This window comes from Trematomus bernacchii, unplaced genomic scaffold (genome assembly GCF_902827165.1).
Source record: "Trematomus bernacchii unplaced genomic scaffold, fTreBer1.1, whole genome shotgun sequence".
Taxonomy (NCBI): domain Eukaryota; kingdom Metazoa; phylum Chordata; class Actinopteri; order Perciformes; family Nototheniidae; genus Trematomus; species Trematomus bernacchii.
This window is the reverse complement of record NW_022987477.1, coordinates 7,145,244-7,262,891: the sequence shown is the minus strand read 5'-3', so window position 1 is coordinate 7,262,891 and position 117,648 is coordinate 7,145,244. Positions and strand designations below refer to the sequence as shown.

At 40.4% G+C, this 117,648-nt stretch overlaps 6 protein-coding genes across 14 annotated transcripts; 4 read left to right on the top strand and 2 right to left on the bottom strand.

The window, feature by feature from the left end:
- Nucleotides 1–302: 302 nt before the first annotated feature.
- On the bottom strand, nt 303–2,932 carry ccr9b (chemokine (C-C motif) receptor 9b). Its single transcript, XM_034145358.1, has 3 exons — nt 2,790–2,932; nt 2,604–2,662; nt 303–1,656 (listed from the first exon to the last, which is right to left on the bottom strand). The coding sequence occupies exons 2-3, from the start codon at nt 2,655–2,657 to the stop codon at nt 601–603; spliced, it is 1,110 nt and encodes a 369-aa protein (XP_034001249.1). The 5' UTR covers nt 2,658–2,662; nt 2,790–2,932; the 3' UTR covers nt 303–600.
- Nucleotides 2,933–7,087: 4,155 nt separating this feature from the next.
- lztfl1 (leucine zipper transcription factor-like 1) lies at nt 7,088–13,425 on the bottom strand. 2 transcript variants are annotated; one of them, XM_034145377.1, is made up of 10 exons: nt 12,966–13,425; nt 12,548–12,672; nt 12,222–12,416; nt 9,813–9,870; nt 9,301–9,372; nt 9,147–9,212; nt 8,969–9,046; nt 8,516–8,674; nt 8,290–8,393; nt 7,088–8,066 (listed from the first exon to the last, which is right to left on the bottom strand). In XM_034145377.1, exons 1-10 carry the CDS (start codon nt 12,966–12,968, stop codon nt 8,048–8,050), a joined length of 879 nt encoding a protein of 292 aa, XP_034001268.1. In that variant the 5' UTR covers nt 12,969–13,425; the 3' UTR covers nt 7,088–8,047. The 2 variants fall into 2 exon arrangements, with proteins under 2 accessions (XP_034001268.1, XP_034001260.1); XM_034145369.1 differs by having other exon boundaries at nt 8,516–8,692; nt 12,966–13,424.
- Nucleotides 13,426–15,583: 2,158 nt separating this feature from the next.
- On the top strand, nt 15,584–47,598 carry LOC117494406 (dnaJ homolog subfamily C member 13-like). Of its 5 annotated transcripts, none has more exons than XM_034145333.1 (57): nt 15,584–15,750; nt 19,229–19,309; nt 27,126–27,201; nt 27,901–28,050; nt 28,475–28,516; nt 28,608–28,808; nt 28,895–29,101; nt 29,595–29,690; nt 29,949–30,040; nt 30,259–30,425; nt 31,150–31,229; nt 31,306–31,475; nt 31,576–31,608; nt 32,338–32,437; nt 32,554–32,661; nt 32,815–32,970; nt 33,081–33,137; nt 33,244–33,365; nt 33,579–33,654; nt 33,775–33,870; nt 33,976–34,116; nt 35,642–35,656; nt 36,551–36,633; nt 36,897–37,050; nt 37,245–37,348; nt 37,444–37,603; nt 37,691–37,753; nt 37,856–37,957; nt 38,083–38,187; nt 38,461–38,663; nt 38,843–38,927; nt 39,049–39,203; nt 39,489–39,534; nt 39,622–39,776; nt 39,914–40,115; nt 40,226–40,341; nt 40,474–40,552; nt 40,645–40,780; nt 40,867–41,051; nt 41,150–41,224; nt 41,315–41,434; nt 41,836–42,231; nt 42,325–42,438; nt 42,555–42,671; nt 42,887–43,064; nt 43,180–43,271; nt 43,355–43,454; nt 43,572–43,646; nt 43,730–43,842; nt 43,944–44,113; nt 44,260–44,302; nt 44,395–44,568; nt 44,673–44,852; nt 45,154–45,294; nt 45,390–45,533; nt 45,664–45,763; nt 46,464–47,598. In XM_034145333.1, the coding sequence occupies exons 2-57, from the start codon at nt 19,242–19,244 to the stop codon at nt 46,559–46,561; spliced, it is 6,816 nt and encodes a 2,271-aa protein (XP_034001224.1). In that variant the 5' UTR covers nt 15,584–15,750; nt 19,229–19,241; the 3' UTR covers nt 46,562–47,598. The 5 variants fall into 5 exon arrangements, with proteins under 5 accessions (XP_034001224.1, XP_034001217.1, XP_034001231.1 ...); XM_034145326.1 differs by having other exon boundaries at nt 35,639–35,656; nt 46,464–46,561; XM_034145340.1 differs by lacking the exon at nt 31,576–31,608 and having other exon boundaries at nt 35,639–35,656.
- A 2,821-nt stretch (nt 47,599–50,419) lies between these two features.
- topbp1 (DNA topoisomerase II binding protein 1) lies at nt 50,420–68,111 on the top strand. Of its 2 annotated transcripts, none has more exons than XM_034146350.1 (28): nt 50,420–50,889; nt 51,068–51,160; nt 51,265–51,399; nt 51,516–51,659; nt 52,164–52,345; nt 52,588–52,781; nt 52,967–53,143; nt 53,273–53,436; nt 53,557–53,720; nt 54,507–54,751; nt 55,596–55,918; nt 57,585–57,757; nt 57,892–58,103; nt 58,404–58,720; nt 58,827–59,012; nt 59,141–59,256; nt 59,433–59,556; nt 61,446–61,604; nt 62,186–62,282; nt 62,400–62,595; nt 62,719–62,948; nt 63,396–63,538; nt 63,647–63,734; nt 64,214–64,377; nt 64,914–65,042; nt 65,142–65,231; nt 67,170–67,331; nt 67,887–68,111. In XM_034146350.1, exons 2-28 carry the CDS (start codon nt 51,074–51,076, stop codon nt 68,013–68,015), a joined length of 4,530 nt encoding a protein of 1,509 aa, XP_034002241.1. In that variant the 5' UTR covers nt 50,420–50,889; nt 51,068–51,073; the 3' UTR covers nt 68,016–68,111. The 2 variants fall into 2 exon arrangements, with proteins under 2 accessions (XP_034002241.1, XP_034002235.1); XM_034146344.1 differs by having other exon boundaries at nt 50,421–50,889; nt 53,270–53,436.
- Nucleotides 68,112–69,895: 1,784 nt separating this feature from the next.
- tmem108 (transmembrane protein 108) lies at nt 69,896–110,498 on the top strand. The gene is made up of 5 exons (XM_034146363.1): nt 69,896–70,368; nt 94,336–94,419; nt 104,552–105,724; nt 106,442–106,593; nt 108,170–110,498. The coding sequence occupies exons 2-5, from the start codon at nt 94,380–94,382 to the stop codon at nt 108,284–108,286; spliced, it is 1,482 nt and encodes a 493-aa protein (XP_034002254.1). The 5' UTR covers nt 69,896–70,368; nt 94,336–94,379; the 3' UTR covers nt 108,287–110,498.
- Nucleotides 110,499–112,818: 2,320 nt separating this feature from the next.
- cdv3 (carnitine deficiency-associated gene expressed in ventricle 3) lies at nt 112,819–116,838 on the top strand. 3 transcript variants are annotated; one of them, XM_034148585.1, is made up of 5 exons: nt 112,819–113,241; nt 113,943–114,016; nt 114,336–114,472; nt 114,841–115,003; nt 115,084–116,838. In XM_034148585.1, exons 1-5 carry the CDS (start codon nt 113,056–113,058, stop codon nt 115,211–115,213), a joined length of 690 nt encoding a protein of 229 aa, XP_034004476.1. In that variant the 5' UTR covers nt 112,819–113,055; the 3' UTR covers nt 115,214–116,838. The 3 variants fall into 3 exon arrangements, with proteins under 3 accessions (XP_034004476.1, XP_034004467.1, XP_034004483.1); XM_034148576.1 differs by having other exon boundaries at nt 113,940–114,016; XM_034148592.1 differs by having other exon boundaries at nt 112,820–113,241; nt 113,949–114,016.
- The last annotated feature ends 810 nt before the right edge of the window (nt 116,839–117,648 follow it).

The window sequence follows — 117,648 nt, the reverse complement described above, 5'->3', positions numbered from 1 at the left end:
GTGGGCACAGACGATGCCACAGACAGTCAACAGGAGGACGTTTAGTCAGATCGAAAACATAGTGGATAGCACTGGCCACATTCTAGTGAATGTTACACCAGTGAAAGCACATCAATGCTTTCCCATGTATAGTAGATATGATTTGCTGATGTCATGACTTAGGCCTACTCACATTTTCGGTTGCGGTATTAAAACTATAGTTGGACCTCTTTCCCGCTTGTTTTTGTGCTGTGCTGAAAAGTAAAGCAATAAAGAAAACTGAAGCACGATTGAGAATTGTTCTCATTTTTTATTTTTGTTTTTTGAAAAATAATGATTTTCACAGCAGCAAGTAAAAAAATGAATTAATGAACAGTTTACAAACACTAATACAAAATAGTATTTACAAGAATATACAGTTTATACAGTGATTCCTGAAAAATATTGTTGTTACTGCCAGAATATTAATGTAATGAATGTAAACTCAAACACTTTTTCTTTTAAAGTTGAACAGGTTATAATTTCTCTGTTGGAAACAAATAATGCATGAGGATATAAGTAAAAAAACATCATGTTGAATAGGCTCAGTTCTCAGGTTTTAGGTTTTGGGAGAATAGGCTTTTATATGGAAAGGGCCGGGGTAGTTTCAGTGTCAGACATGATCGAGGGGCGTTTAGGTACCGCCTGTATCTTACTGAGCCCTTCTTTGCTCAGGCCGCCAGCACACATCTTTACCATCCTCAGGAGATCCTGTCTGAAGCGAACTCCAATGAAGACGTACAGGAATGGGTTCAGGCAGGCATGGGAAAACGCTAGGCTCTTGGCAATCTGTCCAGCTACATTAAAACGGATTAACATTTTACAATCAGTTATTGTTGTATTGGCTGCCTCCGTGGCCTCCATTATTAGCATACCATTGTGAGGTAGCTGAGAGAAAACAAACACAAACACCACAACAAAGATGACACGTAAGGCCTTGTGCTTCTCAAAGCTCTTGGCCTGCAGGAGTGTGCGAACGATGACAGAGTAACAAAATAACATAACTAGAAGAGGAAGGAAGAATCCCATGCAGATCTGCAGGGACAGAACCAGGATTTTTGTCTGGTTTTTTTCGTCTTCAGAGTAACGCAGATCACAAAAAGACTGCCCGTTTCGGTCGGTCTTCACCTGGGCGAAGATAAACTCAGGGAGGGCTAGGAGGATGGAAAGCAACCAGACAACCAGGCAGGCAAGTTTGCTGTAGAACAGCCTCTTTTTTTTCTTCAGGTTGTGGGCCTTGGTGACTTGCACAATTGCAATATACCGATCCACACTAATGCAGGTGAGCAGGAGCATGCTGCTGAAGAAGTTGATTTTGTAGACAGCTGCAACCATTTTGCAGAGGGGAACACCAAAGTCCCAGCCCTTAATGGCATCGACAGCCCAGAAAGGCAGCGTGCACAGGAAGAGGAGGTCAGCCACAGCCAGGTTCAGCAGGTACACGTCGGTCATTGTTTTCAGGCGGTTGCGCACAGTGGTGTAGATCCAAACCACCACCAGATTACCCACGGCACCAAGAATGAAGATCATCCAGAAGAGAGGTGGCTCGGACTGCCCACGAAACTCCCTGACCCAGCTTCTGTCACAAAAGCCTGGGTTGTCAGTCGGATCTGAACCATAGTCATCCTCTAAAGTTTCCTGCAATCAAAAACAGAAACAATGATTATCTAATGCAATATGAAAGAGGACTTAGTGCAACAGATACAATGTCTTTTTCATTTCCTGTCAGGCATTTATTTTCTCGTTGTCCTTGTAACCCAACTCTCAAGCTGCTCAGGGTTTCACAACATAGTGGGGATACAGTGATGGGACATCAAACGCTGTCGATGACGTACATGCTAACCAGAGCGTGCGATACAACTTCTGTCAGGTGCAGGTGTTGTGTCTGTGCAGAAGAAACCACACCACTGCACAATTTCCTGCTGCTAACCAAGCCTGGGTAAGGTGAATGATCCTGAGGGGCTCTAGAAAGGAGGGCCTACAGTACCCCAAAAGCTTCAAGTTTAGATTTAGGGCAGAGATAAAACAGTGTTGTGAAGCCGAGGCTAGGCTTAGGTTTCCAGAGACAATGGAAAAATGTATGCTGATACAGCTGTGAATGTGGCATTTGCTTATCCCTCAGTCTGCTTTAGTTAAATCTACCGCAAAGATGCAAAGGCTTAACTGACATATGCACAGTACAGTGTAGATATGGCAATGCGAATATTAAGTCACAGGCTCCTCCAACACAAATATATATATTAAATAAAAACTGGAGCATGATCTGTAAAAACATTCAAATAAAATGATTATCAAGAATGCTAAATATTATATGAATTAATAGCATTGACATGGATTTGTTCTTACAGCAACCTGAGTTTAATTTTTAACAGTATTTAAAATCTACTTGAATATAATTTAAAATCGTACTTTAAACACAAACTTTGATACACACATGCAATAAAACACAGATGTGTTCCTATATGTGATGCTAAGTATAGTCCGCACCAACACTGTCACCTTCTTCAATCTACTCAGGCATACAGACATGGACATTTTCTATACAACATGGCATGCCATACAAATAACAGCAAATGAATACTTACAGTTTCAGCATAATCAGTTCCTGTGGGCGTATTTGATGTAAATAGCTCATCCATGTTATCTACAGAAAACAAGACAACACACACCTTAACCTTTCAACTGTAAAAAATATCAAAATAAATCAACATATTGAGAAAAGTAACCCTTAAGTTTATAGATGCATGTTAACAGTACAACAAATCACTTACCCACTCAGTGATGAGATGTGGAGAACAAACTCTGCTGTTTCTTTGTCTGGGTAGTACGAATGGTAACCTTTCCAGCCAGACTCATCGTCACCTGCTTATATGGTTTCCCTTCAACCACAGGATCACGTGCTGATGCAGCCATCCATCCCCTACTCAGTCTGCAGAGAAGCACATGACCATTGGTGATGTATATTTCATTACCCCATGACAGTAAATATCAAATTGAAAAGGAACTTGTATGATCTATGAACAGTGACAGTGTGACAGTTTCACAGGGAAGTTGGGACTTTTACACTAAACCCACTTTAACACAGCCATCAGACGAGAACCAAAACTATGCACCCACAGTCCTTCCACGCCCGATTAACTTTATCATGTTGTTGCCAGTTAAAAACACAGGTGGAGCACTTAACACTACAGATGAGTGATTCATGAAACTGAAAACCAAGAGGTGTGAGGAGAAGATCAAAACTGGAGAAGGTAGCATGTTGAGACGTACTGTAAGCCCCATTGTGTTATAGCAATCCAGCCGTCTAAAGCTCAGCACTGTGTCCACGCAAGCCTCATATTTCGTTTTTAAATGGTCTTAACAAGTGTCAACATATAAGGAAAGTCATTTTTAAAGGTTTTGACTTTCACAGAGTTTCTCTTTCAAGTCAGTGGTGAGGAAATATGCCCGAAAAACAGGTCATTTTCATCATGAATTATATTTCACTTTATAAACTTCGATTAAAGGTCATATTCTAAGCTAAGCTAACAAGCCACTTGCTGAGCTTTCTTTCATACAAATATGAGAGTGGAACCCATCTTCTTCAGTAACAAAAAGAAATGTCCATATTTCTCCTAAAAAAAATGTTATCCAAGTGAAATTATCGCTGGTTCATGAAGTAGCAAACGCACCATACTATATAAACCACAACCTATTATTCCAGTGTCAATTCCTTCCAAGTTAAAAAGCATTTATGTGACATGTCCTATAAGAAAAAAGTGCTTTCTATGAAAAAAGCACCTCAAAGTTTAATGGTGTTGCCTAAGAGTAAAGGGAATTGAATAACGTGACAAATAGTCACACAGCTGACAAACATGTCAAAGAACAGTCCCTGTCATATACCAATTGTGTGACCTGGGAACAAATCAAAGCTTAAAGTGAAAACAAGCAAACTCACTTTGAAACCAAGACTAGGATTTAAATAAAGTGAGAACTAAGTCTGATTTACAAAGCCAACAATAAGACACAACTATTATCTTGGTCAAAGGAAGTGCTTATATTAGTTCTGGTTGTGTTTCCTGTGAGTGGGTTTCATACTTTTATGGGGCAGTGTTGTGGGGTGCTAATTTCACAGTTTCACTTCCTGAACAGATCTCTCTCCTTGCATGTTGTGAACTACCAATGCAGAGCGTTTCAGCTTTTCAGATTTCTACCAAATGCTTGTTGTTTTTCTCGTTATTGATCACAGTATAGCAGACGGAAACAACTGTGTCAGGGTTGTCAGATGAGTGTTTCCTTCTGGGAACAAGATGTTCAAGAGAGTGGTAGAATGAGAGGTTTCACTCAATTCAGTAACTGCATAAGTGATGTGTAAGAATATAAACCACAGTGTGTGAGATTCAGTAGCAAGTCAAACTTTATTCCCTTGCAGACAAAAATAGTAGACAATGCTGCATCAGGTCCCAAGTTAAAGATAATAGCTCCACGATTAGGCCTTTAATCTTTGAAGAGAGGCAGTGCTTTTTTAATCTTTGAAGAGAGACAGTGTTTTTTTGAACTAGTGGTTTTAAGTAAAACTGCTAAATGACCTCGGTATTACTCCACAAAACAGAATGACAAAAGCACTTATGATCTTGAAGTCATGTGTGTCCTCATGATCCGCTACAGAGAGTTTCAATGGCACATCCTGAAACAAAAAGAACTGCCAGTGAAAAAGGGGTTGTCTGCAACTGCATTATACACTTCGTTTAATGTAATATAACTTTTAATTAAAAATGTGCCCTGTTTTTCAAATATATGACCATTTCAGTTCTATTGGATTTTCCTTCATGCTAAGACTGACATGATATGCTCCGTACTGGCATGGGCCTGTTATTCTGTCACAACCCGAACGCTTATAGCCTAATGGTCAGGTAAAGCTGAGGAGATGCTACATTGGCAATATTTATAACAACACTGATCCGTTATGCCCTAGATTTGGAGGCTAGCCAGCAGACCTAAAGCAGCCTGCGTCTTCTGGCTTTTAGTTTAGACGTCTGAAATCCAAATTGACCTACAGTATGACCCTTTCTTTGGTTTAACACCAGAGGATTCCCGTGCTCTCTCATCAAAAAAGCCCCTGTAGTCACAGCTTTCACTTCAAAACTGTCTATAACTCTATTATGGTGCTCCTTGACAAAGAGTACAAAGCTTTGGCAATACTGTATGTCATTATGGTCATGCTAATAAAGTTAATTGAATTGAGGGTGAACCCATATGTCCTATTATGCTCTCCTCTTCTTTCTGTTTAAGTTATTGATACCAAGTCCACTATATAACGTAAAGTTTCTCCTAACATTAGCTAACATCAGCCACCAAATGGGGACATTTTATTGATAACAAACTCAAAAGTGTATTTTTATGGGAAATAACGTGTTTTTCAGAAATTAGATGATAAACAAATGTCGTTCTGTATACTGTATAGTCTCTCTCTGCTCTCTTGAACCGTGTGATACTGATATTAAGGGAACTTTTATAACTCAGGATGATAGTAGCTTTAGCCACACAATATGCATTTGTAATGAAAGATTAAAGCTAAAAAAAATCCACCATCACTGTTTTTAAACACCGTACAGCCTTTTGGACATCACCTGAAATTAAGAAATGAGTGTTATTGTTGCAAGCAAAAAGTCTGCTTGGTGATTGAAAGGCATTTTGTAGTGTGAGTGAAACTGAGAAAACCCCTATGATGCCTTTTCAGAAAGTCAGTAGTCAGGTAGTGAGTGTGAATGTGTATCACTCTCACATGTATTAACAGTCACCCCATATTGTGGGAAAGTACTGTCACTGTCACTGCTGTCAGCATTGCGAGAGATTGAGTTTGGTACCGAGAGGCTCTCCTCACCACTTCCTGTATACCTGCTCGCTGTGATTTATTTCTTGCACTGATAGGATGCAAATGCTGAACAGTTGTCTATCTGAAAATATCAGCAGTTATCCCATGACAGTTTCTCTTTCTAATAGAAAAAACAGATGCATGCACACCTGCAAATGTACAAGCAAACAAATGCAACACAATAATCTTCCCCCGTGATCTTTATTTTGATACAGCAACAAACAGGCGGGTAAGAAATGTATCTGTTTCGACAGCAGAACAAAAAGGATCTTAAAGAATATTGTTTTTCTCATTAGTGCCCTTTGCCCCCGCCCCTTTGTTTTGCACCTTTACTGTAGATGAACCATGCATACATCTCCTGCACATGATGTAAAAAAAACAACCCAAGTTTAAGTCAGGACAGACTGTGGCTTGAAGAGTTTCAATGAAAACAACAAGGTGGTTGATGATTGGCTGGCTGTTTACCATTTGTATTACTCTGCCACAATCTCAATCTGCTCTAGTTAAAACAGCCAAGGCCAAAATCTTTCTATACACACTTTAACAAGCAGAAGGAACACATGAAGTGACTGTATGTGTTGAATTTGAAACAAATTGTCACTGTACTTGATACAATGACATCCTAATTTAGAGTTTGAAGTTAACAAACCGCTTGAGGATGCATTTCAAAATCATTTGTTCCTTTCTGATTTCCTGATGTTCAATCCGTCCAAACTTAACTAAATTGATCATTCTCAGCATGAAGTCAAACACCACCACTTAAGATACCATCATTATATCTCTGCTTACTGAAGTGAATGCATGCAGCCTTACCTTATAAGCTTTCTACTTTTACACAACTGAATTTAATCTTAGTGTGTCTAAAGTTTTACTGGACTGTTAGTGTAGTTTTATTATTATTGTGCTGCTGTGTTTATTGTATTTTTGTCTTTCATGGATTATTATAATCAATGTATTATTGCAATCTGGCGCCCCCTTGTTGAATCAGTAAGTTACAGAGACAGTAAATGTAATAACCCTTAAATGTATCATCATTCATTCATTAATATTGTTAATCATTGTCACAGCTTAATTTTTAAATAAGGCTAAACTTCAGAGAATCCATTTCATTATTGTTATTCACTGGATGTTTATATGATAAAATACACTGTGAACCTAAAGGGTAAAAGACCAGAGGATGATCGCTCTAAAAATGACAACACGTTTATTTGTTAACAGCTTTTATTACCCCATACTTTGCACAATACACACAAATGCACATCTAGTGTAGTTTTGGGGAGATGTATTATACTCTACAAGAGCATTACTTCATGAACATCATGTAAATATTCATTATTTTTCTCTTACATTCCATCACCCACAGCAATACGAAAAGTACACAGCTAAAGAGACAAAAATATTCTATGGCCTTTGTGCAGGGAAGTAGGGTAAATCATTCTAGATCACTATCCACATCATTCAATATGCAAACAGCAGAACAAATAAATGCAGGACATTTTGGTTTATTCTCGATAATCAGACTTTTCACAGAATGTCAGATCATTGAAAATACTTTTGAGTGAAATGCAATGAAAGTCTTAGGTAACAAATTAAAGCAGGGGTGACCAAGTGGGGCATGTGACATTACTTTGAAGGTGGTCACTATCAATAAACAAACTGGCTTGGGTTTAGCCGAACACTGATTTCACTGAACTACAAATTGGGCTGCTATAATTAAACCTAATCAGCAAATATTGATCAATTACCCTGTATCTGAAAGATAAGACTGCAACGCTTCAGGCAGACAGTGAGCAACTGTCAAATTCAGCAAATGGACAAGGCCTCTTCAAACAGGGACGTGGTAGAAATTGCATAGAGCGCTGAGGGAAGTCTGCTAGCAACTGTAAGTGAGCTCCAAAAACTGAGATGTAGAAAAAAAGCACAGCTGAAGAAGGCTATCATTTATCAGGACCTTATTGGTGTGAGAAGTTGTACTGCCAACCTTCCTGCTCACACTATTCACTAAAGCCAATAACTACTGAAGATGCCAGATTAAGCATGGATAGAGCAATTCCTCGTGGAAAGGCTTTTTTCCGTCTCTCGTCTTCCAGCAGTGGAACGGATGGTTTCTTCTCTGAAACAGTCAAACATGTTCTTTTCCTCTGGACCTGTTTAACCAGTTGTGAAGCGTAGAACTCATTCACTGGGCTCATATCTGAAACGAAAAGCGATTACAGTGTCACCAATTTGAAGGTTATATATATTGATATATAACCATTTTCTATTATAGGCCAATTAATTGAGTACTGGTTTTTGCGTTTTCTTTTCTCGTTTAAATGTTCGAAATAGAGTATATATTTAATTAATCAGTTAAGTTTTTCCAATTGCATTTTTCAAGCAGCCAGAAATAGAATATTCTGGATGATGATGACACTCACCTCTGCAATCGTTTTCTGATTTCTTTGATCTGCTCATTTTTCTTGGTCAGGATCTCCTTCATGTTGCGGTAGGCTGCAGTTTGCTGGAACTTCTTGTCCAACTCCTGCAAAACAAACACAATCATAACACGTGATATACCTGCCTCAGACATAATTGGTCAAAACTTGACACCATCTGTTAACTAAAGATACTTTTAGCTGCAGATAAACACTGCAGTTGAAGTACCTTCTCTGCCAGGGACAGCTGCTCCTGCACTCGCAGCAGGTCGTGTTTGGCAGAGATCAGGTTCTCCTGCAAACTCTTATGGGACACAGAGTTGGCACTAAGAGACTTTTCGTAGTCCACCTTCAGAGCAGCCACGGTGTCCTCCAGACTACCGATCTCCTGGGATCGAGCAGCAAACTTAAAGGAAAAATACACAACATATTAGTTCAGATAGAGTGAATGGCAATTATCGCTATTACTACAGAATCTATTCCTACGCAGAGCAACAGCAAGAAAAGCAACACTTTGGTCTGCTGGGTACATACCATTCCAGGTCCAAGTTAGCAGATAAAACCAAATGACAGCAAATATTCAGATGCAGCAAATAAAATAAAAAGGTGGGGGAAAAAAATTGATGAATGAAATGCAAACACAAAAGATTAGGCTACTTTACAAACCAAAGCGCAACAGTACCTGCTGGTCACCTTGCACCCTCTGAAGGTCTTTCAGAGCTCTCTCTGCCTTGCTTCTGTCATCCAGTGCACTCATTGCCTGGGAGAATACATATATAGCAGATCATTCATGTAAACTAGTGGATCAAATATAAGAAAATATGCTCTGTGTGTGAACAATTTATGAAAAATGACTATACCTGGGATTCTAAAGTCCGCAGCCTGGTTTTCAGTTTATCATTTTCCTCCTGTAGTCTGGCTATCTCCTTGAGAAACATTTAAGACAAGCATGAAGGAGGGCACAACTTTCTATAATTAATCTGTATTTGTAATTCATGAAATGCATTCCTTTACCTTGTTGAGAAGTTCAGACACCCCACCTTCATTGAGTGGTGCTAGCTTAGGTTTGCTTGTTTCTTGGTTTTTCTGGGAATAAAGTAAACAATTAATGGCAAAAATGACAGAACGGTTTTCATTTCTTAGTTTAATATACCTCCCTATTATTGTACAAGATCTAACGGTAAAAAAAAAACATCTAGATTTTCTTAGAAATGTAAAGCTGGTAGGTGTCTTGTTTTTTAAAAAGGTGTGAAAAAGGTAAACCAATGAAAGAGTGGAGTATTGCATTACAATGTTGATTTGATATCATCAAACCACACGTCAACCTCACTGATGTGTGACTTTTAAACCGCAGGTACGTGTGAAGGGCAGGCGGCCTGTCATATAAAACGACTAAAAAGGGAACAGGAACGCTCTTTAGCTACTGCATTCCATGTGGGTGTGAATATCCTTTGAACAAATGATTAATGACAACTTTTATATTGACTGTGCTGTGTGACACTCTACATGAGCTGCACATTACTCACCTTATCAGGGGTTTTAAAGTCAGTCTTCTCAAATTCAGCCACTTGTTCTAACAGATCCCTATACGAGAAGAGAAAATAATTGAAGGGTGGAATTTTTTAATTACAGAGAAAGGAATACAAAAAAGCTTGAAATATTATATACTGATTTAAGAATAATTATAAAGAATGTGTCTATAAAATACAAAGGTTAAAAAAAAGTTCATATATTTTGTGAGCAACACTAAGTAAAACTGATCTGATAATAGTGTACTATCTCCTCTCACATCTATCACCTCACCACTGCAGTGTTTTGAGACAATAAAATAATCTACTATATGGCAGTTATGTAGCTTTGGCAAGGAAAATAAACACCCTTGTTTTAGATGACAGTTTGGCACTTAAGCTATAAGATATATGTTTGTGGTGAACAGAGCAGCACTCCGAAAAGCTTAAATGTGGTTTTTAAAAAGCAGGTGAACACACGTAGATTGTGACACGGGGCGTATTCCTTGCTTAAAACACCGTATCAGTCACGTAGGGCTGAGCCCTGAGAAAAAACAAAAAAACTTTGAGGCTCATGTGCATGTTACAAACAAAAAACTGTGCCATAACATGCTCAGTGTGTTCACAAGGTAAAAGGTTATACAGGTCAGAAGTTAGGTTGAGTTCATCTGAATATCCAAGGACATTCAAACGTGTGTATTGTGGACAATAGCATACGTTAATAACATGTTAAGCTGCATAAATGAATATTTTATGATTTTTTACTCATAACAACAGATGATGTTGATGAACATGGAAAAGCTTCCTCAATTTCACCTTCGAAACAGGGAATATGATGACAAGACTAAGCTTTAGTTTGACATTAGTTATATATCAAAGCCAACATTTTTAAAACAGACACGGAAATGATTTATTTCTTCTAAATCTGTTAGTTATCATTCAGGTATATAAGACCTGACTTTATCTGTGCCAAAAGCTTAAATACACCAAAAGTGCAAAGTACATTCCGACAACAGTTTGACCGTGATCTATCTATATTAGTGGTATGAGGTACATGCCTGCATTGCTCTATGTTCAGGCTTGTAATATGAAGAGGCACTTTTGGCATACTTGCTTTCTTACAGCAGCAAGAATGATGATAAATGATCCTGAAAAAAAGCCTATTAGGTTATTGTCAGCTTCTAATAGCAAAAAAGAAAAATAGTGTTTTTAAAATAAACTTAATCTCAAACATCTGAAACAGCAGTACATTTTCAATTGTAATTATTGTAACAAATGTGTAACAATTTGTAAATAAAATCATTTAATTGTATTCGAAAAGGAAACAGATACATAGTCAGTTCTTCTAAATTACAAAAGACAAATATAAATTATCCCTATTGGTGATAAGCAATGCAGAAGAAATTCCTTTAATTGGAACATTTTTTAAATATGATCTTTTCTAATATGGTTGAATTGACATTGTGGTTTTCAGGCTGAATGAACATAGCTGCAAAAAAGGAATGGAAAAAAGGGTTAAATTCACATTGTGTATGCGAGCATGTGGCTTGGCAATGACCTTTTTGCGTGGCATAAACTCTAACATGCAAGATATCTAAACCTAAACAAGAGGAAGTGGTTAAAAGTAAAGTAGTTTTTTCTCATGAACTCGAAGGTGTATCACATGTTTAGAGGGGCCTTTCTCGGTTCTTACCTTGGTGTGGTACTCTGCTTGACCTTGAACTGTCACATCATTCCATACTATTTTAATTCCAACTTTTTCACAGCTTATTTAATGTGGAAGAATGAGACATGGGATTATTTTAGGTGCAAACAAGTGCAAATAAGATTTCCTTTTTTCTTTTCATGACTTATAAGGCGCTGTATAATACATCATATCTCTATAAGAACATCATATACTACTGTGGAAGTAAATATCACGTTGACCTTAAGACAAATGTTTTCTGTGTGTTCTTGTGTCCATAAACCAAAGCATTCATCTGGTTGCATCTTTAGAATTTATTTAATTTATTATCATAATAGTTATAGTTCATTTTGTTTTTAAATTCTGTTTTTCTTTGTACTGTTTCTGTTTCTGATTTTATGTAAAGCATCTTTGAGCACCAGGAAAAGCGCTATAAAAATTAAATGTATTATTATTAATTGTATTTCACATTACAATATTTAACCTTACATTCTGTTTCTTTCACCTGCACTATTTTATTCAAATATATCGTACTCTGTTCATTTGCACTATTTTTAATTTTGTATTATTATTATTACTGTTATTTTGTTGTCTTATGTCCTTTATATAATATGTTGCACTGTTGTAGGAGCTTGGGACCTAAGATTTTCATTGCCATAACTACACTGTAGCTGTGCAGTGTGCACATGATAATAAAACCCTTGAATCTTGAACCTGAATGTGTTTCCTTCCTCCCTGCTCACCTGTTCTCCAGCTCTGAGATATCACTCTGCAGTCGGAGGTAGAACTTCTCGGCCTGTGAGAAGAGCTGCCTGAGCAGCAGCACGTTGGTGTGGGCTGTGTTGATCAGCTCCATCTCCACCTCCCCACGCACCACCACCTGCAGCCCATCCAGCATCTCCTTCACCTCATCCACTGTGAAGGTTTCCTCCACCAGCCTTCAGAGAGAAACATACACACAAACACATTACAGTTCCAACCCACCTGTTGTTATATACTGTATATTTTAAATTAGAAGAGGGATTTACATAAAAACAATGATAAAAGAAAGGTAAGGTTGACAAGTTACCTGCTATCTTTGAGTTCCTCAAAGCAGGAGTCAATAGTCTTTAGTCTCAGGACCCTCTTTGAACGTGCAAATCGCATGTAATTGATGACTTCATTTTGATGCTGTTCATTGAACCCAAATTCAGCCTACATGGAGACATAGATAGAGAAGAGATTGTCATCACTGATGTAAAATGGACAGAGAGAGAGAGAAGCTAATGAAAACCACAACTAGCTTATGAGCTATCTTGAAGAGGATTTCCCCCTGCTAATATGTGTCGGCCTATTCACATGAGCTTGCCCATACTGTGTGCTAACTCTGGGGCTAACTGTCTAACCGTCATTTAATAAAACAGAGCGATAATATTAGCATGCTAACTTCCAAAAGCAAACAGGTGGCCTGGCTACCCCCATAACTACAAATGAACGAAACTACTTACCATGGTGGCTGTGCAGCTAACGTTAACGTTACTAGTTAGCTAGCTTGTAGACTCTGGTGATAAAAAGAGAAATGGGTGTTTCAGCCTATAATGTAGGCCACGCAGCAAACAGACTAGAAGCAAACAGAAAGGTGGTGGAGTAGAGAGTTCTACTAAATTATTTTGTAGTAATAGCTCAACTCAGTGAGGAGGCTAAACCGGGTTAAATAATAGCTATAAGATTATCTGGCAGATTGGCTAGCCTAGCTTTCCAGCTAGTGTTTGCCTTGAGAATGCCTTGGTAACGGAGAAGAGCGTCATTGCCTTGGTTACTAGGGGTGCGTTCAACGGCGCTACGTATTGCGTGCAACATGAAAGTTATGGTCGAATGATTGATAATATATATTCATGAAACATCATAAAAGAAATGTGCATACTTATTAATATCAAATCATGTATTACACGCTTTGTAAAAAGTTCTAAAAACATATTTTTGTAATTATTTTTTCAAGCAATATTAAATCCTGTCTAATTTCTTGTAAAAGTCTCCGTCATTCATTTATTTCGAATTATTAAGTAATTAATTGTACAGGTTATAAGTGCAAGAAGGTCAATATAATTTATTTTAAAGCATGTTTTTTCTGTCTTTGTCACTGTATAGTATTAAGCAGTAGATGGCAGTATTGAGCTAATGGGTCACTTGGTATTAGACCTCTGCTCCTCACCAGTAGCTTCCTCTGAGAAAATCTCCTTTTTTTCTGTTGCACCCATGACATGTACATCTCATATATTCATTTATATGTTTTAGCAATGGGTCCTCGTTTGACATAATAGTTGGACATAAAAGCTTTTGATTGGGATCTTAAAATGAAACAGCTGTGCAAAACACGATGGCATATTTGACAGACTGCCACAATGTTGAGTACATTTACCAGTCACATAAAACCAATGACAGTATGTTTTAAAGTATGACTGTTTTTCTTTTGTATCTTCTAACATGTTTCATTGGTAATCATAGAGCATTTATATCTCTTTAAATTCCTAATGGCTGCTAGCACCACAACAACAGTTTGGTGTACTAGATTAAGCATATGGCAGTATTTATTTACCAATTTAAATACAATTATACAGCTTATAGTATTCTTCTTCAATGCATGTTTCAACTAATCTACTGATTGGACTCATAATGGCTGCTTTTTCATCATTAAAAACTAATCTGTCTTCACGTGAGCCAATTGAAAACTTAATAGAAATTGAATGGCTACTTGTTATTTATCACTGAAACCAAAAGGACATCTCTATCTATTGTGTTAAGAAGGTTTTTTTATGAAAAAAAAAAGAGGAAACTTTCCTCATGTCTCTCTAGCTGTAATTAAATTAGACTAACAGGCAGCACATGGTTGGTCACCTAATCAGATGCATCAGAATGTGACCACTCAGTGTTGCCCTGCTTCACTGTGCAACATCAGTCAGACACAGGGACCAAGATGTTTCCCCTTTACCTTCAATCGCGGTGAGTCACTTACATTTTGAAACAGGTACTAGACACCTTGAAACCATATGCTGAAGGGTCAGAGATTAGGCTACTCTTTTCAGTTTTTGCCCCTGGGAGTCCCTGGGGCTGCCTGTCCACAGTGGTCAGTTAGACCACCTAGCCTAGGAACTAGCAAACTCTCAAATATATTAGATTGTGCAATACTGAAGATCATTGCAAAGCAAAGGTGTTAAAATACATCAATTTATTGAAAAATGTAATGTTTAATAAACAATGAAGCAATGTGAAGCATTTCAATAAAACATTGTAGGCACCTACAACCATAAGTTTGTAATAGATGCATTTAAGTAAACTGTTGTATAAGAATGATATGACATGAAAAAACATTATTATAAATATACTTAAGGTTGTGTATGCAAGTGTTTATTTTTTCAAGTTGTCATTTCATATCAAAGCGATATGGCACTTTGTGCCAGTAAATGTGTGGCCAGATAATTTTTGTTCTGGTCTCAATTTTCATGTAGGCCTAACTTGTGCCCACTGTTATAATAATAGGAAGTATTGCTGCATTGGTAGTACTTTGTCCCTAGATGGCACAATAATCTTTCTTTTTACAGGTCTCTGTTTGTATTTAGCAGGCCCCCGGAACTGGAAACCTGCACTTGAAGGGTTTTATTTGGAAATGTACTGTAAGCTAACAAGAAGTGTTATATGCAGATAAATGCACATGTAAAAATAGGAGGAGGTAAGGAGTTATTTAGTTTAGATCAATTCAACAAAAGTCATTTAGACATTTACTCTAAGCAAAGTGACTGTCAAAATCGAACTATTAGTTAATAAGAGTCTATATTTGAGTGTTTGGAGCATGGTTAATACATTCAGTATGATGTATCTGGCTTATTAAATGGTCGCTTATTCACTCTTACAAATGGAAACTAAAGATTCTCTATATAACCCAGTCAGCACCAGCCCCGCGCAATTCACTGCTCCGAGGTCAGTTGTCGGCTGTATGTATCAATACAAACACGGAAGGAAATTGAGAAGAACTGATCTCGGGTCGGCCTCTCGATAATTCCGCGTCGAGACAAACCAATCAGCTGACAGCCGCATGACAGGCAGGCCTCACGCTTGCGCAGTAGCACTCTCTTGGTATCAGGAATATGGCAGCGTCCTGAGCCCTGTTGGGGGGAATACGGCGTAACTGAGCACCTTCAGCACCAAAGTGGGAAAACTGAGAAGCACCACCCGCACTCGGAGGAGGGTGGGGGGCTGAGGGACGGCTTCGACAATTACCCGTTAGCGAATTTACAGGTAATTGCAACCGTTTGCACCTGCCACTGTCTTCAAGCCATCTTCTCCATGTTTGCTTGATTGAACCCCGCTGCTAATGCGACTAGCTAGCTCTTCTGCCAAACCCGAGTACAGTGCTAGGTAGCCGCTAGCTTGAGGCTAACCCAACATTAGCCTGCCACAGCCCCTTTTTTGCGTTTAGCAAACAAACGCTGATAACAATAGTCTCTGGGTTATCTTTTATTCTTGTGAGGAGGAGCAGCACTATCGACATCTATATAATATGCTGTCGTTCTTGTTTTTAGCCAGTTAACCGTGTAGGCCCGCTGCAATGAAGGATAGTTTAGCTAAGCGTTTGAAAGCCAGGTAACGTTAATTCTGTTTGTCATGGATTTACTTGACAGATCGGGATCCAGCGCTCAAAATCAAATGGACTTAAGAATCGCGGACAGCTTTTTCAACGCATTTTGTGTAACCTACTGTATATGTTTATATCTCTAGTCACGTGTAAAACTAACTGCAAGCAAGTGGTTCATGAAATCGTTATAGAGCCATATAAGATGAAGTAGAGTAAGTGCAAGTTGACAGGGAGATGATTCACATAATTGGCAAATAAGAGGAGGACATTGCAACACGTCTTAAGTGCAGAAACAGCTTTTAAGAAGAAAACCACATTGCAGAAACCAGAATGATATTTGCTTAATGTTTCTGGCTATGTCAAAAATCCTATAGACTATGCTTTTATTGTGCTGTCAGTTCAGACATGGTTTATGTTCAACTTGGTATTAACTGGAGATGTAAGAAAAAGTTAGGCCCATATAATGATGTAATAACAGATGATCATTTGACCCTTGTACCCACACTGATGCTGATGCAGTTTACATATCATTTTTATTGTACTTTTCAAAGGAAACTGGTGATGCAACTCTTTTTTTTCTTCACAGCTGTGAGAAACATGGAAGAAAACAGAATGAAATAGCAAAGGAGAGCAAAGGAGTTGTTAACACAGTATTACATGGTTAATTGTCGTGGAACTTAGAGTTTAACTTGCGTCTGATAGTCTGTTTACAGTTGTTCAGATCCCATTTCAAAAGCCGTGTTTGCTAAAGTTTATGAAAAGTTGTGAGTCCTATCTGGAACAAGTTTTCATGTAAATGGTGTGTGCTTTGCTTTGGGTCTGGTTCCATTTTCATTGACTGTTATTCTCTTGTTTCCTTTCCTCTTTTGTCTTCTATTTTTTGCTCAAGGATAGCCCATAATTAAATTGCTATTGATCTGCATACAGGCAGGAAGAGGTGGGAGGAGTAATCACATGACTCAATCCTGGAATCTGGCTTGACTTTTAAACTCCTCACAAGCGCTTTCAACCCAGTAATGTATTGTAAACTGCACTGCCCTCTGCAGAAGCAAAGAGCATGCTGTGCACTGCTTGCTGTTAACATCTCCTATTGTGCATTCCATCAGCCCCCCGCTCTGGATTAAATTAATTATGCAGCTCCGTGAATGTGTGTCAGAAAAAGAAAAAAAACTGTTGATGCAAAACTTGGCTCTTGACGTTTCCTTGCAGCTTTGTTTCTCATGCACAGGCATCAATTATTGAGACCCAGACACTGGCTAATTTTTAAAGGTCCTAGTCCAGTGTTGGTGGACCTGCTGTCCCTTGATTCAGCCGCACACAGAAATGGAGAGGAAGGAAAACTGGAGTCAGATTTTTCCAAGATCCTGGCAGAGTGCTGACACAGGTTCCTCTTGTCACAGTGCAGCCGCCAGCAAAATACTGCACTAAGGATAGGAGAGGAATTTGCTTTAATCTTGTTTTTTACTGCTTTGTTTGAAACCATCTTTGACAAACAATCACTCTTATAACGATCCTAATGATGTTTTGTGGTTTGTGCTAATTGGAGAAGGACACTCTTTGGTTTTAGTTTCAATAACATGGATTTGAGTTTATTTATTGTCCAGGTTTGGAATCATATACCGGTCTCAAGTTGAATTGTGAGGATTTGTGAGGCCAAAACACTGAGACATGGTCTAACCCCTGTTTATCTGAAGTGATCAATAGGCCACTCTGGCTCTGCACCAGATTTTATTGACACAAGCTCAGCTGGTGTACTGTTGTGTTATTTCTGTATTTATCATATCCGACTGGAGTGAAAGACCTCTGGTTTTGTCTGAGCAGATTATATCGCAGTAGTTCCTTATCAGTTTTCCTCTTCGTCTAATGCCTAGGCTCCACGGGGACGAAAACGGGTTGAATCCGCATATTTCTCATGCGTATAGCCCTTTAAGCTCGACGACGCCGTAACAGAAACGTAGAAACAGACCCCGCAAACGACAACGGGTCCAAAGGTGGATAGATCTGGGAACGGAGCGCTCTGGGGGGTCCAACGGGGCCGTGGGGTCACCTATACGGTCATCCGTTTCATAGCCCCGCCTCTCCCCACCTCTGCTGCTCACCCCCGCAAAAGTACACTGCACACTGAATTCAGATTATTTATCTTTATCTCGATAGGAACATAAACGCGAGTGAAGTCTAATCTGACAGGACGGAGACACGCAGCTCCTCCGGCTGTGAAGCAGCGGGAGCAAAACACACACTTCAAGTCAGATCACCACCCTTAGCTATTTTAATTACCTCTCAAACTACCTAAACTAGTTATAAATATGTTTATTTTTACTGTCGGGTTTACTTACTGGATCAGCTGCTGCATGAGGAAGCATGAAGATTTAAACTTTAACACACATTGACTGGCGAAAAACTCTGCGCGGTTCCCTCCGCCCCCACCGCGGAGAATAAACAGAAGTGCAGCCATGACAACCATTCTTCTTCGCTGCTTTTGTGGAGGAAGTTACAGCGCCACGTACAGGTTCGGCATATGTACTGCAGCTTTTCCAGCGGTTGGATGTAAACGGAGCCGTCTCGTGGAGCTTGACACAATCCGGTGTATATTGCGTGTGGGCGGAAGGTTTTTTGCGGTTGCATTTGCGTTACTCCGATGCGTTTTGCCGTATGGGTTCCCGTGGAGCTGGGGCCTGAGTAAATCAAAACATATCAAAGAGTGGTTTATAATAATATGGAAGTCATGTGCTACCAGCTGCATTGATCCTACGGGTAATAGCTATGCTAATGACAGTTAAGAATCAGTCAGTCATGGAGCGCTGCAATACACATGGACTACTCAGACGTTGAATAATCGCTGTTTTCTCTGTATTCGTTCTGTAGTCGATGGAATGTCATGTGGGAGTCTCTCTCTTCAAGCTGCAAAATGTTGAATGTCTGTGTGAAGTGTGTGTGGCAGTATATTGGAACGCATGTTACATAAACTTGATGTAGTAAAGACCTGTGAAGGTGCAGGTTATTTCGTGACTTTAACTGGAGATCATCCTCCCCCTCTTTTGTGTAATTAAAAATGTAACATTTCCTTTCAAGTCATTTTAAAGATATTTATTTATGTTTTTATTTTACCCTAATCATTATAACTTTTCATCTGTTTTGTAGGTCCCGTGAAAAGATGAATGTCATCAAAGAAAATAAAGACATGGCCTGCTTCTACACCACCAAACACTCCTGGAGGGGAAAGTAAGACCCACAACATGTTTTTATAACCCCACTGATTCCTTTTCAGAGCTGGTGCCATTTCAGGGCTTGAACCCTTGTCTACTACCTCTCTTTTGTATTGATTTACAACGCAACATTGACCTAAAGTCTTCCCTTCATCACTTTGTTTGTCTTCTTCACTTAAAATCCTGACGCAGTTCTTCCATTGTGTTGACATTCCTTATCTTAGACAGGGATGGGAGGTCTGCAGACCACTGTCAGCAGTCTCTGATCAGCACTAATGAGCTGTGTTTTGTAGAGCTGCATGTCTTATGAAATGTGACCCAAAGACACAGATACTGACAGTAAACACAGCAAGATGGTTCATGTGTTTTATGGATACCAAAACATGAAACACTGCTTTACACAATGTTACTCTTACTCTTAATACTCACATAATTGTTACTATAGGGGGCAACTTAATACAACTACAGCTGCAATTAGTGCTTTGACAGAATATAAATCACCAACTATTTTTGAAAGTCCTTCGCTATGGATGTGGTGAAAATGAAGTAACGGCAATTTGTTGAAGAATGCACTAGCCACTTTTTTGAAGTTGCACAGGATTGGGAGAAGTTAGCACAATAGGAACAGATGGTGCTCACAAAGATAGAGACAGCAGGAATACTACTATACAAGCATATGCACTCACTGTGTAGTGTGTACATTATAGACGGGGCAATCAAAGCGGCTCTCTGTGATGTTTTAGCTTAGTGTTGGAAAGTAATCAGACATCATGCTAATAATTCAAAAATCATCAAAACTAAGCTAAGTTGTTATAATAAAGTAAAAAACCCTCCTATTTATCTAGTAGTTTGCCATGCCTTTCTTTTTAACAACACCTCGTGTATTTATCCTCTCTACACAAGTATTTTAAACTTGTAATAAATCATCATTAACCACAGATTATTATCGTGATAAACGCTACAAATTAGTACAATAAAGGCAAAATAGGGGCAACAAAGTGTATTATAACTAACCTTAACCTTAATGTCCATGATCATCTAGGGCTAAAGGTCTCATTTTATAGATTATAGTTAAATGACATACTATGTGACTTGATGTAAATACTTGGGTGTCCTTCATGCTAAAAGATGGAGATGCTCAGTTTGAGCCGGTGGCATCACATTACCAGTACCTGCTCTCTAAATGTCTTTGTGCCATTAAGGACTGCCATTGACTTTGGTAACTGAAGCAGGGCTGCAGAGCATTAGCCATCATCGAGGCTTCATCCTGCTAATGCTTCCTGAAGGGTCCGACATAGACCAGTGTTGATGTATGTGTGGTGGATACAGGGGAGGCCGAGTCAGAGCGACACAGTGGCGCACTTTAAACCCCCGTTTATGATTGGTCTGAATGGAATGACGGATTTCCATGACCCTCCAACCGACTTGAAAGTGGGTTGCTCTCTGCCCGGTTTTGTCGAACACGCCTCTCTATTAGGGCTGTGCATCTTCACTGGTCTCACGATTCGATTCGATTACGATTATCCTGTCAACGATTCGATTCGATTCGATATCCCGATGCATCACGATTCATACCAATGCGTTGCATCCTCAATTTTCTATATTACTGCACATGGCTTATTTTGTATCAATGCATACATGCAGTAAATACATATGAACTCTCTTTTTATTATTTAGAAAGTGCTTCAGAAATCAATAACATAAATGTCTCTATAATTAATTTATAAACCAAAATAAATTAATTGTATAGGTCTAGCCTCCCTATATCTGTGTGTGAAGTTGTTCCATCCTCAAAAACAAAAAACTAATGCTTCTGCAGTCTAGCTGCAGCTTCTAGCAACGGTCTTCTGTTAAAAAAAGGACACTGAATGTCCTGAATGTGGCATCACACACAGGACTTGAGTCTGAACACAGCAGACAACAGGAGTATTTACAATAGCATATACAAACAAAAATACTGCATGTGGGTGCACACTTACATTCTCTGTCTTACTGTTACATAAATCCCATGAATGTATGAGATTAAGTTAGCTTCATTATATCTCAATCAGTGATTAAGTGAATAATAAAGTTTCTATCGGGTCACTATCAGCCTGTCACTCATTATTTTCAGGGAGGGGGCGGGGTTTGGAGGAACGGAGAGGAGACGGTGATCGCGGAAGCTTTTTTCCTCCTGCCTTCACAAACTTTACACACGTATATAATAATATCGTCAGAAAATTGCTAGAGGACATTCATACTCTGCAATCCAAGACTTAATTAAATCCACCAAAAACCTGACATGATTGTAACGCGATTATTTTTGAAAAACATAAATCCTTGTGTCTCTGAGCCGCAGCGACACAGAGTGATTCAGAGCGGGTCCTTCTGCTGTTGGTTCTGGACTGGTGTTCTTGTGTTGGTGGATAAAGCAGACTGCTCCGTGTTTGGTGTTGCTGTGCCGCTGTGCCGCTGTGCCGCTGTGCCGCTGTCACGTCTGTTCCCTGATCTCTGCGTCACCGACCGATTTGATATTAAAGTGACAGAAAAAAAAACATTATAGTAAAGCCGCGGCCGGAAAATCAGGAAGCAACGTTACTACGCTATAATCGGTTATCTTCCGTCACTGCATCGATACCGAATCGTCCACGTCCGCATCGCAATGCATCTTAGAAACGATTATTTTCAACACCCCTACTCTCTATCAGGGATGAAAACTGAATTTGAAGGTCATTCAACTGTCATCCCTAAGAGAGAAAGAGAAAGATGAGAAGGCGCAGACGACTATATGAGAGGGAGTGAGCAGGGGAAAATGAAACTTAATTTGTTGCTTCTGAAATGCAATTCTGTGAAATCTCAGTGAAGCGTAACTACAGTTGAAGACATCAATGTACAAATGCTGACATCAGGGGATTAACTTTTGACAGTTGTCTCATGAATCTGTCAAATACAATTCAGAGGAACTGCATCCTATGCCCTTCTTCTGTATGAAAAGGGCACGAGTCACACAGTTTTAGGAGGCAACAGTTCTTGCTTTATAACAACCTAAGATATTGTGGGCTTCTTTGTCTCCTGTGAATCCTGGAAACCATGATCTAGTTTGATTTATAACCAACCTTTTTAGTCTAAAAACAAAGCAAAAACTCACTAAGAAAACATATCTGAAGCACACTTAAACTGGTACTGTATCACAGATGGGAGGTGCACAGCCCTTCACTGTGAATACAGATCATGATCCCAAAGGTAAACTAATTAGATGCATCTGTAATTAGCGTGCCCCTTAGCCATATATAAAAAGTGCTTATTAGACAGGATTCAGCATCACTTGATGTGCCAACACTATATAAAGGACATTTAACTATGAATGCTGCAGATGTTTCTGTTTTTACACTAAATTTGAATGTACAAAAATGACTTTGGCTTCATCTCATAGTTGGCAGTTTGACACAAATAATAATAATAATAATAATACATTTTATTTTTAGGCACCTTTCATGACACCCAAGGACACCGTACAATTTGTTAAAAAATAAAGAAAACGCTAATGGGCAACAAAACATGATAAAAACACAAACAGGAAATCATGGAGGAGACAGTCAAGTGGACACAAATGAAACATATAATGGGGAGCACTACAGTGAGTAGGCAGATTTGAACAGGTGGGTTTTTAATTGGGATTTGAATATGGTGATTGTGTCTGACTGTCGGATGTGCGGGGGGAGGGAGTTCCAGAGTCTGGGAGCAGTGCAGCTAAAAGCCCGAGCACCCATGGTGACGAGGCGTGGGGTGGGGACGGTTAGCAGACCAGCAGAGGAGGAGCGGAGGGAGCGAGAGGGGGTGTACTCCTGAAGAAGGTCAGCCAGATAGGGGGGGGGGCCAGGTTATGTAGGGCTTTGTAAGTGAGCAGTAGGTTTTTGAAGTTGATGCAGGATTGAACGGGGAGCCAGTGGAGTTGGATGAGGATGGGGGTGATGTGTTCTGAGGCCTTGGTGCCGGTGATGATCCGGGCTGCAGAGTTCTGTATGATTTGTAGTTTGTTGATGAGCTTGGTGGGTATGCCTGAGAGGATGGCGTTACAGTAGTCGATGCGGGACGTGACAAATGCATTGACCAGGATTTCAGTGTTTGATTGAGAAAGGGATGGGCGGAGTCTGGAGATGTTGCGTATGTGGAAGAAGGCAGTCCGGGTGATGTTATTTATGTGAGGTGAAAATGAGAGGGAGCTGTCCAGGATGACACCAAGGCTCTTAACTTGGCCAGAGAAGGGGATGGAGTAGCCATCAATGATGAGGTTGGAGGCAGGGGAGGATGAGGTTTTGGAGAGGGTGGTTTTGGTGCCAACCAGCAGGGCTTCGGTTTTGCTGCCGTTAAGTTTTAGGAAGTTCCTGCCCATCCAGTTCCTGATGTCCTGGAGGCAGTTGGTGAGAGAGGTTGGGGGGAGGGCAGTGTTGGGTTTGCTGGAAATGTAGACCTGTGTATCATCGGCGTAACAGTGGAAATGGACATTATGATGACGGAGGGTAGTGCCAAGGGGGAGTAGGTAGATAATAAACAGGAGTGGACCCAATACTGACCCCTGAGGAACACCATGTGAGACAGTGGAGCAGCTTGACCGGTGGGTGCTGAGACGGACATATTGTTTTCTGTCTGTGAGGTAGGATGAAAACCATGAGAGTGCAGTACCAGTGATCCCAATGTCTGCCAAACGTTTGATAAGCAGTGGGTGCGAGATGGTGTCAAAGGCAGCTGTGAGGTCAAGGAGGATTAGGATGGTCAAATGATCAAACTTATTTTTGTCACATGTTAAATAATTGGACTACAGGGCAGATGGAGAGAATTGCTCATCTGTTCTGGATGGAGTTGAAAAAATACAATTTATGTCTCTAGTGTTTATGTTGATATAATAAATTGTGAAATCCCTGAATATCTGGGTAGATTTATCCTCAAATCATGTCAAATATTTTTCTACAATAGTTACAATTATAAAATAACTTTAATTCTTTAGTGCAGCAGTATTTCCCCCCTCCATCTGTGCCCATGATTATGTTTTTTTCAAGTCTTGTGACTTGTAGACAATATTAGATTTGTGTCCTAATGAAAGGCATTTCACGGTTTTTGACACAAATGAGTTTTCTCTAAGTTTTCTGTCACTCAAGGGTTTTCAAGCACAGCACTTCACTATGCTTTCTCAGAGCATGAATATGCTAATAACAATCTCTTTTGTATCTTCTTTGAATGCATTCATAAGTCTCTATGTTGTTCCTAAACAATAAGGAAGCCTTGCTGCTACAGATGCTGCAGCTATGCAGTTGTACACACCAATACATGGGATGTGTTGTAACTATACTTTGTTCTTTGTGTATTTTAAATCCTGTCAGTTGTTTCCGTTATAGTACAGGGTCTGTTTTTCTCATTCTGCTCTCCTCTTTGCATCTCTAAAACTAATGTTTGTTGAGTCTTATACGGAGGATTACGTTGTGTTTGTCCTAGCTTTCTTTTATGTTGTCCAATGAATCTTCAGCTCAGTATTCTCTGTGAGAAAGGTTGTTAAAAGAGGAGAGGCAGTTGTTAAGGGGGTTTAGTCGGATACAGGAAGTTGCTTAATGTGATGCATGTTATGAAACCCGTGAGAGGAAGGAAAAGCTCCAAAGACAGTAAAACTGAATGAAGAGTAACCTTATTTACAAACTATATCTGTGGTGTACTCTGATTTTCATATCTTTGTATGAATGGAAATCTTAACCACAGAAGCATGAGTTTTCAAATAGTCATTTGTTGAATGGCAGTTTCTAAGCAATGTTTGCGATTTACAAAAAACGAACTTGACGGGAAAATGTGCGGTCCTCCACGCAAACTCTGACCCATGCGTACGCACTAAGCACAAAAACGTGAGAGACGAGAAACTGCGACACCGTTGGCAGAAGGAAGAATGGAGAGAAATATGTGAAAATAATACCATAAATAAAATGTTACCTTGTGTATCATATATGAAGAATTCATTTGCAAACATTGATTAAAGCCAATCTTAATATGATTAAACAAAAGCCTGTTTGCGAATCCTCAGTGCACACAAAAACCTAACTTGGAGAAATAAATATATACGGATATGTTATTGAAAACCAACTCGAATATGTTGTCTTATCTGACACGGTGTGAAATGTCTTTTTTAGCTGTTCTGTCGTCATTTCCTGCGATCTTCTTCATGCAGTCAGTCAAAAAGAATATTAATACGGGGAGTTTCTTTGACTATTCATAGGCAAATATGGGCGTTACGTGAAGCCCAAGGTCGAGACATGTACTGTAGAGAGACCTGAGATCAGTCAGGGCTTCAGACTTTGTGGCCAAACAAGACGGAACCTAGAGTATTGTGAGAGTGGATGGTTTGGACAGAATTGCTTATACTTTTTAATGAGGAACGTACACAAAAAGGACGCGACATTTGTCTAATAGCAAAAAAAAGAAGTACACTGACTGCGGGAAGGGCCTGAAAGTCATATTCCACTTTGGCCCTGCCTCAGGCCGCTGCCTGACCTGTCTGTTTATGTAATTCATTGAATCTGTATACAAGTCAAAATGCATTATGAAGAAATAACCTCTCAATTTAAGTTCCTTTTGATAGGGCTAGTGGGTTACTTCACCAGACCTCTTAATGTTATCCAGGCCAGTGAGGATGTGCAGGAAAGAAAGAAGCCAAGTCAGCATGTTCACTGTTCAGACGAAAATTGCTATGGAGGTGCTAAGAAAACATGTTGTCCATACAGCAGTTAAGCATGCATGTATACGAGATACAATAAACCCTTACTTTCAACACTTAAACTCACTTGATCCTCGCAAAAATGCATAACAAATGACCCATTTTCAAACAGATTGATATGAATTTGGCAAAAATTCACAACTGATGGTGTTGGCACACCCCACAGCAATCAACTACACACAGATGTGCGCACACACACACACACACACACACACAAAAACACACACACACACACACACACACACACACACACACACACACGCACATTTACTCAGCATAGTAAGCAGAAACATTGGCAACATTGAATTTCACACTTCCTTCCTACTATTTGACAAAGCCCCACACTCATAACCCTTCTGAAGAATTAGTGTAGGATGTTTCAGAGTGACTCATTAACAAACAGTTAACATACGATAAGTGATGACCCTTTATTTTAAAGTCAAAGAGAGGCCAAATGTGGATTCAATTAGATACAAAGAATATTACATTTCTTGAGTAATAGTTCATTATTCTGAAATCATCTGGTATTACATGTCTTTCAACCTATAATCCTCTACCCCACCCACCTTCTTCTACTTAGCTCAGGACTGCTTTTGTTGTATATATTTTATTTTTATTTTTGTTGTAAGGCATCTTTAAGCACTGGGAATAGCCCTTTTATTAATACGATGTATTATTGTTATTATTCTATGCTGATAAGAGTTACGCCTACATGTTTGAATTCTTTCCTATCCAATTGTCTAGATAGAAGCTTTTAAATGGGCAGTTTGTTATCCTATTTTCACCTGTCTGGATCTTATCTCAACACACAAAACCTCAGAAAATCTAAATAATAGGAGCTTCTTATCTCTTTCCTTCTCACCTCGTCCTGCAGATGTCAGAGACATTGTAAATCTTGTGATCACTAGTTATCTGTTCTCACTGCATCTGTTAGCTTTGCTTCAGGAAACCCCCATCTTTGAAAGACTGTCACACATTCAGCTTCCTATCTCACATTCATTGATGTTAAGCAACTGCCCGCCTGTTGTACTTGCTGCTGCCATGTGTGGTTTGTGAAGGGTAGGCTTTGTTTCTGACTCATCCTGTCTCTGTGTTCCAGGTACAAGCGAGTCTTCTCAGTGGGGACGCATGGCATTACCACTTACAACCCGGCCACGCTAGAAGTAACAAATCAGGTCAGTGTGTGTGCAGGCTGGGGAACAGGAACTCCGGTGTCATTCAGGAGCTTTTTCTTCACTGTCGCTATCAGTGCCTCACAGGCACTTGTGGGATATGCTGATCTTGGTCCCATGTGACTATTGAAAATCCATTTGAAGCACACTGCTCCATTGCTAAAAGCTGAAACAGAATTATTTTGCTCAGCCTTTAAATATTCACATCTTTCAGCACTGCTGTGCACACATTACAGCAGCATGTCTCAACAATGATAAGAACTTGAAACATATACTAAATCAATACCCATTACACTCTAAACCACAGCCATAACCCCCGCAGTCAAGAAAATGGCTGAACAGCAAATCCTGAATCATCCGTTCACGCGTCATGGTTGTTTTAAAGGAATTACTACACAGTGCTTTTTGTAAGGGAATATATGAGCAGGCCAAATACAAATATTTTCTTCTCCGGAGTCCTTGCTAATAATGGTCATAACATGTGTAAATAGTGTTTATTTTGATTGTAAATACTTTTTCTTTGTGTACTACCATGACCTAACAAGTCGCTTTGGATAAAAGCGTCAAACAAATGACATGTAATGTAATGAAACATTTGTGTACTTTTAATACTTTTTCTTCATGTTGAATCTGCCTGTGTACTGTATGTGTGTCTATTAATTAACATGTTTATCTCTGTGTTGTTGCTGTCTGTTTTACCAGTGGCCTTACGGGGACATCTGTGGCATCGGCCCTGTAGGGAAAGGCCAGGGAACAGAGTTCAACCTTACATTCCGCAAAGGCAGCGGCAAGAAGTCTGAAACGCTCAAGTTCTCAACGGAGCACCGGACAGAGCTGCTCACAGAAGCTCTGGTGAGGACAAACACTTATTACTTCACTGCCTTCAGTCACAATGACCAAGCAAACGTCATGCACATATCTATTAAAAGGGTCTCAGCAGGGGTGTTTGATGTGGCTGATCCACGCTGTTTAGTGTGCGTCACAGCTGCACATTTTGCTGTACTGTCTAAAATAAATGTATTATACACTATTTTGGAATGCAATGCTTGCACATCACAGGACTCCCTGTTGGCTTTGTATCATAAATGTGAATCAGCAGATTAGTTTTGTTGCTGTAAAGAAAAAGGCTCATTGTGCTGAAACAGAAGGGAGGATGGGATTTATTTTCCCTGCAGGAAAATTAAACATAAGTACAACAGGGATGATATAAGAGCATGCTGTGTAAATAGGCACTTAAACCTAATGCCTTCTATTTCTTTGTTTGTCTTACTCACAGAGATTCAGAACAGAGTTTTCAGAGGGAAAAATAACTGGCAGGGTAAGTACTGTAATCTATCAAATAAAATAATACATTTTCGTATGTCTTGACCCCCAAATAAATGTTATTTACCATGTGTGACCACTCACAGCGTTACAACTGCTACAAGCACCACTGGAGTGACACACGGAAGGCAGTAAGTTTAGAGGTGACACCGGGGGGCATCGACCAGATCGACCCGCAAACCAATCGGGTGCTGTGTTCCTACGACTATCGTAATGTGGAGGGCTTCGTGGAGCTCTCTGACTACCAGGGGGGGTTCTGCATCGTTTATGGAGGCTTCAGCAGGCTGGTATGCATTCATAGGGTTTTTTTTCCTCAGTGTGTATGCTTAAGTGTGAATGTTGTCTTCATATTTCCTTTCCCCCTTCCTCTCAGCATCTTTTTGCCTCCGAGCAACGGGATGACATCATCCGCTGCGCCATCGAGCATGCTGGGAACTTCATTGGAATGACCCTACGACTGAGGAAGGAGGCGTTGACGTTCGAGGACTTTGTGACGGACAGGTTGGGGAAGTACAGCTCGGACGAGAGCATCACTTCACTGGCCGAGTTTGTGGTGCAGAAGATCACCCCTCGACACCGGGTTAGAACATCCTGCTTCTGCTTTTACCTCATAGTGCTGTATGGGGGGGGTCCAGGTTGACACAAGATCAATAGCTTGCTATTTGGTCCACTTGACAGCCGTTTAAAATTCTTGTTTTATATGAGACACACCAAGACAACTTCATTTCTATTTAATCTTATCAACACATTTGTGGATCTTTAAAACTAAATCTAAAAATCTAAATTTGAGTAATGCATAAAATAAAGCTCTGAAAGGTTTTAGCTTTGAACCATTCTCTGGTTTCTTTCCTCTGCGAATTCACTTCTTGCATAATGACACAGAAGCAAATAAGTCACGCTGTGTTTACTTCCAATGTAGTATGAATGTTCCTTTGGTTATCAACTGATGCTTTGTGATGCCGAATGCTTTGATGAATTAGATGCAAGGAAAGTTGATAGTATCTACTGTTATAATTTCCTTTTTTGAAGCAACATTCAATATGTTTTTTAAGTTTGACGATGTCCTCCATTAGGAGCCTGTTAAGCGCATCCTGGCCCTGACAGAGACTTGTCTAGTGGAGAGAGACCCGGCTTCCTACAACATAGTCACCATCAAACCCTTTGGAGAGGTGAGCACAAGGAAACGAAAGCAACACCAATCATTAACATTTCAGGCTGAAATGTTTACACTTAGCATTTTGTTCTGTCTCGTTGCACTCCTGTGAAGATAAATGTCAATTGAACTGCTTGCCTTTGATTCATTATGTATGAACTACATCAAGTTAACAGCTGGGATGAAAGCACTTGAGTCTGTGTGAAATGAGTAAACTCTCCCCTCCTCCTACCTTTTTTCTCTCACTCCTGTCCTCTGTCTCATCTCCCTTCAGGTGTTTGCTCTCATCTGTGATGTAGACAACCCTCAGGTGTTTACAGTGGAATTCATCCGAGGTCAGATCAGAAAGTTTTCCTCCACAGAAAGGTACGCAGAAGTATACACCTGTCTTTATGTATGTAGTGACGCAATGGGCCCTTAGGATTTGTTAAAACGTTTCTCCTTATTTACAAAATGAGTAATATGCTTCTGTGTGTGCTGCATAGCAACTATAGCTTTCTTATTGTGTGTTCACTGCTCGTCCTCCATCACACAGGATCATTTATAATGCATTTAGCTGAGTCTATTTGTATTTGCGTCTGTAGGGACTCCCTCTTAGCCAGCCTGCTTGATGGAGTCCGCGCATCAGGCAACCGGGACGTGTGCGTCAAGATGGCCCCCACGCAGCGAGGGCAGAGATGGGGCCTACTGAGCATGCCCGTGGACGAGGAGGTGGAGAGTTTGCATCTCAAATTCCTGGCAGCACCTCCTAGTGAGTCCGAGCCCTTATTCTCATGAGATTCATTCATTTGAATTACCTTCATAAGGTGCAAGTAGTGGACAAAATATTAATGAAAAACCCTTTAGGCTCCTCGTATGTTCTTCGTATTGAGAAGCTAATGATGATAAACATCAGCATGCTAGCATGGTCATTATTAGCATGTACTTTGAAGCACTGCTGTGCCTGCCTCAACTATTTCCATAACATTTGAATCACAGATAGATATATATATATATATATATATATATATTTTTTTAAAACAAATACCCAGCGACCTCTGAAAAACCCAGAAGGTTGTCTAAAAATGGCAACTGTTGTTTTGAAGGTATTTTCAGAATTCTTAAAGATTATTCTGGCCGTCTGCAGTAAAAAATGTTACATCTGTTCTAAGAAAGAACATACGTCATTGCTCTTTTTGTAAACCACAAGCAACATTTTTATTGTGCAGCAGAACATTTTTAAATCAAGATGGTTATAGACGCCTAAAATAGTTTTGGAGTATTATGGAAATGCCATCAGAACGGTTACAACTTGGATAATATACAGAGTTTCACTGTTGTTTGTGTCTTTACAAATGTATAAAATGAGATGGTTACTTGTATAAAATGCTATTACATGGGTCATAAACAGGGTTTACCTGGTGCTTACAGTTTTTCGCAGAGGCTCTTAGTCTTTATTCTTTTTTTAATTGTTCTATCCCCCATTTCTCTTTTAGATGGGGTCTTTGCAGATGCAGTGTATAGATTCAACGCCAATATATCCTACAGTGGAGTGCTGCATGCAGTAACCCAAGATGTGAGTGTATTTAATTAAAGTGATTTATGTTTAACTATAAGTAGGATCCACACTAAACTGTTTCTTTTCTCTCCAGGGTCTTTTCTCTGAGAACAAAGAGAAGCTCATCAGCAACGCTATCCTGGCTCTTTTATCCCAGGAGATGGAGCTGCCCACGGTGAACGCCGAGCTGGAGAGCCAATTCCAGGCCATCCGCCGCCTGGTGGCCTCCAAGGCCGGCTTCCAGGCCTTCACCCAGCTTCCCAAGTAAGAATGCAGCCGTTATCACTCTTCACCTGCGGGTTATTTCTTTAAAGTGCATTTTTTTGTTGAGCTGCTGGTAACAGGCATGCTCTGTCATTCCAAGGTCTGGTCAAGGGTCTGGAGTCACAGATGCAACGTAAATATGAATCCATACATCTCAGTCTGCCCTTTTGCCTGTCTCTGTTACTTATCCTTCTTGTTCTTTTCCAACGTCTTTCCCAGCTGTCTGTCAATCAGCCTCTTTTATCTTTGATCTGCTTTCATCTCACGCTTCTAGACAGGCACTTCAGACAAGAGGTTATGTCACTTCCCTGTGCTCAGTCGAGCTGTCTGCCGCTATTTGTCTTGACCTTCCTCTCTCGACATCTCATACTTCGTCCATTTCTTTCCCAGTATCTGCTTTGCCCATTCTATCTTTTTAGATTTCCGTACATCACAATCTGAGAACCCTGACGTCTTTCTGGGTCACTGAGATGTATGAGAGGAACTGTATTTACTGTTTATTATTTGTTCCTGTGAAGCAAATGAGAATTGGTTTTCCAGAAAGATTCATTGCTAGAGTAGCTTGGTGTTTCCCTTAAAAACCACAAGACACAGATCACTTAAAAAACATAAATGATTTATTTTTGAGAGGAAGTCCTCTCTTTTATATTGCTACACTTAGTAGTAAAATAGATCTGACACTTTATGAGCAAATTAAACCGCAAACCACTTCTGAAGCAATTAATTATTTGTGTATCCAACCCCAGACCTCTTTTAAATAACACCGTATTTGTATGTTTTTATATTCACTTGTGTTTCTGTCTACTTGTGCCTACTTTTAGTGCTGTTTGTAAATCTCTGAATGCATGTATGTGTGTTCCAGGTTCAGAGAAAAATTGGGAGTAAAAACAGTAAAAGCTTTAAAAAGGAACAACAACGGTGTGACACATGCTGCTGTAGACATGCTCTGTGCCCTCATGTGTGTAAGTATAACCTGCATATCTAGACATCAGACAACTGCAAACACACAGTACATATCAACCGCTTTTCTTTCATCGTACTGTTCGCCTGAGACCTTCTCTTTCATGTTTCTCTGCAGCCGATGCACGATGACTATGACCTGAGGCAGGAGCAGCTGAACAAAGCCTCTCTGCTGTCCTCCAAGAAGTTCCTGGAGAACCTTCTGGAAAAGTTCATCACTAATGTGGTACTGTTCTTTTTACTGTCTGAACGCTAGATACAAAATTAAGGAATTTAGAAGTGGTTGTACAAAAGTCATTAAGTGCAGTTTCATAAAGCTCCTAATTTCTTGTATGCAAAATATTAACCCTTGTTTCTTTTTTGTATTCTTTTTTTTCAGGACCATGGAACAGGAGCTCTGGTCATCAGCTCCTTACTGGACTTCTTAACATTTGCCCTGTGCGCACCCTACAGCGAGACCACCGAGGGGCAGCAGTTCGACATGCTGCTGGAGATGGTTGCCTCTGATGGACGCACGTTGTTCAAACTATTCCAGGTAGTTAACTTGTGTGAATAAAAACCCTTCTGCCCTAACTATAACAGTAATATGACTGATATAAATTCAGTAGATGCCTGTGTGGTCAATTGTGTTGTCCTTATCTCTAGCATCCCTCTATGGCGATAGTGAAGGGAGCAGGCCTGGTGATGAAGGCCATTATTGAGGTAAGACTTTCTGTGTGTTTGGTGGACAAATATATCATTTTGAACCTGAATGGTTGTATGTGTTCATGCTTTGGGATGATTACCAACCTGTGTTTGTTATATGTAGGAAGGAGACAAGGAAATAGCCAGCAAGATGCAGGACCTGGCTCTGAGTGAAGGGGCTCTTCCAAGGCATCTGCACAATTCTCTGTTCACTATCAGCGCTGACCAGCGGATGCTTACAAACAGGTCCAACTTCAATACATCCAATCACTCACACTATCATTTTGTATTTTGTATTAATTCTCTCCATCTACAGTTTCATACTTCACTAATACTCTAAACCAGAGAAACACTAACTGTATGATAGTGAGACAAAGCTAAAGTAGTGAAACAAAAAGATGCCTTCTCTAAAAAACAGAGCAAAAATAACTCAGCTACTACTATTTTTTTCTTCCTCAGGCAGTTGAGTCGTCACCTGGTGGGACTTTGGACAGCAGAAAACCCTGTTGCCATGAACCTGCTTAAAAGAATACTGGTATGCTACAAACAGTGTGATACAGGCAAAGTACCAGAATGTAAGCCAATGATTTTCTCTGGCGGCAGAGGCACCCTGTTTAAGTGTTAACCCTTTTTGCTTTGTCTTGTGTGCTCTCAGCCAACAGGCCTGCTGGCTTACCTCGACAGTCCTGACCCCGTCCCAGAAAAAGATATGGACAGGATGCACATCCGTGATAACTTGAAAATTGCCACGGTATCTGAATAAACACATCCCGTTCTTACATTTTTGCAGTGTGAATATACGGCTCAATTATAAAGTATTTGCCGTCTCTTAATGTTGTTTATTTATTTCTCACAGGACCAGCTAAATCGAAACAAGGTGCCCGACTGGCAGCGGTTAGCCGGCAAAGCAGCCAAAGAGGTGGAGAAGTTTGCCAAGGAGAAAGCTGACATAGTGTTTATGCACTGGAGAGATAAGATGGGCATCGCTCAGAAGGAGGTGAGGATATATTTTAGTTTGCAAAATCGCTAAGGGGCTGATTTCCCTGATTTCTAAAAGACAAGCTACTGCTGCTGCTGATGTTTCTGCTCAGATGTCTTTAACTGATACTCCTTCGGCTGATGCTGAGACAGTGCTGCCGTATCCAGAGGCAAACTAAATAACTGACTTTTCAGAGCTGCCGCTGTTATTTTGCATGCAGAGAGGTGCCTGCTCTGATGCTGCCTGACCTTTCAGAAACTGCTTTGTCATGATATAATCACGTTTGATTTTTCTTCAACAGCATATCTGCTGTTCAAAATGCTTGTGCACATTTTTCATACATGTTTAACATAATTGTTTTCTTTAGCTAAGACTTTCTATCACAGGAATGTCTGAATGTGACAGGGTTCCCACAGATCCTTAAAAGTTGAATTTATTAAACTTAAAATACTCTGATTGTTTTATTGGTATCAAACAATCCAAGTCTTAAGATTTCAAGACATTTAGCATTTTATTATTTCTTTTTTTGACATAATTTCGAATGAATAAATCACATCTATTAAAACAATATCAAAATGTCATGCAGATCAGGATAGCAGGATTGTTTGTGAGCCATTATGCACTTTCTGCTTACTAGCGACAACATGGGAAAGTGCAAGGTCAATGAAAACTTGCTATTTAACAACGTTTTTGCAGCATGACTAAAACCTTTATGTGTTTTGTTGTTCAGACAATTAAATTAAATAAATAATAAAACTCGCAACCATATGTATTAAAGGCTGTGGAAATCCATGTCCAGAGTTATTCATAAGTTTGTTTTTATTTTTTGTTCCGAGTGGCATTAAAAAGGTCTTGATAATAAATTGCCCTAAGCTGTAACAAACCTGCGTGACCATGTGGTATTTAAACTCTAAGGTCACCCTTCTTTTAAAAAAAACCTCTGTTAGGAAAGTTGCAAATAGTCGATGTAAGGCTTTTCAGATTGAACCTCTGTTGGTCATTTTTACAGAAAGTTGTGGGTGGGTTGAGGTTTGCGATTTCATTACAACTGTTTACTAAAACCATGGACTAATACCGCCTGCTCATTGAAGTTTTAACAAAAGTGAAAATGTGTGTTTACTTAAAAAAAAAAAAGCTATAACCCCCAAACTTGCTTCATCTGAATGTCACCGAGCTTCTTTTCCTCAACTTTTGTTTTGAGTGACTCATATTGGCTGATCAACTACATAATATGATTGGCTTGCTTTCACTGAATTTTCCCAAATCACAATCAATGTTTGCATCACATATTTGTTGTTAGCAATTCATAAAGCTAGTCTTGAAAAACATATGAATCTTTTAGCATCATCAGCTAATAAATCTGAATAATTGTATAGTGTATTTGTATGTCAATCTCTTTGTATGATGTATTCCAGTGACCTGGCACTCTTTTGTTACTATTGATCTCTGTTTGATCCGAGGAACAATAACCTCTCTGTGTTGTATCTGCCCCACCCTCCCCTTGTCTTGTGTGGTTTCTCTGCTGTCAATGACAATGCAGCAGGACAGAAATAACCTGGTAAGTAGGACTGACCAATGGGATCCATGCTGTGTTTTTCCATCTTCTTTCTCTTGACCAAGCCATTTTTCCATCTTCAAGTGACACATTGGGTGTGTTTTTAAATTCAGCCGGGCGATGACCTATTATCATTTACAAGGAATTTGTACAAGTCTTTAAATAGATGTTAAAAAACAAGAAGTTATTAACGGATTATAAACTAGACAATAAAATCTCACATCTGAATATGTCAATGTCAATATAGGACATGTTCAGAGTGCTTATCATTTACTTTGTCTCAACTAAAAGAGACACTCATCCCTCTTTTTGTTGAGACACGAGTGTTGCTATTATAAATGCAAGGAACTTTGCCAAGCATTCTGTATCACCTTTGGAACCATACAGTATATTACACTGCTCACACCATATTTGATTGTGCAGGAAATTGGCCTTCTTGCCTTCTGGCACAAAAGACAAATGCTGCTAATAATAAATAATAAGGCAATTAGAAGTTGTAATGCTTGAGAAGTTAACAGCTCTATGAGAAACCTTATCATAACCGTCTCGCCCAGTAAGAATTACAAAGCACACCCAATTTTGGGATCCTTTGTTTTTTACGTTTTATATCCTTGTTTTCTATGTTGGTTCATTGATAACATTGTTTTTTTGGGGGGGTTTTATGTCGTATTGTTTCTAATACCTTTTCTCCATTCTCAACAACATTTTTGTTACATTTGTCTGCCCATTCATCTCATTTTTGGTATCATTGTTTAACCTTTTGCTCATATTGTTGCCATCTTAACATCACTACTCTGTTATACTATTATTTAAAAATGACACATTTTGAATGCTATTGAGAATGATGGACTGACTTGACACAGCTCCTTAAGCTTGAGTCTTTCCTTTTGATTTCAGAACCCAAACCAAAAGCCTGTCATCCTGAGGAAGAGACGCCAGAGGATAAAGATTGAAGTCAACTGGGAGCTTTTCTACTACAGGTACAACATGTCCCAATAAAGACATCAAGCCATAATCCAGCTATGTTGAGACCCCATTGTCTGGATAACTTTTGTGGTGCTCGTCCTGATTTTATTATACTCAAGAGTGCAGAGTCTATGTAATTAGGGATTTGCCTCTGTATGCTAAAGAGCCTTCCAAAACAGTGTTGCCGCATCTTCTTTATTTTTACTTTACACCTGTTTGGCTTGGGTAAACTTTCTTTGGCCTTTGAGCCTTCCAAATCGAAATGTCTCTTCTTAAGATTCCAGCACGACCACGCACGGTCTAACCTCATCTGGAACCTGAGGACGAGAGAGGAGCTGCGGGACGCTCTGGAGGGGGAGATGCGCTCCTTCAGCGTGGACCGTGAGCTCGGAAGTGCCACCGTCATCTCCTGGAACCACCAGGAGTTTGAGGTTTGTGCTCAGATGGGATTTTTTACTCACTGTTGCCTGGGCAATGATTTGATTATAACCAATAATATCTTTAACACACTAGAGTTTTAGGCCCCACCAGTGATACTTGAATCCCACAAATAAAGACAGTGTTATTTCTAAATTGAAAACATATAAAGACACATTTTGCTCACATTATATGTTTTTATGTGCAGGTGAAATACGAGTGCCTTTCAGATGAGATAAAGATCGGGGATTATTACCTGCGTCTGCTGCTTGAGGAGGATGAAAATGACGAATCAAATGCCATCAAGAGATCGTAAGACTACAAAACAACAACCTACTGCACTATTATTTTCAGTCAGTTCAGAATCCAAATAGATGATTCATGCTTCTCCCTCTCTTTGTTCTCAGATATGAGTTCTTCAATGAACTCTACCACCGCTTTCTGCTCACACCCAAAGTATCGATGAAGTGCCTGTGCCTGCAGGCGCTCGCTATAGTCTACGGGAAGTGCTTTGAGGAGATCGGCCCCTTCACAGACACAAAATACATTGTGGGCATGCTGGACCGAGTAAGTACAAACTGGAGCAGCAAGAACTGATTTGTTAAATGTCTTTGAATGAATCCGCAAATCTAAAATACACTTTTGTTGTTATAGTGCACAGACAAACTGGAAAGAGACAGAATCATCATCTTCCTCAACAAACTCATTATGAACAAGGTAAGCTATTAAGAGCAACAGGGCCTTTTTTTAATTGCCTTTTTATTCAACCCACCTTTCAATTTCTCTGTCTTGATCAATAATACAAATTTTGATCTGCAGAAAAATGTGAAGGAGGTGATGGACTCAAATGGAGTGCGTATATTGGTGGATCTGCTCACCATGGCTCATCTGCATACCAGCAGAGCTACTGTACCACTCCAGGTAAAAACATGGCTTCTGATGTTATATGAAAATAATGTCTCTTTTGATTCAGTAAATTACACATGACGCTAGACTTATTTAATCTGTGCGGCATGTCAAACTGAGGGTGTTTTTTATTTCCACAGAGCAACGTTCTGGAGGCATCACCAGACATGAAGAGGGAGAGTGAGAAAGAGTGGTACTTTGGGAACGCAGACAAAGAAAGAAGGGGACCATTCAGTTTTGAGGAGGTATGGCATCTGTCAAGCACAGGAATTTCTCAAATGTTCTCTGTAAAAAGTATAACTTAAAGTTTTCAAGTCTAAAAAATAGTTATTTGAATTCCTGCTAAGACCAGCGTAGCAGAATATGATAAAGCATAGATAGAAATGTCCCTCTTAAAAAATATATTCATTGCATTCTTCAGTTATTGATATATTATTTTCAATTGATTGGTCTTTAGCAGTTACTTTTTTACAGAAACCACCCCATACTCATCTGTATTTTTTGTTTAACTTCTCCAGATGCAGGAGTTCTGGAGCACAGGAGTCCTGACAGCGAAGACACGCTGCTGGGCTCAGGGGATGGACGGCTGGCGCCCCCTGCAGGCCATTCCCCAGCTAAAGTGGTGCCTCCTGGCCACCGGACAGGCGGTGATGAACGAGTCCGACCTGGCTACACTTATCCTTAACATGCTCATCACCATGTGTTCGTACTACCCCAGCAGGTGGGTAGAGCAGACAACTCTTTTGGGGTTGTATATCTAGAAAACACCTCTCTTCTCCTTTTTGGAAATGTCTCTTGTATGGTATCATAAAAAGCAATAGCATTCTAATAAGTATTGTAGTTTGCTTATTGATTTTTTATTTTAACTTTTACCTGTGACTATACCTGTTTTTTTCTCAGGGACCAAGATAATGCCATTATCCGACCTTTGCCTAAGATCAAGAGGATGATCAGTGACAATGCTTGCCTCCCTCACATTGTCCAGGTATCTTCATAGTAATACAAAAAAAATGTCATCTTGACAATGTTGTCGTTTCCACTTGTTGTATCTTAATTGAATAGAACTCCATGTTGATTATCTCAATGTATTTCTTTGTCCACTCCAGCTGCTCCTGACCTTTGACCCAATCCTGGTGGAAAAGGTGGCTAACGTTCTGTACCTGGTGATGCAGGACAACCCCAATCTGCAGCGCCTCTATCTTACTGGGATCTTCTTCTTCATCATGATGTACACAGGCTCCAACGTGCTTCCTGTAGCAAGGTGAAAACACACACATCAGTGCTAAAAAGCTAATGTTTAAAGGTCATTTTTGAGATATTTTGTCTATATTTAGAACTGTCATGGACTCATGATGACTGACAGTTAAATGTGTGTCCTTTTCCTTTATAATCCTAATTATTCAATTGGCGTTTCAGCCTTTTCTTTCCTTGGCGTCTAGAAAACATCTTTTGAGTAATGTGGATCCATTATAAAATAAGAAAGACATCAGCACTAGTAATATGCAATGATGATATTGACCGAGAGACATTCCTTTGTTTTTTAAAGGTTCCTGAAGTACACTCATCTGAAACAAGCCTTCAAATCAGAGGAGGTAAATATGACTTATTTTCAAACATTTTAATATACAAATGTACAGAGTGTATATTTTGAATCTAACCTCTGTGGTTTCTCCCATTAGTCTAAGGGTACGGACATAGTCCAACGTAGTGTTCTGGGCCCGGTGCTGCCCGAGGCCATGGTGTGTTATCTGGAGAACTACGAGGCGGAGCGCTTCTCAGAGATATTCCTTGGAGAGTTTGATACCCCTGAAGCCATCTGGAGCAGCGAGATGAGGTAGGGATCTGTCTCTATTGTGTCAAATTAGTGTCTTTTAAAAGTCAATGTAGAAGATATTTAGAAGTGCAGCAGTTAAAGTCAACTTGTGGTTTAAAGAAATGTTAATTAGGTTGTGTTTTAACTCTCTGTTTCAGACGGTTGATGATTGAAAAGATAGCTGCACACATAGCTGACTTCAGCCCCAGGCTGCAGAGCAACACGCGGGCTCTCTACCAGTACTGCCCCATCCCAGTGGTCAACTTCCCTCAGCTGGACAACGAGCTCTTCTGCAACATCTACTACCTCAGGCATCTGTGTGACACTATCCGCTTCCCCAACTGGCCCATTCGAGATGCTGTATGTTCCTAATTTTTCTCATTTATTCAAGCTTCTACATCCTTATCAAAGTCCTGCTTGTCTAAAAAAGGCTTCTTTAAAACTATGATCCCCCTCCGTTATTCCTTCAGGTGAAGCTGCTAAAAGACACTCTTGAAGCCTGGAAGAGGGAGGTGGAGAAAAAGCCTCCCTGTATGTCTGTAGATGATGCATTTGAAGTCCTCAACCTCCCCAAAGGACAGGGACCGTGAGTCAACTTTGATTAGTCTTGTATCCTAAATTATCTTAATTGTTTAGTAACAACAAATGTAGATGCTGTTGTTGCATTATGTGGATTTAAACACTTGGACTCAAAAAAAGTTGTAATTTTTTTTGTCAGGCATGAGGAGAGTAAAATCAGGAAAGCTTACTTCAGGCTGGCGCAGAAGTACCATCCAGACAAGAACCCCGAGGGCAGAGTAAGTACTTCAATCATTACTGACATGATTAATTTGCAAGGGTCTACATACGGTAGCTACATCCACATATTTATTTTTTTCAAATCTTTCAGGACATGTTTGAGAAAGTCAACAAAGCCTACGAGTTCCTTTGCACAAAGTCTGCCCGAATCCTGGACGGCCCCGACCCAGAAAACATCATCCTCATCCTCAAAGCTCAGAGCATCCTGTTCAACCGGCACAAACAAGGTATGGTGATAGGTTGAATAGGAGTGAATGTGTGTCATTGTGGTTAGAGATTTTTAATGAACACCCTTATTATTGTCTCTAAACAGAGCTGGAACCTTACAAATACGCGGGTTACCCCATGCTCATCAAAACGATTACCATGGAAACAGAGGATGAGCAACTCTTCTCCAAAACCTCCCCTCTCCTCCCGGCTGCTGCTGAACTGGCCTTCCACACCGTCAACTGCTCGGCTCTGAATGCAGAGGAGCTGCGCCGAGACAGCGGCATAGAGGTATACACACAAATCATGAAATATCAACCAATCTAAATGAAACATTGTGAAGAAATGTGATTAAATGAAAAATGTATTGTTTCCTTTTTTCAAATCAGGTGTTGCTGGAGGCTCTCTCTCGATGTGTTGCTGTATTAACAGCATCCAGCAAGCATGATGACATGGCTGTTCTGGTAAATTACCCATTATTAACCTGTAGAGACATTCCTTTCCAGAGATGAGTACTCTATTGCTTATAACATGTTTTCAATGCTTTTGCACAGGTGTGCGGGCACATCTGCAAGTGCTACAGTGTAGCAGCCCAGTTTGAGGAATGCAGGGAAAAGATTGTGGAAATGCCAAATATCATCAGGGACCTCTGTCACATCTTGTTCTATGGAAAGGTGAGGACCCGCAACCACGATGTCTATTTGACATGGACACGATTCTTTTTGGGATCTCAAACCATATCACTATTCTAGAATTGTTATGCTACATTGCACAAAATAATTTGTATCCATTAAGGATTTCCTCTTTTGCTTGACTAAAGATAAAAACATGCTGAAAGTGCATTATCTGCACAACCAATTCATCCATTCAAGTATTTTAATATTATATCCATAAAATTGTCTACGAGTAAAATAAATAAGCTTTATTTTTCCGCCATTACCTGTTGCAGTCATCCTTATTTCTTGTTTGTGGTCGTAGTTTTTGCAAGTTATTTAGAAATATATTTGAATGCTACATGTAGCACCTAGGATGTTAGTTTCAGCTTGTTAATGTTCTCCCCTTTGTCTCCTCTCAGGGTCTCCCAAAAACCGCCGCCCTGGCTGTACAGTGCGTGAGCTCCTTCGCGGTGGATTACTTCCTGCAGACACACCTGTACCACGCCGGCGTGCTCTGGCACTTGCTGGTCCGCCTCTTCAACTACGACTACACCCTGGAGGAGTGCGGCGTGCAGACCAGCCAGGACTCAAACCAGCAAGAGGTCGCTAACAGCCTGGCCAAGCTCAGCATGGTGGCCCTCAGCCGTCTGGGAGGCTACACCCAGCCCCCCCCCACCACTGACGGAGACAATCCTGTTTCAGAGACTAATGGCATCGAGGGAACCCCTCCGGAGAACCCCACCATCCGCAAGAGCTTAGCAGCCATGCTGTCACCGTACATCTCAAGGAAGCTGGGAACAGGATCTCCTGCTGAGGTATGTTGTATGTTGTATGTTGTATGCGCAGGTGGAGGTGTCAATGTTTTACATTCATAACACCATGCTGAGCTCCACATGTTGTGCTTTTAGGTCTTGAAGCTGCTGAATAGCAACTCGGAGAACCCGTATCTGATCTGGAACAACGGAACACGAGCCGAGCTGCTGGAGTTCCTGGAGATTCAACAGGAGGGAAACATCAAGAGGGTATGAACATCATATAAAATCATACAGTTATTTTAGTATATAGATATTATTCATACACTTTGTCAAAGTTTAAAAAAATGTAGTTATTCATGTTTTTGTCTATGGTCTGTTTATAGGGAGAGAATGATAAAAGCTTTGGAGCAGAGTTTCTGTTCACTGATCACAGCAAAGAGCTGATAGTCGGGGAGATTTTTGTCCGGGTCTACAATGAGCAACCAACTTATCCTCTTGAGGTGAGTGTAACAACAAGATAGTACAATAAAAACATTTAAAGTGCTTTTATTTATTGTCTGATGTCTATGAATAATGACCGCAGTGTTGACTAAAAGCTTGTTTTAAGTGTCTTTTATTTGTCACATTTTATTGTCTATTTGGTTTATTTGTCCTTTCAAATGGACTTTAAAGCTTTTATAATGCTATAATGTGTTACCATGTCTCTTTTCTTCAGTTCCCTAAAGTATTTGCAGCCAGTCTTCTGGACTACGTGGGCTCTCAGGCTCAGTACCTCCACACTCTGCTGGCCATGAGTCAGAGTAACAAGGTAGAGTCGCAGCAGCATGCTGAGAGGCTGCGTTTCGCTGAGATGGCTTTAGAAGCTCTCCGCAATGTCATCAAGAACAACCCAGGTGAGATATCACACTTCCTCAACTTCCACTTTGTCTGTGTATGAAAAACAATGTTTTTGCCTGGGATGTCTCACCCTAAGTTTTTTTCTAAGCAGTTATCTATGTATGATTTCAGGTTCGGAGTCAGAGTGCATCGGCCATTTCAAACTGCTCTTCTCTTTGTTGCGGGTTCACGGAGCGGGCAGAGTACAGCAGCTCGTTTTGGAGGTACAGGATCTTAGTCCTGCTGATGTCTAACAACTGTAGTTCCTAGTGTCTTTGCAGTTCACTCATTCTGGTTTCTTTTGCAGGTTGTGAATACAGTGACGTCAAACCAAGAATGCGTGAGCAACATTGCTGAGTCGCTGGTGTTGTCCAACCTTTTGTTGCTGCTGCACTCACTTCCCTCCAGTAAGAAGACATTTTAAATCAGAAAACAAGTCACCGGCTTGCAATCTGTGCTCCTTGTTGCCTCCTTTTACTTATTGCAGTGTCTGGACTAAAATGTGTATTTTTTTCACAATTTAGGCAGGCAAATGGTGCTGGAAACCCTGTATGCACTGACTTCCAACACAAAAATAGTCAAAGAGGCTATGGCCAAAGGTCAGTGTAATTATTATTTTTGTCCCACATTTATGTAGATTTTACACGAACAGATGCTCATTGTTGATCTGTTTGCTCTCCAGGTGCTCTGATCTACTTGCTTGACCTCTTCTGTAACTGCACACATCCGCAAGTACGCACACAGACTGCAGAGCTCTTCTCCAAGATGACCTCAGACAAGCTAGTGGGGCCAAAGGTAAGACTAGACGAATAAAAATAGAAAGAAATAAAAAGATAAATAACTGTCCTGTCCTCCTTGCGTTATATTGCATCGTCATATATTCTATTCTCTGCCAGGTACGTCTGACGCTGATCCGTTTCCTTCCCGGTGTGTTCATGGACGCCATGCGAGACAACGCCGAGGCAGCAGTGCACATATTCGAGGGAACGCACGAGAACCCTGAGCTCATCTGGAATGACAACTCAAGGGAGAAAGTGTCGACAACTGTCCGGGAGATGATGCTTGAGTATGATATATGCCCAATTCAATACCTTATTTTAAAAGTATCCAGCTGAGTAGTCTGAAGTGTGATAAGTCTTAAATATTGGAGTACCCTAACTGTCCAATATGATGCTTAATATCATCTTTTTTTTATGTTCTTTTATTTTCCAGCCACTTTAAACAGCAGAAGGATAATCCTGATGTTAACTGGAAAGTAAGTGCAATAATATATACCCAACATTAAAACCACTATATGTTGTGTGTGATTTTCCTTTGTGATCTTACATTCTTTGTTTGTATGCTTAGTTGCCTGAGGACTTCACAGTGGCTTATGGAGCAGGGCAAGGCGAGCTAGAAGTTGGTGGAGTCTTCCTGCGCATCTTTATTGCTCAGCCCGGCTGGGTGCTGCGCAAGCCTCGAGAGTTCCTGGTGTCCCTCCTGGAGACCCTGACTGAGCTGCTGGAGAAGAACAACCCCAATGTAAGATGTGTTACTTTACAGAGAAACACAAACCGTATTTGATGATTCTACAACTTCTTACACTCGCAATTTCCCTTCTTCCTGTCATCTCTGGTCTCTTACAGGGTGAGGCCCTGGAGACAGTTACCACGGCAGCAGTGTGTCTGTTCAGCGCGCAGAGCCAGCTGGCTGACCAGGTTCCTCCTCTGGGACACCTGCCTCGCGTCCTGGCAACACTGAGCCACAAGAACAACGCCGTGCCCAAGAGCTCCATCCGCCTCATACATGCGCTATCAGACAATGAGGTGAGGAGACAAACACAAATATGTTTTCAAATATTTGCTTTCAGGACTCGATATATCTTGTTTTACATCTTGCATTCATGAATTCCAGTTGAAAAGATGCTAAGAAGCATTATGGGAACTGTAGGAGCCAGTGTATGTCTCACAACAAGTCAGGATATATTTCAGCCTTGGGTGCTTTTTTCTTTTTTCCATACCCTAACTTTTTTAATATTTGCCAACAAACAATTTATTGTGTAGTTTGTCTCCTTTCTGTACTATGGCGCACTTACATTGCTAAACACAGCTGTCTTGTTTTGTGTAGCTGTGTGTACGCTCTATGGCTGCTCTGGAGACCATCGGCCCCCTCATGGCGGGGATGAAAGCCCGGGCAGACATGGCTGGTTTAGCTTGTGAAGCTCTCAACCGCATGTTCCAGAAAGAGCAGACAGAACTAGTGGCCCAGGTAAACCCCTCCACCATTGTTATTTATTTATTTTGTTTGGTCAGTTATGTTTGACAGTTTAAAATGAATTAACAATGTATTTTATGAATGAACAGGCTCTCAGAGTGGAGCTGGTCCCGTACCTCCTGAGGCTCCTGGAAGGAATCGGCTTGGAGACGTTGGATAACCCCTCCGCTACAAAGGCTCAGATAGTAAAGGCTCTCAAGTCCATGACTCGCAGTCTGCAGTATGGAGAACAGGTATGATAGGAATACATGGACAGCAGGATTATTAAATACAAGTACTGGACAATTAGTGCTGCTAATTGTTGAAATGACATCATACTGTTTCTTAATCCTATTTACCTCTTTGCCAATCGCTGCCCTGCAGGTGAATGAGATTCTTGCCAAGTCCTCAGTGTGGAGTGCCTTCAAAGACCAGAAACACGATCTATTCATCTCAGAGTCTCAGACCGCAGGCTACCTGACTGGTAAAGTATTTCCATTTACTTTGCCTGATATTAATACACTCGGCACACTCACAACACCTTACATTTGATTAACAAGCTTGGCTGTTGAAATGATTTTTCTGTCAGTGTCTAAAAGGTAAGTCTCTACTGCCTTTCTCTGAGCTGATGTTGAGCCTTAATGCTTTGCTTTATCCTAAAAACTACCTTGTGGCTGCCTCCTCACTTAAACCCAGAGACCCTTTCTGTCTCCACAACCTATAACTTCCTGGCTCTGCCTTCCCTGTCCTGTTTATCCTCCACGTTTCCTCCTCAGGGGTATCCACTCCTTCTCTCCTGGCCGCCAGTAGCCCACTGCGAGGTGGGCTCTAGACTCCTAAGCTGGGCCCTCACAGCCCTCCTCTCTCTTGCTCTGATGCAGGTAGACCTTGACCTACTGCCATCCCTTGCCTCTTTACCTCCATCTTGACCCACACTTCATTTTCCATTCCCACCTTTCCATATTCAGTACTAAATGTAATTCCCTAACACCTTCCCTTCCATCTCCATCCACCAGCTCATTATCCATCAACTCAAGTTCCAGGAAATTAACAGAAATTAAATTGAGTCAATGTAGTGACCACTTCTCCATACATAGAGTAGTCTTAAGAACATCATTTTAGCTAACCATTAGCTATCCCTCCAGGTCACACCTGCACTGAATCTCTCTTCCTGTCACCTGTAGGTCCAGGAGTAGCAGGCTACCTTACAGCAGGAACTGGAACAACGGTAATGCCCAACGTCCCACCCCCTGTGGACAACGACAGTGGAGACCAAGGCTGATGGACACACCTCACAGTCACGCTCAGGCACCCAGACTGCCCTGCAGCTACACGGCCGCAGCTCAGAGAGGGACTGTCCAGCTCCCCGACGAGGGCACTGAGAGAGAGAAAGCCGGAGGAGAGCAGGCCGTCATTGACCGTCACCAAAATCTCTGCAACACCTCCTCCAGAATCACTCTCCTCTCCCCTTGCAAATGGCACTCAAGTCTTCATGAACACTTTTGAAATTGTTTTAACTGATGACCACATTTGTTTTGTTTCTGTGCTTCTTTTCTTGTTTCTTCCAATGACACGCAGAAGAGTTTACTTTTTGTATGAATATATTTTTTACTCCAGATTTTTGTTTTTTTTCCATGAGAAAGACATTGGGAGACTGAGGCGTATTCTAGGTTAACTGTCTCTTCTCTATTATCTTAATCCTCTTTGTCATATCCTAATTGGCTATACTTACCCTAAATTATGATCAAAGGATGCTTGGCCTTGTTTGTGACACATTTGTGCACAGGACCTATCCACCTCTTACATTAACATGGCATTTACTAGTCTGTATAATGGATTCTCAAATGGAAAATCTAAATCATGTGTTTATGATTTATCTGCCTTGAGTGATGCTGACGTCTTACTGTATCTGGTTTGGTCAGGTCCAGTTCGATCCACTCTTACAAAGTTGACACAAATCTACTCTCCAAATGTCCAGCCTCTTATTCCTCTAAACTTAATTCATAGTTCATTCTGCTCTCTCTCTGAAGGCTACACTTTCTGCCTCACATTTTTTTAAGTAATTCTCCTTCCCCCCCAGAAAGCAAAAAGCACTAGAATATTTATAAGTGAATAATAACCACCGGAAATGAGCTTCTGCTAAGACATGACGAATGACAGTGACTGATTATGAATCTATGTGAAAGACTAGTGCAATTTGTGAAATGTTCAATGTAATATTACGTATATAATTTCTATATTGAATGTACATTCAAAAAAAAAAAAATCAGTCGCACTTGTACATACAATTTTAAGAATAAAAGGGAACCCACAGTGTTGTTTTGTGTTCACATTTGTAATTGTTGAAGTAACAGGTTAGAAACAATACATTACAATAAGTAATATTCACAATAAGTTATCTTAAAACATGTGTTTTAGTATACTTTGTATGTATATGCTAAGGAGCCATATTTATTTCAAGAGACAATTCTCTGAGTTCAATCTTTATTGTAAACGGATGTTATTGTTCAATGTGGATGACTGGGGACAATTAAAACTTGAATGGACAAACCATTAACTTAAGATTTAAATGTTTAAAAATATTTAAAATTACTATAAGTAGGTTAGCCTATATATATTATAATTATATGTTTTCATCCCCCTAAAAAGCCTGCGATAAGAAGTATTATTTTAGATAAAACTAGTGTAAACATGGCTCTTATTTAGGTTAATGCAGTGGTTCTCAAACTTTTTCTGTCAGGCTCCCCCTTTGGAGAAAAAAAAAAGTCGGGGCCCCCCCAACACAAATAGTCACGCAATGGGCCAAGTTAACATTTATTAAAATACATCAATATGAACTTGAGCATTCCTTTAAAAAAATCACTTTGCTAGAACAGTGATAATAAAACAATGCTCCATAAGTCTGTGGTCAAAAAAATAAATACATAATACAATTGTGCAATCCCTTTGCTAGAACAATAATTTATAATACTTTGCAATCTGTGCAAAAAAATTAAAAGAAAGAAAATGCTGATATTTGGCAAAAAAAAGTGTGTCTTATCACAGCATTAGTGGCTGCAATGAGCCTGTTTTGCACTGCACATTTCTTCAAAACGGGGTTGCAGGCTCAGTGGCGGCGCCAGAGATTTATTTTTTTATTTTGGGGGTGCTCTGGGGTAGCTTGACGTTTCATAGAGGGTGCTCAAACATTTAGGTTTCCCATTAATGTACAGGTCGCTACAGGACCTCACATCCTCTAGGGGGGTCCGGGGGCATGCTCCCCCAGGAAGATTTGTTTTTTAAATATTGAAGTTAAAGCATCAATCTGGTGCACTTTGAGAGCAAAATGAAGAGATCTATGGATACATCTCTCAACACCTATTTGAAACAGAACTGTAAACGGATTTACTATTTCTTTATGGATATTTTACAAATCACTCCCCTTTTAAACTTTTTTTTTACTGTCATATAGTAGGCCTATTTCATACCTGTTTTTCATTTATTCTCTTATTTTGACTATAATGATCATATAAACATGTGCCTCGGAAATAATCGTTTACATTAATCGTGACCAAACCGTTTGAGACCCACTGAGATAACTTCTTAGACTATCTAAACACTCAGAGAGTCCTTTAGTTCAGGGGTTCCCAACCCCCGGTCCGCGGACCGGTACCGGGCCGCGGAGGTGTTACTGCCGGGCCGCGAAATAGCTGTGAGTTTATCGTAATATTTGCAGAATTATAAATATATAAAAATATTTTATCATAATCTTTTTTTCAAAAAGTATTTAATTTTCGCACCTATGCCACCAGTCATATTATTTCATCCAGTAGCTAGTTAATCTTTCACCAGAAAACCGTTGAAAATGGCTTTTATGATGTTCCGAGGGATTCGGCGGCTCAGCCTAAGGTCTCAGCCTCTTGTTACCGGTGCGCCAAGTAGGAAGAGGAGCGCACAGGAGACAACCGTTTGATTGCAGACTGTTATGTTTATGTGGGGAAATGGTGGTGCATACATTATTTGAGATATATTTCAAACTCGGACTTCATTTTAAGGACATGTCGGCCAGGGGTGTAGAGCTATTTGTTTAAGCACCGGATTGGCAAAACAGGAGAGTAAACCAGTCTGCCTTGATCTATGAATTAATGTCCGGGACTCTCACGATCTGCTGCCCGCAGCTGTTTTATAGAAGGAAACCCTCCTTCATGAAATGGCTGCAGCATCAGGAGGCAGCGGGACGTATACTCGGTAAAGAGCTGTGCCTTTTTACGCACCGCCTTCGCTGTGTTTAACTTAATCAGAACAGTTTAAGAGTGACTGCAGGCTGCTACGTGTTAACCACACACACATCTACACACATCGAACTGCCCGATTACTCCCCCTTTTATTATTTTTTTGAAGGAGATGTCCAGTCAGTCACCAAGGCGCATGATGTGTGTGTATGTGCTCTGCTCAGCTCAGCTCTGTGTGTTCGGTGTGTTTGTGTCTGTCCGACACCGGCATATATGCGGCTGTTCCCAAAATAAATTAGTTTAATCTTAATCTCGATGTAGTGCTAAATGCTGTCGGGAGTGCACCGGAACGAACAACATTTTCCCAGCATTCACTGGATTATCCGTAAATCATACAAACAAAACCAAAACGTTGATTTATCTGTTTTCCCGTTTTGGTTTAAAAACTGAATAACGTCGGTTTTTTGGTTTTCCGAAAAACCAAAAAACAACACCGGTTCTTTTTTAAACTTTGTTAATATGTTTTGGATGCATATTGTTCTAGTATTTGTTCAGGCTGTTACATACAATTAGCCTCTGTTGCTACCTGCTGGTGGTGAGTAAATATTAAAATCAGTTAAAATTGACAACCGGTCCGCGATTTTTTTTTAATGTATCTACCGGTCCTTGGCACAATAAAGGTTGGGAACCCCTGCTTTAGTTCACTGAGCCTCTCAGTCTGACAGTAAAGGACTCTCCTAGAATATTGTTTTTAATATCTATTAAGTTAGTACATTTATTAATTTGGTTTGACATTTTTGGCTTTTATTATTTTGATAATTGTTTGTATATTGTATAATTGTGTTGGTTTTAGCATCTTGTCTATTTGTACAATATTTATCAAACGATAAATATTTAGTTCCTACGGAACTTTTGAACACTAGTCCGACTCCACACGGTTGAATTATCAGGTAACACCGGAAGTTTCGCCGTTGGCGCGAATAACAACAACAGGATTTTTGTAAAGTTTACCAAGCTGCTATCATTAAATTATTACAAAGTTTATATAAGTGTGTTAAATACTGTGGATAATTATAACCGTTCGTTTATGATAATATGTGTACTTATTAATTGTACAGCATTGTTTACGTTATATATGCGTGTTTGAATGTTAGCTAACCAGTCCCCTTGGAGTAGGTTAATGCGTTGTCTTTAAACATCCATTGTAAGGGCAGGCTATGTTTAAAGTAACGTTAGCGTTGGATAATTTGTCACCGTTAGATTATATTTCGATGAGTTTCTTGTTGACAAGCCATACTGACGTTAAGCTAGTACTCAAATGACAAGTTGGCGAACACAATAGTTAGTGTCAGAGTATCGACACTGGCTCTTTCGTTTTCTGACAGACCTACAAGAGAAGGTAAGTAAGCTAGCTTGCTAGTATGCTAAACATATAACGTTGTACCAATTGACTGCCAGTATAGTATTTATACACATTTAGTAAGAGCATATTCCGGCTAATGTTACTGCTAAATTATTTCATCCAACATTAACGTCAAGTCAGTTTGCTATATACATAAACTTGCCTTCTTATTCAGTTCACCATGTCCAAAGGAGACAAGGAATGTTTCATTGTGAAGTTTGTGGAGAGCAAAACACACCAAACAGAGTATGCTGCCAAGGCTTATGAGGTAAACTCCATTCTCAAATCTTTTATTGATAATTACATTGTTTCCACTGTTTTGCTGTCTCTTTGCTTACCGTGAATTATGGTATTTTCCTCATCTTTACACAGGCCATTTTGGAGCTGAAGTCTGACAAGCACTTGAAAAGAATCGATGAAGATGCTGTTTTACAAATGGACCAAAAGGACAAGTCTCTGTTTGTCTTCAGCAGTTTCACCACCCCAGCCTTTCTGCATTGCAAAAAGGTCTAACCCAATATTTAATACATCTAACCCGGTACCCTGTATTTAATAAGAATTAGCAGAACCATTATATGTCAAGTAGTTCTTCTTTTTGTCACACTTTGTTATTTGTTTTGTAGCTTGGCTGTCGTGTAGTAAGTCCACTGGTGGTGCTGTACTGCCTGAAGCAGCAGCATTGTGTCCCCAAAGCGGAGAAGCCCGTCTACAACATGGCCATGGCTGACATCACTATTTCCTGCACCAGCCTGGATAAACCAACACGGGTTGGTTTACTTGGTCTTTACAGATTGTTGTTCCTTTGAAATCTGCAGTCCTATAAATAACAATGACATCAGCAAGTTTGTCAATGACTTAAACATCCACAATCCACACATCTGGAAACAAATAAAGATTAGGGATATCATTTGAAGGATTTTATACAAATGGGGGGAGATCTGCCCTTTAACTTTTTGAAAATGCTGGTGATGTGGGGATATATTATCTCTGTCTCAGCTTCTATCTGCCTTTTGTAGGTGATATTATGAACATGTAATAACATAAATAATGAGGGAACACAGAATAGAGCTAGTAGAAAAAACGGTTATGTTAATGAAAGCAGAAACTATTATTGTGATCAAATCTTAAGAAACCATCAAAGACATTATTTTCAGTTTGCTGTTAATAGTGAAAGTCTGAAAAAGATTTTGAGATCCCAAACACATACACAAAACTATATGACAGGGTCTTGTTAAGTTTTCAATGTTGTTTGTGTCTGTCTATCTCTATAGACAGAGGTGATGGATCTGGTGCAACTCATGGGAGGACGGGTCTATCTTGATCTAAATGTATCTGTCACACACCTCTTAGCAGGAGAGGTGGGCAGTAAGAAATACCTGGTAGCTGCCAGCCTGGCTAAACCCATTCTGCTGCCCACTTGGGTCAAAGCCTGCTGGGAAAAATCTCAGGACAGGTATGTACTCTTATCAATATTGACATTCCTGTTCCAACATCTACTGTCGAAATATATATAATAGGTTTTTGTTAATTTATCTATAAAAAAAAAGAAGGTTCTCCAGTCAATGCAACCAAAATAAGTGCAATCAAATTATACAATAGTTATATGGTATTGTGAGAATTTTATGGTAAAATAATAATGATATGACAAATACTGGGCTTTGGATGATGATTAACACACTGTTCTGCCTCCTTCAGTCTTTTCAGGTATACAGATCTACCCATAGAGGACTATCTGTGCCCTGTGCTGCGCGGCTGCACTGTGTGTGTGACAGGCCTCTCCAGCACGGAGCGGAAAGAGGTGCAGCGACTCTGTGATCAGCACGGGGCCAACTACACCGGTCAGCTGAAAATGAATGAGTGTACACACCTTATCGTTAGCGAGCCATCAGGTAAGTTGGCAGCAATACCAGCACAATGTTTTACTTTTTGCCAAAATTTAAAAAAAAACATTCAGTTGGAAGGACATTTTTATTGAGTCATTGTTCAACGTTAACAATAATCAACCTGGCTATATCGTTGCGTGTGCTTTGGTTGTTGCTACTAGTAACACTGGTGTCTTTATGTGTGTTTGCAGGTCAGAAGTACGAGTGTGCGAGGAAGTGGAACGTGTATTGCGTGTCTCTACACTGGCTGTTTGACAGCATAGAAAAGGGCTTTTGTCAAGATGAGAGCAGGTACACTGTGGACCGTAACGCGTCAAAGACCACTCGACCACACACGTCCACCCCCACTGGCAGCAACAAGAAGGAGGGTGAGCCACTAAGTGACATGCACTTGTTTGTGGTTTACTGTATTTAAAAAAATAGTAATTCCTCATGGTCTGATAAGGAGTGTAGGTATGTGACCTGTATCATAAATAACCCTATTTTTTTTTCAGAAGGTTCATCTCTGTTGGGTTTAAGCCACATCTCTGTCAATGCTAGCATGACAATAAATGACACAGCCCTCACCAACGCCACCATCAGCCGCCTGGAAGGTCCTGACCCCATAGATACTCTGGATCTCACCGTATGCCCGGCTGATGACATACTGGACGGCTGTAAGGTAAACAACAAGAATACTCCTTTAAATATAGGGTGGATTTCCTTTCACACAATTTTAATTTCTTGATAATGTGAAAGAAAAAGTTGTGGTCTTATTTCTCATTTGTTGAATGTTGTGCAGCTGTATCTGTGCGGCCTGCCGGGGAAGAAACTGGAGAAGCTGCGGCGTCTTGTGAATGCTGCAGGAGGTCTGCGCTTCAACCAGCCCAGTGAGGATCTCACACACGTGGTCATGGGAGACCTGGACCACGACTTCAAGGTGTTTCTGGCCAAGTCAACACACAGGTCAGAACTGCAAAGCTTACACTGTATTTTTTGCATCCTCACTTAATAGATTTCTGGGATTTTGTCTGTTTTGACCTTTCAACACACAGAACTTTAAAAAAGTGCTGAACTATAAGTAAATGGACTGGATTGATATAGGTGCAAGGTGCTATCTGCTCAAGGGACTAATATTCACACACATTGATATAAGATTTGCCACGCCATTGGGATTAACCTGGGGTTAAGTATCTTGCCCAAGGTTACGTCGATATGTTGACAACAAGGCCTGGACTCGAACCCCCACAACCTTCCGAATGGTAGCCGACCACACTACCTCACAGTCAACAAATGAAATAGTGAATTCCCTAAAAACATATACATCCTGATTACTCCAGCTAGAATTTCCCATTTGATGTAATCCTGGCATTGAAAAAAACTGCTTGGATTGAGTTTCCTCCAATGAAGTGAAAATATTGTAGCTAAACATTATAAATGTGACGTCTCAATAATGGTGAAAAAATGTGTCTACTACTAGAGATTTTGAGAATTTTAATGAGAGTTCAGATAAGATACATTCATTAGAATGACAACAATGACGTCACCTGCCTAATCAGGCCTAACACCTCATTCTATCACCACTGTGTTTCTTTAGTGCAGTACTATTAAACAAATGCAAAAATGCCACAAATATCTTCTAACAAAGTCAATTACACACAACCCTGCTTAAAGAGTACTGTTGCAATGTAGCAGGTTTGCACTATGTTTAATCATTAAAAGGATTTTGTGTGTGTGGACGTTACTCTCCAGGCCGCATGTAGTAACAGTGCAGTGGCTGCTGGACAGTTATACTAAAGGCAGTCTACTCCCAGAAGCGAGCTACCTCCACCCAGACTGTCTGCCTCCCTCTACACCTTCTGTATCCGTTCCTGCCCATCACATCCCCCCCTCCCGTTTCTCAGCCGGTCCCCCTGCAGCAAGTCCCAGCACACCCAGGCAAACAAGAGCAGAGGAAGATCTGCTCTCTCAGTACATGGATGATGACCCTACAGTAGGTACGTGTCTGTAGTAGGGATGGGAATTTTAAAGCAAATGTATATTAGAATATTCAACCCCCAAAAAACGGTTAACCGATTAACCGAAATGTACATATCCTATAAAAAAATGTTAGGGGGAAAAATGTTTACAAAAAAAAAACGTTTTATTTTTAAAAATAAATAAATACATGTTCAAATAAGTATAGAAACCAAGTCGAATTTGTCAAATGTATTGAACTGGTGATCACAGTTTGAACAGGCCAACAGCTTTCATGCTTAAAACATAACTTGGTTTTTAAATTAAAGAGGGATCATACACGAACAACATAACGGGGGGAGCACGCTCGTGAACTGTTAGCGCCGGAACCTCGCAACGGGGTAATGCGCCGCATTTGGGCATAAGATGAGGTTTGAGTCTGCGTGATCTGCTTGTAGGGAGGGGCGGCAGCCATATCATTAGCTAGAACTAGCTAGATCTGATGGACATAAACGCGAGTGAAGTATAACCGGACGCGAGAGAGAGATCAGCACCTGCAGCTCTGCCCGCTGTGAGGGACCGGTGAGCGGAGCAAAACACACCTTTAGACCTAACACACTTAGCTATGGCACTGTCGTATACATTGAATTATTCCATTTGATAATATGTAATCAACTTAGGCACCCCATCCAAGAAAAAAAGAAATTACAATAAAAATATTCATAACTCATATTCTCATATTCGAATACCTGAATAATTTTGAATATTCGATGAATTGTTCCCATCCCTAGTCTGTAGTCAAAGAGTTAGCTTAGCTTAATTGGACACCATTTAGAGATTTATAGGATAATTTTATACTCATTTCAATTTCCTTTCATCCTCCAGTGGACATGCACCCACCAGCAGAGGGCAACAGCAGGAAGTCCATCAGTATGTCTGCTGATCATTGGGCACCCAACCACACCAGAGGACCAGAGCCGGACTCCACCCTGCATGAAGCCAGCGAGGCGGGACTGTTCTTTGGGAAATGTTTCCTTCTCGTGGGCTTTGGCGCTGAGGCCGAGGCCCAGCTCTCTGTCCTGGTGACAGAAAACGGAGGAAGAGTGCTGATTGGCCGAACACGTGTGGTGGCAGACTACGCCGTGGTCCCACTGCTGGGCTGTTCAGTGGAGGCCACAGTGGACGAGGTGGTCACTGATACCTGGCTGGTAAGATCCATGTCATACTGTTTTAATAATATCTATGTAGGGAGCAAGGCTTCAGATGATTAGTAATTATAGTGCCATCTGTTGATTTGTCAACTGGTCTAACAAAGGGGGTAAATGTTTATTTTTTGTTAATCTTCTTTTAATCAAGGGTTTTTTTGTGTTGCTTTTCTCATTTTTGGGTGCAACATGAGTTAGGCAATTCATGTATTGACAGAAAATCCACACTTTTTGATAATCCATTTATTGTTTAGGTAGATTTATCAGGATAAAATACTAAACCTTTTCTGGTTGCAGCTTGTCAAATGTGAGGGTTTGCTGCTTACCTCTATTTCATACATTGTATGAAAATAGAATTTGAAATCACAAGTGAATATATTTGAGTTTAGGTCTAATGTTTGCAAAAGACCTGGGGCCTCATTTATAAACGGTGCGTACGCTCAAAAGATGGCGTACGCCAGTTTCTACGCAATGTTTGCGATTTATGTTTGCGGTACAAACACACTGCCTGAGGAAGGTTAGGCTATGTGTATTTTTTTGTCATTAACTTTTTTTTTTTTTTTTTTCGGACCACCTATTTATTTATTTTGGTGACGATCTGACCTCCATGCTGCTACTCTGGTTCAAACTGCATCCACCAAACAATATGATTTATCTCGACCTTCCCAAAATAACCAAAATCTGACACGGTGTGAGATGTCTTTTTTAGCTGTTCTGTCGTCATTTCCTGCCATCTTCTTCATGCAGTCAGTCAAAATGAATATTAATACGGGGCGTTTCTTTGTTTTTTTTTGTTTGTAGCCTTTATTTATACAGGTTAAAAAATCCCATTGAGATCAACGATCTCTTTTACAAGGGAGACCTGCGGCACATTTAGTTACACATATAAAAACAAACAGAAAACAAAAGGACATCACAACATAATTACAGGGGTATACATTAGCAACCTATTTACATTTACAGGTATCCAATAATATTTCATCCAGCCGTGCTTTAAAACGATGCAAGGGAATCAAAATGCTCAGTTTCAATATTTTTTGCATGGTGTTCCAAGCCAGAGGAGCAGCGCACATAAAAGCTTTAGCACCTAAAACAGTCCTAGCACTTGGCACATGTAATAAGAACACATCCTGGGATCTCAGGCAATAGCTACTTGCCACTGTCCGTGAGATCAAAGAGCAGATATAAGAAGGTAGTTTACCCAGCATGGCTTTGTAGATGAACATGTACCAATGACTGAGCCTCCGACCAGTAAGTGAAGGCAGACCTGCCTTGGCATACAGGGTACAGTGATGAGTAAGTACTTTACAGTTAGTAACAAATCTCAGAGCACTGTGATAGTGACTATTTATAGGCAAATATGGGCGTTACGTGAAGCCCGCAAAAGCTGCGCCGCATTTCGAGTTGATTGTGATTTATACAGGGAAACCGGCGTAGGATGTGCCGTACGCAAGTCCTACGCCGGTACGCAGTCTTTTATGAATCGGAAAATGTCTGCGTATTTATTTGTTTTGTCCTACGTAAGCAACCTTCCCACGTGAATCCTACGCAAGGCTTTATAAATGAGGCCCCAGGGCTCTGGGAAAATATGATTTTGTTGCAGACTTACACAATTCATGTTGTATTGTTCTTTAGTCTTCATCTATGCTTTGCTCTTGTACATTTTTAGGCCATGTGTGTGGAAAAGGAGAGTGTTCTGCCGCTGTCCTCCAACCCTTTGTTCACAGCTGTTCCTGTGATGGACGGACGTCTTCCTCTCAAAGATTGTGTTCTGTCTGTCAGCCAGTTCACAGGAGCAGAGAGGGAGTCTTTGGTGGAGCTGGCCAAGCACCTGGGAGCAAAGTACGATTATATTGAGTTAGCTAAATATATGCAGAAGTTTTTGGAACACAATATATTTCTCTCTAATACATTTTACGATTCCTTCCTCCATGCCTATTGTTAAATCTTCTTCTTTTATTCCCTCCCTCCTGCAGTGTCCAGGATTACTTTGTGCGCCTGGCCAATCAGAAGAAAGGCATGCTGGCCAGCTCCCATCTAGTGCTGCAGACCCCTGAAGGCACAAAGTACCAGGCAGCGAAGAAATGGGGGTTTCCAGCCGTCACCATGTACTGGTTACTGGAATCTGCTCGGACCGGCAGGAGGGCAGAGGAGGGGAGGTTCCTAGTTGACCTGCCACCCTCACCAGGTTAGAAAAGAGTCTTGAATAAAGCTTATATCTGGATTTAAATGCATGTTTTATTTGTATTCGTTAATAACCTTATATACAAAAATAATGATATCAAAATTCCAATGAATTACCGACTTACTGGTATGATAATTTGAATTCTGCAAGGTGTTTTTAAGTAACACGACTTAATTATCTAATATTTAAGTGGGAAAATATTCAATTTTGTTTCGATTTTTTTTCAGCACTTAGACTGTGTATAACTTAAGGCCGACTGTTTCATTGTTTCCTTTGTTATGACAATCATTTTATTTTCTACAGAGAGAGATGATGAGAGTTTTGTCGGTGGGTCCCAGAAGCCAAGCATGCCCCCCCCAGCATGTGTGTCCCCAGAGATCCCTTTGCTGGGTGTCCAAAGCGGTAAGGCCGTTACCCCGCTCGATTTGGGTCGCTTCAAGAGCAAAGTGTTCCGCTCCGTGTTGGACGAGATGAAGCCCAAAGATGAGATCAGCACCCCCAAACAAAGCAAGGAAGGCGGCAGAAGGAACCCGCTTCAGAAGGAACCCTCTCTGCAGCTGGACACCCCCTCCCGCTTCCTCAGCAGAGACCAGCTGTTCAGGCCCTCTTTCAACGTTAAGGTAGGAACCCACAGAGTAGAAAGTGCTTTTTTCTTCATGCTAAAGGCTTGTAGCAATGAGTAGTTCCTCATAGATATAATCAATCAAGGACTTCTTCTTTGTTCAGGATGCACTAGGAGCATTGGAGACTCCAGGGGGGAGATCCAAACCAGGAGAGAGGGTGGACACTCCGCTGACTGATGTCATCAACAGGAACCTGAAGGTGGCTCTTGCCAATAGCTCCCGAACCAGCGCGTCAGATATGCAAGCCATTTCTGCCAGCCCCGTATTTACCAAGACCACTGAGAAGGAGGTAAACTGAAATACATAAAAACACAATATGCCTGTTTGCCAACCTCTCACTCATTGCAGAAAATGAGACTAACCTATATACTCTCGACATAACGTACAAACAAACGTATTATTTAAATTGTTTCTAAGGTCCCAAAAAAGCAATCTGGTCCTCTGGCTGGTGTTGTGATCTGTGTGGGAAAGAAGCTGAGCAAAATGCAGGGAGAGCTCAACGGCATCGCTGCCTCGCTCGGAGCTGACTTCAGGTATTTGACACCTTTTTGTAAACATAAAGAGGATGGGTTAAAAAATAATTCAAGTATTAAATAAAACAATCCTTATGGGCCCAAGTGTTCAGTAATATTGATGGCCCTAATCATTATTCTCATTTAAATGAACCCAGATTCAAATATCACAACCATCTCTTTCGACTTGTTTTCAGGTGGGCTTGTGACGATACAGTGACACACTACATCTACCAGGGCCGAGTGGGCGATAACACCCGGGAATACAGAGGAGTGAAGGAGAGAGGACTGCACGTGGTCTCCCAGTGCTGGATGGAGGCGGTACGTTTCCCTGCAGCAAATATAAACATCATCCTAAGTGAATTCATTTATCTTAAATGCACTGCATACAACTATATTCACACATATTTGTTAAGCAGTTTATAAATTCACAGCTTAAGAGGATTTAGATTTGGAACTAGTGATTGGTAGTTTTGTGAGTTTAATTGATTAATCATTTAGTTTAGAAAGTCACAGAAGATGGGGAAAAAGGCCAGTTTTCAAAATGCAGTTTGTAGTAAAATAAAAAACCATTTGAGAAGTAAAAACATCTGCCATTATTGCCTGAAAAAAACATTTAATATCCTATTACTTGCATTCAATTTTAAAGTATATTTTTTACTAGAATAATGAAACTAAATACAAACTTGACTTGTTTCTTTTTAATAAGTAGAAATAAATATTCATGACTTCTCTCAAACTACTTACTCTCAATAACAATCTAGAGCAGTGCTTCTCAAATTGTGGTCCCACTGGTGGTCCGTGAGTATATTGGTAAAATTTCACATTTGAAATAAATAAATAAATGTAAGTTCTCCGCACTCTCGCAGGAATATCTCCGCAATGGAGCGAGCTTAAGTTTCATCACACATGTTGCCACTTGTTTGTACCATTTTCAGGTGATTTGTAATCTGTTCTAGAAAAATGATGTGTTTTTTATTTTATTTCAAGAAGCGTATAAAACAAACAATGGATGTCTTTTATGAACATTTATCCATGCTGGAAGTAGATGTAGATGTGTTAGATAGAGATTATAATATATGCATCCAATGAAGCATTGCATGAAGTCTGTTGATGATCAGAGGCTGTTGTTGGGGCTGCAAAAACGTTTTTTTATTATTGTTTTGTAGGCAGACCATGCAGGCCAGCCCGATGGTCACCAAGGTTCATGTTTTAATAGCATTTTTACAAAAATGTGAAAAAATGGCTTAGACCTCAGAGAGTTAAACTTGGGCCTGCGACCATAGTGTTACTGTATTTTGTTTTGAAAATCCACAGCGGAGGTTTTTGTCGTACTACATGCGGTCCATTTTGCATACCTCTCAGTAGCCAACGATCTGTGAGTCTGTTGGCTCAGACATAAACTCCGTAATAAATGTAGTCTATATTTCACAAGAGGTGTAAAACCTGAGCATTTTAAATGCTTATGTAATCTGTAGTTGTATTTGTATTGTTGATTTAATGTGTGAACGAGGCGATATAGAGAAGGTTAAGCTGTCATTATTAGGCTGTAATTTGTTATATACTGTTGGAGTGGTAAGCAGGCCTATTGGTTTTGGATATTTGTGGAGTTAGGTGGTCCGTGAGTGTTTCTTTATTGGTTAAGTGGTCCTTGGTATGAAAAAGTTTGAGAAACACTGATCTAGAGGGTGCTCTCAGTATGCATTTGGAAAAAGGCAGAGAACACCTTAAACATGAAATTGATCTGTCAGATCACGCAAAAATATACAGACAAGCATTTCATATCAGTAGTGACATGGTCTTCAATTCACTGAGCTGCAATACATTTAAAAAAATAAGAGATAAGCCAGTTCTTTAAAACTAAGGAAAGGGTTGGGGAAAACGATTGAAGTTGAGTCCTCGGGTCTTGTACTCTCAAGAAGATGCATAAACTGATGTCAAGATACACTTAATTTAATTTAGGATGTTATTTCCATGGTTGTAGGCGATGCTTTGTACGTTACCATTTAAATTCACTAAGCACATTTCACCAGGGGCGAATAATTATCATCCCATAAACAAAAGCAGAATACTTAATCAAAAACAGCTTTGATGTGATCATTTTGCAAACAGATCGCAGTTGAGGCTATGTTTCCCCTCGCTAATTCATTTAATTAATTATTGTTGCTGCTTTGATCAACTTCTGTTTTCTGATTGGTCCTCCTGTACAGTGTGCTGAGGAGCAGAGGCATGTCGCAGAGTCTCTATATCCGTTCACCTACAACCCCAAGATGAGCCTGACCCTCAGCCAGGTGCCCAACAACTCTCAGAGGTCTCCACCTTTCACAAGACTACAACTCCAAGACATCACTGAGGCCAAGGACAACAAGGTGAGTTTAAGTGTGTCAATTCAAGTCTGAGGCCTTAAATATAGTTTTTTATGTTTTATTTGCATTTTAAGAAATTATTCATGAAGCATTCATAACAAAATAAACACATATAGATACATAAATTAACTACATAACAGTTAGCAAATCCGGAATTAAATAATAATAATAATACAAATAGAAGGATGGATATAATATTAATACTCGGGTACAGATTAATTGTCAATTCTTACCTCATGGTCCTTATAAATCTTCATTATAGTGTTCTATACTTAACCCATTTTCCCCATCTTTCTTCAAAGAAATGTATTTGGTTTCTAATTCTCATAGTTGTGTTCACCATTCCATAGATTTCATTTACTAGGTTCTTCCATTGTGAGTTGATTAAGTTATTATCTTTTAGCCAATTCCTTGTAATTTGTTTAATGATCGCTAACTATTGATTTACGGTTCAGGAATGGATACTGTTTTGCAGGGAATCGATATTTTATCTTTTAGTGTAATTTAATGAAGAAGTGCAGAGGGGAAATTACTTTGTTTGCCCGTTTAATTACCTTTTTATTTTTTTATGAAATGACCCTCAGAGTGAACACATTGCCCCAGAAGAGACCACACCATTACGCCGCGTAAGTGATGGAAGCGTAAATCAAGACGAGATGAATGATACTACAGAAAGAACTGGTGGGTGTTTTTATTCAGCTTTATTTTCACAAAGCTTCTTGCATATTTTGATAGAACCAACAATTTTTTTTCAATTGACATGATGATTCCTGTGGGTGATTATCATCTTGTGTCCAGATATTTCAGAGACCCTAGAAATGAGGGTGAACCTTCAAAAGCAGCTCCAGGAGATCATGTCGGCCACCAAGCTGACGACAGGGAGGCGGACATCAGTCAGACTCAGCAGGGTGGGATCAGGAGGGGCCGACTCGGGCCCCCAGACTCCTGATCGGTTTGGACGCTGCGGGAGCCGACGTACCCTGGAAGCTCTGAGGTAAGAAGGGGTTCAAACTTCAGCAATTTATAACAACATTAATAGCTGTTGTTGTTGTGCTATAAAATCCATTCACACACTTCCTCCTCCAAATGAATACACCTCACTTTGTCCTGTTTTCAGGGTCTCCAGAGAAGCAGCTATGGACATAAACACGGAGCCATCTCAGAGTGAACAGATCGTTTGGGATGACCCTACAGCGCGGGAGGAGAGGGCCAAGCTGGCGGATAATTTGCAGTGGCCTGGGAGTCCCTCCCAATACTCTGAGCCTCTCGCACCTCCCCCTCCTCCCCCTGCAGAACACGTCTCTGTGCTCAGGGACTCCATGACGGACTCTGAGCTGGTGGAGATGGGTAAGAGATCAAAAGCCTCTTACATCAAGTATTTTTTCAAAGTTTAAACCTAGTTAGAAACGTGTGCTGTCTACTGTAAGTGGACATTTACACTGTGAATTGAGATCACTTGTAGTTAAAGGTACCAGGTGTAATTGTAACATTGATAACTAAACCAAATGACAGGTAATGTTGCGTGACGCCTGCTTACATATGACCAGTTTGGATCCAGAAGTAGAAGAATTTAAATGAAATAGGAAATATGTTTGACGTGACGTGTTTTGTGACGTGTTTTGTTTATCTCTTTTTGTATTTTTCTTTGTTTTGTTTTTGTTGTTGTTGTTTTTTATTCTCTGTCAAAGCGTCTTTGAGTTTCTAGAAAAGCGCTATACAAGTCTCATGTATTATTATTATTATTATTATTATTTGACTGCATCTAAAGATAGAAATCATTGTATCCTCTCCCAGCTGCTTGTGATGTCATCGACCAGCACATGGGCCAGAGAGTCACCACGCCTCCATTAGAGGAGCCAGAAATGGACATCCTCACTCCTAAAGCCCCCAGCATCGCCTTCCCTCTCGCCAACCCTCCAGTAGCGCCAGAGCCACAGGTGAAGATCCATATTTACATATCAATAAGAAGTGGAAGCATCTCTATAACTGTATTATTGTTGCTTTCAAACAAGCTGCTGGTGTTAAAAGGTCCTTTTGTCTCTCAGGAGGAAGAGAAGCAGCCACCCAGATTCCAGCTTTCCTCCCTCAGCCCTCAGGAGCGCATCGACTACAGTCACCTCATAGAGGAGCTTGGTAAGTCCTCCACCTAATTAAACCTCTGACAGTGTTTCATCACACATCACAGGCCTGAAGTCAGAGGAGATAATCCCTGATGAATAAAAAGCAGGATCTGCCTGCAGGCCATGGGAGTATTTCCTCCTGCTGATGTTTCCTGCTGTGAGATCAGATTTTTCAAATAAACCATTGCCTCATAAATGTAGCTTTTACTGAAACTGAAACAGTGTTTTCAACCAAAATGCTCAATAACAAAGAGAAACATTACATATACTGTAAAGGGACAAATTGATTACATAAAACAGTAGAAAATGTGTTGGATTCTACCTTTAAAAAGGAAAAGGGATATGTTTGACTCGCAACAGCTTACAATGACTCAGCAGTTTGGATGAATGTCTGACTCAGGCGCTTTGACATACAGCTATTTATACATTTATAATACATACAGTTTATCTTATCTTAGATGCTTTCTTACATTGTTCTGTCTGGTCTTGTAGGCGGTGTAGTCCTGGACAAGCAGTCCTTCGACCCCAGCTGCTCACACATCATCGTAGGGACTCCTCTGAGGAATGAGAAGTACCTGGCAGCGATGGCGGCGGGCAAATGGATCCTGCACCGCTCGTACCTGGAGGCCTGCCGCTCCGTTGATCGCTTCATCCAGGTCAGGATCTGAAGATTTCTGTATCAGTGCCTCTAGCAGACAACTATTAACACATTTGTAGTGGTTTTATTCACATTGCAATTACAGTATTGTTGTGGTTGGGTTAATGTGTAGCATGTCAGCCTGTCTGTCCTATAAACTGACCACAAGTGTTTTCATTTATGTTCATCCAAAAACAAAGCTTTTGAGAGAAAATTGTCTGTGATCTTATCTTGAAATTGGTATCAACATTGAGCATACAATGGTCTGAAATAGGTACATTAAGTTTTCTAACATGACCTAGTGTTTAATATATATATATTTTTTAAACTAGACTTTGAAGTAATGAGGAGCTCTGCAGTCCAATCACCTCTCCTATTTAACAAGTCTTTTATTAGCTACAATTCTAGCATATAAGAGATTCAAACTGTATTTCGTAACAGTCGTATTTTCCTGAAACTAGGATATGCTCTTTTGCCATTAGCTGCACAACTACATTTTTCTTAATTTCAATTAATACTACAGTGTATAATCCCAAATATATGTGTGTGTTGCAGGAGGATGAGTATGAGTGGGGCAGCAGCTCCATCCTGGATGCGTTGCCCTCCATCACCTCGCAGCAGAGGAGGCTGGCGTTTGCTGCCATGCGCTGGAGAAAAACCCTGCAAGGGCGCTCGGAGCAGGAGGTACTCACACAGAAAGCTAACAAAACAGTCCTGCTGACATAAATAATGTATCATCTACTACTGGAGTGGTAAAATATACTATATGTTCTTTTACTTCAGGGAGCCTTCAGTGGATGGACGGTCATGCTGAACATCGATCAGAGCAGAGAATCAGGCTTCAGGCGGTTACTGCAGTCTGGCAGGGCAAAGGTGGCTGTCTCTAAAAAGAAAAGATGTTTTTTAGACAGTATCTTGTGAACTGTGGCCCTTTTTCAGAGAATCTTTGTCTAACCAAAAGGTATGCATAGTAAAGACAGGGTGCGTACGGGTGCTGGAAATCCTTGAAAATGCTTGAAATTGTACGAGGTGTTTTCAAGGTTTAAAAAGTGCTTGAATTTTGGGAATGGTGCTTGAATTTGGGATAAAGTGCTTGAAATTGTAAATACTTTACTTCGCTTTTTAGATTAAAAGAAAATGAAGAAGTCGGAGCGCGCTTAATTGCTTCGCTTTTACATAAAACAGCTCCGCTCTGGCCTTCCCGCACTATGCGCGTGACCGGCAAGTGTTTGTGTTACGTGAGACCTGGGCATTCTGATGAGAGTGATAGATGACAGTAGTATGCCAGGATGTTGCAGTTACAACGAGCGTTGGCTAGCAGCAGACAAATACAAGCCATGGCTAAGACGAGGGTCAATCCCACGAGTAGCCTCCTGCAAAGTTTGCAAAAATAACGATGCGAGAGTCTGCGCTGACGAGCCACATGAAAGGTACGCCGTAGTAGAGCATTTTAGATTAGGCTAACGTTGCATGTTACGTTTGTTTAAGCTAACGTTAGCAAGCTAAATAGCGAACTCGATGAGGGATAATAATAATTGCAGGGGACAATCATTTCAGAGGAGCGTACCTATGTTAATATGTGCGTTACAGTCGCCATTGTGTGGTGTTCAGAGGATGAAGCACTCACTTGTAATTCAACCCAGTCTCACGGCATTTCGTGTTATAGTCACAAAATATAATGTATTGATTCGATTTTACACAAATCCACGTTTATTTTTTAAATGAGCCGTTGCGACTTTTGACTGATTTCGATAGAGCGGGCCACAAATAATAACAAATTAGAAGGAAAAAAATATATACAGATTTCAGTATTCTGAGGCTCTGATTTTGTGGCTACAATTCAGGCTAATACGCTACCAGAGGTGGAATAAGCACTCAGATATTGTACTTGAGTAAAAGTATAAGTACTCAGATTTTGTACTTGAGTAAAAGTAGAAGTACTCAGATCTTGTACTTGAGTAAAAGTAGAAGTACTCAGATCTTGTACTTGAGTAAAAGTAGAAGTACCAGAGTGTAGGAAATACTCTGTTACAGTAAAAGTACTGCATTCAAAATGTTCCTCAAGTAAAAGTATTCTCATCAAAATATAGTGAAAGTAGCGACAGTAAAAGTAGTCATTGTGCAGATTGGTCCATTTCAGAATAATATATATGATATGTTTTATAATGATTGATCATGAAAGTGTTCTCAAAGCTGGTAAAGGTGCAGCTAGTTTGAATGACTTGTACTGCAGGGTAGCTTGTGAATTTACTCCAGGTGGAACTAAAGTCTGATTTAACACTTGATTAGATTTCACATCATTCATCCACATCTGTGAAGTAACTAAAGGTATTAAATACATGTAGTGGAGGAAAAGTACACCATTTACCTCTCACTTATGTTTACTGCCAACCTAAAAGTACCTCAAAAATAGTAATCAATAATGTATTGAAAGGTTATTTGGCTGATTGTTTTATATTGGCTCAGCCAGGTTATATGGGATGCCCAGTCTACGTACAGATGGGTCACTCATTTTGAAATATTAAACTTAGTTTTCTTTTCTTTAATTGTTCATCCTCATGTAGAATGCTATTATGAAACACACATTTGGTTGTTTATAGCATAAAGAACATCTGATTTAATGTGAGGTAGGGAAATAATCATTTGAGTATAAGTATGTGTATATAAATATGTAATTTACAACAGCTGTAAGATGCTTGAAAAGCTTGAAAATTCACCTTGAAAATGCTTGAAAAGTGCTTGAATTTGTCTTTGGAAAAGGTGTAAGAACCCTGTAAAGACCCATGGCACTCATGTAATTCCTCTTCCCAGGTCCTGCCGAGTCCCTCTCCGTCCCTGTACAAGGAGACCACCCACCTGTTCGCAGACTTCAGTCGGCTGAAGCCCGGAGACTTCCGAGTGGACGTGTCAGAGGCTACCTCGCAGGGGGTCACATGCTTAAAGCCCGAGTACATCGCAGACTACCTCATGCAGGTGAGTGGAGTATTTCTAGGTTTGCCTCCCTTTATCGTAATATGTATGTATATGTAACGGGCTTAAGTAGTCAGAATCAGAATACCTTTATTCGTCCCACAGAGGGGACATTTGCATTTGTTACAGCAAGAAAAGAGACAAAGACAGCTTTATATTAACTAAGAAGCATGCATAAGAAAATATTAAAGATAAACACATTTAAAAAATAATTACACAATTTACAAAATACACATCCTGTAAGAGTGTGAAGATATAGCAGCCAGGTATATATTTCACAGTTATTAACGGCATATATATATTTGTATTTCACAACAGGGGGTGTTATAGCATAGCTGTGTTGTTGTGTGTGTGGGGGTCTACCAGGGGCCGTGGTGGTTATATTAGCTTTGTAAATATTGACCCCAAGTAAGTTTTATTCATCTATTGAAAGCAGTAAAAAAAAATGGAACAGATTGAATTGAAATCCCTCTTTTTTAAGTTTGACATGTATTGGTGTGTGTGACATCTGTCAAGACCAGATTCAATGTTAAAGGTTTGTTTTATGCACCGACACAGGAACCCACCCCGCCCATCGAGCTGTACTTCCTGACAGAAGCTTCCACTGAAGAAACTCCAGGCACTCCGTCACGTAAACGCAAAGCAGCAGCCGACAACGCCAAGCTGAAAAAAACACGTCTGAACTAAAATGTCACCACTAAATATTATCATAAAAAAATTCCCATATCTATGATTGTAAATAAGATTTTTTTATATCAAAAATAAAAATAAATGTAGCATTTGTTTCGCCTCTCTGGAATCTTAAATCAAGTGCTTTGCAGTTTTTGTAGTGCACTGTGAGACTGTAGCCGTGATTGATGACTCAATAATGGTCTGTAGAAAATGTTGAGTCATGTTTTGTAATTGGGTGCAATGATAGTCTGTGGCCTGTGGAGGGCAGTAAATATTCACTGTAGTACTCTGGTCTCTGTTACAAGCGATTTTAAAAGCATGGAATGAGAAGGCAAGTTTGTAAATACAAATATGCTTTTTTTCATTGTTTTTTTAACAATCAAACCTACTTTTTGCATCTAAATAGACAATGTTATACCAATCGACAACATCCAACAGTGTCTATTCTTCTCTTCACTTAGTAGCAAGAAGTTAATTAGGCCTCCCTTGGCTGATAAAAGCAATTCTAACACTCAAACTTAAAAAAAAATGGCTGTATTCTTCCCAACCCATGTGATTATGTGGCCCCTGCTATCAGCTGTTGATCTCCCCCTGCAGTAAACACCAGATTTTGTTTACCCTGTGTTGATTTAGGTCTTTGGTGAAGCAAAGTGCTGTTTCATACCAGGGTGTCAGCTGAGGTTAGATGCCCTTGTTCCCTCCCATATGGACGGTAAGTGGTTTAACCTCATAATAGATGCAGCAGCTGACTACAGACTCGTTGTTGAACTGCTGTTTGAGAGGTAATGAGTGGGATTAAAGGAGCAAGAGCTGGACTGACAGAGGAACATGACTCAGGCTGATGGCTCCGAGGGCTTCCAAAAAAGGAAGGGGCAGTTTAAGGTCACTTGTAAAGGTTAACACGGAAAGAACATGCAGAGTTCCACTTTTCACCACCATCAGTACTGTCAGGTATTCAGTTAGAGCAGTGGTGTCCTAACCTTTTAGCCTCATGGACAATGTTTGCTCGGGGTACATGGTCACATGACTCATTTGGCATCTATTTGTGATGTGCCCCATTGGTGGTTTTCAGATTACCCGGTTTGTCTTCTTGTGGCCCCTTCAATAGGTTCCTCTCCTGAGTTTGAGATCCACTGGGCTGTATCACTACACTAAACTGATCAACAATCTTATGTAATGGTCTAATGTTAGTCTATTTTAGTATTACTCAAAACAAACAGTTTAGAAATTTTAATTGTCAGATTGAAAATAAAGATTAAACCCAACCCATGAAAACAACAAACCATTGTAGCACGCAGGACACATTATCTGAAATATGATGATTAATGCATATTGTATTGTTTCTCCTACTCTAATCATTCCAGTGTATGACTCAGAGGATGTGTCGAGCAGAGAGGAACAATCTATGATCTGATGAAATTATATTTATTCCAATACTTTTTTAGTATTGTGTTTTTATTTTTAGATTCAACCCAAACTGTATTAAAAATTATCTTTATTTATTTTTTAATACAAAGACGCTGTAGAAAGAGTTTTAGTAAGTCAGTGACCTAAAGGGTTACTAATGAATCAATTAACTATTTCACAGAATTTTGGTGTCCCGCAGCTTGAATGTGATCCTACTGGATCTGCAGCCCTGAGAGCAGCTAGGTTTGTAAATATTAAATAGAACAATATTTATTATTACAGTTAGCCATTCAGTCAGTGCATCTTATCTGTGTTCGTCAACAGGTGTCCACAGGGCTAATCTCCCACTTTACTGACTGGCAGGTGGCCAAGAGTTGCATTGACGCTTCACTTCGTCACATGGCCTCCTCTCCTGTAAGGTAACTTTAGGGTTTTTGTATCGGGACAATTTGATTCCAGCACTGGGAGAGCACTACTCTGAGCAGGGAGGGAAACTCTGCAGCAGTCCTCATTAAAATTCCCTGTCCGTACACACGAAACCCTCCTTTGGTGGGTGGCACCGCCAGCGTCCTGCGCGCCTCTTTAATTGCGCACCACGCATTTACCCAGCGATCATCAGCAGTGGCCGCGCGGATCACGCTGCCTACAGGCGGAGAGTTTGCTCCATGTCCCGTTATTTACGACGTCAAGGCTGACGGAGGAAAAAGTGGGCGAAGAGTCCCGGAGGTCCGGCAAAGGGTGGCGCCCTACGCATCTGATCCAGCGAGTGGACACGCTGTGCGGCGACACGGTCCCTCCTGCAGTCACTTGGCTTCTTGTTGCGGCTCATGATTGTGACATTTCTCGTTGGGGGACTGGCAACATGTGCGCCCGGATGGTGTGAAGTGTGACACAACGGCTTTGGGGCTTCATTTCTCTCGGATACGCCAAGTACCCGACCGGCGCACCTTGTGTATAATAGGTAAGTACATCAGTGTATTTCTCTGTGTTCAGACAGCTCACCCTCTATGTGTCCTACCTGTACTGTGTTTTACTGACGGCTCTTGCAATAGGCTCCCTCTGCGTATTGATTGTGTTGAGCATCTGATTTGTTGAAATCCTGGATGAATGTTTCCAGGCAGTTATGAGCGGCAGTGTCTGTCAGACATGAGCAGCAAATCACTTTCAGTGCTGCATCCAACTGTCACTGCAACATATCCCAATGTATGGTTTCCCATTGGTTTAGAGAAGCATTTAATGTATTGCATGATATAGAAGTTGACCTGATGCTGGTCAGTTCTCTGGAAGCTCTCTTGGTTATCCCATTTCTACTAGGAAAAACATTGGATTAACTCCAATGTTTGTTTGGCAGATTAACGTTTTGTGTGGGATTCAATTGTCTCTAGCAATCCTTAAAACAGAAGTATCATGGTGAGTTAAGAAGATGTTCTCTGAAGTGTTTCCTTAAGACTTTGAGTGGCTCTTGGAAAGATTTATGATAAAGATGCCATGCAGTGGCTGGCTGTTGTCCAAGTTTATTTGCAGCAGTAGTAAGCTAGTTTACTTCTAAAAACAAGTTTTGGGAGAGCCATCAATCTTGCAACTTGATGAGCTCGGCCCTGAGTGCCCTTCAAGTGGTTTATTTCTCAGGCAACATGGCAGCAACAATGCAGATAATAGGAGAAACTCTCTTAAAACATAAGACCACCACAAACAAGCGGGCATCACCAAATACCCCATTCGAGTGTGAAGCTCCAGCTTTGTTTTCAAGCACAGTGGGATGTATAGGGCATAGGGTAAAGTGTGTTCTAATTGAACCTGCCGGCCACTCTGTCCATTGTGCCAGGAATGTTTGGTTGCCTGTTGTCCACAGAAACCCCCCAGCCCTTTGTTCTGGGGGACAATCCTCCAGTGCCATGTGTGTGCATTGGTGGGGGGAGGGAGAGGGGTTTTCAGGGGTATTGACATCTGTAGCTGACAGCTTCCTCAGGGCAAGCTGACATGCTGTGATACCATGAATGGGTATTAGGGAACATACTGTATGAGCAAAGCACTTCACAGTGATGAGAATATATTTTTGTAAACAGTGGTTATATATATCTGGACAGATGTCAGTACTGCAAACTGTCGAAAATGTTATGAATATACCCTTTATACAAATAGCATGCAGTTGATAATACAATGCTTTATAAAGAACATTAATTGGTTCCAAAACCTTTTTTGTTTTTAGCATCTTTTGACTCATAGAATTAGAATGGTTTGACGTTAAGTCAAGTGTTTTTTAACAGTAAATATTGTCCCAAATCAAGTGTTTGAACATGTAATCTATTATTTGATTGTCAGAAAATGAATGACCAACTTTCTTTTAACTGATTTGTATTTCAATCATTGTTCAAGCAACTAGGATTACAGTCATGGCAGGGGCTGTGAGGCTGAAGTTAATAATGCTAACTTTTGCTAATTAGCACACAAAATACGGCTGAGGCTAGTCTTGTGTTAGAGGGCAAGTTATGGGATCACCAAAAGTGTAGGAATTCATCCACTGGGGAACATGAATGGCTTTACTAAATCTCACTATTGACAAGACATTTTCTTAAAATCACAAATATGAACCTAACGGTGGTACAAGAGGAAGGAAGTCAGAAGATTAGAGGATGAATCCAAATTAGGATTCATCCTCTAGGGACCATGAATGTCCGTACAACATTTCATGAAATCCATGTAATACTTTCTGACATTATTCTGTCTTGACTAAAAGTGAGTCGCATCCCTAGTATGAAACACAAAAGATGTTCTGGATTCATCTTCTAAATTGGAAGGATTTGCATATATATAAATGAATATATTCACGCTTTTTTATGTTGATTTGAAGACATCTGCTTCGTGAATATGTGATGAGTATGTTTCCAAATTAATTTACATTTTAGAGATTAAGTCATTTGTTTATTAACTCAAATATTTCCAGTTCTTATTGATGTACTGTGCTATGGAGGCCAAAGTGTGTGTTACTCATTTCAACACCTTCCCATTTGGGACGATATTTTCCGTCAACATTTGGAATAATTTTTGGGGGATCTTCACAGCTGTTTTCTTATCGCCAATGGCAGGAAAAGCCTACATTTAACAATGGAAAACACCGGAAATTATCAGCTTTCACATAGGGACAGACCTCCCTTAAACAAACGTATCGGGGAAGTTCCAGGAAAAGGGAAAATCTGGTTTCTGACTCTTGGTCCAAGATGGAATCTGTTAGGCAATGTGGCCATGGCAGTGAGAGCGGGTTTCATGCTTGTAAGTAAGCGTCCCTCATGACTGGTAGAGAATGGTACACCATGAGGTGGAATGTAGCCCCCATGGCCCCCTCCTGCTGCACATTATGTGCTCAGGATGGACTTTGCACCTTTTTCCGGCTTTAAAAAACAGCAAGTGGCCAAAACAGGATTTCACCGAAGCGAAGGGAGGAAAAAGCCAGCCTGTGCCTGCGCCGTTTCTTTTCCACGCAGTATTAACGAAGGCCCTCAGCTGCTTTTGAAATGACTTTCATTTAAGCTGAGAGTGGTGCTCGTATACAGGAACCACGGGGGGAGGTGCCACGATGAAAAGCAAGCGAAAGCCTCTCTTTTCATCTAGGAAGAAAAATAAATCCCCCCCCCCTCAGACACTTATGATCGTATCAACTAAAGAGTGTTCCCATAGGACCATAGGAAGCCTGGGTTGGTCATGCTTCTTTCAAAGTCTTAACACTTGAAAGCCGTTATACTGTATACAGTGGGTTTTAAAGCTGGCTCTGTTTGCCCATTGGGGGTACCAGTTAATAAAAGGCTTTACTATGTGGGGCCTCAGGTAAACAAAAGACTTGAGTAGCAGCAATCACACCTGCCCTAACCGAGCAAAATAAAAGCAGTTCGCTGGTGATGTATGACTTACCATTATGATGATAAAGGGGGCGATGGGCACGCAGAGATAAGAGTATGGCGACCATCGGAGCATGAGGTGTTTACAAGGGGAATTCCTCACATTCCTGAGCTGCAACCATGCCACTCCAATCTGCAACTCCACCCACTGATGGTCACTCTCTGTGCCAAGAGGGACCCAAGGGGCGAAAAGACCCAACAAGTTCCTCCTCAGGAAATAGACGCTGCTAATGTGTTATGTAAGCCGATTTTTCAGTGTTTCTTTAGAGGTTTTTAGGAGTATTTGATCAAGCTAATACAATAGGCTGTTTAACATGTACATCAGATCCACAGAGAGTTAACATTTACAAAGCTTATTTTGTCTCCGAGTGGGAAAGAAGGGGATTGTTCCAAAATGTTCTACAGATTGTCATGGTGCCCAGATGATACAGGTGGACATTTCACCTAGAGCCATCAACACCATGAGGTTAACATTGGTGAGTGAAATTGATCAACCACGATCCGAAACATTTATATGGTTTTCATTAGAGACATTTCTTTTTCCCACAGGATTAATTTTAACTTAAGTGATCACATGTGTTTTCATCTAGCACTATCATTGTTTAATTTGGCCAATACTTAGTTTTATTACTAAATACCTGCAAAATTCCAACAGCCTCAACTGTAGTTTTAACTTAAGTGCTAATAAGTAAAATGTTAGCATGCTTATAAACTGAGCTACGATAGTAAACATGGCATGCCGGCTTATGATCAGTATGTTAGTCTTGTCATTTTTAGCATGTAAGCATGCTGACGTTAGCATTTAGCCTAAAGCAACGCTGTGACTAAAAACTGCATCACGAAGCCGCAAGCATGGCAGTGGACTTGCCTCGCTTGAGTATGGACTATAATAAAGCTTTGTTCAGAAGTATTAGAATTTGAAATATTTGACCGGCCTATGTCAACTTATAGGATGAACCCTCAGTGCTGTATAATAATTCCATGTAGATTTCTTAGTGTTTAAAGTGGTACATAGCTCACACACAAGATCATAAATGTATAGGGAAGCTAGAGGACATATTTTATTCATTAAGTATTTTATCTCCTCAATCTGCAAAGTGATTTTTAGCTTTTTTCCACAGGTAAGACCTCAAAAACAACGCTTTTATTTCTCTGATCAGTTTAAAGAGTTTGTTTGTGTTGTTTACACCCAATAGCCATTTGAATCCAATTGTGTTGCCACACAACATTTTTAGAAAACAAAAAGTCCTAAACAAGGACAAAACATGTTTCATATTTTGTGTTATACGTTTTTTTAACATCTACATGTGAAAAGAGACTCCTTTTGGCAAACTCAGGACACAGAGGGTTTGTGTTTTCAGATCAATCATCACATTTTTTTAATGCAGCGCAGATGACTGGGTCTAATAGGATTATGAAAAGGCTTGGTGGGAGGAGAGGAGGTACAGGGGGGTGACACGTTAACCCCGCAAACCCAGCCTGGGGGGTGGAGTAGGAGGGGGGTCGGGTCATGTGATGGAGGAGGACAAAAGCAGGTGTCAACCCAATGATTAAGGGGTCTGAGGCTGGGCTCACCTATTGGGATTACTCAGAGCCTCTAATGGAGGGCAGGTTGTGACCCCGGAAAGCATATCGGCAGCCTCTCACCCAGAAAAGTGCTACTCTATCAAGTTAAAAAAAAGAGAGCGCTTCTAGTCTCTGGTTTCCTTGGCAACTTCTTCAATCTGGATATGTGTTCTTTTAGTGCTGAATTTCTCCTGAAGTCCTTTATGATTTGTGAATACTTGTTTATTCCACCTTTTGGATCAGCTTATTGTATTCGCAGTTGATTGTGAATACAAGATTTTGAGAAAACATTCAGTTAAAATAAAACCTTGTCTGCTGTCCAGACTCTTCTGATGGCAGATTAAAAAGCCACCATATGCTGGGGACTGTGGAGACCCCTCCCCTTTGTAGAGTTTATTATCGCGCTCTACTGTATGTCACTGTCAGCAGCTAATTGTTCTGTAGGATTGAGGTTATCTTGTCTGAAATGTTGAATCATCTCTTCTTTACCCTGCAACCTAAATCAAAGCATTTCCATCCCCCAAATAATCTGCATTTGTCATCTTGCCAAGCCAGCATTTGATTTTGTGATTTACTATAGTATTTTTCACGCTGTTTGAGTCCAAGTTGAGGCAGTCTGAATGCCAGGAAAGCAAAACTGGAGCTCTTGAGAATATAAAACACATTGTTTTCTGTCTGTGCTCTGCCCATGCCGCATATGGCTCATTTCATGGCTGCTGGAGAGCCTGATTGATAGGCTGAAGAGCAGCGGGGCTGATGTTCCTCATGTACAGCGCTTGGCAAGGTGAGAGCCAAGATCTCTTACAGGTCACATGAGGTAAAAGTAAATGGAAGTAGGAGGACGATTCGTCAGACTGCGATATGTAGAGTGCTCTTCACAGGAAGCATAGGAAAGGTGATTTTACTCCTCGGTTACATGTTTCTAGCATGTAAGCCAGAAAGGGGTTACTGATGTATTTCTTGTCAAAGGAGTCATGGGAGCTGACATTTCATTGTAATCATTGCTCAAACCACCCCTGGGAGAACTCTTCAAATATGAAACTATCAGTGCTTGTCACCCCTAATTAGAGAGACATTTATATGGTATTGCTTCTATTCTCCTCCTCTGTCTCTTTCCAGTCTAAGAGTTTCGTGGCCCTGGGGGGCCTGGAAAGCTGTCGAGTAATTTGCGACGGCATTAATACTGAATAATATGGAGCGGGTTACAAATTAATTTCCACACACAAAATTGCGAATTGACACAGTGGGATTTCGCCTGGTGTGTTTTTGTGTGAATTTGTTTGTGGTGGCACGGATGGCGGTTTGTGGAAGCTGAATTACCATGGAGACGGTGGCATTATCGTGTAGGGAGGTCGTTGATGCTGGAGCCAGTGCAGTATTGGCAGCAGAAAGGAGCAACATGGCAACAACAAAATCTGAGTGGACAGCCACTGGGCAGACGTCTGGCTTTATGTCAAACAAGACACTTGGAAATATTTCCTCTTTGTAGTGTCCTTCACTGCTTTCCTTTGTTACCTTCACAGTTACTCTCACATGGTTCTGCCCCTGATCCACTAATCCACAAGGTACATTTTCACACCCAGGTTATCCCATATGTATTGAGAATGGCACTGCTGTAAATGACATGCAGCGATAGCCCAATCAAGCTGCTGCTGAAGCTGCTGGAATGACTCCACCCTTCTCTCTCACTGAAGAGGAGAGGGTCCTTTAGGGAGAGGAGATGACTTGACGTTTTGGGTTTGTCAGAAGCTGCAAATAAATTGGACACACTGTTAGATGCGCAGGCTCTTTGTGCTGTAAAAACACTGCAGCTTGCTGTGGTATACGAGATGTCAAACATGATAGTTATGATTTTCCTCTGCCTTTCAACACTGTGATGAGAGTTTATGCATCTGCTGCTGGGGAATTCTATATCATTCTTGTTTTTTTTTGCACACATATAGACTTAAAGGACAATACCAGTGCGTTTACTAATGTTAACTTCTACAATTCTTAAGATATAGCACTTGAGAAAGAAATAACATGGCATGTTATGATTGTGTTTATTTGCTTTCTTGGTGAGAGTTAGAGGAGCATTGTATTTGTGTGTCTCTATGTTAGTCACTGAGCTAGAGAAAGGAGGCATTTAGCCTAGCTTGGCATAAAGATTGGAGGCAGGGTGAAATGTCTAATTGATTGGACAGCTCGTCTTTTTTTAAGCTTTGGTTAGTTCATTACATAAACCAGCAGTTTTTAAAGCTTTATAATCATTATTATCTGTCAACAGGTTCTACATCTGGCATTTAGTTTCAGTTATTTTAATGAATAAGCATTTAATGTTCTATACTGTATGGAACACACAAGCACATTTTCAACTAACCTGGGACCATGAGTTGAAATCTGGATAATTAGCCTTTTAAAATTGAGCTTGCATGGTTTATTTCACTAAATATTCAAAATGTACACACAGTGGGAAAAACAAATACAGCACATTGGGCCCCAGGCAACAATAATGAATATTGTATTTATTTGTATTATTTTGTATTCATGCAGACTTGGTTTTGATGGATTTCACCATTGGAAAGGAAAATGCAATCACATTTGATTTAATCGATTTAAACAAAAATAAACCAAATAAATGCCTTAACAAAGACAAAATACATTCAATGTTTTAGTAAAATGGCAGGCTCCGATGTATAAGTGATTCGAGAAAATGAAATACAATATGTGAAACCACTGGAATGCTTCCCTTAACAGTGACACACACATACTAACGCAAACAATTTGCTGTCAGCGGTACAGAAGTCATCAGTTGCAGAAACTGTCACAACAGCAACTCTTAAAATAATGTCAGTGAGGTTAGGCCCGCTCCTCTGCTTTCCCCTGGGCATTCACTCCATTCTTCACTCTTCCACTAATAATAGATCCTGCTGCTCATCCCCAATGTATTGTCCCATTCCCAACATCACACAGAAGAGAAAGGCAGCAAAAATGATGGAGGGAGCGACACCTGCACACTCTCTCCCCGCCGGTTCTGTCTCCCTGCGGGGCCAAGCGTTTGACATTTAACTACAATAGCCGTAAACAGGCCACTGGAATGCCATTGACATTCATTTTGTCTGGTTTTTTTCACAGGGTTGGTTTTATGTCTTTGTAACTCCATGGAGGTTTCATATCCAGACTTCAGTGAGGAAGCTTGTCTCTCCATCCTAAAGCTAAATGCAAAGAAAGAGTTGGCAGCATGCAAGTTTAATCAATAGACATTTTAATCCAGTGCTGAAGCGATAAAAATAATTGCCAAATGCCCAATATTTGCTAATACCAGCTACGTACATGTAACTAGTTACGTATTTTCACACTGACACTTTTTGTTAGTTTTTTCTTCACTTTTTCACCCATCTGTCCCAGTTAGTGAGACCGATAAGTCCATGGACCGTTCTGATGAAATACAGTAATCATCCTCTTCATGTTGTTCATTATCTTTACCTGATTGATGTCTGAATATTTGGGCGTGTATCACGTGTGGTTTATCACTTAATTATAGACTGTGAAGCTTACCAAACAAATCACCCACACGCTCTCCCCTCCCCTCCACCCCCACCCTACTATAGAATTGAACCACCACTTCATCCATAATATTAAACACTGCTGACTGTGTGTGAGAGTAGGCCTATGTGTGGTGTCAAAGATCTCATCCACACCATGCTGAGCCTGGCTTGTTCCTCTGCTGTTTACCTATTCATTAATTCAACCGTGAGTGATGGCGCGGGCAAACCAAAGCTCTCCATCCTGTGGTAATTAAACGTCTGCTGGTGAGAAATTTTTTCGCCTGGAATGCATTTTAAAAACTGACACACACTCTGAGATGCTGCTGGTGAGCGTCCCAGGCTAACTTCAGTACTTAGCGTGCTGAGTGCTTGCACTGATTGCTTCATTATTTCTCTGATCTGTGAGAGATCTTTGATGGATGTTGCATGTTTCAAAGTATTCCACGCTAGAGCTCCTTATGTGAGCATCTCACTCTTCAAACTTCAACACACCTATAGCGTTGGTGTTATTTAATATACACAGGTTTCAAAGTTTGTCTATCCTGATCCTCTTGCATCAGACTTGCTCAATGTAACACCAAAGCTCAACGCAATTAACCCCCATTGAGCAGTTACTCAACATGAATCCTCTTATATTCCTCTTGTATGCTCCCGTTCAGCCGTGTTAGAGTTGTGAAAGAGAGGTTGCTAAATGTAGCCACATCACAGGAAGATTTCAAAACTGATTCAGAATAATTGGTTTGTTTTGTTCACGGCTGTTCAGCCCGGCGCTGCTGCAGGAGGACAGCAATTATCGACTGCATGTCCCAGTTTCACAGACAAGGATTATTTTTCGACAAGATATTGACTGCTGTTCCTCATTGAAGGTTTCAGTCATTGGCAACGACTGATGATTAATCAATGTCTTTTGAACTACGATTGTTTTTCAAGGTGGTAGAAAAGTAAACATGAAGCACAGTCCTTTGATATTAATCAATAATTTTTTATTTCGGATAATTTTTTACCGCACACTATCAGCATAGCTTGTACGTATAGAATGCTAACCCGCTGCTAGGTAGAGTGTTAGGATAGCTAAACGTAGGCATTATACCTGCTTAATGGCAAGTTAGCACTGTCACTGGCAAATTGTACCCAGCCACACTTAGGGCAGTTGAAGAGGTGCAGTAAGCTAACATTTCAAACTCTTTCAAAGCCATGCTAATAATAAGCTAAGCTAATACTGTGCATGTTTTTTCTATAGACATCACAAGACCCAAAGAAAGTTACAATGCAAATGTAATATTTGCAATCAGGTCTAATTGCTAAAAAAAAAAATTAAGTCTTTCTTTCTTAGTCTTGTGTATACTTCAAAGACCTTGTAACTCTTTCTTCACAACTATTGCTATTTAGCTTCAAACCTTGTCATTCCAGCTTATAAAAACACAAGATTGTTCTTATTCTCCCTATACTAGTATCTCTTATTTGCGGCTTTTCGGATAACAATAATGCCTCCCCAGGGTGCTGTATGCATCAATATATTAATCCAAGTGATCTGTCACAACTCTTCCCCACCTCCACTGTAACGAGACTCCCACTTGACAGGTCTCAGTGGGGTCTCACTTTAAAATGTCAACCCTGTCGGGTCCCCACGCCGCCATATGTCCCGTCATCTCCAGGTAAACATCAGTCCAGAGCCGCAGGGATCAGCGGCTCAAGTCATTACACTGCTCCCTTTCCATCAAGTTCTACACTTTCAGCTCAAACCAAATACCATTTCTTTAATCATTGCACTCTCCTGTGGTGGCTGTAGAAGAAAGGTCACGACTGTCCGAACGGAAGACTCCAGGCTCCATCACTCTAAATCTGAGCCACCTCCGGAGTCTGCCAATCACACACTTGCATGCATTGTTGTGTGTTACACCACATGCATTTTAGTTGTGTAATTGGCTTATTAGGCTCTTTCTCTTTTTGGTAGATGAGCTACTGGACAGCTCATCCATGAGTAAATTCTCCAGTTTCAGGACAATTTTCCTTGTCGTGTTGTTATAGGGTGCTTCTGCCTCATCCGTCAGCCTGAATCACATGGAGAAGGCGTAATTGATGGGATGTGCGTGTGTGTCCGCATACAGCAAGCCAGACGCACTCTCAGGACTTGCTGCTCTTGGAGTTAATCCGTCTCACTAATAGTGGGAGGTGGATAAGAGGGGAGGGGGGGGGGGGGGAGGAGAGAAGAGAACAATACAATACAACATCTCTCCCTCCGTCTCTGGACACGTGGTTATCGCCCGGCGGGAAATCTCTGGACTTCGGACGTTCTTTACGGATGTTGCTCTCTTGTTCACTCGTCCCAGCTGGCTCTGAGCGATCTCTGCAGCACCGTTTAAGGAAATGAGGTACAATACACCCCCCTCCCTCCAAAAACATCCTTCTCTAGTGCGCCATTTTTTTTGTTCTGTTCCTGCCATTGTCACCAGACAAGAGGCTGTGTCAAGGGGTAACATTAGGAATGTGCGTGTAGAGTGAATAACTTCCTGGACCTACTGAGGTTTGTGCTTCACTGTTTCTGCATAAAGTATGTTCTCATCCCGTGAACTAAGACAGGAAGTGTAGAGAGACAGTGGAAACAATAGGATTTTCCTCCTGCGCATTGCAAACTATTGTGAACAGCACAGGATTGCTGTGTCTACCTCACCAAAGGGCCTTGTTTCCTGTCATACTCCGGACATAGTTTCTTGTTTAGTTCATAGATACTGTATGACGAAGAGTTTCGGATTGTATCTCAACAGGAAAGGGTGAATTCCACTGCCTACTGTCACAATGGGTGGCCTTACTTCTTGAAATACATATTACAGTATTGTTCTGGAACAAAAGGATTCAATATGGAAGTTATTTCCTTTACAGTTTCTTTAGTTTGCTGTTTGAGGCTTGAATGCATAGGACACTGAGTGTATTGTATTTAAGAACATATTTGGGGGTAATTTCCCTTTTTAAAGAACATGAAAATATATTTAGTTCACTTGTCAAAGTTTGCATCCATTTATAGGCTGTCAACCAAAGAGTCGAGAATCATGGGCAATCTTTTGAAAAGTCTGAAGAGGTTAAACTATACAGTATTCAAGCAAATGTGTTCTTGACCTTGGATTCAACATGTTTGAAAAAAAAGAAATCAAAACTCATTATCTTTTTTGTACTTAATATCTAATTTATATTAGATATTTCAAAGTGAATCTGGTAAACCCTCTGATTTATCCTATTATCCAACAGGGTACGATCCACTCTTCTATTGATATAGTTTAATACATGCAGTATCTTTAGTTATAATGATAACTTGTATCCTGTCAGACATCAAACTGCTATGACACAACTACCCCGGAGCTTGTTTATGCCCTCAACAGTCAGCATGTTGAAATAAGCACAATGTCCCGCCCTGTTAAATCTGTTATGCTGATTTGAAGGGATTAAGCTTGTTTATGGTATTACATCCCTCTATGTTTGTGGCAACCCAGAGTGTCTTACTTTGCAAAGAGTACAACCTAGAAAATAATGTCTGGGTTCACATCCAGGCAGTACAACCTCTTGCTTTGTCATTTTACACCACTCCATTTTTAATCCCTCACCCTCAAGGCAAATTAAATTGTTTGATGTTCATAGATGATATTTCATTAGATGTCATGAATCATTAAGACATGCAACTTCTTTCCTATGCTTGTATCCTATTTTATCAGAGTTCGTCTGGAAGTGAGGGCAGCAAAGTTAACCTTTATCGATGTATGAGTCACTGTTTCCTGTGGATGAGGTTTAAGACTTCTCCTCCCCTCAGAAACAGCTTCACAGAGGGGATTTCTGCTGGGGAGCGCTTTGACAAATGGTCCTTCCCAGTTTAATGTCGCAGCAGTCGTGCTGCAGTGCACTAATAGTGCTTGTACTCTCACTGGGCTCAAAGTTTACACTCGGTGTATCGAAGCCTGTGTTGATGTGATAAAGCAATGCTGGATTTGTGTGTAACAATTCTCCTGCTCAGTATAAGAGTGTAAGGTGTGTTCAGGGAGGCCTTGTGTTAAACGTAATGCCCGCTGGGGGTGTGGAGGATAGATGGTGCCTGACAGCACCCTTGGCGTTGCAGTGCTGCTGCTGTGTCATGCTATTTTGCTGTGGTGTTGGCTTGTCTGTTTGTCTCAATTTAAAACCTCTAGAGAAGTGTCTGCTTTTATTGAATATCTGGAGCTAAAAATACCTTCTGCCTCACCAATCACAGCGGGGAACAGGTTGAACGGTGAGATGGGATGTCCCATGGATGTTGCTAACTGTTTTTGAAGTATACTATATGACTCATACATCCTACATCATAAATAGACATTTACATGTAAGTTGCACTGTTCAAATTCACAAGACAGTTGCAGCCTGATTTTACAAACTGTTTCAATGATGAATCTCTTACCCAATCTGGGTTTTTAAAAGTGGTTTTATCCTAATAAAAATTAGTCATTTAACCTTTTTAGAGAAATAATGATATGTTGCTTGACTCACTTTAAAAAAGCTCCTGCAGCTGAGTCATTCCGTTTCGGCACTCTCAGACCATGTCATCTCATTTTAAAGAGCAGTCTGGCTAGCAGCAAGTCGGCCATCACCTTTATTGGCAGAGAGTGAGGTGTGACATGTGTTTATCTGCTGCAGACAGGCTGTCAGGTGGAGGACACCCACATCCCCGGCTTTATGGGAAATGTGATGTAGAGCCACCACTGCAGTACACACTTACATCTGCTAATCAAAAAGTTGTAGACATTCTTTTTTTGTTATTAGTAATTTAAAACATACTTGTTGAGTTGGGTTTGATGTCAAAATGGCTTCCCAGGGCTTTTCAGGGGCCAACAAGGGTCCACAGGGTAAAGTGGACACCCTTATATTATATGCTGTAGTTCTGCTAATCATTGTTAGCTAGAGTTTTTTCAAATGTGAAAGTACAGCCTGAAAAGGATCAAAATTAGATTTTCCTTTTTAATTAAGAAAAAATAATTTAAATAGGTAATCTCTTGAACACCATGCACTGTCAGTTACACCGAGGACTGTGGCAGACCTACTCCTAAGTCATTATAGATTGGCTTTTTTGAGTTGACAATTGCATAATGAAGTAGTGGAAATCAAGACTTAAATGGTGTCAAAATTGCCCACTATTGTTATGATCACTGCTTAAAATGTATGCAAACTGGAGAAACATCAGATGAAAGTATCTTTTTTAAGCTGTCGGTTTTTAGCTGCTTGGAGGCAGCAGATGTAAAAACCAAAATCGACTCATCATCACTTATCCAAATTTGTTAAGGTGAACTTGTTAACCAACATTTGTCTATTTAAAAACATTAGACACTGAGCAACATTAGCATTCATTTGCAGTTTATCTTGCAACCCAAATAAGAACATATCTGGCTTTAGCTAGCTAGCAGTTTACTAGCCAGTTGCTCATTTTGTCTGCCGTTTGGTGATGTGTAGTTTGTATGATACAGTGTTCATGTAGCATTAACTTCCAACAGTAAAGTTGTTAGCCATAAAAACACAGAAGGAAGGAAAGTGATGTATTGGAAATTCCTGTTAGTACAAACAATACAGTAGATTTGGTAGCTCATAGCTCGCTATCTTTGCACACTTAAATTGTCGATACACATAGCTTTATTAAAGGATATAAATTATTGCTAACATTTTGGTTCCTCATATATTTTTTATTCCTGGCAGCCTTTTAACAGCCCCTTTGGTTCAAGGGACTCTGATCATGAAGACCAAGATTCAAGCAAAGATGAGAGAAGGGGTAGAGGAGGATACTTATTGGGATGAAAGCATGACATTACATTAAAGAAGTGGGGAGCAAAGGGAGATGGGAGATGAAGAAGAGGAGAGGGTATGCAGCTCAGGGCTTTTTTGCAACATCAAGCCCTGTGTTGGAACCGCTGCGATCACTTTAGCTGTAACCGCTTTTCCCGTTGTCGTTGTCAGACTTCGGGGAGTTTGACAGCCGTGCACTTATGCAAAGTTAGTCTATCATCCCCAGCCTGCCAAATATCCATGCCTGGAGAGCAGACAGCAATGAAAGTTATCCCTGCACAGACTCAATAAACCAGTTTGTCTATTCGGAGTAAAATCAAAAGCTCTAGTCAAAACTACATCGGTAAATCTTAATCGTATCTGAAAATAGTGTTTCTGAAAAGAAAAATAATGCTTCAGAAGTTAGAGAAAGGAGACTTCAGAGGTATCTGTCTAGTAATGATAACATGTTTGATGGATGAGGTCAAATACTTCATCAAAGGTCTTCCTGGTGTAAATTTATATCGTTGACAGCCATTACATGGAGGATTATGTGCTTGTTATCGGTTACTGTGGCCTCATTGAGTGGCTCTGGATTGATAATCAATGTGGGCCAAGCTACAGAGACAGACTTTACATGTCAATCTGTTTGTCGGCCTGATGGTTTCCAGCCGCACCCTGAGATGTAAGGGTCTGGCTGCAAAACAGAAGCCAAAGATGAGGCTTTGATCAAATGTTTTTCCTTCAGTGATGTGGATATGAAAGAAAAACAGGCAGAGAGAAAAAGGGCAAAGAAAGGTTAATTTAGTCTTTTTGTAAACATATTTTATTGCAGCCTTATTATTCATTTATTCTCAAACCTGCTGAGCAGAAATCTTGTTAGAGATCGTTTTTTTTTTACATTATTCATCCTGCCTTATCAACTAAATGCTGCTGAAAGCACTTATCCCATTGGATTTAAATCTGTTTATATGTCATTTGGCACAGATGGTCAGTCAGATACTCTCTAGTGTGGTCAGATATTTATAATCATGGAAGTGTGTTAGGACCTGAAAACACTACTTTATAATCATTTCTAATAGAGACATTATTTGGCTAACATGCCTTTTCAGAGCTGGTATGCATAACAACATGCATTTCCATTAAACTAAGCAGCCAAACCTAATAGGTCTGGGCGATGTCATTATGCATTCAGGAAGTGTAGTGAGTTAACTATCAGCCCCTTTCACCTGTTTTGCGGTGATGTTATTTTTTTATTGTGTTACCGGTCGTGACAGGCGTAGCGGGACACGACACGCTGTAGTCTCACGTTTCTCTACATCACCAATGAATTCACAGTAGCAGCCAGTCACTCACTCAGTCAGGGGTCACGTAAGGACAGAGAGATGGAGTCGGAGAGAGAAGGGAGGACATTTACGACTCAGACATTGTGAGGGTGAGCTGCATCCCAATGTCTGCTCTTTTACTGCCTGGCTGAAGACTCTCTCAGGAGAGAAGGTGGAAGCTTGTGCAGAGTGTTTGCAGGTAATCCAGGTCCCCAGGTGTGTGTCTGTGCACAGTCTAAAACAAATAAAAAGCCAAATACCAGTCACTTGGGATGTCTGGTAGGAGAAATCCATCAAACCAGATTTAGTGTTGGACATCATCTAACACCTTGTCAACCCATGATGTTCAATATATTGATGTACTCTGTGATGAAGCACTTTCTCTAAACCTGTTTCTACTGTTTTAGTTTCAGTGCTCTATAATCGCACACTCCCTTTCTTTACATGTGGAAAAAAAGGCTTTTGGTAGTTAACACCTTTTTATATTCTGTAATGGATTTTTATGTGGGTGATTTCTTGAAACATCATCAATACATTTTTTCCAGTGCGCCATTGGCCTGTCAGGTCAACGCTAATCAAATGCATCCGCAAACAACGCTAACCCCTCATTCGTTCCAAGTGCTTGATACTCAGTCTGTGGTGTCGTCTTTCCAGTGATGCAGGTCTGTCACAGACTCTGTTACCTGTCTGACTCTTTGTTCCACTAATTCAGTCCATTGCTGGATCTGTCAGACAGTCTGGCCTTCCCTCGATCTAATGATAATGCTTAGTGTTACACAATAAAGATGTTTGAGTCCGACACCTTCTCTGACAGTGTAAAAAAAATATGAGTGCTTTACCTACCACATACTGTACCTGACTCAATAAAAACTGAACTTTAGTTTTGAGACATGGTTGAGACTTAGATCAAAACATGAGGACTTGGACTTGACTCCTGTGAGATTGGGGTTGAAACCAAATAAGGACATGAGAATATAGGACTTGATTTGTTACTCCCTAAAGACTCAGTTTGACATTAAATCAACAAAAAAAAAATCCTTGAAGACTTGACTTGCCTTCCTTCCCCTGAGAAGTTAATTGGTGGTATAGCTCTACCCTCTTGTGCCTATTCTGGTTCCCAAAAACCAAGATGGCAACAACAAGAAACAAGATGGCGACAGCACGAATGCCAATTTCAAGTCTTTAAAACGGTAGTCCACCAACCAAACCTATTGGAACATATAATCAGGTCCGACTTGACGGCTGGTAATCCTGGCTTTTCTTTTAATTCCACTCATACAATTAAATATTAATACAGACAATTAATGAAAAAGACAATGGAAAACAAACTTAGAAGAAGAAAAGCATAGCTTATAAAGAAAAATAGTCCTCCCGTTGGTAATTTAAACTTGAAGGCAAACTTTTTTAACTTAGAGAGATCTTGACTTGAACTATATGAATGACTTGAGTTGGATGAAAGGACTTGAGACTTGACTTTGACCTGCTCCAAACAGCTATGAAATGCACAGGAACCTCATGCAGTAAAACTCTTTACATCAAAGTGTAAATGGACTCTGTTGCAGGGGTAGAAATGGGCAGGAATTGTAGCTGGCTACCATTAACTCTCTGTCTGTGTCTTACATGTGTTCACACACCCACAGACAGGGTTTTGGCCATGAATCCTCTGATGAATTGCTTTAGTCATTGGTCCTGGCTGTGGTTTAGTGTGTTGAGTAATGCGATGCTGTTCTACTCCTCCTCGGTTGCCCCTGAGCACAGGTGCTCTGCTCTTCCTGAGTGGGAGTTCTCCACTGAACAAGTTAGAGTTTCATTCATGTTGTCAGAGCTACAGAAGGTTTTGGTCATTGTGGAAGTGATCTAAGAGTGAAGCTGAGATTCTGTGTTTCTGGCATGCATGACAATGAGGATAATGGTCTTGGATATAAGCAAACCGAGTGAGTGACACTCAGAAAAGTTTATTCTACTCCTGTGTTGTTCTCCACAGATTCTACATTAATGACTATTGACAAGCGCATCATATTTAATGCTTCACTGTCCTGCTTTTTCAGTACTGCCATATGCAATATGTTAACAAGGCAGGACTACTGCCAAGACATGGATGTGAGCTGACAGCTTGCTCCCTGAGCACATAAAATCTATCTGTATGAGCATGCTGCCAGTATCCTGAGACATTGTATGATATTGATATTCAACCTGGAGGCATTTTTCCGTTTGAAGCTAACAGTTTTATACCTGGAAATGTATTTGTAGAAAATATATGCAAATATGGCTGATCTCTGCTTGTTATTTTATTGAACATCTGATCTGAATTGACATTTTGTTTCACTAAACTACTTACTCTGACATCACTTTCAGGTTTTATGTTTGGGAAAGGCTGTTATTTTGACGTAACTAGTCAGAATTATGTGATTCATCCATCCTACCTACATAGTGTCTGTTAACACAAACACTTTCCATGCTGTTCAAATAAATGTAAGATGAGGGTATTTCTGTGGGTTGACTGACAGTAACCTCTGCATCTTTCTCACTGTGTTATTCTTCACGGACATTGTTCTGTCTTTATTTGCCAACTACTACTTTTTCATGTAGGACACCATCTGTAGTTAGCTTGGGTTCGTACATTTATAAAACAGTGACAATTACTATTATTTCTAAGCTAATATGCTGACTTACATTAACAGTTTAACAGAGTTTTGTACATGTTTCCCACTTTGTATACCATAATTAAGTAAAGTGACCGACTGGGATAGGGAAGGCGATATGTTTCCTTATGTGCTACTTCCAAGTGAACGGCATGCTGGGAGCCTAATGTTATTTTAATGGCCGGTGGGTTGCTGTTCTGCGGGCAGAGCCTGGCGGAGAGTTAGGGCGCTGATTGATAACATGTCTTCTGCCAGCCTCCATGACACAGCCCCAGCAACTCATCCTGCCAGGTTTACCATCCAGGTTCACGACTGACAGTGCTCACACATACAGCTCACCACTGTAACTCAGCAATATGGCTGCCATTAGGTATGGAAGGATTAGAAAGCTCCCTGGAAACCGATTGTAGTTCTTGCTGCTTGCATTTAATTTAGGTCTGTTGTTGCATGGAATCAATATGCTTAATCATTAAGTTGTTGTGTGTATCCTGGCTGGACCATTGAGTTATCAAAGCCCCAGAGTGTCTCATGAGTCACTTGCAGTGGTTTTAAACCCACCCACTGAAGAAAATGGTTTCATAACAGAATTGTTCACAGCTATAATCAGTAATCAGCTTCCCTGTTACACAATAAGCCACAGTCTCACATCATTGGGGCCAAGCAGTTGGTTGTTTTGCAAGGTCGGAAGATGGAATAAACACTCTCCAGAGTTAAAGCTTTACTGCATGGACAGAACAGGAAAAATGGCTATCAGGGGCTGATTTCCATCAAAGGGTAAATCAAGAGAAAAAAGGGCCCACTGTGTGAGCGTGTCCCCTGAGTAGATGTGGAAGGGCAGGGAAGAAGGAAGTTGGTTTAACTTCAATGGGGCTGAGATCACATCAAGCCTGGGCTTTGATTCAATAAATTCAGCATTGATGTTTCAGATTTTAATATGATCCTACTGTAAGTCTGCTGTAAATGTTGAAAGAGTCTTTATACATCACTGTATTTTGCTGCAAGTCTCTGCTTCACACTTCCCCTCTTTTGAATCAGTGCCTCCGCTCTCAGACAGAAGCTCCTTCCAGTATATAACAAAGAGATAAAATGAAGCGTGAGAGCGTGGCATCAAAACTGTTGGAAGAAAAGCATCAGTTGAAACGGTTGTGATTGGAGGTCCAGTTATCAGTTGCCTGCGTGAGAGCACAACACTGTAGTTCACACCGTCGTTGTCGCATCCCACACTTCCCCTCCCTCCTCCTCCTTCGCCGTTCTCGTTATGGAAAAGCTCTCAGGCTGCAGCCTCAGTGGGCAAACAGCCAGCCTGTTGCCACGGCTCCTATACATAACCGCAGAATAGAGGGAAGTCCAAAATTAAAAACATTGTTATCCCTGCGGCTTGGGGCCACAGCGAGCCGGAGTGACAGGCTTATTTCATCGTGACGTCTGGGGTGATCTTGGCTTTGGCCTCTAGTCTGCGGCCCCTGCAGACACTCTATTCAGAGCTGCAGTCCGGGACCTTTTTGGGACCAGGTCCAGTCAGGAGGACCGCAATCACAAAGCCTGTACAGAGTCCCAGAGAAAAGCATATTGTTACCAGATTCCTCGCTGTGCCAATGGTGAGTGGGAATTTCAGTCAATGACCCCCCTTTTTTTTTCTTTTTTTCCCAACTCAGTGCGAGCCCCAACATGTCCTTGTGAATGAATTTGAATATAATGTACTATTAGGGTTGCCATGGTGATAGCTGTCGTCGTGTGTGGATGTCAGTTGCCATGCAACCAGTAGGAAGCTAAGCTGCTATGAGTACAGTGCTAAGCTGTCGATGTACACCAGAAGAGGAGCTGTGATACATTCCTGCACATGACCAATTATTGTTAATGCTGGTGTATTTTGTATGCAATAAAATGATAATAGTTTTATAATTTTCAATGTAGCTTTTTGGTGGGTTGTAGGAAGAGAGGGTTTAACAGGTTATCATATTCAACAGCACAGCATTAAAACAAGCATAAATGGCAATAGCTGCACCCATGGCAGTACCCACCATTGAGGTCACCGAGGTCCGGACCTCGGTAATTTCTTCGAGGTGTATATAATAAAACTCGCAAAATAACTGCACATAATTAACAGGGTTCTTTGTAGTACTTCCATTTACTGGCAGTGGGGGCGCTGCACAACTAAGTAGCCTACATTAAAGCAAACAGAAGAAGACGACATTCATTTATCAACAAACAGCCACAGTCCGGACTTGTACCACAAACGCCAAACACCAGTGTGATTTTGGTGACAGTACGACTATCTTGGACAAAGTTATAGTGGGGGTTCCAAATCCGGCTGCACCAACACCTGGTCTGCCACATGTGGAAGCCCCCCTTTAGTTTCTCACCTGCTGAGCCCAGATTAAAATGCTTTTGTGTGCACAAACTACACGTGAACAACAAACACCAGTGTGATTTTGGTGGTAGTACGACCACCCTGGACAAAGTTATAGTGGGGGTGCAAAACCAGGCAGCTGCACCACCTGTTCTGCTGAACATGGGCTGTAGAGAACCGTGCAGATCTTCCCTATTGACACCAGGATTAACCTTACTAACCCTAACCAGCAGATCCTGTGTGAACACACTACGTTTGTCAGTGGACGTATGATAACATGCACAATAACTTATATTGGAGCTATAGGCTATACTTTGATTTAAATTGCATGAATAAAATAGCTAGAGAGCTAACATTAATTTCATTCATCCAATATCAGACCTTTTAACAAAACTTGCAATGCTTTTCTTTCATTATAATTTGAGTAAAAGGTTGAGGAGATAACATTGCATTGTTTTCTTTTTTCACTGACACAGATATAATTAAAAGACTATCAGTCCAAGCTCAGCTTTGGTAAGGGAGATACAGGACAGGCAGAGAGAAAGAGAGAAAGTGATGGAAGTCAGAGAGGGACTGCAGGGACAGCCTTCTGAGCCCAGGGTTGTATTTACATTATGTTCATGTGCTGTTCAACACAAACTATGTAGGCTTAATAACCCCATCTATCTATCTGCAAAGTAAAATGAACTATATTACTGAATTATTTGTAATACACTGGCAGGAGCGACAAGTGAGGAGGAGCATACATTTAACAATGAGGGATGAGTAAAGGACAGAGAGAGTAATGAACAGAAAGAAGACAGAGAGATTACTTTTCCAATGTTTTGTGAGCATTTTAGCCTCTTCTGCACCTCCAGATTATAATGTGGATCATTATTGGTAACAATCCACTGATTCTCATGACATGGTTTGAAATTAATATATCATCCAATTTGTGCCCCCCTACAGGACTTAAAAACAGATATCTAGATCATGAAAATTGGGGGGGCCTGCCCCCGAGCTCCCCTAGCATGTTTTGGACCTCGGTATTTACGAAATCCTGGGTACGGGCCTGGCTGCAAACACGTACACATGCATCCACCCATTCATGCCTCCTAGGTCAGGCATTTGTGATATAAAGTATTTGCAGGTATTGGCAAGACAATAAAATGTGATCCTGGTAGTCTAGTTTGATTTGTCTTTTATAACTAAGGTTAGAAGACTATCAGGGAGGTTGTTAAAAGTATGATGTTGAGCAACTCCTAATGTATTTTGGCACACAACTCTGTGTTTTTATTCCAAGCCACACAGAGCTCTCTTAAACATGAATAAGAGGGCTGCATTTTGTAATGTCTGCCTAAATGCATGGTCTCCATCCAGTAGGGAATCCCTTGTGCATTAACAAGGACATGATCCCTCACCAGTTTCCCATCTTTAAACAAGTCAGAGGTACTAGAATTGAATGGAGTTTCTGCGTTGGTGGGATAGTGTTAAGCATTGCATTAAAACACTTTCCGCTGCTGCCAGTGACCCTACTTTCGGGGGTTTTGTCTGTGCCGTGACCCTAGATGTCTTCTCAAATTATCTTTTACCTGCACATGTGCATGCAACTACAATACAGCTTCTTGAACAGCTGTGTTTTGTCCATGCTTATCCTCCTTTCCAAACAAAAACCTTGTTCTGCTCTGTGATAACAAGTATAAATCAGACTCTCCCTGCCACTATCTCTCCTCTTCCCACCCTTCCCTTGTGCCTTGCAATTTAAAGAGCATGTCAATGTGGCTGAGCTGGCCTGACAGCGCTGATGAGGTGTAATCACCGTGGAAAGGCTCAGCTGCTCTCTTCGCACCCTGCCATTGAGCTCATTAGGCCAGGAACATGATGCTAAAAAAAATAAAGCAGAAGATAGGAGTAAAGCGGCAAAAGGGCTTACTATGACTGCAGCGTTATGGTGTGTTTACAGTGGACACGAGATGGTTTTGGGATAGGTGGCATTTATTCAGAAGCTGGGAAAAACAAATGTTCTCTTGCTACTACTGTATTCATTCATTAGTCTTACTTGTATGCGTCTTATCCTTCGCCATTATAGTCTAAGCTGTGACTTAAGAGCAGGAAATTAAGGACTGCCTTGACAACTAATTTAGTAAAAGATATTTACATTATTGTTTTCATTTATTTGATCTGTTGTAAATGGAAAGTGGAGTTAGAAGGAAAAATAGATAAATTATTTTCAAACATGTAATATAATACATTGTTTCTTGTGATTTTTGCATTCTGCCATTCCCAGAAGTAAGCTATTGCTAACATGGATAGATAAATAGATAGATAGTCGCTGTAGCGGTCATACATTGTGACTATTGTAGGTAAATATTTGTGTTATGTTTAATATCATCTATGTTGATATGGCTTTATTTTTATATATAAAGCCATGTTAGGGAAACTTCCATCCTACATCTGCTCCCTGATCTCACGGCGAATTGTAAGTGGCTACTGCCTGAGATCGCATGCTGTGGTTTTATTAAATGTGCCAACTGCTAGCACTGTCTTAGGGAAGATAGCATTTAGATGCGCAGCTCCACTGTCCTGGAATAGTCTGCAATTAAAATGGAAACTGAGCAATCTGGTGCCACCCAATGTTTTTAAAGCTCGGTTGGATGCTACTCAATCGGAAGCTGTTGGTACCTGTGCATGTGGATAGTTATGTAAATTGTAATCCCTGTAATGCTAATGTATGATGTCCTTTTGTTGTTCTGTTTATGTTTTTAATGTTTCATGTGGAACCTACTTGAGCAGGTCTCCCTTGAAAAAGAGGTCAATGATCTCAATGGGATACAACCTGGATAAATAAAGGTTTGAAATGAAATGAAATGTTACTCAACATGTTATTTTTCCTGCTCGGGCATGTGTCCTCCAACCGTATTCAATTCAACAATTTCAAAATAGTCCGTGGTTGCATAGTTCAGATTTATAGCCCAATACAAGCACTGAAAGGTTGCCACAATGGCGACAAAATGACTCAGATGTGGTGTGTTGCCTCTTCAGTCTCCTGAACGGGGCTGCATTTATGACAAAATAAAGCCTTATGAAAGGATCAGCACCCTACTGCCCTGTGCTTTGTGTTGCCTGTCCCTCTCATCTAACACGTCTCCCACAGAATCACAGGTTGCCTGATACCAGACCTCTCCTCCTGGGGGGGTGCAAATCCAATTTCACATGTAAGAGATTATTCACGCAGGTAGGGTGAAGGGTGCTAGGTGTGTGTGTTCGAATAGACTTCTTTAGAAACATGTGTCTGTTTATGTTGATTGTGAGAGAGCTTGGTGTGGGCACCGTGTTGCACAAGGGCACTTCCCACAAAGGGACGCGAACTCGCACACACTAAAATCTCTGGGGGTGAAAGGAGATGTGTGTGTGTTTTCTTTCATTTAACAGAAGGCCATCAGTGAGTCATTCTCCTAAAGAGCACCCTTGGGTATTTGTCGGGCTGACAAACAGCCAGTGGCTGTCCTCAGAACCAGGCTTACTGGTCAATGTTTAATGCGACGTAATTGGTTTTACTGGGCAACACAGCCTGCAGGATGACAACGCTGATTTGAAAACTAGCAGTTGAGGCTCTCCTTCTTGGTCTTTTGTTGTCAAAGTTTTGGTTGTAATTCATATTATCCACTCTGAGATGTGTTACTGTTTTATGGTAGTCATTACAAGGATTAAACTTTCAAGGTTAAGCCTTATCTTAACTGCAATCCCTTCTTTCTTTTCAGTGTCTCCTCTATTTAAATCTGCTCACATACAATCACAGTATATCAAAACTTCAATGTGATTTTGATACCAGAGTTGAGTTTCACCGTATCTGTCGTTCTCTCTCTCTCTTTACTAGAGAACCATGAGCACTGTGGAGGAGGAACTGGATCACATGATACCATGAAGACAAGCCTGCAGGTCCTGCGCCGCCAGCTGCTGAGTGAGTAGACCCCAGGGTGGGACCAGGGCATCGGCAGAGTGTCCTGGGTTTGCAACCAGAGACCCAGAATGCCAGTATGCATTATATATGCAAAGTCTAAAGAGAACATGTCTGGGAAAGTCCTGCTACTATGTTACAAATACGATTAGAGCAGCATAGAAAACACACACACAATGTAAACACACGTTTTACACGCTATGTAAAGACACTTTTTTAAGTGTTATTGCCCTTTAATACCACTGTATAGATAAAGTTCAAAGCACTCATAAATATTTATAAGGTTTAACCTTAACACATTATAAAGCCTCTTATAATGATGTATAAGGTCAATTATTATAAATACTTAATTGCTGGTTTTGCAAGGATCATAGCTGTATGATAATGATCATATTTGGGAAACATTATAAGTGTATAAGTAACTCTAGGAGATCATACATGTAAGGTGCTACAAATTAAAGTTCTGATGTATAGGCAGATATAATACATTACAAGCTGGTTATGAATCACATTAATTGGTTTGCTTTAAGTAGATTTTAACTATGATTATATAGTGTTATTAACAGATTATAATGGATTATTCAATACATTACTAGGCTATACATATTAGACATTGGCTCCGTAGGAAAGTGTTACTAAAAAAACTATAATAATAGACAGGTCTACAGGTCCATAAAAGAAGGGCCACAAAAACACATAGGTGAAACACATTGCAGGTCAGTGCCATTTTAAGAGCCCTCAGACCCAAGGTCTTGTTGGTATTGCATGGTGTTTTCTTTTGTTCACAATATATGGGATGGATGATAAAGTTTGTTGTACAGTTGCACAGCTGTCTGTGTGAGGGTTAGGAAATACTAGCCATCTGATCCAGAATGATCCACAACAAGTAAGCAAATGAGCGCTTATCCCAAACTTTGATCCTTTAAATATGCTTTTTGTAACCAGAAGTCTTGTTGCTCTCTCTTGGTGGTGGATGAAAAAAGTTCCCTTATTGCTGGAGGCCCTGAAAATGCCTTGAGGGAACCTAATATCTTGATATGAGATACTGTTCATACATTTCTTCATGTATCCCCTTAGTTCTTGTTAAAGTTGTAGTCTGTGCTGCTTTAAATTCAGAAGACAGGATCAAGGCTGTGTTCACAGCTCTGGCAAGCCACCAGCGCAGAATGTCACATGAATATGAAGCATGAAGGTCAGACTGGGACCCACCATGCTCCCGGACGGTTAGCTAACCAGGCTGATGATATGGTATGCAACCCCGAGCTCCACCTCAGGCCAGCGGAGCCAAAGTCTGTCTCTGACAAATCTGCCTTAATCTCACACAAGTGATAAACTCGGACTGGACTGCTGTGATGGAAGTGCCTTAAGCTGTAGCAGAGGTGGAGCGAGGTCACATTGAAGCGGCTCAATCTAAAAAAGGGAAGTCTGAATCATGACTGTGGACTTGCTTTGTATATTTTTATATTAAGACCATATTTCTGGTTTTGTCCAGGTCGATCCGATCTCTGAAAGCATCTCTTTTACAGTCGGAGATCCAGCTGAGGCCTGAGTTTCCTTGGGCACATTACACTTTCATCAGGGTTGCCTCTTTACAGTGTGCAGAACTGAAAGGCCCTCTTAGCTATACAGAGACATTTCCTAGTTCTCAGTCTTTACCAGCCATCTGCAGGAGACAGATGTGCCTTAACATCCTTAGGCTGCGAGCAAGCGAATGGATTCTGCAGATAGAAGAGAACTAAGATGAATGATCCCTCATCATGACAGGTGTCAGAGAGAGCAAAAATACTTTTCCTCTGGTTACCTCTGTGTTGTATTTTATTCTTCTGCGCTCCCTATAGACCTTTGCAAGCTTGTTCTGATGAGATAATAAACCTAACACAATTGAGATAACTTACTTGTTTCTTGCAAATTAGGTTTTTTTCTGGCACAAAGTCTGAGAAGCAAGGTAATTGCTTGCAAATGGTGTTTTGAAGGCAGCTTCTTGAAAGACAAATTGGTATGAAGTGTAAATGAGCACACAGGGCTTGAGTAACCCTCCAAATCTGACTTTGGCTTGTTTTGTATGATTAAAGTCTGCTACAGTATGTGGTTTCTTCAAGCCGCAATAACAGTAACAATGTTGAAATTCTTGGTAATTGGAAAACATTGACAGTGTCTGTGACTTGGTGTTAAACTGCGTATCTGCAATTTGGTGTTCTCTTCAAATTCCAGACAACTTCCTGTTTAACATTTCTCCTTCCTGTTAGATTATTTGCTGCTTTCACAGTAGCTAAATCATTATCCCAGTAAACAGCACAAGAAGTCTTTGTTGTTCTTGTTTTCGCATTCCCCTTCCGTCTGATTCTCCGATAAACGCGTCACTGTTCAAAGCTGCTGTAACCCGACAAACAATTTGTGGAGCATTCAAACAGGAAGCCATTATCCTGTTACGAAAGCCTTTCCCTCTTATCTCAGGCCTCACATCTGTAGAGCTCTCCCCACTCCGCCTCTCCACTACTCCACCCATCCAGGCCTCCGTCACGATGGTTCCAGCGGGCCACAGGATGTACCGTATCTGTCTGTTTCCCCCCACGGGACAGACACTCAGCCCAAAATGGCAGATAAAGACACCCAAGAGCAAACCATAGGAATGTGTCTGTTTGTGCTACTGTAAAGATGAACCTGTATTTAAACGCCCAGGATGTGTAATCGCCTCTACAATAGGAAGAATCCCAAAATAATCTGTGCTTGGGTTGTGAAGCTAGTCAATGGTTGAAGTAGTAGAGGTAGAGATAGTCATGAAAGTATAGTGATACGAAAGTTAGCACTCCGCCTTACAGTAGTAGTTAAAGTATTATTACTGTTAGCTACAAACGTTGTGTCTGTATTGTTAACAGTTGGGCTAGTAGTTATGTCATCTGTAGCCTACACAAATGTAGTACTTGTATAGGTAGTCATGGAAGTACTGGTATTAGTGTTAGCAGTAGGACGAGCAGTTTTAGCTAAACCCTAACCCTTATAGTATGCTAGTAGCATGGGTGGTTGTAGTGGTAGCAGTAGTCATGAACACCCAGAAGTACTAGTATAACTACTTAAAGTTGCAGCAATATTGTTATTAGTTTTGTAACAATGGTACAGGTGATAGTCATTGTACTGTAGTAGTTATATATTTTACTGTAATGGTAGTAGTGGTGATATAGTAGGCGTGCCCCTTCTGTTTATAGTGGATCTATTGAAGTGAGTCAGGGCGATAGCGCTCTGTCCAGGCGAGATAATCCAATTTTGCAAGCAGTTAGTCAGACAGCTCTCCATTCGGCCTGCTGAGAAAAGGTTTTGTCTGCCTCAAGCTGATGGATCTGATCTATTTCTGAGAGCAAGTCTAAGCTTAAAATTAAAGGTTCGGATCACCTTCTACAAATCTCCCCATTTAAGGCTTACGATTACTTTGATTTGGGTCTGTCAGCCTTTTTCCTCCAAAGTGAGATATGAATTCATTTTGTATGAGGGATCAGAGCCATTATGTGTGCACCAGTATGAAGTGATAAAGGTTCATTGGTATTCTGATGAGCATTGTAGATAAAGCCTTCTCCATTTGCCCTGAGGGATTTGGGGAGAATCCTATGGTGGGTTGTCGGCTGCTGTGAAGTGGTTGTGATTAGCATATAAGAGGGCCGGCTGGGTGGTGTGGAGGATATCCTAATTATAGCCAGGTTATGGTCAATGCTGGGCTGCCAAACAATCAGTAATGCATGTTTATCCCATTCATTAATGAGGTGGAAAATTATTTTAAGTTCATATCTTATTATTGTATTAAAAATAACTTAGTCATCGTTTTTATATCTTGCTAAAGGGCACAATGACCTAGCTGTTTAGTTGTGTAATTTATCATTTAAATAGGTAAATAATAGTTACCATTGAAAAGGTTTTCAGGACCTGGGGGAAGTTGGTATTTATTATAATAATAAAAAACGTTTAGGGCAAAAAAACGTGTAGCATAAGTAGGATTTAGTATTTCTCTTTAGATAAGAAAGTAGATATTTAATTGGTGTCTGCTTTTCGGTTAAAACACTGTCATTAAAAACAACTAGCTAGCTTGAGATTTTGAAAGTTTGAAATTAAATAAAAGTAATTTTTATATTTTAAAGCTTGCAAAGAAGTAATTAAACAAGAACATGAATTTAAGTAAATAAAGTATACCTCTATTTTGTAACTTATCCAATACAGGTTTTTCTCACTGTGTTGTATTCCTTCTTTTATACATTTAACCTTGGCTAGATTGTCATTGCCTTGATGCGTTTGGTTCCCTCTACGTATACAGTTCTTCCTTTATCCCTGTCATGCTGCCTGAGCAGGGAGATGACAGAGCAGTTACAGTTCAGAAGTACAGCCTGAACCGTCACGAGCCTTATTGATGGATGATTTTGCAGCTCCTATTTTTGGCTTCCTGTAGAGCATCCAATTCAAATATTGCCAATGCCAGCTGCCTGCTGATGATGCGACACAACGGGCCTCGCTCCAGCACTATGCTTCACTGGCAGATTGTCACATGTAAGCTACAACGTTCATAGCATGTAGCATGAGGTGACCCCTGGCAAGAAAGATAAATGTCCAATCCTCCATGGCGAGTAGCCCCAAGTACCACCCACTAAGTGCTCCATTATGATTGATTAGTGCGCCGTAAGCCATGTGGTTCTTCTCAAATGAAATCCTGACGTATCCATGGCATAAGTTTCATGCGGAATTTAATCAGCAGAAGTAAATGTTTTTTGTTTTTTTCCACCAGTGTAACTTTAGATTCAGTGGCAGGCGCTCTGGCCAGTGTCTTCTGACATTGAGTCTAACAATGAATGATTGGTGGGACAAAGCCGGCTTTGGATCAGTTCTCAGGATCCTGCTTTGCAACATGATTTATTGATGTCCCTGATGGCATCAATGGAGGACTTCAACGAGTGTCACCAGCTTCCTATGCCTTCAAAAGAGCCCTAATTCAGCATGTTTTCCTGCATAAATTGCCCCTCCCTCCATCCATCCTAAGCTTCGGTAATGGAAAACAGGGGCATTAGTCAAATAAATGGGGGCATGATCTCACAGTAATTTCACCTGGGGGTTGTTTGTCTCCATCATATTAGCATGTTCTATTATGATGTGATCAGCAGGGTGATATAGATCGTAAAGCCAACAGGTTGGTGTGAGTGATAACAGTGTAAGCTGTGTGTTGCCTTTCGTTCCAGGCAAATATGAATACCTTTGTTTCAGTGTCATCGTTTTAATTGAACACACTAATACAGAATGATGTTGTTCACCTACTCCTTCCCTTCTCATCAATAGTCAAAAAGCAATGACTCTTTGTGTGGGTGCTTGAGAAAAAAATATTATGTCCAGCCAAAAACAGCCAACAGGCACAATGGTCAATAACTCATGCTAGTAGACGAGTAGACAAGTCAGAGCAAGACAATGTGCTCTCTATTTTCCTTTCCCTCACAACTTATATCCTTTTGAGTGTCCCTTTTTTTCCCTTGGTTTAATGTGTCAAATCCAACCTCTTTGCTTTTGTTAATGTCTGATGTAACACCCACACAACTCCCTCTCTTACCCCCTACTATATCTCTGGCCTCCTCGTGGCACATTTTCCCACCCTGTCGACCTCGCTATTTTTCCCCTTCTCCATCCAATTTTGTCATGTTCTTCCGAGTGCTTCAACTCAATAATGGATGTTCATAAAGCTCAATTAGCTTCTCGGGCCTTTTCAATCATTTTTGTAGTTAATTCACTCGCTGTGCCTGCTTCCCCACTGCAGTCTTTGCGGAGGCCGGGCTCTCTTTCTGCGTACACCCTGCTTACGTTCTCACTCCATCAGCCAGACACACAGCCGGTGTGACAAATTACACCCATTTGCCTCAGTGTGTAACATGGTGCATGTGTTAAAACGATTAAAACACATGAATAGTTATGAGTTACAGAAACTCAGCAATACAACATATTCTTTAAGTCAAAACATACAGTATGGATTTGTTGTTTACAAAAAACAACCGTATGACTACATATGCAGAACTGTATTATTACACTGGACAGGTAGGAAACATCTCCTATTATTAAGAATTATCAGTTTTTTTGTTGGAAAGTCTCACTTTTCTTGAATAGCTTTCATGTAATGTGAACTAGTGACTCCAAATCAATCCAGCATCTCTTTATATTAGATTCTAGTCCAGCTTCTATCCAACAATAATATATTTTTTTTCTTGGATTTTTTTTAATACCTGCCTTGTCATGTGACCTAATGACTCCAAATAAATGCATAATTGTTTCTAAGATTTGTAATGTTAGTTTCTTTATAAAATAAGGATTGTAATAATACTACGTGTTTTTTCATCCCAAGCCATCAGTCTGCCACCTCTATTACATGTAGCATTCACCCAAGCAAGTATTGATCCAAATCATTGTCCGGCAGTGGCTCAGTCAGTAGGGGCTTGGACTGTGAGCCGTAGGGTCGCCGGTTCAAGTCCCCGACCAGACCTAAAAAATATGGAGTGTGGACTTCTACTTGGAGAGGTCCCAGTTCACCTCCTGCCCTGCCGTGGTGCGCTTGAGCAAGGCACCGGACATCCCCCTTCCCCCCCTCACTCCCATTGCTCCCCGGGCGCTGTACAATAGCTGCCCACTGCTCCTAGTACTAGACTCCTGGTACTAGGATGGGTTAAAAGCAGAGAACAAATTTCACTGTGTGTGTGCTGTGTGCTCTGCATGTGTGACCATTAAAGAGGGTTTCATCCCTCCCAATTCTATTCTATTCTATTCTATTCTATTGATCACAGAGCTTGACAAACACTCATACAATCCATTAAACAGCAGTTAGTGTGCTCCTCAACAGATTGTGTACAAATGCTATTTTGCAATCTGCGCTAACATGGAGGCTATTGAACATTTTCCACACGTTGCTTTTTGTGATTTTTGCAGTTTAAGGCACCAGATAACTGCTCAATTTAAATCTCTCATAAGCTCTCAGGTATTAATTGTCTACCCCTCCAAATCAAGTGTGACTCACTCATACTACACTTTGAAACATGTGTATTGCCTTGATTTTATGACCCTTTATAATGGGAATATTACTAAAGTTAAACAAGGAGTATCACTGCAGACTCAGAGGGGCAGAGTGTGTAATCCTCACTACGTATTCAGCAGCACTAATGAAAATAGGGCAATCGGAAGTCTAAGCTGAGCGCAAGCTTACTTTAAAAGCAGATTCTTCCTTTTAACATTTTAGATGTGAATCTTAATAAAATATGATTAGACAAAATTGCAAAGTTGCAAAAAGACTGTATAATCTCAATGTTGGTTACAGATCACACGTCGTATTATCAGTTTTCCAATCGTATCAGATAAATCATTTTCCTGTTTATGTGTCTTCCAGAGGATTTTGATTCTGATATGACTTTGTTTGTTAAGGCAGACTGGGTGCTATCTTTTATTCAGTAGAAGCAGAGTGTCGGGTTGCCAGGTTAAGGTACTGATTGAAGGTATGATTGAAACAAAACCATGGCATTGTTAACATCCTAGCTCTTGATTGGCCTCTAACCAGTATTTTTTGCCCTGAAGAACATCATTATTTCTCTACCTTGCTTGAAAACGTCAAGATTAACATTACACATAGATATTTGGAGTACCTTTTGTTATGTTGTATAGGCATATTAAATGACGTTTGTCCTAATGGAACCACTATTTACACATTACCAACGATCAGCAGCTTGGGTTTGTCCCTGTTCCATTTCCCTGCCTAAAGGATCATCTTAAGAGAGACAAGCAGTCATAAATCAAGGATGGCCATGTGTGTTATCTCCTCAGATATGAGTCTGGAGTGGGCTCCGTGGATTAGAGACGTGACAGGCTTGGTTAATGGAAGACAGAGCATGGACCCTCTATCCTGGTAGTACGTGTGATTGAGTATGGAGGAATATGATTAATGATTCAGAGGCTCAGTTTAAATAGTCAGTGCTTTGGGGGTTCTGCTGAGATGTATTTTAAACCCCCAGATGAACAAAGAGGATGGAGTGGCTTTATATGTCAAAGAAATTCGAATTTGCTGATATTGACCGTTGCCTGGTCTGCTCCCTTTTCTTTCAACACGTTCAACGGATTTCCTTTCTCACATATTCCCCCATCTCTTACTCCTCTTCCTCTCTTAGTAATGGAAATTGGGTTTCCATAGTTACTGAGCACCATAGTTAAACGATGGACACGACATCTGGGTCACATCGGTGGCTTGAGAATATGTGTTTTCTATGACTCTTGGTTTGTGGGGGTTTTATGAATGCCTAAACAAAGACTTTTTCTCTCCCAAGGCATCTAATGCAGAGCTTTTATTTTTCATTGTCTATTTCATGCAGAGCCCAGAAGCTTTTTTTGTCATAAGCAGGATACCCATTCAGGCCAATGGTGTGTGTACATCTGTGTGAATATTGCTTGTTGGAACAGCTACATTTGGTATGGTATGGTTGGGCAATGTCACGAAAACGTTTTTTGACATGCACATATCAGGGAACATCTGAGTTGCTAGTCTCTAATTAATGCCCTATATGTAATGTTTCAGTCAGTATTATTAAAGAAATAACTCTGGCGATAATCTTAATTTTTCTTATTTTAAACAAATCCTATGATTACATTACATTACATGTTACTTGTTAGAAGCTTTTATCCAAAGCGACTTACATACTCAATGCTGTGGACAATCCCCACAGGAGCAATTTGGGGTGAAGTATCTTGCCCAGGGGCACAACGACATGCTGACTGCAGTGGGGTTTGAACCTGTGACCCCCTGATCCGAACACCTACGCACAACCCACTGCGCCACACGCCTCCTCCGATATAAATGATAAAAGCTAAATCAACAATGAATTGATTATACTAAAAGGTCTGTGAATCCATAACCCCGCTTGTTTCAAACAGCTCAATTTTTGCCCATAAATGATGAAAAACACATCAATAAGCCACACAGTTGCACTGGGTGACATGTTCCTACATTAGCATGATCCCACACGCTGTGGTTTAATTTGAGTCACTCCCACATTCACTGTCCTGCAGCTATAAACAGTCAGTAGCACACAAAATCGGTCAACTCCGGACCTGAAAATAGACACTATTTCTTTCTGTTTAAGTAAAGTTTGAAAAAGCTACAATGCCCAGCTTTTGAAAGAATTACAGAGGATTTTAAGTTGAAATAATTAGCCACAGACAGGTCTGAGAGTGTTGAGACATCCTAATGGATTATTTGCTTTTGTCTTTTCATTTTTCTTTGAAAATTAGTAAAATATAGAATATTACCAGCCTCCTCCTTTAAGCAATATACCAATAATGGTTAAGATTGAATTGAATATGTGTCAAAATAACCTAGAAACTGGTGGTATTATTTAACTGATTTCATGATGTTCACCATCTTGGTGCAAAAACATGCTACATAGCGTTATTTAGACAGGAATTGATAGTGTTAGCTTTTGTTACGGCATGTTCTGTTCTCAGATGAAGGAATAGACGTGAGAGCTCCACTAATACGTCACATTAGCTGTGTTTAACAGTGTCAATAAAGGATGGAGGAAACGGGGCGAAGTGGAAATGAATAAGCCTTTGCACGTTCCTTCCATTACGACTTCCTTGCTGTCTTGATAACAATAGATAATAATAATAATAATAATTGAACCAATATTCCCCACAGGCAACTGCTAATGGCTTGTCCCTACAAAGCCTCCTTATGGGATTCAGTTGAGAACGTGAATGTGTCAGCTTTTCTGAGATGGTCTTAGCATGTTAAGTGGGCTATTTGACGCAATTACTGTCAGAAATCTGTGCACTAAGTACTGGAAATTATTATTAAGCGAGGAGATCCTGTGTTTTACATGCATGGGTACACATAGTGGAACTCGTCTAGAGAATAATTCAGTTATACTATGTGAGTGACAAACAGCGGTTCAGTAGATTAAAGGCTGAGAAGCATAATGAAAGTAAGACAAGTACACAACTTATCCTGAGCAATCATTTTGAGCTACTCTGCACTATTTTCTAGCGTTTTGTGGCAAGATCCTTGAGAGGAATCACCTCAAGACAGACACATTTAAAGTGAAATAATCCAACAATTCTAATCACAAGCTTTCTCTCTCTTTCTCCACAGGTGTTCTAGCATTCCTAGCACTGCCAGTAGGGCTGGTGTCATCAGCACAGGAGCTGTTCCTCAGCCAGAAACCCCAGGTCTCCATGGCAGCCGCCCACATTAGCCCCCTTTCTGCCCCTGAACCTCCCCCTGTGGACTGGCATCAGGAAGGCTCCAGTAGCGGGGAATGGGCATCCACAGGACGCACTCATTCGTTAAACATTATCCTCCCGACTGTCACCATCCATCCTTTAGCCTTACTTCACACCACCCAAACGTCCAGCCTGGCTCATGACAACCCACCCGTTAATGATAAAAATACAGTCCCCCCAAACACTGTGAGTACTTCTAGTCATGTGAATCAGCCCCTGGAGCCGAGCTCTGACGTTGTGAACCAAGGCCACATGCACAAATTGGTAAGGGTACCTCAAGCCCATAACCCAGTTTCTGTCGGCACTAAGCAGGCCAGCAGCAGCAGCAGCAGCCCTAGATCTCCTAGCATAGCGGCCCCAAATATAGCCTCACAGCCTCAGAAGCTGAGTTTGGATGAACCCACTAACTCAGATCACGCCCCCTTTTCCTCTTCATCGGGGAATGCTGACCCTTGGTTAAAAGTCGGGGAGCATGCTCGTGGTGCCACAGAAATGGCCAGACACCACGCTATCACCCTGAGGGAGGTGCACAGCGTGAAGGAGCCCCCCACTGAAGAACTGGTGTTAGAGAAGAAAGAAGTGTCTGTGACCCCGGTCCACAGCCCACCTGAGAAGCTAACTTCCACTGCGTCCACTCTAGCGCTCTCCACTGGGCTCAGCCTCAACACACAGATTCCAACCGTCATCCCAAACAACCTCACTGCACCCAACGAGACCACCACTGTGGGGGGTCAAGGTAACGGCACAGACAATGCCCCTCTTGCGCCCTGGTTAGGGAACGTAACTGCACATGGAGGGCTGCTCTCTAACAGCAGCTCAGTTGAGGAGGGGAATGCTCAGGGGAACAGCTCCGAGCCCCCCTCTACAGCCAGTGGGAACTTCCTGAACAGGCAGGTGCCCGCCACGACCGAGGACCCCTGGATGCCCGGCAACAGCTCAGGCCCCACCGTTGACTCCCCGATGTCCCGTTTCACCATCTGCCTCAGCCGGATGGACATTGTGTGGATCGTGCTGGCCATCACTGTGCCTGTGTCCTCGTGTTGTAAGTAATGTTAGAGCAACTTATAAAAGAGGAAATTATTTAATTATCATAACAAATATCTATTCCAACGGTTGTTAACATATTTAGAAGTAAGCATATTTGCCTCAGTTATAAGATTTAGATGGAAAAAATACAAACCGCTCTCACAATCAATCTAACCTTGGAAAGAAACTCTACGAAGATAGCAGACAAAACTCTATGTCACAGTAGAGTCTATTTTTTTATTAAAAGCTGTAATTCATTCATTTCATACTCTCATTTTCCTTTATCCTTCCTGGTTTACACTTGAGAGTGTAATTGCATAATAGCAGCAAGGATGGGAGAGTCATTTTTATCAAGCGCTGCACCTGAGGCAAAACAATTGTTTAGCATTTTGATCTGTTCGAGATGGAGAAATAAGAATTTATTACTCTTTGATAAGACATTATTTTCTTTTATGATTCCTGAAAATGTCTTTCTCGGAGACTTATAACTTTGTTGTTTGCGACAGCTCAAAATTACAACAAGGCACACCACCAGTAGTCTTCTCACACTGTATATCAGGGTGGTATTTTTCCCCTTCAATCACAGTTCCTTGCAACAGTAGCATGTTGTCATGAAACATGCCTTGCCTACCTGCTCAGCTGGTGTGGGTGCTTTCAGAGGCTATTTGAAGCAGCATCTCTTTACAGTCTCTGTACTAACCCCTCATTTTCCTTTCCTCTCCACCCGCTCTAGCTGTGCTTTTGACTGTGTGCTGTATGAGGAGGAAGAAGAAGTCATCAAGTCAGGAGAACAACCTCAGCTACTGGAACAATGCCATCACCATGGACTACTTCAGCCGGCACGCTGTGGAGCTGCCCAGAGAGATACACTCTCTGGAGAGCGAGGTAGAAACTACTGGCACACTCACTCTATTAGTGTACAGCTCTACACACAGAAGTTGAGGGACATTTACTTGACGTTTCACCATCAGTCAGCATAATGGTTTTAATGAGTGTGGAAACAACAAGAGAATCCATGTTCAATGTCCTCGCAGCCTGCTGAAGCATGACGCTGTATTACTAGGATTTACACAGATGCTATTTGGAACAAGCAAAAAGAGAATATCCCTGCAGGGGATCTATTAAGATTACTTTGTTAGTTTTTAACATCTAGTAAATGGATTTCAAAGTGTGACCCGATTCAGTATACTGCTATTACAAATGCATGATGCTGCTGCTAAAAGGATATAGCAATGTTATTCAATTTAATTAAAAAAAATGTTTTAAACCTTATTTGTGGAAATAACTGGTTTTATATCATTGAAATTATATGATTATGATTGGAATTTTAGACTATATATTTTAAAACTTGAGTGTTTGGGGGAAAAAAGCATTATATAATATTTTCGAGCAGAATGACATACCAGGCAGCATAGAGGAGGCTTTAAAATAACATTTAGATCATCATTGAAGAAAAGAAAGTACAGAATATATAATTAACAATTTACAGTGATAAATCAAATCTGAAATTCGGTGATTGCTTCTTTGGGGGTGGCAGATCAAAATGTTCTTAAGCAGGTTTTGTTCTGCAGAAGTAATCTTGATTTATTATTTCAGAAACCCTGCCTGCAGTCCTGATGATGATTTCTTAGATTTCTGCTAATTTCCAAATGATTTTGGTCAATATAATACTGAGAAAATAACAGCACCACCTTAGTTTTTAGTGCATCATAGTGCCACCTGGTGGGAAAGATAGTATATAATACCTCACTATAAAATATACTATAAACACTATAAATACCTCCTCTTCTTCCCCATATCATTTTGACTGACCATTCTTTTGTTCTATTTGCATGTTTTTCTATCACCAACTCTCCAGTGACCATTTCACTGTGTCTCTTTTTTCTTTTATTCCCCATCCATTGCTCAATTTGCATCTTTTTACCATCTTTGGGGGCGTCAGGAGAGGGATGCTGAGGTTGGATCTTGTGTAGGATGCCCCTGGTGACCCCCAGGTGTTGTTCTTCCACTGCTTTTCCTGGCTCTTTAGAGCAGCATAGCTCCCCGGGTGCTTTAGATTAATGACAGTGCTCCAGGAGAAATGATCATAAACCCTAAATTACAGCGCTACAGTAGTTTGATTGGATCTTAGTGATAAAATGGCCTCATTTGGGCTGTAATTCAAATCCTTTAGTTTTCACACCTCCTCCTCTTATTACTAAGTCACTCTGTTGTCTTGTTTCTGAGTCATCCCTCCCTTTAACATCTTCCCTGTTCATCTAGCTTTGTCAGATATCTTTGTTCACCATCTCATTAAAAGCCCCAGGCTGCACCAAACCCATTCTGTTCTCTTTGACACTGCTCATTGCCTGTAGAGTGATTAGATACAGTAGACTGCAGTGTATGCCCTAAAGTATGAATCACGAATCACAGTTATTGTCAACCACCTGCGTTAATCTTTTTTCTGCGTGTGCATTTGCAGGATCATGACACTTGTCTCCCCCCGAACGGAGACTACAGCAGCAGCAGCGTCGTCCTGGTTAACCCTTTCTGCCAGGAGACCCTCTTCATCAACAGAGACAAAGCTTTTGCCATGTAGAGACAGAAAAAAAGAGACACCGTCTGATTCTCCACTCATACTCCCCCTGCTGTCTATTTTATATAGTATGTGGTAAATATTCAGAGACTTTATACTGTATATGACCAACACAAAAAAGAGGCACCCTGAAAGAGTAGTGATGTAAGCAGACACTGTTTACTATGAGGATGCCCCTGCATATTTTTCTGATGTACATTTTCTACAAAAGGCTTAATTGTGATAAAAGGTTTTTATTGTCTTTATAAAATACAGAGTATATGTGGTTTTGTTTCATTACAGTGGTTTGATGGTGAGTGCACTGCAGATGTTGCCACGTGAAATCTGCTTGAGAGAGAACCGTGACATGAAATCTTAGAAGCTGTTCTTGGTATTTTTAATTTTCTTTTCAAATGAATCCTAAAATACTTATAGCCTGATGAACTTGAATATAGCACCTACGTTCTTGGGGGGGAAACAGAGATTTGTGTCAAAATACTGTATGTAAGATCAGGGCCCATATTTATCAAACTGAGAAATACACTTGGGAATCTGAAAAAGATGGAGGGATAACGCTTTCATCAAGTTATTCACAGCAAAATGTGAAAATAACCTTCAAGAGAAGCTCTGAAGTGATCACATGATTAACCACATGAATACTGTTAGCCAATCAGAGACATGGTTCCCTCTACTGTTCATCTGCCCCATTTTTCTGCTTATTTTATTCCTTACATTTTACTGTGCAATTTCATTAAAATAACAACAAAATATATTTGTATTGCATGTGTGATATTACTGATACTTTGTGTAAAATGCTTTAGTTGCCAAATTATGAGTAAAAGAAAATCTGAAAAATAAAAGAACAATAGAAGAACAAAACTAAATCAAACATTTAAATGGCTATTTTAGATATTTTTTACAATACCAATCAGTATTGTGGGTTTAAAACGGGTTTTAAATAGGCTATATATACAGTATAGTAATATGTACTGTATGATACATTTGGGTTAAGAAGTCGGATGAATGAAATAAAAAGTGAACTCGAATACTTACTGCTAAGTCGAGAAGGAAAGTAATTCTGCTGCTGGTAGACAAGGTACATCAGAGAAATTATACAATAAGGAGTTTGGTACATCATTAGTAACAAATACAGATATTAAAGTCAAAATATTTTCCTTTATCAGTTTGATAAATAAAGGCCTGATTTTGAAGGTTTATTTGGGCAGTTTATTTTGGTGACTTGGAGTCTACAACTAGCTGATTTTAGAGACGTCAATCAAATGAAACTGACTTAAAATATCGTTCCCCCTCTTGTGTCACCAGCTTCTCTTAAGAGGGACCACATAGATGTCTTAATTCCTTCTGTTGACCCTTTATATATATATATATATATATAAATATCAGTATGTGTGTGTGCCCTGTTTGTGCATGTAAGAGGACTGTGTGAGTGTGTACGGATGAGTATTGTGCTGCCTCCCTTTACCAAATATCACTGTTACTTTATGTCACACAAGGCTTTGTATTTCTTTCAGCTCAGTTATATCTGTTTCTCTGTGTGTGTCTGTTTGTCAGTGTCGTGGAGTGGTTACTGGTTATAGCCCAGTTTGAGAAAGAATTTCTCAGTGCTGTAGGAAACAATTAGACCAACGTTGCTACTGTAAATGTGTCCCTCCATATATAATGTGTTTGTCCATCAATGCAAATTATGTTTGTTAAAATGTTGAATGATTGTGAGTTAGTTGCTGGACCACATAATGTGTTAGAGGCTGTCAATAATTTCTTGACCAATAAAAACGCTGAGATAAAAAAGGTATGCTGAATATTTGCTGGGAGCACATACAGAGGCAGTTTGATTATCAAAAAAGATTGTTTTAATTCTTTGTTTAGTTATACGACATGTGGTCCTTCTATCATCTGTTTTTTTGTTTGCATCGCTGCAGTTTTATTCAATTATCGATGCTGCCTGCCTCTATCGTCGCTAAAGATTATCTGCATTGTGAGATGTTGTTCTGAAATCACTGATCCAAAAGGTGAAGATGAATAACACGATTAAACATATTGATATTTCCTGCATTGGATGCTCACAGCTGGGCTTCTTGTTTTGCACGCTCAAAAGTGGATATTTTACAAAACGTTCAGTGGCACGGTGGAGCAGTGTTAAACATTATGTATTTTTTGTACTGTAGTATACACTGTACTTTTTACTGCTGAGCAATAAAACTGAAAAAATACCTGACTAATTTGTTTGTCTGATTAATCCTCTTAAAAATTAAATGTAATCATTGTTTCCTCATATTGCCAAGCAGACGGTCAGGAATTATTTGATTTGTTTTTGTTAGATATCATACTTACTTGTTTATTATATAACAAAGCAGTCTTGCCGACCACAGCACATCCATTGATGCACTGTTCTGGAATGTTCTCTTTGTTCACCAGTTCTGCACGTGGTCAAGTGACCCCCAGCTCTGGGTATATAACGTCAGTTGAATAATCTGTCAACAAACCTGCTTTCCTACTGAGAAGATCATTTCAAATCTAGAAAAACCTGAGAGTTTAGCTTTTAAAAGTATCTTTAATTGTGGCCATTTAAAAAGAAATCGATGGACCCTACGTAACTGGCCTTGTGAGGTTTTGAAAGTTAAGTCCAAATACATGAAGGATTTTATTATTATTGTCTTCGTTTCCCCCCCCCCTTACTTTGGTGTTCGCGGTCAAATTTGACCGGTCCTGTTTTAACTGCTATTACATTAACACAAAAAACATTAATCATCACCAAATTTCATTTAACACCCTTTCAAACTGTAAATATTGTATCAGACTACTGGTATACATGAACAACTGCAGTAAATATACAAAGAATAGACACTGAACATGTATTGCGTGTGCCAGGTTTGATCCATGTGGGGGGATGGGCACATAAGAGCGGGAAATGTATCAAATTCTTCTGTGTGTGTTTGTGTGTGCCAGGTGGGATTCACATGGGGGGATGGGCACATAAGGGGGGGGAACCTTTATATATACAGTCTATGGGGGGAACACATCTAGTGTGTGTGTGTGTGTGTGTGTGTGTGTGTGTGTGTGTGTGTGTGTGTGTGTGTGTGTGTGTGTGTGTGTGTGTGTGTGTGTGTGTGTGTGTGTGTGTGTGTGTGTGTGTGTGTGTGTGTGTGTGTGTGTGTGTGTGAGAGAGGGTGTGTGTGTGAGGGTGTGTGTGTGTGAGGGTGTGTGTGTGTGAGGGTGTTTGTGTGTGTGTTTTCTCTGATCCGGATGGTTACTAATTCCTTTTCTTTATAGCGGTCATTTTTGACCGGGAACAAAACACCATGGGTGTTACAAAGTTGACTAAATCATCCAAAATTCAATGAAAGTGGTGATCAGCAATTGTATATGTTCAAATGTCTACTGTGAAGGATATCATAAAGCCTTAATGCAATCAAATGTAAAACAAAAAAGTTAGGATTGATGAAAGTAGTAAATCGGTCAGATTTGACCCGAAGACAACAGGAGGGATGAGATGTATTAATATTTGTGTCAACTATTCAGAGTTCCTTATTAAGCCTCCTATGTAAATGCATTCAATCAGATGTGTTCTTGTTTTGTAACTAAATAATCTTGATTACAAAAACAAATGAAATTGGAATTTTTAAAATGCTACATATTCTTAAAACCATGCAAGGTGAACGTTAAGCTTTCTATCATAGTTAAACTGGGCAGTACTTAATTACAGGTTACAAACACAACCCACTTTCTTTTCTTCCTGTTAGAGCAGTCCAACATCTCAGTGGGAAATCTCACGGGCATTCCTTGAATTAACACTTTCAGCCACTGTCTTTGGGGGAAAGATTTACAGTCCCATGTGCAATGAAAAATATTAATAGAAAAAACGTTTTGTCCCTTTGACCACAACATACCTAATCAAAGACACTTTTTGAAGCCAGTTACTTCCTCAGCACAGCATCGTATGGCTATACAGTATCTATTCATTTAACCTTCATTCAGCCCTTATATAATAGCTTATGTTGTGAATTGTGTTTTTTTGTAAATATGTCTTAATGTGTCCTATCTGGATGTGATAATGATGTGTTTTAATACCCTTGATTTTGCACATGCAAACCAAACACTAATGTCAGCCTTTTTCTCATGCAAAAAGTATAACAAGTATTTTTATCTTTTTACTATTGAAGTCATTTTATGCCATTTTAGGAATTTCAAATGTATACATGGTAACTCAAAAGTATTATATGTCAAGTCACGATTTTATGATATTACATAAAAAATAACAATCTTTAAAGTAGAATTATAGTCATGGCTTTGTGGTAAATGTCTTAAAATACTAAACAATGACTAAAAAGCTAAAAAATCTTTAAAGTTTATTTTTTATTTAGTAACCATTTTTTTATTTTATTTATTAAAATGTTATTGAACATCTCTTTGCATTTGGTATTAGTATTATTGTTTAAAAATAAAACATGAAATGAAATACCATGAGAAAATCGTGCCTTTATGTTTTGCCCTGTAACGTTTCCGGTTCAGGATCGGAGTGTTTCCGGGTTACGGTACAGATTTGTCAAATAGTCCGTGCATGGCATGGTTGTCAGGATAGCCATCGATTCAGCTAGGTATCAGGGTGGACACTTTTTTTTTTATCAGCCTTTAACAGAAGTTAAACCGTCAGAATTAGGAGTCAGTCTATCCTTTCTGTCAGTTTAAACGGCTGTCCACACTCTCGAAGAGCAGATTTTTTTTTACATTTGTCATTGCTCGGTTAGCTAACAAGTTAACGTTGCTCTTTGAAAATGGCGGATCTACCACCAGAGAAAAGCCTGGACGATTTCTTTGCCAAGCGGGATAAAAAGAAGAAGAAAGAGAAAGGAAAGGGGAAGGAGTCCATCCCCGGGCCTACGTCAGGAGTGATTAAAAAAACAAAGAGAGAGAAGGAAAAATCTACGAAAAACGACAACCAAGACCAACAAATCGAGAAGGTAATGTTAAGCTACGTTACGCTAGGTAACTTTTTTTGCCTTAGCGTCTTTTACCGGCGTCGTGTCAAATCTTCCACCCTCCGTCACAATCTGCTTCCTGTTTGAATTTAGCTTGCTCGCCGTTATCTTTTTCTACAATATGATAGAGCCACGCACTTTATATATTCAACATGGGGGGAGAAAACGCCGGTTGCTAGATAGCATATGGTTTCCCCTGGCACACATTCTGACGTATACGAAATTAAGCACGACACGCCTTAAGCGCATTTTTTTAACAATCTTAGCTTTGTTTTTTTGACAAATCTAAACGTTAATGGTATCGTTAAATACCAACTTACAGTTTAATATAGTGTTAAGGCCTTGTGGGTGCTTTTTTAAAGCTGTCATCCCTCTTGAATCGTGGCTGTCCAACTAGGCCGAGCCGCCATTTGTCACAAAATATACGTGGTTGACAGTCTTATATGTTTCAAATAACACAATACAAATCACGTAAAGCTTTATTATCTAGTATAAGGTGTACATATCGTGTCATAGTGGTGTAATGTTGACCCCACACTAGTATAACCCGTGTGACCATTTATTGGGAAGCCCTGGCCAGGTTGCAGATGTTTTATTAAAGAACAGACCCTCAATAATACGCTTTACAAATATGTAGATGTACTTTGTTGGGGTGAGATTTCATGCATCCTTCTGCCTAGGAGGACGAGGAATGGAAAGAGTTCGAACAGAAAGAAGTTGACTATAGCGGGCTCCGACTCCAAGCCTTACAGATAAGGTAAGATTAAAATATGTATTTAGTTGGTCTAATATGTATTTCGTTGTTGTGACTCCTTGTGCTCATGTTGAGAATTAGGGGTCTAATAAATGCATTTTGCCCTGATTTAAAGATCATATTTTATCCAATTGATGATGGCATGTCTAATTATCAAGCTTAAAGATTTGCAAAAACTGTTGTCACAATCCTTAGTAAGTTACTAGCATGTGCTTTTTAACCAAATCAATATATCAACCTGTTTTATAAGCAGAAATCCGTTGCACTAAATTAGAGGGGAAATGCATCTTAGATAGCTCAACTGTCTTCTGGTTGTTTGCAGTGACGAGAAGGAGGAGGAGGAGTACGAGAAGGAGGAAGTTGGAGAGGATGGAGAGATCATTCTGGTCAGTGGAGACAAATTCTCTGGTCCCTGGAACAAGTCGGGTGCTCCGCCGCCCGTTGCTGCTGCACCTGTGGGTGAGTAAACCAACGTCATACTGATTTATTTTGAAGGGTCAAGAAATAACACAATAAGAGGATGGATAAACCACTGCTTATTAAGAATGCTCTTGTGGTTTTTCCCAACCTTGTCGAGTCATTTACACTGACTGTGCTCATTTATAAGGCTCCTGTTAATTATAGAATACTGTATGGTAACGAAAGCCTATGACAGATGTTTTTTCCGATGTGTTCCTAGCCATACAATTAGTTTTATCAAAAAAACATCACATACACAGCCTAAAGCAGTTTTAACCCTCTGATCATAGGATTTTTGATGAATTTGCATCTGAAATCAGTGTTCTTCTTTTTAACTTGTGTGATTTCTTCTTCTTTTTTTATTACAGAGGAAGAAGAGGAGCCCGAGTCGAAGCCTTCCGGTGTATATCGCCCTCCAGGGGCTCGGCTGACCACCAACAGGCGAACTGCCACCCAGGGACCCCCTGAGATCTTCAGTGACACACAGTTCCCCTCTCTGATGGCCACTGCCAAGCATGTGGAGACACGCAAGTAAGCAGAGTTCAGTGAGAACAATTTGTTTACCTTTAGAAGTTGATGTTTTACTGACGTGATGCATATTTGCGTTTCAGGGACAGAGAAATGGAGAAGACCTTTGAGGTGGTGAGACACAGGAACCGTGGTAGAGAGGAGACAGGTGGTAGTGCCTCTATGCAGCAGTTGCAGCTTGACAACCAGTACGCCATCCTGGGGGACAAGTAGAGACTCCCCCCTCCGTCCCCTGGCCCCTTCAGCACGGTCCTGCCCAGCCCCTCAAGAAAGCCAGCTGTGTTGACTGCAGTCCTGACCAAGCTCACCTTGCCACCATCATCACACTGGTTACTCGTGCACACACACAGCCTCATGTACACACACTCATACACAGCAATACCAACGCACCACATACAGTGACACTCCCTTTAATAGCAACACACTTGACATCCATTCGTTGGCAAAACTGAAGGACTGCATCTGAAGGGGCTGTTGAAAGAGGGAATAATTTAAAAGGAATTGGTCAAATACACCCAAACGTACAACACTGCAACAGCAACGGCAGATGGCATATTTGTCCTTTGTGGATTGTACTCAGCAGTTGTACGCAACTTTTCTCTGGACTTCAACTTGCTTCGATAAAGCCACAGAGGATAACTTTAGGCAAGATGATTTTACAAACTTCTGTGAAAATATCTATTTTTTTGCAAGATCGTTATAACCCAATCGCACATGGTATTTTGGGGTGTGTTTTTGAGTTGCAGTGGGGGCTTCAGGAGTGGGGATACTACCTCAGCAGCATTGCTGGTGGTGAAGATGTGGACTGAGCTTTTTTTTTTTTGCTGTGGTGGTGAACGGGGCAAACACCAGCCCCCCCACGTACAAGCCGGCCATCAGGCTCTTTAAATAAGAAACTTGAAGCTTTGGTTTTGACACAAGATGATGACGCTCTGCAAAGATCTATGGACAAGAAGCGAAAGGTTGTGGTCCTCATTTAGAATTTCTATATAAAGTGGCCTTACTGATAGAAGAAACTGCTTTGTCATCTAAAAAGAACTTTGCTTGTTGTCTAAAGGGCTGCTGCCTGCCTCTGAATCTCACCACTTTGTGACAAAAAAATCATATACACAAAAAATCTTTCTGTTCAAGAATGTAGTGCTGTTGTAGTATGCCTGCAAATTACAACTACTAACTATCCCTCATATCCACCATTTAATTTAGCTGCATCTAATTCATTTTGGTCATTCTAGACATAAGCAAAAGAGAAGCTAAAGCCTGTTTCTAATCTGAAAAGGTTATTTTTGGTAACAAATGCTTTGCTGTGGTTTGACACCAGATGATCACAGATGTTACAGTATCAAGAAAAAATGACGGAACAAACTTTAAATGCATATTTGTTAAGGTTATTTGGACAAACTGAGTTTGCAGCTTTTTATAATTAAAAGTAAAGTGGTACATTTCAACCCCAGTTGTAAGACTTTTCCTATCTTTTCTCTTTTTTTTTTTTTTTTTTTTTAGATCAAGGCTTTTCCTCATAAATACATTTGCTGTCATTGCATTGAGTATTTGAGTTACAGCAAATACTCTGTAAAAAAATCTAACTGTCACCAAACCAACAGTACTATCCACTTACAAAAACAGTGGTACGCCCAGTTAAAATAAAATGAGTTTTTACTACAAGCATAGTTGTGTTAAAAAAAGGTGAAGAACTGGATTTATGTTATGTTTCTGTCCTTGTCATAAAAGATGCCAGGGAGTGTTGATCCCTGCCGGAACACTTTGGGTGGACGTAGATAATATTTGTGATGAAAAGAGAAGAGCCAAACACAAAAAATAAAGTGATCCTTGTGACTGAAGTCTTGTCTAAATCTTTAAATGTTGAAAAGGGGGATTACAGCATCTTTTACAGAAAAGGTTTTATCCGTTTTGTAAAATGAAGGCTTGTGTTATCCTGCTATCTCTCCCTTAATCACTTAATTGGTGTCTCATTTTGACCAACCGTTGGAAAATTATCAAAAGTTTAAACTGTATGAAATGACCTTATACCAAGCATATTAACAAATAAAAGAAACTTTTTTTCACACAACAGACTTAAAATGTTTATTTGAAGTCAGCAGTGATTAAATTGTCGTTTTAGTCTCAGATTTGAAACATGTCCAAATGTCAGCCCCTTGTGCTGTCCGTCTTCATTTTTGCTCCACCTGAAAAGACGACGACTGACATTTAAAATTATACAACTTTAAGTAATTATAAAAGCTAATCGTGGAAAGTGCTGTATATTTGTTTTACCTGAGGCACTGTATCTGTTGGCTTGAAATCACCACCCGCAAAAGGATGCACGAAAATAGGAGGCACTGTATCTGTTGGCTTGAAACCACCACCCGCAAAAGGATGCACGAAAATAGGACGCACGGTTGGAGGTCTTGTCTTGGGGGGGGGGAAGAAAAACGTACAGTTAAATTAGTACAAAATCCTACGTTGTTCAGCAGCCGCTGTGTCTAAATTGTGGCTTCACCTGAAAAGACGGTGACTGACGTTTAACATTATACAACTTTAAATCATTATAAAAGCTAATTGTGGAAAGTGCTGTATAGTTTTTTTTACCTGAGGCACTATATCTGTTGGCTTGAAACCACCACCGCCCGCAAAAGGATGCACGAAAAGAG

Excerpts from the sequence above, each read along its gene's own strand:
- ccr9b (XM_034145358.1), bottom strand. The coding sequence starts at position 2,657 with ATGGATGAGCTATTTACATCAAATACGCCCACAGGAACTGATTATGCT. Across the intron at positions 1,657-2,603 it reads GAACTGATTATGCTGAAACT|GAAACTTTAGAGGATGACTA; the intron begins GTAAGTATTCAT and ends TTTTGATTGCAG.
- lztfl1 (XM_034145369.1), bottom strand. Across the intron at positions 9,047-9,146 it reads TGCGGACTTTAGAATCCCAG|GCAATGAGTGCACTGGATGA; the intron begins GTATAGTCATTT and ends GTATTCTCCCAG. Across the intron at positions 8,394-8,515 it reads AGCTGTCCCTGGCAGAGAAG|GAGTTGGACAAGAAGTTCCA; the intron begins GTACTTCAACTG and ends TTTGTTTTGCAG.
- LOC117494406 (XM_034145317.1), top strand. The coding sequence starts at position 19,242 with ATGAATGTCATCAAAGAAAATAAAGACATGGCCTGCTTCTACACCACC. Across the intron at positions 31,230-31,305 it reads TGCATGCAGTAACCCAAGAT|GGTCTTTTCTCTGAGAACAA; the intron begins GTGAGTGTATTT and ends TTTTCTCTCCAG. Across the intron at positions 36,634-36,896 it reads TGGGAGCTTTTCTACTACAG|ATTCCAGCACGACCACGCAC; the intron begins GTACAACATGTC and ends TCTCTTCTTAAG.
- topbp1 (XM_034146344.1), top strand. The coding sequence starts at position 51,074 with ATGTCCAAAGGAGACAAGGAATGTTTCATTGTGAAGTTTGTGGAGAGC. Across the intron at positions 51,161-51,264 it reads ATGCTGCCAAGGCTTATGAG|GCCATTTTGGAGCTGAAGTC; the intron begins GTAAACTCCATT and ends ATCTTTACACAG. Across the intron at positions 65,043-65,141 it reads AAGGGCGCTCGGAGCAGGAG|GGAGCCTTCAGTGGATGGAC; the intron begins GTACTCACACAG and ends CTTTTACTTCAG.
- tmem108 (XM_034146363.1), top strand. The coding sequence starts at position 94,380 with ATGAAGACAAGCCTGCAGGTCCTGCGCCGCCAGCTGCTGA. Across the intron at positions 94,420-104,551 it reads CCTGCGCCGCCAGCTGCTGA|GTGTTCTAGCATTCCTAGCA; the intron begins GTGAGTAGACCC and ends CTTTCTCCACAG. Across the intron at positions 106,594-108,169 it reads TACACTCTCTGGAGAGCGAG|GATCATGACACTTGTCTCCC; the intron begins GTAGAAACTACT and ends GTGCATTTGCAG.
- cdv3 (XM_034148576.1), top strand. The coding sequence starts at position 113,056 with ATGGCGGATCTACCACCAGAGAAAAGCCTGGACGATTTCTTTGCCAAG. Across the intron at positions 114,473-114,840 it reads CGTTGCTGCTGCACCTGTGG|AGGAAGAAGAGGAGCCCGAG; the intron begins GTGAGTAAACCA and ends TTTTTATTACAG. Across the intron at positions 115,004-115,083 it reads AAGCATGTGGAGACACGCAA|GGACAGAGAAATGGAGAAGA; the intron begins GTAAGCAGAGTT and ends TTTGCGTTTCAG.